Raw genomic sequence first — 144,179 nt, 5'->3', positions numbered from 1 at the left:
CAGATTTCTGCCACTTGAAGATGAACTTTCTAGTCTCATTTAGTTCTGAAATCATGATGATGCATATTTTGTTTTACTTCATCTTTCATTATATTATACAGCAGAAGTAACCTACCTTCTCATTTAAAAGGGATTATATACATACAGAACAATGCATTTATGCATTTGAACGTCTTCTCAATAGTGTTTACTCACTTTCTGATTTCTTCAAAAAAAGAAAAACTTTATTTTATTTTCTTTCTTTTTTTTTTTTTTTTTTGGGTGGTGTCATGGTTTTATGTTTTTGTTTTTTCTCTGGTTTCAGTATTCCACTTCAAAATATCATGTAGTGTACTGGGCATTAAAGTATTAATGCCCCAATTCCAGAATACATTACAGAAGTCATGGGATCTGGCCCTTCTGGGTGGGAGGCAGTCTCTTACTGCCTTGCAGTGGGTGCTGGAGGGTGCTTTCCTAGCCATTCCAAGCTTTTCGGGTTTGATTCGGTCCCGGGAACTCTCTCTCTCATCTTGTCTGATTTATTAGTCTCAATTTCAATTAAATTATATTATATTGTGTTATCTTGTATTCCAATATCACAGTAAAATAAGTTTTCCTTCATAGATTGTTGCCGCTGTTCTTTTCCTCCCTCCCTTCCTTCCTTCCCATTTTGTGGGACTGGGGAGGGGGGGAAGGGCATGGGGCCTACTGCCCCCCTGTCACAGGCATAGATTGATCTAGTCAACTCCGTGACAGGTGGAAATTCTACATATCAGATCAGAGGACAGACAATGTCAGACAGTTTTCATGCAACCCAAAAATAATACACTACTTTGAGTCACATAATGAAACATAAACTATGTGGAGCAATGTGAATATCAAGGCTATATCCACCCCCCTCTTAGAGTCTTTCTAAACGGGGACTTGATCCTCTTGATTGAACCTTTTAGATTCTTTACTGACAACAGTTTAATGGTGGTTTCAATTCCCATTCAATATTGCATAAGAAACAAGCTGGCATAATTTTACTATACAGCAGACATTTTTTTTTCATTTGAGGGGAAAAAAAAATCAATAACTTTAAATGTGGTTCTGTAAGGCACAATGATAAGCCATTCCACACGGAAAAGAATACAGCTTAATATGATAAAAAGGAAGCTTTAGCTAACAGGCACTTAACTGAATTTTCAGTTTCTGTAATCTTATTGCTATGCAACAAAAACTTGCTTTTCAGTCAATAAGCTAGTTAGTTTTGTAATGCATATGAAGATATTCACAATTCTAGCAGAACCCTTGAAAGAAACTGTAAATAGTTTCACACACTTTGTTTCCCTCAGCAAGTAGCTCTTCGAGAACCAGAGAAAAAAATTCAAATTTTTATTTATTTTATTTAACAATTATTTTAACAAAGCTATTACGAAAAGAGTTCAGCAAAAGCGAGATCCACTTTACTTACTTTTGGCTATCTAAAAGTGAATTACTTAAAACCTCATTAAGTGAGGAACCTAGTGTCTCTAGTACTATAATCTGTCTCTGCAGCAAATGGAATTTTTCATAGAATAATCCATAATACATTAAGAAAGATGTGTGTTGAAGGCATGGCAGAAGTTTGTACGGTGCACACACATGGAGTTTAATTATTGGTAATAATTTTCCTCAAGGCTGTTCTCTCTGAACACAGAAAAATACTCATTGCAATTCACAGAATGGCCTGAATTAGAAGGGACCATGAACACCTCCAGGAATGGGGCATCCACAACCTCTCTAGGCAGCCTGTTCCAGAACCTCACCACTGTCATAGCAAAGAACTTCAATTCATAGTCTTACTTAAACAAGATATAGATTATTCCCTCTAAGAGCTACTTTGGAAGAGGTAATTTGGGCCACCTTCAAATAGGTTTTTTGCACCAAACCTTCCTTATGATAGCAACACTGAATAATAGCATTGTTGTGGTTACTGTGGTTTAAACTAGCAAGCAGCTATACTCCAAACTGGCATTTGCTCAGTGTCTGGAATCAACCAGTGGAATGGGGGAGAGAATAGAATAGATTAAGCATAACACTAAACATTTCCTTAGATGAAATAGATATGCTTTGCTATCCCTGAGCAATATAAGAGATCCAGCTCATATCAGAAGCTCTCTTTACAATCATCTCCAAATCATGCACACTGAGACTTAAATTCCCATAATAATAAGTTCACATTCTTATTAGCTTGATGTCACCTAAGTAAAAAAATAAGTAAACAAGTTTCATTGATACTCTGGGATTCCACATTTAATAGAATATATTCATTAGAAAAATGAAAGAATAATCCTATATACAATGCTATAATTGGGTAGAAAGTACCGTAGTAATAGCAGGGTGCCAAAGTCTTTCGCTGCAGTGAATAAAAATGGGCCCAGAATCAGCAACCATGAATACAAAAATGAAGGAAAAGAGCTGCTTACCTTTGGAAGGCCTCTGATGTCCAGCAAGTGATACCCTCACCTCCACTTCCAACCCTTAAATGAGGTCTGGGAAGGATGGATCCTGACTCCACTGCCTTCCAGTCACTCAGGTGCATTGCATGCTCAATCACTCTTTCAGGCCATGACTTATCAATACTTCTACACTATATTACATACTTTTGCTTTTATAAATATTTCATTTCCGAAGATTTTTGTTCTTTTCAGTTTGTTTTCTCTTACCAATAAAATACAGAAAGATCTAATATATCAGAGGCAAATTCACAGGATATAAATACAGAAATATTAATTTTACAGAAAATAAATTGTGATAGAAAGATTTCTGCTTCAGATTATCAGAGAAACGTTGAATCATAGAATCACTAAGGTTGGAAAAGACTTCCAAGATAATCTAGTCTAACCATCCACCTACCACCAATATTTTTCCATGAAACCATGTCCCTTAATACAATATCTACATGTTTTCCATCACTGAAACGATCTTGAGATACAGCTTGCAAAATCAATAAAGAAAAAGATAGCAAAATCAGTAACTGTTTTCATAGTTAAGCAGCTGATGCAGCCTAGGCTGATGCTTTCCATTGGTTCTCACCACAGTTCTCTTTGTTTTTCAAATTCATTTCATTTTTCCTGTTATATGCTGTTTCACAGCCTGGTTCTCATGTGTCCCCAGTGTGTTTACTACCAAGAGCAAGAAAACATAGATACGGAGTTTGTGAAGGTTATTTTACAGTAAGTAGAACTGTGAGTCTCCATGAAACAGATTAGGGTCAGAAGAGTTCTTCTGGGTGTTATTTAAATGATCACCTAAAAGACTGCTGGATCATTATGGAGCAGAAAATTCAGACCTTATATACAAACATGGGAACCTACAAAACGGTTCTGTTTGCTGCTCTGGAAACTACATACCCCTATCATAGGAACAGAAGAGAATACATTTTCTTTTCCTTAATCCCTCCATTCTTGCTATCTGAAATTATTTTATAATACACAGAATAAGAATGATTTTTAATATGATTTCCATTAAAATTCAACAAATATATGAGTTTTAGGTGTATTTGTTTGTTTGTTTGTGTCCTTTTAATTCCAGAGGGTTGGGTTTTTTTATTTATTTATTTTTAAAGGCTAATTTTGATTCAAAAAGCTGCTGGTTTTCTCCACCAAAATTTAAAATAACTTATTGTGATCTAATTCCCTAATTTCCTATTACATTTTTTAATCTCCCTTTTTGCCAGTGACAGTATTGCTCAGCCTCAAATGAAAGAAACCCAAGAATGGAAGCTAAACCAATGCATGAGAAAGCTTGACCTTAACTGAATCATCTGATACTGTTACTCACGACCATCATTTGATTACCAATTTCTAAACTACTATTCATGGATGAGACCTCTACTAATTGAAGCATTATAGTGGACAAATTACTGGAAAAAAAAAAACAGGAGAAGAAAATCTGTTAAAACAGTAGTGTAGTAATTACTAACACTAATAAATAGACATTTAAGATAAAATGTCAAAAAACAAACAAATTATAAAACAACACTAAATTCCAAAGTAAAATACAGGCTTGACTTGTTAATTTACTAGAAAATAATAATGAAACAGCTATCTGTGAGCAACATGATGTAAAATAGATTGTGAAGTCCAGAAAAAAGTATTTATGAAGTACAGAGAAATTCAAACAAATTAAGTAAATGATCAGTTCTATGAAAAATTATTGTGCTTAATAACAGTAATGTTATTAAAATTAATATGTGAAATTTTAATAGCCATATCATTACAGGATATAAGCCAACTATAAAAATACAAGAAGAGAATATTAGTATCATAATTCATGAATTGATGAAGATTTCTTACAGTAACTTTTAAAAGAAAAAGTCAAGTAGGATGCATAAAGAACTAAGTAAACCAGTTGCAAATTTTTCTAGACTATATTATTTTATAATGTCATAAATACTGCTGACTAATTTATAAAAAAATTGCTGCAGTTCAGAGACTGAAACAAGACTAAGTAGGATCTTGAAAAGATTCCTACAGTCTTATAGGAAGGTGATTTCTTAGAAAGGAATGTTACATGCTAAAAGCAGGTAGCATAAATATAGGAAAAATAAATGTAGGGAATAAATATAGGAAAAAAATAGATACTGCTTTCCTTGTTTTGTGAAACAAGAACTATATGTCAGTTAGGGAAAAGGAAAAGTGAATATTGAAAACTGATGAAAACAAATGCTTAATACAAAACTAGTCTGTAGGTTTGATTGTAATGAGTAAGTTCTTTCACAGTTTTAATTTGAGAGGTAAAATAGTAATTAAAGAAGAGGTTTTTAAATGCCCTATAAAACTGTGTTTCATATCTTAAACCTGTATTTTACTAGTAGGTGCTCCTCACAAAAGAAACTTTTAATCAGAGCAAGATATTTCATCACATTAAACATCCATTATTTTCTGGAGAGGGAATTTGAAATAAAGTCAAGTCAAATTCAGCAGTCAACTACTTTTATATATATATGCATATATATATATATATACTTCTGAAGAATTTAAAGAATTGAAAGACAAGTACTCATTTTGTGACTACAGTCACTAGTCACAAATGAAACCTGATATCTCCTGAAATAATGAACCTATTGATATTTGTTTGGAACTGTAAGAATGTTATCACAATCGCTACAATGTGGCAGTAGATGGAAGCATCAGGAAATGTTGATCTTCCTAGCTTCTTTTAATGAACTGTTTCACTTTACCTTTCATTGCTTGGCTCTCTGTGTAATAAATTGCCTGTAACTGCAATCCCTTCTTATTAGGCCTAGTGAAGCATAGACCCCAATCTTACTCTCTTTCACTCTGAAACAAAAAGAACTTCATTCTCTGAATCTCAGCTAGCTATATAATAGAGAATTCAGTAATATATATAATATTCTAGAAGAATATAATGTGTTAGTAATTATTTGTTAGTACAAAAAAAATATATAAAGTCAGTAAATTGATACATTAAATTTGCCCTTCTGTTTAAATGTGCATGTTATTCTTGCAGACACCTACGATGGAGCTAGACACATAAATGGGCATTTTATGAGAGGCAAATTAATCAGCAAGCAATATCAGTATTCAATCATGATGCTGTAGGAAAGAAGAGAAATAAGACACTGGGTGACACTACATTGATTAAAAGAAGAGAGAAATAGCAAAAGACTTGTAGACATTGTGAACTTCTGAATCAATGTCTTATAGTTCATCCTACTCTATTCACTATTAATTTCCTTGCCCTCTTTATTGCATCAAGTTGTTGATAATATTTATAAAAAGGCTTTCAACAGATTTTGAATTTCTCAGTACACTGAATATTTCTTTCTACAATCAGCATCATGAAAACTGAGGTAAGGCCTTTTTTTCCTCTAGAGAAAAATAATTCAGTATCTATTGAATTATTACAATAACTTACAATAATTCAAATATCTAGCAACTCTTAGCAGGAAGATTTTAGTACCAACCAGTTAAGATAGGAACTGGATCATTTTTGTTGACCAAAAGGGGTAGAATAGAATCATAGAATATTCAGGTTGGAAAAGACCTTCAAGATCATGGAGTCCAACCACAACCTAACCATACTACCCTAACAACCGTCCACTAAATCATGTCCCTGAGCACCACATCCAAACGGTTTTTTAACACATAAAGGAATGGTGACTCAACCACCTCCCTGGGGAGCTTATTCCAGTGCTTAACAACCCTTTGTGTAAAGAAGTGTTTCCTGATATCCAACCTAAACTTACCCTGGCACAACTTAAGGCCATTTCCCCTCAACTTGTCACCTGTCACCAGTAAGAAGAGACCAATCCTGCTCTTGCTGTAAGCACCTCTCAAGTATTGAAAGAGAGCGACAAGGTCTCCCCTTAGCCTTCTTTTCCACAGTCCAAACAGCCCCAGTCCCTTCAGTCACTCCTTGTAGGGCATATTCTCCAAGCCCTTCACAAGCCTTATTGCCCTTCTCTGGATCTGCACCAGCACCTCCAGCACAAAACTGAACACAGAACTCAAGGAGAGTCCTCACAAATGCCAAGTACAGGGCAAGATTACTTCCCTAGTCCTGCTCACTGCATCGTTCCTCATACAAACCAGGATGCCATTGGCCTTCTTGGCCACCTGGGCACACTACTGGCTCATATTCAGTCAACTTTCTGTCAGTACACCAAGGTCTCTTTCCATCAGGCAACTTTCCACCCACTCCTCCCCAAGCTTCCAGGGACAGAGATGAGGCTGACTGGCCTGTAATTACCTGGATCTTCCTTCTTGCCCTTTTTGAAGATCGGAGTGACATTGGCTATCCTCCAGTCTTCAGGCACCTCCCCATTCTCCAAGTCCATTCAAAGATGGCAGAGAGCGGTTCAGCAATCACCACTGCCAGCTCCATCAGCACCGGTGGATGCATCCCATCTGGTCCATAAATCCATGAATTTATGAACACTGGTGTTGCCTAGGCACTCTTGGACCGCCTCTTCCCTGACTAAAGGGAAGTCTTCCATTCCCCAGGCCCTCCCATTAACCACCAGGGTCTGGGATTCCTGAGGGAGAGTTTTTTCACTGAAAACAGAAGCAAAGAAGGCATTCAGTATCTCCGCCTTCTCAGCATCCCCTGTTACCAGAACATCCCCCTCAGTTAGTAGGGGAACCACATTCTCCCTAGTCTTTCTTTTACTGTTAACATACTTTAAAAAAGCCTTTTTTATTATCCTTCATCACCTTTACCAGATTCAATTCCAGGCAGGCTTTAGCCTTCCTCGTCGCATCCCTGCAGGCCCCGACAACATTTCTATATTCTTCCCAAGTGGTCAGACCCTTTTTTCACATTTCATGGACCTTCTTCTTCCCTTTGAGTTTGTGCACGAGCTCCTTGCTTATCCACACACGTCTCCTGCCACCCTTTCCTGATTTCTTGCTCACAGGGACGCACTGATCCTGAGCTTGGAAGAAGAGCTGTTTAAACGCCAACCAGCTCTTACAGGCCCCCTCATCTTCTAACAGCCTAGCACATGGAATAGCTCCAAGTAGGTCCCGGAAGAGATCAAAGTTGGCTCTCCTAAAGTCCAGAGTAGCAATCCTACTTTTTGCTTTGCTTCTTCCACTCAAGATCTTGAACTCCATCATCTCGTGGTCACTACAACCCAAGCTGCCCCTGACCTTTACTTCCTTGACAAGCCCTTCCTTATTAGTGAGAATAAGGTACAGCAACACCCCTCCCCTTGTTGGTTCCTCCACCTACATCAGAAAGTTGTCTTCAGCACACTGTAGGAACCATCTGGACCGCGTGTGCCTTATCCAGTAAGTATCTGGATATTTGAAGTCCCCCATAATCACCAGTGCCTGGGATTGTGACTCTACTTCCAGTTGCTTATGGAAAGCCTCATTAACCTCCTCCTCCTGATCAGGGGGCCTGTAGTACACACCCACAACAGTGTCAGCCATACCAGCCCACCCCTTGGTTCTCACCCACAAGGTCTCCACTGCTATGCCACTTTCCCCCAGGTGGAGTTCAATACATTCTAGCTGCTCTCTCACATAAAGAGCAACTCCACCACCCAGCCTCACCAGCTGATCTTTCCAAAAGACCACATAGCCCTCCATGACAACATTCCAGTCGTGCAAGCTGTCCCACCATGTCTCTGTGATTGCAATGAGATCAAAGCTGTGCGACCGCACACAGATCTCCAACTCTTCCTGTTTATTTCCCATACTGCACGCATTCTCTCCATCCTTTGTATGAGACATCAACTGATTATTGAATAATCTGAACTTCAGCCGACCCTAAAATAAAAATTATTTTGATTCAAATAATATGATGAATTAGCGCATCAGACATCATGGAAAAAAACAAAAACAAAAACTTGTCTCCAGGAAGTTCTCTACACTTCATTCATTGCCAACTAATTGCAAATTTTCAGTTATGGATTCAGGTACCAAACCCCAAAGAGGACAAGCTAGAAACAGATAAAAACTTTTTCTCTCCCTTTACCAAGTCCAGTACATCTCCTTCCTCCTTCTTAGTCTGAACTCGTCTTGCTTTTTCAGTCCTTTACATTCAGTCCCTTCTAGCCCTTCGGTGAGGCAACAGGCAGTGCAGGAGGTCATGGTCAGTGCACAGAAGTTTCTTTCTGCTGATCCCTCTTCCTTAATCTTTTTCTTCTCTTCCCCCTTCTTATTTTCTGTGATCCAACACAGGTTATTTAAGACCTATAAGCCCCTTGGGAGTGTTTCTGCTCTGGCATTGGTTCCCCCACAGCTTCAGTGTAGGTTGCACTTTTAGATATAGTACCATTTTTGGCAGCCAGTGCCTTTGTCCGAGTGTACTTTTCAAGTATGTCCTCAGAAAGTCTCCTTCCATGTGCATTTTTCATTTCTTCTCTCCACGCAGTGCAGTATCAGGGGCAGAAAAAAATACTGGAAGAGTGAAGGTAGAATCAGATCAGTTGGAAGAACAAGACCAGCCTGCTGCACTGCTTACTGGAGCGGCTCTCAAATAGCCATACAGAATGTTCATTCTGAACCATAACTATCTAAATATGTTAATCTCTGTTTAACAAAACAGTCCAAGAGTTCAATACATTTTCTAAACAACTGTCTAATCTTCAATGAAGATGGGCCTTTCTAAAACAGGACAAAAGCTCTGTTGTGATTCTTTGATCTTTCCAGATTCTTTCAAATCTTACAACTCTACATAGATCAGCAGTAACAAAGATGCTTTAAACTACTTCCCAAAGAAGGGTAGCCTATGTTAATGGGGATCACTTGGATCTAAAATTAGTTTCTGGTAACATCTCTCTCCTGTGCAGAATCTCAGAAATAAGAAACTTCATTGGAAAAGCTGTTGAATATCAGTTTTCACTCACTACCCTCACCATGACTTTCTAGTAATCACCCAAATAATGCTTACAGTGATTTTTTTTTCCTCCTTATTCTTCCATTGATAATTCACCATACAACTCTCTTCCCCACACCTTTCTCTCCCTCAGACCAACACCTTCAACACCTAGGCTAGAAACTGTTGGGATAAGGAGAGATTGGCATGTTTTTTAGGTATGTGACAACTTCTTTTCCCTGCAGGCATCATGATCCTCAGGAAGACTGAACTCATGAACTTTTCTCTTTATTAGTGGCCATAAATATAAAACAGTAAAGTAAGGATATGAATTCTTAACATGGAAATAACAGCATGTTTTATATTCACCCAAAGCTAGATAATGGTGGTAGTGATATTAGTTACATAGAGTGGAGGAGGTCTAAAGATCTATTACTGTAAAAAAAAAAAAAAAAAAAAAAAAAAGTACTCATGCTTTTCTTCCTCACAGGTGCCTGGGCATTCTATACATGTACTACTGTAACAGGAAAATAGTGGTGGTTTGTCATTTACATATGCATAATATTATGCTTATATAATAACTTACTATGAATCTGAAAGTTTTTCTAAATATATTACCAAAATTAGAAATTCATTGTGATAATAATTTAACAGTGGTTGAATAGATTTCTACAAAGCTGGCTCTATTGTGAAACAATCAGAAAAGATACTTTCCTCTTCCCAAAATTTAACTTGTTTTTTATAAATCTACTAGGATTACATGTGTTATAGGTAAACCTGGTATGCAGCTCAGCACCACACAGTCATTTGCTTGCTCTTGGTGGGATGAGGAGATAACTGAATAAAAAACTATTAAGTAGAACTTCTGGGTTGAGATAAAACTATTTACTAAGACAGAAAAAGCAAAGGAAAATAATAATAGAAATGACAATAATATAATATGTGTGTAGGAAACAAAAGATGCACCAAACAATCACGTACCACCCACTGCCCAATACCCAGCCAGCCCTTGATCAGCAGCTGCCCCTCAGCCAATTGCCCAGACTTTTTAAAGTTTTTGCATGTCACATTATATGAAATATGTTACTGGTCAGCTTAGGTCAGTTTTCCTTGTTCTGTGCCCTTTCAGCTCCTTGCGCCCCCTCAATCTCCCTCACTAGAAGGACAGTATAAGAAGCTGAAACACCCTTGACTCTGTACAGTACTGCTTAGCAACAACTAAAACATCACTGTGTTATCAACATAGCTTTTCTACCTAAGCCAATACATAGATAATACCATACCAGACAGTATGAAGGGAAAAAAATCCTGTCCCAGATGATACCACCACAACATGGTAGTAAAATATTATAAAAGTAAAATAAAACAATAGATATCTAAGCTGACACAAAACTTATACTGCGCTTGGTGCCAAGAGTGGTGCTACTCTTTCTCTTTGAAAGGACATTTAAAAAAAACAAATTTGCTTCTGTTAGGCGTAATAATATTTGTTCTATTTCTTTTTGATAACAACTAGGAAACAGGCCACATATACTAATAGATCATTCCTACATTGCAATTTATTTTTTCTTAATTTTATATGAAGTTTTAGAAACAGAGAGCAGCATAAAAGTTAATATTTCTATTCTGAATTCTCTAATTTGATACTTTTATTCACTAAACTAGAAAATTTGTAGATCGGTCCATCAGTGGAGAGATAAGGGACAGCATTCCCTCCTTTTGACAATTCTGACAGAATGCTAGTTGAACCTATATATGGGAAAATAATAACATATGAATTTTTGTGGATAAGTTGATGACTAAATGATTTTGCAAAATGTAAAATTAACAGCATAAAAACAGTACAAAAAGCACAAAAGCTTTAAACCTACCATTGTCACTGCTTCTTTGTTTGATATTTACAGGCATTAGAACCAACCCATCATTCCATTCTGTCACAGAATTTTTCAGGACTTTTTCTCTTTTAAATATTTTTCCTTTTCAAATATTTAAAATGAAAGGAAAATTATTATGAAAAGAATTTTTTTTACTTATCGATGCACATAGTGAAAAGATTGTGTTTTTCACAAAATATTTAATACCTGTTCTATAATCCTCAGTGATAATTTATTGTAGTGTACCTAATTTCAGGTTTTTCCTATGTTAGATTACTAATGCAGTCCAGTCATGCAAATCAGACAAAAAAAAAAAAAAATGGGAGCCAAAATCACAGTAGTTCTCATAATAGAATGATTGAGCTTACCTGTAGGACAGCCTAGACTTGTATACAAGAGTAAATCAATCATAAATCCTGATTGAAACAAGCTTCTTTGTTAATTTTCACAGCTACCAGATTCTCTTAGGTGCACAGATTCCAAACTGATAGACTGGTGAGCAGTTGCTAGACACCCAACTATAAACTTGAGTAGATAAATACTTAATTTTTTGAAATACTGGACTTGTACCTGTAAGAAGAAAAAAATTCAATACCACAATTACTCTTGACATTAAAAACTTGCATATTCAAAATAATTTCTATTTGGCTGTTTAATCTGTTTGACACCATACTACTTCTTTACGTTTTAACTCTGACAAAATTAATTAAGAGGATCCGCCAGAAAATATGTAATTTTCATAGAATGGCCTGGGTTGAAAAGGACCACAGTGATCATCTAGCTTTAACTCCCCTACTACGTGCAGGGTTGCCAACCACTAGACCAGGCTGCCCAGAGCCACATCCAGCCTGGGCTTGAATGCCTCCAGGAATGGAGTTTCCATGGAGTTTTCTTTTGCTTGTGTTACTCAAAATCCACCCATAAAATACTACACTTTCATCATCATTTTCAAGTGTGATAAGCTGAAATTCAAAGTCTGCTTCCGTATTTGGGCTTACTCCTACTAAATATTTTTTTTTCCTGACATACTTTATCTGCAATTTTGTTGTCTCCCACAAGAACACATCTTTGAACACATTTATTATTTTGCAGACACTGTTCTACTTACAGTGCTTTACCTTTAGCCACTCTCAAGCACACCTCAGTAGCATGGCTTAGATCTTTCAGTTCTTACATTTAAGTCAATGTGAAATTCAGTTGTGTCATTGTGCTCCTATTCATTTAGAATCTAACACGGACTTTGTTTTTTAACAGCTGCTTCTTTACATCATGCTCTCACCATGTCCACTGTGCACATTTATTTAAATATATGTATTCTGCAGCTGTATAAACTACATGTGGGATGAGCAGCAAGCTTTGAAAACACTTTGCCATATTCCTCCATGAATACTGTTACTGTGCACTGGAAAATTCACAGCCTAAGATTCTGCGTATTTGTCTTTCCTAACTGAAAAACAAAATCTTGATTGTAATTATTTTTGCATCAGATAAAGATCATTGTCACTTGATAAAAAGATTTATCCCTGCACCATGGAAAGGTTACAAAAGACCAGAAAGATCTCTTCATGAAAATATTTTGTGCAAATATCTTGTCAGAAAACAAGATTTGTTTATTTTTTTACTTATAGATGCACATGGTGAAAAGATTGTGTTTTTCACAAAATATTTAATACCTGTTTTGAGATTTGTTTATGAATCTCATTCAACACTGTATAAATGAATTTTCTCTTTCTAATGAAAGAGACAATTTAGTGTATCTTACAATCAAGACCATGAATTTGATAATAAGAGACAATACATGGCAGTGAAAACCACTGACCAGAATTAGATGCACTTAATGCTAAGTGTTAATTTGGGTTATTAATAACAATGGCAGATCATTTTCTAGAGATATGAAAAAGTGTACATAAGATAAGAAAGTTCTCTCTCTTTTGTAAAGCAATATTTCCTTGGGGGAAAAAAAAAAAAAAAACCAACACTAAGTTCTTTAGAATTTTTTTATTGAAATTACTATATATATATATACACACACACACACACACACACACAAAATATACATAATTTAAGAATTCTGTAACACAATGAACAGATATGCAGTTTCAAATACTTATAAATATTGGAGTAATTCTTCACATTGCAAGATCCATTTCTTTCTATGTATAGGCTTAACTTAATAAACCCAGGCTATCACAGATACGAAATGCCCATTCCTTGAGCTGGCATAAATCTGTATTTCAACTAAAAAAAAAATCAATACATCCACTGAAGTACAATCAGTCTTCTACAATATATTAACTGAAATCCTTACACTAAACTAGAGAAAGTATCAACTTTGGATTTAATTGTGTGACAAAGGAAGTAACAGAGTTACAACTTCAGGCTGAATGTGAAAGGAAAACAAAGGTGATTGATATACGTAGATCATAATATTTTTTTTAAACAGAAATAAAGCTCACAGTATATATAGAAAGTGTGAATAAGTAAATAAAATTACTGGAGGCATTAATGGAAGAATCAAGAATTTAGATAAATTCTGTAAATAACAGTATATTTTTTCATCAGGAATAGTATCATCACAATAATGCGATTGTGGTTTTACTTTCTATATTTTGCAGTCAATATTTTAAACAACTTACCAATATTTCCAAAGATGGCATCTGATACACACATCCTCCTTTGAAATTGTATTAAACTTACACATCCTTAATATTTGAATTGCATTCTTTTCTCTTTCGTGCTAATATATCACTTTATTAATAATCAAGGAAAATTCCAACTGGATTAAATAGATTTCCATACGGCAATCTGACCTAGAGCAAACTCTTCACCATATCTTGAAACTTTCTTTTTTGGCCAGACTTGCTTTTAAATTACCTGATAATATTTCATTCCAGATCTTCACATTGATGTGTTTCCAAATTTAGTTGTGTTCTATGGTTAATTAGATGCACACTTGCATAATTCATCAAATTCTCTAATAAAATTGTCTATTCAGTATTTCCATAATAATTTTACTGACACTAAGTTGTAGATTAAATCCATCTGTAGGAATCTTGCTGTGATCTTTACTGTAGGCTTTTGAATCCATAATATTTTCTACCACAGTTCTCTCTCATGGTAGTTCCTGCAAGATCCCCACCATACTCCTGCATAAAGAACCTTCTGCACACAAATATAAAGATACTTCTTACAGACATCTAAATTGATGTATCGTACGTTGCCTAGAAATAAATTTCTACAGTCACATAAACATAATTTAAAAATTAGATGAATAGCATCAAGGACAAGGGGAAATGGTTTGGAGTTGAGGGAGGGAAGATTTAGGTTGGAAATCAGGGGGAAGTTCTTTACAGAGGGAGTGGTGAGGTGCTGGAACAGGCTGCCCAGAGAGGTTGTGTACGCTCTGTCCCTGGACATGTTCAAGGCCAGATTGGATGGGGCCCTGGGCAGCCTGGTCTAGAATTAAATGGGGAGGCTGGTGACCCTGCATGGCATGGGGGTTGGAGATTCATGATCCTTGATGTCCCTTCCAACCCTAGCCATTCTGTGATTACATTAATTTCGGGTATTGGAGTTACACTAAACCTTTCAAACACTTCCTTGTTAATGTACAAGCTCTATCTGAAAAATCATCTCTTCATTGGAAATTCTTCTAGAAACTTTCTCCAAAAGAATGATTTGACAAACTGTTCAGTAGAAATTCTAGAGAAAATGTATCTAAAGGTTAAAATTTGAGATGAAAAAAGCCCCACAGAAATATTATACATTAAAATAAAAAAATATAGAACCAAGTCTCCTGTAAGAAATTCACACTTTGAAGGCAGTGCCTTGTACGGTAGGAAAAATCACACATCTTACACACTACTTACATGCTGAGAACACCACCTTTTCCTTTTCTTCTACAAATAGCATATTTGAGCTGTCTAGATATCTTGTATTTTAAAGAAACATCACACAGAAAATGAAACTACCTGCAGACTGAATCATTGCATTGAAGAAAGGAAAACAACATGGGTATTTCTGTCACTAGGTGCCTAAAGCCCTTTTCAGGTTAAAAGCCTTCCTAGAATTCATCATAAATACTCCTGCGCCACTGTCACTACCCATTCATGCCTTCAAACTGTGTGTGTCTGCATCTGCTAACAACTACAGAATACATGATGTGCATGCATGTTCCTGACAATTCTGGCTGCAAAATTACATACACATCTCATCATGAAGCAGCTTGCAAGTTTCATCAAGGACCTTATCTTTAGTTTATATCCAGACTTGTATGAAGTTATCCAATAGTTTGAAAGTAAAGCTCTTGAATGATGATTCTTACTACTAAGAACATCATTAACAAACTCTTAAATCCATTAATCTTTGTGAACTACATGAAATGAGAAAAAAAAAAAAAAACAGAAAGTCCTAACAAAGCTGATTTTTTTTTTATTATTTTATTTTATTTTTATTCTGGGGGGGTGTTATTTCTAGCTCATTTCCTGGGACTTCAGAAAAACCTGCTAGGTTTTTCCTAGTTTGCTAGTTAGATGTGAAATTAATTAAATGTTCGGTGTTCTGTTTTCCTTACTCAGATATATTTACTGAAGTGATAAATTCTTTCTTTGTGTATTCTACTGCATGGTGTTTGGAGAAGAAATGATCTCTCAGTACAAGGTTTTGGTCATATCCTTTGTAAAATACTGATAATACAAATATTTTTCTGAGAGTAATCTTGAAGTGCAAGGGTACATATACATAATTATGAACCTACTGGTATTTGATGTAAAAGCCTTCAGTCTTTCTTACTGAGAACACAGTAAGTTTGATATTCAAATAGCTGTTATGGAATATCTTGATATATAACAACATATACCAAGAGGTGATATGAACTGCCCAATTTGATATATGTCAATATAATAATGTCAATAAATCAGTAGACTGAATTTATTTTTCCATAATTTAAGCAATCTAATCAGGAAATAGAATAAAAATCTCAGAAATAGCAGGACTATGAGTTCTAGTCAGCAAGTATACCTCAAAATTCCATTCTCCTTTCAATTTTTCTCTATGCTTCAGCAATTTGTAGTTTTTATTACTGTCACTGCCTCTTGTAACTCATTCTGTCAGTTGCTTCTTGCAAATCATTCAGCTGTCCTGTAGCTTATTCCTAAATTCAGTAATAAAAATATCTACAACATACTTTATTTCACTGCATTTTGCTGTAGACGTTGCACTGTGTATGCATAACACAACATTACCTTCTACAGATGCACATCTTTGCATGTGGCTTGTTGCCATTTGGAGTCCAACTAGGTTACAGAGCTGCTAACTGCAGTTAGGAGGTCAAACCTACTGACTTTATTTTCTTTACTAGAAAGATTGCAACTATTTTTCTACTTGCCATGAACATCTCATTCCTATTAATAAAACTTGCTGTGTTCTCCCTTTAAAAGATATCTACTGTAAGTGGGAACACACTGTCAATGAGACAGACAAATGTGTAATGAGTTCAATATAAAAACAAAATGCATTAAAAGACAGTAGGCCCTAAAGTGAGTGAAGAACAGAATTACAAATTAATATACTTCTCAGTTTACATTACACAGATCTGAGTTTAACTCTAATAGCTCTGTGTGAATATACATGCGCTGATGTTATATAATTAGTAGTAGTGATCAGGGTAATAATTAATCTGTCCAACAGCTCTGACACATGCTGAAATTTCATTACTCGCAAATACCTAAGAATATTATAAACAATATAATATACGTTATAAAATGATATTGTTTGTGTAATATATATTATAAATACAAATTTTTAGTATAAATTAAGTATGATTTTACCATTTAATTGCACAAATTAAGAGAAACATACCTGTAGCACTTCGGATCCTCTCAGAAATTATGTGGAGGTACAAAGCAAATACTTAAATTTCATTACCTCTCATTCAACTTAGCCTTTCAAACACAAGAATATTCACCTCCATTCTTGTTCAGTAGATTTCATGGCAAAGTCAGCTGCATGTCCAAAGCATAAGTCACCTTTGGTTGCTGAAACGTTCAAGTTCATTGAATTACACTAGAAGTTTCTTTTGGCTGCAATGAAAATGTTGCAAAAAACTGGTAAAGATATGGAGAAAACAGAATGTAAACAGTAGTAGGTATTTCTTTAAAATTCAGTCCCTCCAAAGAAAGGGATTGCTTGGTTAAAAGACAGTTTACATGTTTCCAAATACTTCAACAGGATTTTTCTCAAACTAAGTTCTGTTCAAGCAATTTACTCATGTAGTTCTTAGAGACAGGAAGCAATAAGGGCTTTCAAATATATTTACCAAATATCCCTCTGCAACAAGAATGATTTACGGCTTGTTCACACACCATTTTTCAGAAGCAGCTGTGTGAACTGAAGACATTACCATCGCACCCACTGCCAGCTGCTTGCTCATGCCAAAAGTTATCGCACCCTCAGGTCTGCCTGGGTTCTGCTGCTCTTGTTCTTCTCCAGCCTACTGCAGCCAGAATAAGAGAACAGCAGCCCACCAGCTAAGCCTCCTTTTCTAGGCCAAAGGCAGGCTCTTAGCGCTCAAAACACTATGCAAGGAAATTTGATGGAAATCACTGGCTTTCAACTGTGAGGTGGTGCTTCACAGTACCAGTCAGTTGTGAAAGGCAAATGAAACTGCTTCACATAAGACCTTGAGTTAGGAACTTCATGTCTGATTTTCTGTAATTGTGTCATTATGTGATACAATACAACAAGCAAAGGCTTTGAGCAGATAAAGACTGTGTCGGAAAAACATTGCTGTGAATTTAAAAAGAACAATTAGTATTGCACTAATTGCTCTTTTTCTGCAGTTGAATAACATGGAAATAAAGCAATTATTGAAAATGAAAACATCTGCAACTTATCACAGAAAATTTTCAAACTTTACTGTTGCATATGGTACGTAAAAGGGTGTTTGGATAAACACACTATATCCTATTTTTCTTTACAAAATAAAAATGAACAAACTAAACCGGGGAACACATAGGTTTGATTAACTAATTATCTCCAGTTAATATTAAATGCGGTATTCTGTTAGTTTGCAACATGAGATTGAAAATTATTGTACATAATTTTCACATGACAAAAGCAGTGAATAATGGGACAAGAATATGAATATTGGTTGGATGAGGGTCACAAATATGAGGCCAATATTTCCAGAATGCATTAGAATGGTAAAAGTGGGAAAGTCATCCTACTCTTCTGACATTTGAAGGCCTCGGGGAAGACCTACAGCCTTGTATAGCATAAACTATTCTGAATTATTTCATCACAAACATACAGAATGTCCCTTGTGGCTTTTAAACTAAGCACTTGCTCACACTTCTCTTTTATCAGAGACGTCCATGTTGCTTTCAAATGGACAGGAAGGATTAGCAAATTAGCATCCTTGATCATAAATTTTGCAAGTAAGAAGGTTTAGAAAACAGTGAAAGTGTAGAATAATTGCTTAATCTTCAAAATAAAAGACACCATGAGAACTCGAAAAATTTAAAGGAGTACCATAAGGAAAGAAAAATTTTCTATGTTCTCTGCTCTGTAAGTTAATACTGATTTTTTTTTCTTTAAGAAGATTTTAAGATACAAATCATCCCTTCTACTTAAAAGGAGAAATAGTTAATGGAAGTGAGTTAATGACGAAAATTGAATAATTTCCTTTATGATTTCTATCAATTGCTTATTGACATGTACCTGTTTCACATTACCCAAGTCACTGTTGAACAAGAAAATAGACTGGATGATTTTCTCAGTTGCCCTGTTTTAATAGATAAAAAATTAAACATGTATTTTTTATTAATAATAAATTTAATAGTATTATTATTAAAAATTCATAATCTGGTAATGAAAGAAAAAAGTGACTTAAATATTTCACAGATTTGCATCTTTTTCATTTAAAATATAATAAATTTGGTGAAGGTCTATTTTAGATCATTAGAGACAGAATTCCTCAAGAATAAAAGTCATAAGTGAGGTTCGCAAGTGGAACTTCTAGTGGTTTTTTTTGCCTTAAGCAATGCATAGAACAGCAAAGAAACACAAATGAAATTAAATAAAATGGTTGGCAAACACCTTAGAATTCTATATTATTTTTTTGTATGAATTCCTAAGATTGTACAAATATGCAAGTGTTACAAAAGCTCTTGTAAAATGGGTGTAACAGAATGTAAGCATCTGTAAAGTAAGTTCAGCAGTGGAATCTCATCATTATGCATATATTTTATGAAGGGTATGATGAATGCATTATGTACTATAATACAATGCTTTGGAATGGTAACACAAACCATAGAGAGATGGAGCAAAAAGAAACAAACCAACAAGGTGACTGTAAACAAGCCATTGACCCAAATGCAATGGTAATCCAGACATTGTCACAAGAAGTGCACTGATAAATGATTTCCTCATAGACTTTTTTCATTGTAAGTAACAAGGTATAAGTAGTGAAAGAACTATTTTCACTCAACATATTCAAAAATTCTGAATGTATATGCTACGGTAAGAGCATGAACAAAGTTCATTTACCAGAGTTACAGGAAAACTACAAAATCATGGGGAATCCTTCCAGTGTTTTATTAATTTTTTGCCTAGTTACATTTTTCCTCCCTCCTAATCCATTACATGTAATGAACACAAAATTACTAGAGGATGTAAGCTATAGGCTCCAGCTATTTATTTCTATATGGTAGTGTTTATGCCCTCATAAAAATGCAGAGGGGTTTATATGTTCTGACTTTGTAGTTCAGTTCAGTTTACTCATCTTCACTCTAAGAATGATAGCCATATTTACTAAGAAACTATATTTGGTATTTGAATAGTGAACAACAGAACTGAAGCTAGATGAGATTTATATTGATAATTAAATTATTGTATAATATATGATATTATAAATATATGAATAGTTTTATATCAATAATTAAGCTTTTAAATTATAAATAAAATTATAAATTAATAAACTAGTAAATTTATGATAAATAAATAAATTAAATTTTACTTCTCAGAGTACATTAGGTTATGTTTAACTTCAAATGGATTGGTTAATATCTTCGGTCCTGTAGTTATTGACTTAAGTTTGCTACATGTAGTCCACTTTAGAAAAACCTCATCTTTTAACAGGTGGTAAATTTAAAGGACTAGAACTTAATCTATTTCTAAAACAGTAATAGCCAGCTAATATTTTCATATTTTGCAATCCCCTTTGCAATCCATGTACTTAGGGAAAGCAAGATCAGTTGCTCTTCTAAACAAATCAAGTACTCATCTTACTTTTTCAAAGAAAAAAAGAAACGTGTTTTGGTTTTATTTTCTTTATTTTGATATATGTAACTTAATAGTACAGAAACAAAGTGGTAGCACTAGGTAGCAAAATACCTATCAGCTCCCTGTATTCAGAAGAACTAGCTATATACAGGAAAAATGTCTTCTGTGCCTTTTACAACTTTACATTGAGATTACTAAACTCAGCCAATCACTCAGAGTATGATTCTTTTATTAAGGATTAAGTTGGATTAAGGATTAATCATGGCAACTGTATAAGACACTATCTGAGAAGTTGATTCATTCTTCTATGACTAAAAATCTCAAATGAGAATTTTAGGGGGCCAGAAGAAACCTATAAAAGATAACTAATTTATTAATGAAAGACATCTAACCTTAGGATGTATAGCTGTAGCATATGGCAGATGTATTACTCTTATTACAGTTTTTTAGCTAAAAAAAAAAAAAAGGAAAAAAATAGCATAAGCAGAGCAAATTTCATACTGTCATAAATTGACTTGCAATATTTACTGATACATATATACTGTGAGCTATACCCAAATCTAAAAGGATTACTTGGCTCTCTTTGTATGTTTGCCAGCGACAACAGAGTTTTTGCATCTTTCTGTACTTTAACCTTCCCTTTAACTTATCTGAATACTTAAGTATTACATTTTGCACCGTGGGAAATATCAAAATTTCAGCTATCTAGAAAAGACTTAATCTAAAATTTTAATGCAATTACATTATCATTTAGAGCTAAAGATATATATGGGTGTTAATTAGGATGCTTGCAAACAATGGAGGCAGACATCTATATCAGTGGATCAGATCAGTACTTACATACTAAAAATACATACATAAATATACAAAAATGTGTACTTGTTTTTCAGTGGTTGGTACTGGGTCTAATTCTGTTACAATGTTTTCATCAGTGACATGCATGAATTGATAGAATCCACACTAAAACACAAAGCTGGGAGGAGTAGATAGCACACCAGTAAGCTGTGCTGCCATTCAGTGAGACCTAGGCAGGCTGGAGAATTGGGCAGAGAAGAACATAATGAGGCTCAGCTAGGACAAGTGTAGAGTCCTATACCTGGAGAGGAATAACTGCACATGTCAGTACAGGTTAAGAACTGACCTGCTGGAGAGTAGCTCTGCAGAAAAGGACCGGATGTCCTGGTAGACAACCAGTTGGTCATGAGCCAGTAGAATTTTTGTGGCCAATAGTATCCTAGGGTGCATTAAGAAGAGCACGGCCAGCAGGTCAAGGGAAATGATCCTCCTCCTCTACTCTGCCCTGGTGAGGCCACAACTGGAATACTGTGTTCAACTGTGGGCTCCCCCAGTTCAAGACAGACGGAACTTCCAGAGAGCAACCAGAAAAGGAGCACAAAGATGAGCGGCCTGGAGGAACTCCTTTATGAGAAAAAGGGTGAGAGACCTGGGACTGCTCAGCTTGGAGAAGTCTGAGGGAGGATTTTATCAACACTTGTAAATACCTAAAGGGTGGTTGTGAGTCAAGGGGGATGGGCCAGGCTCTTTTCAGTGGTGCCCAGCAACAGGACAATGGGCAATGATCACAAGCCAGAATACAGAAGATTCCATCTCAAGATATCTCAGCCAACTCCTATGATTCTGTGATATTTCTGAATTCACTAAGAACACTGAAGTATTAGTTGTGTATTATTAATATTTATATTATAACATCTTAATTCATAGATTTCCATGGAATGAGATTCTACTTATATCTAGTTCCTCAGAATCAGAAGTCTGAACTCTGTAAACAAGCATAAAAACATCAAGACTGAAATATGAATGCAATTATAGTCACAGTAAAAGACTAAAGACATAGCTGAGTAATATAGTGAATCTAGCCATACTGAATAGTTGCAGAACCCACTCTTATCAGCCAAAGCTTACTAAAAGCAGGTGGAAAAGCTGTTCTTTTGGCTTCTTCATGTTTGTCCTGCAGTTAAATAATTTGAGTTTGCAGAGCTATTCATTCATCTTCTCTCAGAAGAGATATATTCATTTCAAAAAACACTTAAGTTAATTTCTTCAAATACTGCGTATGGGAAAATCAAAGGAGTAGACTGGAGGAAAATAAAAGCAGAATGAACAACCCTCCTAGTTAGTAAAACTTCTACAGGACATAAGCCTTCACTCACACTCAATATTTGTAACGTTAAATCAGAAAGGAGGATTTCCAATATTTTCTGATAAAAACGATGCAGCATGCTTTTCAGTACCTACCAATAAATTCTGTGTTGTCTTTTTAAAGCTATTCAAACCCTTCTTGAATAAGATCTTTGTCTCTCTATTTGTTACAGCAGTTATTTTACTAAGGGGAAAAAGGGCCCCACAAAGAATTAAAATACAGAAAACACGTAAAACTTCTGTATACAGTATGTTCATACTGTTTTTCCATTTTAGAATTTCTTAAGATGTACAGATATCATCTTGAAGACATCTATTTTAGTTCTTTCTTTAGGGAAAAGTATAAACAATGAGTCAAGAATGTTCCAAGCCAGAGATAGAATGTATTTTATAGTTCTTCAGAGTATTTCACAGTATGGAAGATTATTAATAGCACGTTAAGCAGTGAGAAGTACCATCAATTAGTTTACATCCTGTATTTAAGCACTCAGCAGAATTAATGTCTGAACAAAAAAAAAAAAAAAAAAAAAAACCCCACAAAACTGCAAATGAGCATTTGTATCAAATCCAGTCTACCTCTCAATCATGCAAATCATGGAATTTCTTAAATCCAAATACCTTATAGTCCCCAGAAATTTCTTCTCCTTTGTCTACCGATCAATAAAATTTATAAGTATCTTGCTGGTTTTTAAGTGGATGCCTTGAAAATCATTTTTTGTTAAATTTTGCTAGGTTTGCCTTAGTTATATGAATTATTAGAGATGGGCTAGGGCATATGTATATTTCCTGCTAGTGCATATGCATAAGAAATATTAAGCTAACTCTAAAGGGCAGAAAATATTTCTTTTAAACACTGGTTATACAAAAAAAAAAAAAAAAAACAAAAAAACTGTGTATTTTAACAGTTGATCTCATAATCAAAACACTTGTTGATAAGTGTGTATAATCAACAAATATACAGAGCAGTTAGGTTAGTATCTACAGAGTATATAACTAAATGACTATCACAGTAGAAAAGGATAATCAAAAATAAATGAAAACACTCACCCATACCCTGGGCTTACAGGAAAACTCCAAAGGAAGAAATCTCCAGGAAAAGACCCTGCCTTAATGGCAGCCAGCCTTAAAAGGATTCTAGGAGAGGTGGAGCCAGGCCACCCCTTCCAGTCACACAGGTTTTACCTGTGTTCCCCTAGATGTGCTTTCACCTGTGTTCCCCTAGATGACTCAGTGCTTGCCTCTGGCGATCAATCAGAGGTTCAGGCCATGATTCAAAAGTTCGCATAAAGATGTTAGGAGGAAATTTCTGTAATCATTCATTTTGAGGTTCCGAGAAATTTCTTTTTTTTTTTTCAGATAAATGGGCATAGAGTATTATTAGAGACTCCATTCAGGGTTAGAGACATTTATTTTGTGAAATGTTGGTGTTATATTCCTCTTCAGACTTAATCCTTTATCTCTCAAAAGGTGACAGTGTAGATAAACAACAATCAAGAACACTTCTAGATACAGTACCAATGAGCAATAGTGACCAGTGTAGAATTAGGAATAATTTTTAGTTATCACTCTGGCTAATGAATTAGTTCTTTGGCATCTACATTCTACATTGATTTGCTTTTCATTTTGTTAGCATACAGATTGTTGTGGATGGTGTGTGCTTTATAAAAGTAAGAATTAGAACCACTAACCTTTTTCAATCTAATTCACAAGAACCACTAGAAAGGAGGGATTTTTTATCCATCCAATTCTCAAATACATATGCATGAAAAATCTAATAATCCATGCTCAAAACATGCTAACACAGTACATTTCAGATAGGAATGAAGTAACATTCATGAAGGAAGGTTATTCTGCCATGATAATTCATATAAACCTATTGTCTGCACAGTAATGATCCTATGGTCTAATCTCCGGAAATGATCTGCCCCAGTTCTTTCAAACCCTGATCCACACTCTGAAACAGTAAACTCTTGCATATATAGCAAGGCCATGAATTATCAATTCCAAGTTACTTTCAGTGACTCAAATGGAAAAATAAATAATAAAGACTATAACTATCAACATATACAGAAGATAGCCTCAAGTACAGGTATTTCATTCCAGTTTCAGTTTCAGACACAGACATTTGTTTTGAACTTGCTGTAATATATTCTTTTTTTAATATACATCTTTTCATTGAAATACATTGTTTTAGGAAATACAATCTATAGTACTACTTCATAAATTTTATTCTGAAATATATTTGCAAAGCTCTGTATGAATAAATGTAAAACAAGGAATCAACTCTATGCTCCTCAGTGTGCATTTCTAGTCCATCTTTCAAACACAAAAAAATGTACAGATTCTATTAAATTTAACTATAGAATCACAAAATCCTAGAATGGCCAGGGTTGGAAGGGACCTCAAGGATCATGAATCTCCAGCTGGAGGTGCTCCAGTCCCCTGATCATCTTTATGGCTCTCCTCTGGACCCTCCCCAACAGCTCTCTGTCTTTCCTGTACTGGGGGCTCCAGACCTGGACACAGTACTGAGATGGGGCCTCACAAGGGCAGAGTAGAGGGGGACAATCACCTCCCTGTCCCTGCTGGCTACCCCTCTTCTGATGCAGCCTTTCAATATTTAAAGGGAAAGGGACAAGGAGAAATGGTTTGAAGTTGAGGGAGGGAGAGACTTGCTCTGCCCTCACAGTGGGGTGGGATTTACTGCCCTGGTCTCCACCTAGAGGTTTAGAGATATGGGAATAGAATAAGCAAAGGTCATTCACTAAAAATGTACACTAATAGAAAAAAAAGGAACTACAACAGCAAAAGACAATAAACATTACAATGAGAACAATTCCAAAGCACAGAAACAACACACTCTTGATGAAAGTTCAACTGGTACACAACTATAGAGACTGAACAGGTCATCAGTGTCTAAAATTACTCAGAAAAACAGTGGTCTTGGGTCTTGGGTCTTGAACAAACCTAAAAAATGTCAACAAACTATAGTATTTGTGCCAAGGTTGAACTATCCATATAACACAGCAATAAAACTCCTTTGCAAATATGCTGAGAAAAGAATTATACAATATGTTTTCAATTGTTGTAAATAGACACAGATACCAAAACTCACAGAGAAAAAAATATCCTAAGCTCCTATCACATTTAAAATGGAATGGTAACAGAATGGGGAAGTGTGCAAGTGCCACTAAAGGCTGTTCAATTAATTCTCTATGTAGGTCCCAGTTCTGATCTGAATTATTAGAAAAATAGAAAATTGCATGCCTTTGTTTCATCTTCTCTAAATATTCTTGTTGCAAACGACGTATATATATATATATATATATATATGAATCATAGGATAGTTTGTGTTGGAAGAGATCTTAAAGGTCATTTTAGTTTCAATCCCCCCGCCAAAGGCAAAGTTGCAACCCCCTTAATCAGGCTGCCCAGGGCCCCATCCAACCTACCATTCAAGGCCTCTGGGGATGGGGTATCCACAATTCTCCAAGCAACCTGTTCCAATGACTCACCATCACGTCATAGCTTCTGAGTAAAGAATTTACTCCTAATATCTACACTAAATCTCCTCTCTTCCAGTTTAAAACATTTCCCCCTTATCCAATCTCTACTGGATTGTGTAAAAAGTCAGTGTCCCTCCTTTTTATAAGCTCCCTTCAAGTACTAGGAACCTGAATGAAGTCTCTCTGGAATCTCCTCTTCTTCAAGCAGAACAGTCGCAGCTTCCTTAACCTTTCCTCCTAGAAGAAGTGCTCCAGCCCTCAGAAAATCCTTGTGGTTCTCCTCTGGACCCACTCCAACAGCTCCATGAAAACACTCTGATTAATTCAGAATGTAATTTTCTTGGAAGACTTTAGCTTTACCAAAATTTCACTACATGTGTGGATTTTAATAATCCTCATTTCTTTGGTCCACAGTATCTGAAAAATTTTACCTGGGAAAAACACAATTATGGTGGAGTATTAAATATTGCTAGGGTGAGGCAGCCAACTCCGCACCTCAAGACTATCTCCACGAAGAAGGAAATAAGAGTGATTATCATAGGCAAGTCCCTTCTTAGAGGAACAGAAGGCCCCATATGTTGGCCTGACCCTACCCATAAGGAAGAGTGCTGCCTTCCTGGAGCCTGGGTCAGGGATATTTCTAGGAAATTTTCTAGTATGATTCTCCCCTCTGATTATTATCCTTTATTGATAGTTCAGGCTGGCAGCAATGAAGTTGCAGAGAGAAGCTTGAGGATTGTCATAAAGGACTTCAGGGTACAGGGACTGGTTAGTGGACAAGGTGGACATACAGGTTATATTTTTCTCTATACCTTCAGTGGCAGGGAAGGATACTGAGGAAAACCCATCTCATAAACACATGGCTGAGTGGCTGGTTCAATTGTAATTAGTTTGTGGGTTTGTTATTTTTTTTTAACCATGGGGCAGTTTACTTGGTGCTTGGCCTGATGTCTGCTGATGGATCTTACCTATGGATCCTAGCTCAGGAGAAGGACTAGTGGGAGATGTGGAGGTTGGGAACTGTCTCAGGTCCTTCAGTCTCAAGTCCTATGTCCAGAAATAGTTTTTATCAATTAAATCTGAAGCCTCTTATGTACATACATCCTGTATCTTTACTGGCCATTAGGATTAGATTACTGAAGTTGTGGTCAGGGAGTTGGACATGAAATTACATTCATCTTGTCTCCTTAGTAAAGACTATAAATTTTCATACAAGCTCTACTTCTGTCCCAGTAGAAGACTTGGTCAAATAAATGAGATTGTACACATAAGAATTTTAAGGAGTGTAACAGAACAGGATATAGGCTTTAAAGACACTGACTACGAGCATAACCACAACTATATCAAAGAGCATTCATTATACATTCTCATTCATCTCAGAGAAGTCAACTTTAGTGCATGTCAGTGCATCCTTTTTTCCTGACAGTTGCAACCTTCTTTTCTTTGATCTCTAACCTTGGAAGATCAAATTTTACAAAATGGTTGCTGAAATACAGTCTATCAGTCTGTTATGAGATTCAGCCATAAACCTCCAGATAATAAACAGAAATTTGACAAACCCCAAATCTACCAAAAAATTTTGTGTATGTGCATTTGTTCTCATTCTCTGCTTACTGAGGATGTATTTTGCTAACTTTGAAGCATGTGTGAACCTTGACTCCTTCCACTTGTTGGCCTTGTTCCCTAACTAATCTAAATACTAGATGGCTTCCAGAGATGGGTCCTGGATGTACATCAGGTAAAATTACAGTGTAGGCAAATTTTTATCCTCTTTATAATCATATTAATTAAGTTATTCAGATAAAGTCTATGTTTTGTGTTTTTTTTTTTTTTTACTTCTCTGATTGCATTTTTGTAGCTATGTGGACAAAATAATCTGTTTCTAAAATACTGTCAAACAAATCAGATATCACTATTTCTTTTTCACAGTGATAGCACAATGACTGTGCAAAATGGCCTGTTACAAATTCTCCATTACAGTTCTTCTGTGAAAGAAGCTGACTTGAGTATTTGCATAGTTTGTGCATAGAGGAAGCCTTCAGGATAAAGAAACAAAACACACTTTACCAGCATTTGCAGTGAAGGTTTCTCCTATGACTCAATAAGTAAATCAGATAAAGATAAGACATTATTAATTCAGGAGAGTCACAATAAACTGTTCATTCAAAAGACTTTCAGACAGTGGATCCTGAATGCAAAGAATGAAAAATAGTCGAGATTTAATAACAGAAAGTAATATTTAACTTTTCATAATCAGGTATATATTAGTCCAAGTGTATTTCTAGAATAAGAGTAATTAAACTTCACCATGCATTAAATATGAGTAAGAAGATGGATGAGTTAACTATGAATACAGGGTTTTAAACTTCATGCTTTTTAACTGAGTAACTTGAAAGTATACTGAATTATTGAAGCTCTAACATCATGACTGCCAGACTCAAGCTTCCACAATGCAGTAGATGCTATAATGCAGATATTTGGTGGTTCCCTGGCCTAAGACTGCTTGATTTAAACAAGCTTATTTCACTTTCACTTCAAAATGACACATCTCTTTGCAGTTTAAGCGGGTGGTTCTGAAATTGAACTTGCAGCAAGCTGAATGAGTGTCTTCTCTTTTGCATCACCTATTCATGTCTTAGAGTCATTACAAGGCCTGCACTGTTAACAGTTATGCCAAATGTTGGAATTATAAAAAAGTGACTGGAAACTGATGGATAAAATTTAGGTGTCTTAATTTAAAAATGTAAAAAAAAAAAAATGAGAAGGCATTCAAAAATCAAGTGAAATTTCCAAACATTTTGCATCAGTACAGTCAAAAAACAAAAAGAAAACCAAAAACATCTATTTAACTAGATTTCTTTAATGTAAGATAAAGTATTGATAAAGTATATGACCTAGTTGCTATTACTGAAACTTGGTGAGAGCACTCCCATGACTGGAGTGCTGTGATAGATGGCTACAAGATGTTCAGAAGGGATAGATGAGGAAGGAAGGGTGGTGGAGTGGCCCTTTATATTAAAGACTGTTTTGATGTTGGAGAGCTTGGGCTTAGGAATGATAAAGTTGAGTATCTGTGGGTAAGGATCAGGGGAAGACCTGTAAGGGAGACATCTTGGTGGGGGTCTGTTATAGACTGCCTAATCAGGATGAAGAGATGGATGAGGCGTTCTACGAGCAGCTTGCGGAAGTTGCACAATCGCCAGCGCTCGTTCTCGTAGGAGACTTCAGTTTCCCTGATATGTGTTGGAAATATAATACAGCACAGAGGAACCAGTCCAAGAGGTTTCTAGAATGTGTGGAAAAGCTTCCTTATGCAGCTGGTAGGAGATCCTACCAGGGGTGATGTCCTGCTAGACCTGCTCTTCACTAACAGAGAAGAACTAGTGAGAGATATGAAGGCTGGGCACTGTCTTAGGCAGAGTAACCATGAAACTGTAGAATTCTCTATTCTTGGATATGTCAGAAGGGTGATTAGCAAAAATGCTATCTTGAACTTATAGAGGGTGGACTTTGTCCTGTTTAGGATGCTCGTAGCACGGGTCCCTTGGGAGTTGCTTCTTAAGGGTAAAGGGGTCCACGAAGCCTGAACGTTCCTCAAGATGGAAATCTTAAAGGCGCAAGAACAGGCTGTCCCTGCATGCTGTAAGGTGAGCCGTAGGGGAAGAAGACCACTGTGGATGAGCCAGAACTATTATTGAGACTCCAGAAGAAAAAGAGAGTCTTTGTACTCTGGAGGAAGGGACGGGCTACTTAGAGAGATTACAAGGAAGTTCCTAAGATATGCAGGGAGGAAGTTAGGACGGCAAAAGCCCAACTTGAACTCAGACTTGCCACTGAAGTAAAAGAGAGTAAATCCTTTTATAAATATATCAGTGGTAAGAGAAGAACCAGGGACAATTTCTACCCTTGATGCAGTGGGGAATGTGACCACTGAAGATAAGGAGAAGGCTGAGGTCCTCAACACCTTCTTTATATCTGCCTTTAATAGGCAGATCACTTATCCTCAAGACACTTTACATCCTGAATGCTGGAAGCCTGGAATGCTACACAGAATACACCCCCAGTGATTCAGGTGGAGACAGCTAGAGAACTCCTCCTCCATCTGGACTGCCACAAGTCCATGGGACCAGACGGGCTTCATCCTAAGGTACTGATGGAGCTGGCAGGGGTGATGACCAAGCCACTCACAGCCATCTACCAACGCTCCTGGTTATCTGGAGAGGTCCTAGAGGACTGGAGGCTTGCTGATGTGACTCCCATCTACAAGAAGGGCCATAAGGAGGATCCGGGGAACTACATGCCAGTCAGCCTGACCTCTGTACCAGGGAAAGTTATGGGGCAAATTATTTTGAGAGAGATTACACAGCATGTGTGTGGTGTCCAGGGTATCAAGTCCAGCCAGCACGGGTTTATGAAAGGCAGGTCGTGCTTGACCAACCTCATCTCCTTCTACGACTGGGTGACCAGACAGGTAGATGAGGGAAAGGCTGTTGATGCAGTATATCTAGACTTCAGCAAAGACTTTGACATGGTCTCTCACAGTATTCTTCTGGGGAAATTGGCTGCCCATAGCCTGAACATGTATACTCTTCTTTGTTTAAGGAACCTTCTAGAGGGCCGTGCCCAGCAGATAGTGGTGAATGGAGCTAAGTCCAGATGGCAACCCGTTACAAGTGGTGTCCCCCAGGTGCTGGTACTGGGGCCCATCTTGTTTAATATCTTTATTGATGACCTAGATGAAGGGATTGGGTGTACCCTCAGTAAGTTTGCAGATAATATCAAGTTGGGAGGTGGTGTCGATCTGCCTGAGGGTAGTGAGGCCCTTCAGAAGGATCTAGATAAGCTGGATCACTGGGCTGAGGTGAATGGGATGAGGTTCAAAAAAGCTAAGTGCTAGGTCCTGCACTTTGGCCACAACAACCCCATGCAGTGCTGCAGCCTTGGGACTGAGTGGCTGGATAACTGTGAAGAGGAAAGGGACCTGGGGGTGTTCATCGATGCTTGGCTGAACATGAGCCAGCAGTGTGCCCAGGTGGCCACGAGGGCCAATGTCATCCTGGCCTGCAATAGAAATAGTGTGACCACCAGGAGCAGGGAGGTGATCACCCCTCTGTACTCAGCACTGGTGAGGGTGCACTTTGAGTACTGCGTTCAGTTCTGGGCCCCTCAATGTTGAAGCCCTGGAACGTGTCCAGAGAAGGGCAATGAAAGTGGTGAGGGGTCTGGAGCACAGGTCTTATGAAAAGCGACTGAAGGAGCTGGGATGGTTTAGTCTGGAGAAGAAGAGGCTCAGGGGAGACCTCATTGCACTCTACAACTTCCTGAAGGGAGGTTGTGATGAGGAGGGGTTTGGCCTCTTCTCCCACACAACAAACAGGACCCAAGGAAATGGCCACAGATTGTATCAGAGGAGGTTTAGGTTAGACATGAGGAAAAACTTTTTCTCTCAGAGAGCGGTCAGGCAGTGGAGTGGCTGCCCAGGGAGGTGGTGGAGTCACCACCCCTGGCAGTGTTCAAGAGGCGTCTGGATGAGGAGCTATGAGATATGGTTTAGTGCTTGTGGTAGCAATGGTTATGGGAGGACGGTTGGACTAGGTGATCTTGAAGGTTGTGTCCAACCTTGTGATTCTATGATTCTATTTAAATGTTGGAACACTTTTACTGCATACACTTATACAGGCCATTACTGGTAGAATTTTTGCCTAAACAATGTAACAGATTTCTCTCTCCTAGTATATTCAGTACATTCAGATCAGTTTGTTCTCCTTTGGAAAAGTAGAAACATTTCTTTCACTGCTAATATCACTAATACTTCAGCATATACAAAGGTCCTTTATTCAAATTACTGACTATATACCCCAGATAAGCCAGTATTTGATTCTAAGACGTATAGGAAAGTAAAGAATAAATATACCAATAAGTATTCAATGTATAAATGAAGTAAAGGCTTCAATTTAACTTGCTATATAAACCAAGGCTTTGCTTGAAGGCAAATTTCATTTTGTATCTTTCCTGTTTGCATAATTATGCCTTTGCTTTACTAGTATATGTGTTACTGTTATAAAGTACTGCGTATTTGATGCTTGCCCATGGCTATGCAGAGATCTCTGCTAATGGAAGGTTGAACAGCATTAGGACCACATTATAAATAGCAAGCTATATTTAAGGTCTCAATTGGGAACTTTTTGTCTTATTTCCCTTTGCAATTTGCTAACCCTAATTTTCAAAATATTTCCTGCTGTTCCAAAAGTGTAGACCCTATAAATGTCACAGATGATGAAGAATGGGTCATGTTAGTAAAGTGACACTTGCACTATTTCTTTTACAAATTTTGTTACACAGTCCATTTAACTTCTTGACTCAAATGTTTTGAAATGCCAACAATATGATTATACAAGTGATTAGTATGCAAAGTATTCTGAGATAACCAGAATCCCTTGGTTCTTCATTTCAACTGCTGGACCTTTGATCATCCTTGTGGCTGGCCCTCCTCTGGACCCATCAAATGTTAAAAAAGCAGTGAAACTGACAGCCTTACTATATAAAAATCTGGAAGTTTCTTCAAAGATTTCTGTCATTCTTAAAGGATCTACCAAATGGAAAGGATACCACCATGGCTAAGTCAAGAAGAATTGTGAAATTCAATTATTTAGATAGAAATTAAAAGGATCAAATTTTATACCCATTTTTATTTCATCTCAGAAATTAGAGCCTGTTTAAAGACCACAATAGAACACCCACATGCCTGCATTTCTTCTCTTACTCTTAAACTGGATCACATAGTACACATTATTTGAAATAGGAAAAAAAAAAAACCAGCTCATAAAAGATCAGTGGAACCTGATTGTGAGCTGCATATTTACATGTATGACTTGGAATTTCATTCATAGGAACAAGTAACATTCCAGAACATGAGTGGCTTTTCATCAGAGCCCTGACTTAAAGGAACAGGCTTCACATAAAACCATGATTTAATGCTATTGGATGTTTTCCTGCCTAAGAGTCAGGACTGGTGTTGGTGAACTACATAGAAATCACAGTATCAGATTTAGTATATGCAGCCAAAACACTTACATGCTGTACGAATCCAAGAGAATGATGTATCATGTAGGGTAGCTTGTTCAGGCGTACTGAGTGATCCCTTCAAGCAAATCTGTGATTCTGTTTTGACACTGTTATATTAAGGGGGCATGTGTAGATATTAATTGCACATTCAAAGAATCCTACTGTTTACACTTAAGATACAATAAAGCAAAATATAAATAAAAAGAAGCAGCGATTATTTTTGGTCAAAATATTTCAATTTCATTTTTACCTTAGCTTCCCAACAACTACCAATTGAAACTCTAGTATGCAGAAGTAATCTAGTTCTCTCAGATTATTCTCAGGATAAAATGATCTTCTGCTGGAATATGCTGCTATGATAAGCAGCAATCAACAATTTACATTTAAAATCAACAGCTGCCAGTAAGAATTTGCTGAACATTAATTTAATGATCTAATGGTGTAACCAGTAGGGTAATCAGTATGGTGTATAGCAGGGTATTCTGTCAAAGGAAAAGTTGAAGTCTGGCTGCAAATATAAAGAAGACAGCCAATCATCTCCATAAAGCAAGGATGCTTATTCAATTGACAGAAGGAACAGATTTCTTTCCTCACCCCATATTATTCAGTAATGATAATATATATATTTTTAACAGTCTCTGTTTTATTTGCAAAAGTGATTGTATACCATCTAAATGAAGAGATTAGTACACAGCATGAGGCCATAGAGAAGGAGAAGCATTTCAAACAGCTATCTGATTTTTATTCAATCTTGACCACTGTCTTGCTCTAGTGTATAGGAGGGAGATGAGGTTCTTTTAATATCTGTATATCAGGTGTGAGATTAAGAAACAACAGTTCAAATGTTGGTCCAACCAGTTTATTATAAATCCTAATTAGGGAGACAGGGAAGGGAAGGAGGGTGATAGAAAAGATAGGAAAGAAACAAGAATTGCATGAAGTGAGGATAGTCACCACCAGGATCCAGCAGTGGTCCCACTGCACACCGTTTCGAAGGTCCGAGCCAAAAGCAGCAGGGGGAGAGCAGCAGCAGTGTGACCGGCCTTGGGCAGCAAGCAAGTAGCAGGAAGAAGTCGCAGAGCCAATCGGGGACAAAGCAGCAGAACTCAGGTAGCAGGCCCAGGAAAGTCTGTCAGCATGCAGGCATTCCGTAGTGAGGAATCTGATGGCATACACCTTTGTACTTCTTCAGCATTGAGGTAGGACTTGCGCAGAGCAAGTTCAGGAGGGAGAGAGGCAGGTTCTGAGGCTCCTCATGGCAGAAATCTCTTCTTCTTCATGAGGAATCTGTTGCTAGAAAAACCTCATGGTTATAGGTCCCCTTTTTATCCTTCTTCTGCCAGCCTATGTGACATCCCTGGGTGCTTGAGCAAGAGTCATGTGAGTACCCCTGAGATGGCCATCTTCCTCAAGATAAACCCACACAAAAGACTGCTACCTGGCCATTAATCTGCAGCTTATCACTCCCTCGTTGCCCTTAGCCTTGTCCATCTGCGCCCCTCAGACAAAGGATTTCACAACCCTTGCCCAGGACTTGCTTGGACTTGTCCATCTGTGTCCGCAGCAAGCTTTGATACAATGATGTAAAAGAATAATCTCTTACAACCACATAATGCAGAAAAAAAAAAAAAAAAGACTATTGGGGTATTCACAGAAAATAATATTATAGATGCATATGAGTATGGTGGTTTGTTCCCAATTTATTAGGCAGGAAAAAAGCCAACAGAAACTCAGCAAGATAAAAACTGTGGGCACAGTTGATCTGTCTTAGGTACACTGCCATAGAGAACCATTTCTAACGCATTTATTAACATTCACTACATAGATATACAGGTTGTAGTCCCATGACTTTTAACCAATAGATTTGTATAAAGAGGGATATGTTAGGCTTATTTCAAAGAAAAATAATGGTTCAAATTTGGTTTCTATAAGCAGGAATCTTAGGGATCTTTTACGTAGCTAACCTGCCTTAGCCATAATATACTTGTTTAATGATGAGCATTTTTAAAATTATAGTATTTGTTTGGACAATGCTGTTTAAAAATATGGTTTGAGTTCTGGGTGGTCCTGTGTGGAGCCAGGAGTTGGACTCGATGATCCTTGTGGGTCACTTCCAACTAAGAATATTCTATTATTCTATGATTCTCCTTGTGTCTTTTTTCTGCAGGGAGTACTATTCTCCTTCAGTGAGCAATGTTTATTTCGGGGGCATTTTTCTCCTTAATACTGGACTGGCTTGAGTCCAGAAGCCTTTAGCTGTGGAAATTCAGCCTCAGTCACACATACATAAATTGTTTTGGCTAATGTTTTACTACGATTTATATTTACTTACACAGCAGAGACTAAGCCAAAGGCTGAAGCTGTGCTTCCTTCCACTTTGAAGAAAGTATAAAGATATAAACACACATTTAATCATAAGTCCAACAGTCTGCAGACTTCTTGAATATGAACAGATGTCTTATCATAAAACAGTTCTCTCTAAATCATTTGAGCCAATTATTATGTCCTCCTTACAGTCTTTAACTGAGTCTCCAAAAGTTTTTTATTTTTTTACACAAGTACATTAATTTTTAGTGTTTATTGAGAAAACCATTGATAAATTTAATTCCCAAATATACTGCTTTCTACTTTTTCATCTTGAAGACGACTTGTGATTGGTATCATATCTAAAAGTTAAGCACTGTATATGCTTATAAATTAAAGTACGTACTTCCCATGGTTCCTAAGCTCTTCCAATCTCAAAATAGTGGCATATTATCCATTAAAAAAATCAAAACTTTGGACTTGATTTTTTTTTAATGTTATTTGTGTGAGAAGGACAAGGAGGTCATGAAAAAAAAAAAGATAATATTAATATTTTGTTGCTTGAGAAAAAAAAGGTAGTAAGCTGGAGCCATCCATTATTAGAATCTTCAGTTGATTCAAAAGACAGAGAAAGTGTTTTCAGATAATCATAGATAGGTTTCGATTGGAAGAGACATTGAAGATCATCCAGTTCGAACCTGCTATAGGCAGGGACACCTTCTACTAGATGGTGTTCAAAGCCCCATCCAGTCTGGCCTCAGAAAACTCCAGGGTGCAGTTATTCACCTTCTTGCTGGGCAACCTGTTCCAGCATAACACCACCCTTGCAGTAAAGAATTTCTCCCTAATATCTTGCCTAAATCAATTCTCCTCCAGTTTAAAGCTATTTCCCTTCATTCTGTCAATCGTTATTTAAATAAATTCAGATTTCATATCATTTTTATTTTTATTTTTTAAGAATCTTAACAGTTGTCAATCACAAAAATAAAGTAATAGGAAATGTTGCTCCCTTTAATTTTTTAATTTTTAAAATGGTGAATTTGGATGGCTGTAACTGCTGTGTGTATCAATATATTTCTTAGTGGTGGACAAATAATTTTTCATAGAACAAAAAGTAGTTCAAGAAATCAGTGGAGGCAGGTATATATTGCTGAGAAGTTATTCTTTGTAACACATTTTCATAGTAATGCAAATTTCACATTGAATATGTTTGACTCTACATCAGTGATTGTAAAATGAATCCCAATTTAAACAAACACTTGCTTCTCATAAAATAAACATAATATTCAGATATATTGTAAGAGTGTCTTTATATAATCAAATTTCTCACACATTTTAAATTTAAGTAAGAATTATTGTTACAGAAGTAGATAATTAAAATGGAGGAGGTAAAAAAGATCATTTCAAACAAGTCATTTGGGAAAAAAATCAGGTGAAAAAAAAAAAAACAAACATGGCATGCCAAGATACTAGAGATAAAAAAATTAAAAAAAAAAAATAAAAAATTCTTGTCCTATACAACATCTCAGATTACAATTGCTGGTAGAAGAAACAATTTACAAATAGATAAAATGAACTTTCATAAATGGCTAGTTTACTGTCCTTTTGTTTCTTATATCTTATATATAATTTATATCTTGATTTCCTAAAAAAATTTAAAATATTTTTTAAGTGCAGTATTTTGAGTATTTAAAAGCAATACATCCATGTGCACAAGCATTAACAGACTTATCACAACTAAGTACTAAAGTACTTCTATTTGAAAAGCCTTTTCATTGACAGCAGTAAAAATATAACTCTTTTTGAAACTCTTTGAGTTTCAGCATAAAATCTGAATTTAACCATCTAAAAACAAGTTTTTATCCAAATATGGATTTGAACAAAAAGAGATAAAGTAAATCCTTTGACTCAAAGAACACCTTAAATATGCAGTGTCACGTGGTACAAAGAAATAATTTAACATGAACTGCTGCTGAGAGGAGGACAAGAAGATCAATATTTGAAGAGAGAAGAAAGTACACAAGGTGAAATAGGTTACTACAAACTCATTTTACTAATGCAGATAAGAAGGCTAATTCCCAGTGAGAATACCCTGTTACAGCAATTTTATCAACATAACAAGCAGTTTTTATACTTGATTTTATTGTTTAGTGGATTGAGAAGAACATGTAATTTGACTTCAAAATGACAACTGGATCAAAGGTAATAAGAACTCCTTTACAGAAATATCAGGGAAATCTTACTCAAATGGAGATGCTGAGAACAATGATGGGCAACATCTAGGAAAAATCAATATTTATATTCTATAAAGTCTTAAATGAAATGAAAAGAAATGTGTCACGGAGTTGATCAGATCAATCTATGTCCGTGACAGGGGCGACAGGCCTCTGCCCTCCCCCCCCACCCCAGTCCCACGAAAATGGGAAGGAAAGAAGGGAGGAAAAGAGCAGCGGCAACAATCTATGGAGGAAAACTTATTTTACTATAATATTGGAATACAAGATAACACAATATATACAATTTAATTGAAATTGAGATTAATAAATCAGACAAGATGAGAGAGAGAGTTTCCGGGACCGATTCAAACCTGAAAAGCTTGGAACGGCTAGGAAAGCACCCTCCAGCACCCACTGCAAGGCAGCAAGAGCGAGCCCCCCCCACCCGGAAGGGTCAGATCCCGTGACTGCTGTAATGTACAGGGATAGGTAGCTGGGACTGGGGCAGTGACACTTTAATGCCCCGTACACTACATGATGTTTTGATGTGGAATACTGAAACCATTAAAAAAAAAAAAAAAAAAAAAAAAAAAAAAAACATAGAACCATGACAAAATGAAAATGTATTCAGGTACTGATGCCGTTCCTACACAGGTTTAGAAGCCATAGATGTATCGATTAGGAGAAACCTTTTCCTTTTTTCCTTTGCACCTCACATCTCTATTGGGTAAACTTCATTTCTAATACAAGGTACTTTCTTATTTCACTGAAATATCTATGTTATTTTGAAGAGTCATCAATTCTAGATGATCAAGTGTCTCTCCTTGTACTGCAATAATCTGTTTACACTGGGACTGAAGATATTTGATTATGACCTGCCAAATAATACTCTAACTGCACTCAGGCAACCTCACATCTAGTTGTATTCTCAAGTCATGTTTCTAAATGAGAGTAGCTGTTTTATTTTTCTAACAGAAGGCTTAAAAGAGAGAAAGATGAAGCTTTAGCTCTACCTGGTGTTTTAGAAACAGACATGAGGAAAAAAACTCTTTTTGTGCAAAATAATCCTGAAGAGGAAGCAGAAAATATTCACAAAACTAGAGAAATTACAAGAAAAAAGTGTAACAGCTGCAAAAATATAAAAATGACTATAAGGAGAAAGAGAATTATCAAGCTGTCCCGATACAGACTAAAAATAGTTCAAAACTTATTGAGTTTTATGTAAATCCCTCCAGTCTTATCAGGTTGACTACTGTAAGAAGATAATTTCTTGCTGTCGAACAAATTTATTTTAAGAGACCAAAGCTTAAATAAGTACCAGTGCTTTGTGCCCCTCCCCTAAACGGGCACCCCCAAGGGAAAGAAGAACAGAAAGTATGGATCAGACGTGTGCAGAAAAGTCTGTGCTGAATTTGCCAAGTGTGTTTACCATATTGCACTGTTTCATAACCATAGTTTCTCTCTGATCTATATAATTTCATGTTTTATTTTTCATTACAAAGTTTAAAAGAAAGGCTATTTCCTAACTCTGCAGCTACCAATGTATGCTGGCAAAGAACATTCTTGTCACACATTGTAAAGTATTTTGACCCTTAAATACAGAACATAAAACTCAATTCCTGATTCTACCTTTTGCCTTAAATGATACTATTATCATGTGAAACTCTACCACTGGATTTAAAAAGGACAATGATTTTTTCAAACAGAAAAATCTTTGAGTTGTTCATCAAAATTGATTGGAAACCAAAATAAATAAAATGAAAGAAATTATCTTCTCTTTGAGGGAGTTTCTCCTAATATATGACAACCCCATAGTGCTTTATGAACAGTAAGATTCACAACGGCAACATCACTTTTTAAGTTACTAACATTAGCTGCTTCATTCAGATGATAAATCTAGAAAGTACAGAGATTCCAAACCACAGTAATATCTGCTGGAGTGTTTGTGTCAACTGGAATTTAAGATGGGTAGCGCCAGAGTAATTTTAAGAGAGAAAAGTGGAAGAAATATCTCAAAAAGTCAGGCAAAACTACATTCTACTGCTTCTTACTGAGAAACTTATTCCACTATGTCAATTCTTTCTCCTAAGGCTCACGTAGATTAGTTTTGCATACAAACTGTAAAATATATATTAGCTGGGAGTATTTACGTAACTAATGTATGTATGAAACACATACCCAGTCGAAAATTGTCAAGCTTATTCTTATCAAACATATTTAGAATGAACATTTAAAGTGAAGAATAACCCAAAAACATAAAAATCATAAAAATTCTTACAGCAAAAGAAACATAAACAGTAAATAAATAAATAAACAGGAGTCAAGTAAGTCGTGATTTAAGGTAAAATTTCTATTTTTGTTTAGCTGTGATTTCTTATCCAGTTTTGTTGTTTTGTTTTAAATACAACCACAAGCTAAACTCTTTTGGTTAAATATTTCTAGCTTGTTGTTGTTTGTTTTGTTTTTAATGAAAAAGTGCACAATTAGCAGTGCTAGAGAATTTAGTAAATTCTCTTAGCTTTTCTGGCTTTTCTAAACTTTCCCTGGGACACTCATTAAAAAGAAGGCAAGGTGGATTTAGCCTTAATTTTGGCAAACTGCTGATTAGAAAAACACTGGGGGCTAATTTTTCTCCAACATTTCAGTTTAACTAAGACTGTAAGGAAACAGTTTCAGATGATAGATTGGATGATAGGCATTGAAGAAATACTTGGGGGGAAAAAAGGAAAAAGAATAGGCACAAATAACTGCTCAGGTGATCTGAGAGAAAACATCAATATGTTTTATTAAGAGGAGAGATATATTGCTATTTCTTTATTTTTTTTATTTTTATTTGTAATACAAGGTGCGTTTTCCCTTAAGGTTTTAACTTGGAAACAGCTGGTATTCTGAGCCAAGGACCTAATAAGTGCTAAATTAGCAACCTTACAACTAAGGTTTTGTTATAATTGTCCCAAGTGATTGTTACAAGAGATGAGGATAGCAGATGTAAGAGACTTGACATACTCACAGTCTGTATTGGTGTAAATCACACAAAAAAAACCCACATTAGATCTATTTTATGTTGTCTACAGAGTCTCTTTAACCACTAGTAAGGGAGTCATTCAAACTGTGCTAATTAAAAAACTCTTAGCAGCCATTTTGATAAAATGTATTTGACTAAATGCAGGATAGTAAAGACAGGAACTGATGAAGCAATTAAATAGAGCGAATGCTTCACAAAAAATGAGAGGCTCAGATCCAAAGTTTGAGAAGTTCAATGCTTCTTGTATAGTTTTGAATACAAGTTCATGAACACAGTTTTATTATTGATGCTCAGAAACATCATACTGGTCAAAACTCAATGTGTGAGGCAAAGACAGGGTTTTAATTACATTATGAGTTCTAACAGTAATGAAAGGGATTATGTTGACATCTTGCACAGATGATCATTTTCCATCCACATATCCTGAGAGTTAAGGATGGCAGGTAAGGAATGGAGCAGTAGTACACAGGACCTTATGTGAGATGCTCAGGTGGCATTTTGGCCAAAGCTATTCTGGAAGCAAAAATGATTCCCTCAACAAATTTGGTTTCAGCTTAGGCATGCTACCCAGTCCCAAAGTTTAAAAGTTTGAAAGACTCATAATAGAAATATCATGTGTTGATTATATCATAGCATAATACCGAGTCTTACTAAACGATACTTAAAAACTGCAGAATATATAAAAGCACTAAAGCAGACTTCAGATAAAGTAGATATAAAATTCCATTCCTGTGGATGCAATTGTATTTCGAGCAAAGGAAACAGTAAGCAGAGGACCAAGGGTGTTTGTCATGGAAGTGTACTTGACATATAACAGAAATCTTGTCTACGTATCCCAAAGCTTGTTTGCTAAAGTAATTATCACCTTCTTCTCTTATTTCTGTGTCTGAGCTTTCTGCCATTCCCTCTTAAACCTGGAGCATGTGCTTTAATCCAGCATATTCCTTTCTCTTTCAAATTCCCTGAATTCAGATGAAGTAAACTGGATTGTGAATACTTAATAGATAAAACAACAGAAAATTGTAAAAATCACGTACTAACTTTTTGAACTGATACCTCTAGTAAATTTTATTTATTGCTATAATACCCACAGTACTAACAATACATCTTTGAACACATTGATTTTATTGAAGACTGAGAGCAATAACAACTTGGAAACAAAATGAAAAATGTAAAAAACATTTTCTCCAAATGTCTCTGCTCCTGTAATTCCTGTACAAGTTCTGTCAACATTTTTATCACAGAATCACAGAATTGTAGGGGTTGGAAGGGACCTCCAGAGATCATCGAGTCCAACCCCTCTGCCAAAGCAGTTTCCCTACAGTAGGTCGCACAGGTAGGCATCCAGGCAGGTCTTGAACATCTCCAGAGAAGGAGACTCCACCACCTCCCTGGGCAGCCTGTTCCAGTGCTCCGTCACCCTCACTGTAAAGAAGTTCTTGCGCATGTTTGTGCGGAACTTCCTATGCTGCAGTTAAATTTTTATATGTCATTTATGACATTTTTTATGTCACTCACTGTTTTCTAATCTGCAAAAATTCTGAAAATTGTTTTTTCAATGAAAAGCCCTCATTTTAATAATGAGTACTTTAACAACAACAGTAACAACAAAAGAGTTGTTGAAGCTACAGAAAATATTCCATAACAAATAATCCCCATTCAGGCAGCATTTAGGAAAGGAAAACTCATGGAGTCAGGAAGTTACACAGCTTGGTGCCTTTTTGCACACTATGAGACACCTGTGAGTCGCTCCTGTAGTTCTGTGTCACCATACAGGTGAGAATCAGCAGGAGTACTACACACTCAGCTTCCCCCATCATGTAGCAAAATGTTTTGAAAACTGGCTGAAATCTCCTAGTGTAAGAAAGCTTTTCAGAAAGTTTCCATTAAAGTTCTGCCTCTTAGACTGCCCAATGGCGAGTACTTAACTGGGAGTAGTAACGTTAGTTGCAACAACATGATCTGGTTTTGGCACCAAATCTGAAGAGGTGCATTTTCAAAATACTAATGTCCTCTATGTTAGAAGAATAAAAACAGGCCAACTCGCCAATTAATTCAAAAATTTGAAAGAAAAGACAGAGGAAATCCACAAGGAAATTTAAAACAAATAAGAACAAAAAATGGATCTGCTCAGTGGTATTTAAGAAAAAAATTGAATGATGCAGTGTAAGATGTTGCATGATCTCCTCACTAAAATTAAATAATTATCAATAATAGAGCTGACCTTCTGTCCTCAGAAGTTCCCTCTGTGAATGCCTTTTGCGCAGTGTTTCCAATGAGCTTGATCCTGAGAGAAGAAACAAAGAAAAATCTCAACGTAATACCTGTTTTGATTTTTCAATTGACATTACCAATGGCAAGAAGCTGAACAAACACTATCAAATCAAAACAATAAGATACAGCTAACACTTTTCTGAGAAATACAAACAGTGGATCTGAGGCCATTTTCTTGTTCTGTTGAGGGTGTAGACCGCTGAATCTTAAATACAAACCTGGGTTTCATATAGGTAGAAGAAAATATTGGCATTGGACCTGATCCATGCAGTAGAAAATTTTTTCATTTGAGCTTAGTGACACTGACGTGTTAGATGCTTCTTGCTTAGAGCGAGCTTTCCATATTACTTTGTTCTCTAAATTACTACTAAATATTTAGATGGCTTTATCAATGCTAAAACTGCTAAGATACAAAAGTAATATCTTTATTAAAATACTAAAAATATTTTTAGAGAGGAAAAAATATTTTTTGCAAATGATCTTTCATACATTATGAATAAACCTGTAAATTCAAGTCATGGGATAAATACTGTTTAATGTGTAACTATCAACATAGTAACTTCTCCATGAAGCTAAAATCTGAATCACACAAGTTGTCAGTCAGAAAAGAAATTGTAGCAGCTGTGTCTCTGCCTAAATTTCATTAAATTGAAACAAATACTTATTGCTCACATCTTATAACCTAAGTTTTATATTGTAATTTTTGTACATAGCTTTCTTTAGACTAAGAAAATTGTGTCACTAGGGTTTTACTGAATTCTCAATGAAAGAAATTTCTGATTATGCATTTTGTAAATATTGAAAATAGGTATGTCTCTTGTACAAACATTGAATACAAACATTCAACTTAAAAATTAGATTGACAACAAGCAAAATGCATCTAAAAGCATTACAAATACTTCTGCTTTTAATCAACCATGATTGCCAGAACACACACAAAAAAACAACGGTCAAGTGGATTTAAATATGTACATTCTTGTAATGTTGGCAGCTGATCACTTTGAGTTTTAGTTGTGTAAACCAGAGAGAGCCATGCTGTAAATAAAGAAATATAATGGCAATGGTTGTGAATTATGAAATTGTCTGGCCTAAATAAATGACCTAATGACTAGAAATCAAACATCTTTGGACTTTATATGATATTGGACTGGATAAACATAAAACTCAAATTACTACCAGCTCATTTTAGGCAAAGTGATTGAGAACATCAATTAAAAGAGTTAAGGAGAGTTCTACCAGATCATTTCATTCTTGGCTGAAATTGCTTATATTTTTTTGTGTGCCTATTAGAGGTTGCAACTTATTCCCCAGAATCAGTCTGTTAGCAAGATACTAGGCCATCAATATAACGTCAATCAGGTCAATAGAGCTTAGCATACCTAAAAATACTATCACCAATATGTCAACATTTATATTTAGCTTAAAATAAGACTTGGAGGGTGAGGGGGGAGGGATGGATGTACATTTTCAAATGTGGCAAACTTCATAGGTTATAACTTAGTTTACATAGGTATTATCCTTGTAAGAATAATACACAGACTGAAGAATAGACAATAGCAGTAAAAGGTTATATATTTCATGCTTTATGTTTATTATCTAGCTTCTGAATATGAAATAGCTCAGAGTTCTTGAACTCAGTTCTTTCAAGTAATGGTGGAGGTATATCAATCTTTTACATGCATCAATAATCCATCTAATTATACAAATATCCAATAATGTGAAAATATATATTACATAATTCATTCTAAATGCAGTTCAGTGCCAATGATTCTGGCTGTTCAAGTGCCCACTGCCTCCTCTCACAGTTACATGGCTGCAGGGTAAATCACCTCCACTTTCCAATCTAGTAGAAAATATAATCTCCTAACAACTAAAAATATTAGCTTCCCATTAGACCAGAAATTCAACTGATTTAGCCTGTTTGAGCACTACCTTCAGATCCAACACAGGAGAGAGAATATCAACAAAATGCAGAGGTTTGAAAAAGCACATAGATTTTTGATGGTAGTTGGGTAGCTTTTGGCACTACTGCCTAAATACCATCTAGGAAGGGAGAGAATAACTGGCCATGAGGGAAAAAAGGCAAATAGAGGAGATAAAAATGTAGCTTCAAAGCCTAATCAGCACACAGCCAAGCCATTTATCTAATGAATTCTTGTTCTAGACTTATTAGTGCCTATTTCTACATAAAAAGAACACTGATAAAATCAACAATAGCACTACAGCTTTCGAAAAAAAGTTCAATCTCCATCATCACCGTATCAAGTAGCCAAAACTACTACTACAGTACATCTCTGGCAGAGCTTGAAACAATGTATTTTCCCACTAACTTCAATTTCTTTATATAATAACATAATATTTAGTTTAAAAATTCTATTTAATTTGTGTCTTTGCCTTTATATTTAAATCTGTGACTCAAACATATCCCATACTTACAGTTGATAAAGACTTGAAGAGCTTCAAAGAAGCACTGCAGCTGAAAGCATGGAAAAAAGACTATACATCAACTGTAATCACTGGAGTGCTTACAGTGGACTTTTAGCTGTAGCAGGGATTTTTTTTTTTCCCCACTCTAAAAAGAGTGCACTTTGCAACAGAAGCACTTAAGCCTTAGTGGATCTATTGAATTCCATAGAGTACACTTCCTATGCCTGATTATGGCATGTTTTAGAAGTAGCTTTAATGGCTATTGAGGTTACTTTGGGCATTGCTGTCAACTTATACAGTATCAACTTATACAGAATATCACAGGCAGTAAACAAAAAAAAAATGGTAAAGGAAAACAGGGCAGGTGCTGTTGCAGTAATACTTCGTTATGCTCATTTCTGGGGCCATGAAGGAATGAGTAATATTAAGGGGGAATTTAACTTTTTTTTTTTTTTATCAATAGTTGGAAGGTGGGAACTTACTTCATAATGCAGGCTGACAATATTATCTTAGATTTTTCTCCTTTTGGTACTGGGAAAAAAAAATAAAAATGATATCTTATTAATTATACCTATAATCCAAATACAGAAACTTGGAATTATGCCATGATATATAGATTTGTTCATTCTGTTATACCAATGTGTCATTAGAGGAAAAAAAATAAAGCCATTATGTCCTGATCTTTGACAGTTTTCTGTTGCCACAGAAAGAGAAGTTCATTGGTAAAAAAAAAAAACAGTTGTTTATTTCTGTTGCTGAAATATTTATTGAAGGTAGATCAAGTAGAGAATCTAAAATGAGTTCCTGGGATAAAGGTCTTGAGAAGAACATCAGATTTTATCATATTTATGTTACATCTTAAGATAATATACTATGAAAGACATAAAGGCAGAAACTGAGCCAGGGTTTAAGTTTGGCCTGATATTTTCAGGGCTATTATTTGGAGATTCCAACATAAAATAATTTAGGAGCATATCATCTTCATCTCCCTTCTGGCTGGAATATTTCAAGTTGACTCTCAAGCTGTTCTTTAGGAAAACTCATCCAAGTCAGACATATGATTACCAAATTCAGAAGAGCAAAAGTAATGCAAATTTTCAATCAAGCCATTGTTTTTATATCTATTTGTCCTGCAATCAAGTTTTCTTTGATGAAGATTTTCTGCTGAAACAAAGACAAACTATGTCTTGGAACTATTACAAAAGCATTTTCAGACATAAAATATGTTGCTTTTTCTCCAATATCTAGTTGTTCACAGTCATAGGAAATTAAGAATACCTGTCTAGTCTGCCTCTTGATCCACAGAGGCAACTGAGGCAGCACATACGTGGAATGGCCAGACTACACCACCTGATTGCTGAGGTATTTGTCATCAGCACATAGCTCTGCTCTGCAGCCCTGAGCTCACCCAAATATCCTACACTTCTCTTTGGTTGTATTACCACTGTTTGACAGTACAGGGATGGGAACTTGTCCATGCAAGGCTGAGGACAAAGGCTAGCACAGAGAAGCGGCCACTTCACCCTCCTGGTTAATGAGCTGTGCAGATGGTCTCTTCCCTCCTTCATATTCTGCAGTCAGCTCAGGATATACCCTAAGAGCTCCCAGATGAAGGGACCACATATTGAGGACTAGCAAGAACTGATGGCTTCTCTATGGTTCTTGACACAAGATAGATTGCACAAGAATAACCCTGCCTGTAGGGTACACTTGCAGTTATCAGCACTATACTAAGTTATTATGAACTTATCCACTGTGTAATCTCTTCCATAGTGCTTTGATTGATTGATTTCTTTCTAGAAGTAGAAAGAAGCAAGATCATGGGATGCAAGATAAGAGGTAGCTTCATCTAAACCTAGACACGGTTTCTCCTGAAAGTAGAAATGCTTCTAATACTACCTTATAGAACATATACTAGGTAGGTCACTCCAAAAGTAATGCCTCCTTATTTATTTTCATAGAAAATACCAGATAAAAAGTAAACAATAACACCATTAGATAGAGTGAATTCTCAGTTATAGAACTCTAGTTTAAAATTGTAACAAGACTACCATGCATTTTTGCCAGTGATGACCAAGAACTTGCTTGCCGTCTAATGAAAAACCACTCCAGCAGAGGTTATCGTTTCACAGGTTTCACAAATGCTATGATAGCATCACTGTTGAAACACATGACCCACTACTCCACTGTATTGACAGACACGATGTTTTCCAAAAAGATTCCGCAACCATCAGTATCTGTCAGTAAGTGCCATTTTTTTTCCCATTGGACAAAATGAACTGCACAACTTTGTCTCATACACAAATCCGTCACATGCACTGAACACAATACTGCCATACTCCAACATTAGCTTCTGATGTCATGCACCAACTTACTAAAATAGGAGGCATTACTTTTGGAGCAGTCCTTGTACATTTTTTTTTTTAAATTCATATTCTCTCCTGCCTTACTCTCCTAAAATGTAAAGTTATGCCCACCAGAGTCATCCTTCTTGCATCTTTTCAATAGACATAACCATCACATTTGAAGCCACAATCAAGGCATTAATTCTGTACTACTTTCTTGTTATAACACATTTTAATTATTTTTTCAGTAACAGCCCATTTTTCACAGGAAACGATGGCAAGATTTTCATACATCACTGAAAGAGATGGAATTTGAGATTAAGAACCATGGAATAGCTTACAGCCAATTTGTACAGATGTAGATTCTGAATTTCTAGCAATGGTTGCCAAATAAGGTTGCAACATGACACCCATTAGGTGTATCAAATCAGTGAGCTTTGATGAGCTTAGGTCTGTCTACACTGACAATAGAGTAGTATCTTAGATGAAGGTTTTTCAGTGATTCATCAATTTCTTCTATATAATGCTGGAATTTTTTAATAAAACATGCTCATCTTGCTTAAGTTTGTTGAGATTTTGCAAGGAGAATAAGTTACTGGACATCAAACATGAGATCAGCTTCACTGCAGAGAGCTAATGCAACCAGTAATAATTGTTTAGTTGGTGTAGCAGCATTATGCAGTACATATAGCTATAATAAATCATACACATTACTATTACCCCCTCATGTCACCTGGAGCTAATGTTAATACCTAATCACTTACACAAGACATCAGTCTCTTCCTTCAAGTCTCTGTGGAAAAAAAGTTATACTAAGAAACTTAGAGCAACTTGACGTGAATCTTGATTATTTGATCCCAGGAAATGTAGTTACATTCCTATATTTTGATGTGGTTTTGCACTTGCTTCATAGTGTTTGTTGCAGGCATTTCCTAATCAATGTCTATAAACTCTCAGAATTTCACAGCTAAATTTATTCTTCTTTTTGTTTTTCTGTTGACTTAATGGTAACTGCTTATTTTATACAAAAACATTGTCAATCTGAGATAAAATGCATTAAAGTTAATGGATTTTAAAAGCATTACGAGTGAACACAGTCAAATAACAGCCAAGCAATTTACTGTTGAGTGGATACTTAATTTCACTGCAAAGTGAGGTGTGCTCCACTGAATGCTTCTGTGAGATTTCACTGTCAAAACGAAATGAATGGGCAACATGAACGTGAATTAATCAGTATTTTTTCATTGAGAGGAACTCTGTGCATATTTCAAATTATTCTGATAACAATATTCTTAATCCATAGCAATTTGAAATACAGATACAGTTCATAAGCTACTATATACATAACTTTTATATATTTTCCTAACTATTTTTAGCAAGTTATATATTTTTAAGACTCTAAGTACACAATTGATGAGAACTGCAGAACAGTAGAGAATAGTGAGATAAATAGTAAGAGATCCAAATTAGCTTGGATGAGGGCTGCTCCAATAGTACTGCCTCCTATTTCACCATTTTGGCCCATGATGTGAAAGGTGGATGTTGCTGATATGGCAGTAGAAAATGAATTTTCTTGCAAATATTCCATTATATTTTGTTGCTGTACAACAGATGGCAGAAGAGAGGCAGTCTGACAAACTGTTATTCGACTTGCAAATACACATTAAGGAAAGGTCTGTCTGTAGGTTTCTGAGACAGTAATGCCTCCTATTTACTTACATGGAAACTACATCAGACACAAAGATCCCAAAAACGCTATTTGATACAGCAAATTATCAGCTACAAAATTCTACTTTTCAATTTAGTCACTATCATTTGCCATTCATTTTCACCAGTGATGAACAAGAGCCTGCATGCCATGCTCTTAAAAATCTGCATCAGTGGAGATGATCCACTGTTTCATAGTTGCTAAGATGGCCTTGCAGCTGAACTTCACCACAACATCACCTATGCTCACATACTCTGTTTGGTCTCTATAAGCATTCGGCAAACTTTGATGACTGTTAATGGGTGCCATTTTTTCTGCATGGAGGAATTCAATTACACACATGAATTCTTCAAGTATGTCCACTGTCTCCAGAATTAATAAGCAGGAACTTTCCTCAGTAGGCATCATTATTCCATGTTAATACTACATATTGGACAAGCAGGATGTCAACACCAGATGTGTGGAAAAGAGGAATTTGAACTAATAGCTCACTTGGAAGAAAGGAAATGAAATAAACCAATGTAGTTTTCTTGATTGTTTCTTTGCTTTCAACAAATGCAAAGTTTACCATCAAGAGAAATCATCAGCTTTCACAATCCCACTATAATCCATACTGTTTATAACAATACCTTTGCTAAACAAATTTCAGGACACGAGTCAGGGAGATTTTAAAGTAGGTTTATACCTTTTTCTATGTTTACACACATTTTAAAAATATCTTGTGTATGGAAAAAAAACCAAGTCCAGAATATCCTGATTGAAGTGAATTTAGGTTTCTACTGATCAAATAACACTAATGCTAGTGGAAACAAAAATAGTAAAATGAATATTAATTGTACACAGCTCCACATAAAAACCACTTTTTTTTTTTTTTTTTTTTTTTTTACACTCTCATTCACCACCTTTGCACCTTATTGTAGCACTTTGTGTGGAAAGAATTACTGATTGATTGAGCAGTTTTTTCATGTAAAAAACAATTGAGTGTCATTCAGACAAGGGATTGATAAAACATAATAGCAAAAGAACTCAGCTCTCAGAGATCAAGTTAAATTGAGGAAGAAGAGGTTAACATAAGCTAGTACTTAGATCATTTCCTTTATAGTGTTCATATCATTTTTTAATGAATATCAACATATTACGCATCTTAATAATTAGTTCATTTTTAATAAGTTCCATTGTTAATAAATGAGAGGCTGATAAAACGCTTTAGTTAGCATAGGTTACTCTTTCCTAACTCTACTTCTAACAGAATTAATAAAGGCCATGTGAAGTATGCACTTATCAAAGAAAAGGGCACGCATCAAAGGTGAAGTTCATTCTCTCCCCACTTGAACTGGATTGGGAATTGCTGAATGGAAACACTTCATTACTCAAACATGCATTTCTCAAAACAAATTTGTCACCGTGCTAAGTTTATGATTAATGAAAATACCATTATTACTTCCTAGGCTGCTAAGCATGAGCACAGATTCTTGAAGCTGCATAATGCAGGAAAGTTTTGGAAGGTTTCAGGAGGAAGTTTAACTATGATACAGGAAGAATTAAAATTATCTCATCTCAGACTTCAGCTTTCTCTGTATACCACAAGACATTTGCATTTATTAAGTGTACTATTGACTCTTTCTTGCCATAACCTGTAAAAAAAAAAAAAAAAACTCCTAAAGCTAAAATCCCTGTATACATGAAGCTGCTTTCATAGCATTTCTTGTGATTGATAAGTTTCCCGAGTAATCATTTTTACCTTAAATTTCAGTCTTTTCACTGAGCATCTGTTGCTAAAGTAAAGCCTATAATAAAAATTTATGCTCCTCTTTATGCTGATTGTTGTTCTCACCTACGTGTCAGGGCTGTAGGAATATATTGAATATTTATGTAACAATAAATTGTACCTTCTAGCCTATTAAACACTGAGTGGAGCAGCTGGAATTCTCTAAATGCATTCAGGTCACTAGCTGCATCCGTTATTTATCTACATTACTGGCTGCATTTGCAAAGGCTGTTCACTCTTCCTCCTCAAACATATGACATGGACTGAATGGCAGCACACTTTTTTTTTAAACCACCACATTTTCATTCCATTCAAAGTGCGCTCTGGTTTGCGCTCTCGTTATCATGAAGCAGCAATTTGAGAAAGTCAAGAGAACATGTTTCCTAAGAGAACAATGCTATTATGGAGCCTAAAGGCTGACTCATATTGTCGCAATATGAGTTACTCTTGTAGAGCTTCAAGATGACTGATGATTTAAGTCAAGAAGAGTAGAAATCCTGCTAGTGGACCTACAGTGTATGCAAGTACAGGAAAAGATTATAACCATAACATATTATATATATAATATCACATGAGCATTCTTCTTTGAGGTGGCTTCTCTCAGCTACCACAGAATGACTTCCTCAGCTTCACAGATGAGGGAAGAGCCTGTGTCTAAAATCTCATGATCTCTGTGCTTGCAACTTCATGCTCACAAATACAGACTCTAATCACACACAAACTGCTAACAGTCACAGGCCCTGTGTTCTTTCAGTGGCATTCTTAAGCCTTCCTATTTCATTTCAGAAAAGCTGGATGAGAATGGAGAGGCAATGTGGTCAGAAAAGAGACACATTCACAGAATGCTCCTTGCATGAGGGCGATGCTTGGTTCCATATTCCATTCAGATGATTTCACATCCTGTGTCTGTGTAGCATAACCAGTAGCAGAACTGTCCCTGGTGCAGCATCTAGCTACTATTCTCATTACCTTGGGAAGCAATTTTTCCTCTCTGCTTGCAAGGGAAGTACATTCCACCATCACGGGGAAAAAAAACAGTCTCGATCTTTTCCCTGGGTGATTTCAGAACTTCAGTCTTCCAAATTCAGACTCTCCACATCTTGTAGCTCTGCTAGATTCCTTTAAAGCAGATAGAGGTTATATCACTGAAGTGGAACCTCAGCACAGCTAGGAAACCTGATGAGAATTCCCCTTAATCGGATTAAAACATAAAGCTTCATAGCTCAACATAGTTCTAAAATCAATACAGCTTTCCTTCAAAGCATCTTCAATGTTTTGAGGCCTGGATGGACTGACTGTGCATCACGTATTCAAAACACTGAAGTGCTCACAAAAATGAGGATTTTGTGTTGAATTAAGGAGATGCTTTTTCACCTGTGAATTAAAAAGCCAATTAAGGGACACATCTTTTGTCCAATTCAAGCACTTAACTCTTACCTAAATGAGCTTTCTGGCCACCCATTCAGAAAAGACAAATGCTTCCTATGAGCAAGTGCAATCCTCCATTCAGCATTAAGTTCTCTCAGCTGCTCCCTGATTTCTTTCCTTACTCACACTTTCACTGCCTGCTTAACTTCAGCCAATCTTCTTTGTGGACCATAAGACAGATTTTGTGTTTGAGAAATTTTAATGCCATAACTTACGATTGTTCCCAAAAGCCTTACACATTCTTCCTCCCATTAAATTAAAATGTTGGGATAATAGTAGGGTAATTATATTAATAGTAGAAGAAGTTTTTGACTTCCCAAATTCTCATTAACATGTTTGTACAATCTACTAATAAAAAATTAGCAGAGTAGTGTGATTAGGCTGGTATTTCACAGGTTGCAGAACTAGAAAGATTATCATGGTAGAAGGAGACAATCAAAACTAAATGAACCATCAATAGGTTCACAGTAAAAACCTCTGAAGTGAGCAATTTCCAGAAAGAGATCTTTTCCCAGTGGCAGTGAGACACTTGTATGCATCATGGATTTTTAGGAGTCACTGACTGGAGGTGTTCAAGGAACATATGGATTTTGTGTTGAGGGATATGGTTTAGCGAGAGCTATTGGTGATAGGAGGATGGTTGGACTGGATGATCTGGAAGGTCTTTTCCAACCTTGGTGCTTCTGTGATACAGGAAGTTGAATGTGTATGCATATAGGCAGCCCTATAGTACATGGCAGCTTTCTGAGAAATAGTGTGCTGTAAGTAGTAAGCATGTTGAAGAGTTCCATTAATTAATTTTTGAGCACAGGAATGTTCTTCACAAGAAATCTGAGATTCCTCTATTCATGCAAATTAATTTTGTAATTGGAAATATGAGCAGTGCATGTTTCTAAAACATCTGATTTGTTGAAATTCTTTTGCTCCTTTAGAATCATAGCATTAGTACTTTTCATGCCCTTTTCTGCATACATTAAGGCTTTAGGAATGAAACTAAGATCTCTATAAGTTCTGCAAAGACTTAGGCACAGAAATCTGCAAGCATATGAGTTCGCATCAAGCAGAGCCCAGCTTGATAGTTGTTGAAGCCAACAAGTCTAGTCTTCATAGCAACTTCATTCAAAACTGCCCTAAATTCACATAGAATTACATTCACATAGAACTACACCTATGTAGTTTATGTAACTCACAAATGTCTATCTATTTATCCATAATATCTTTATATAGTACAGAAATGCTCTTCACTTTCAAAATTTTAAATAGGATTGCAAATAATGGAAATAAATATTTTTTACCACAATTCAACAGTGCCCATTGAAAAGGTCTGTCTTAAGGAATAGTCTATTAGACTTCTGTGCTATGCACAGCCAGAAAGAAAGCTCGGATAAAAGTAATCATTATTTTTACTCTTTGTTCATGTTTTGATACTGCCCAAAACTCAATTAAAATCACGTCCTATTATACTGAGCACAAAACTGTGTATCAGAGGAAATTTTTTGCTGTATGAATGAAAGTCATTAATTCTAGTTTTCAGTGTTGTATATATAGTCTTTTAATCATTTCTGCTGAGACTTTATTTATAAATGGTCAAGCCAGTAGCACTTTAAAATGAAAGGCTTCGTTAGAGAAGAATTAGTGTTGCTCTCTACTTACAGAAATGCAGCATAGAAAACCAGGTCAGGCAATGCTAGTTCTGAGAATTGTCATTTAACACAATTACTTTCATTAACTGCAATCAGAAAACAGCTTCAATTATCTGTAATCAGAGCTGTTCAGAATGTTTTCATAAAAACTTAAGCTCCACTAAACCTAGGAGCACTATAATACTTTCAAAAAATCTGGAATGCTCTCTGATGCAGTATCCTAAATGGTATTGTGTAGAGCATGCACTACCTTATTAACATAATTATTTGTCATTTTTAATATATTTTCTGACATATGCTCCTCCTTCTAATTCTGCTAAGTCTCCCCGCTAAACCTCATTTCTTTCAACCTTAACAATTACATTTGGTTTTCCCTCCAAAAGTTTTATGCCATTCATTTTTTAATCAGGCTTCCTTCATCTTCTAAGTTCTGTCACTCACAACAACTGTTCCTCACAAACAGCGTTCAAATGTACCTTATACTTCAGTTGGTATAGTTTTCTTTTTCTTCTTGATTTGGCTTTCCTTATTTCCGTGGCTAATGAAGGTGTGATAAAATCCAGAGTGAAGTTCTTAGATGGGAAAAATTTTAAAACAAGGGTCACTGTTCTCTGGAATTTTCTTCAAGATATCTGAACAAGCTATTTAAAAGCTTAAGTACACAAAAGTGCGGTAGCTCACAAGGAACTGATAAAGACATTCATCAACACATCCATCTATGTACATAGTAGACTTGAATTGGGGAACCATGTGTTTGCAAATGTCTGGAGGGGCAGTTTTATAGGAGAAAGAAAACTAGAAAGGCTCAAAATTAGATGTGTGATAGAATCCACAGTTTATTGTGTATGACCAGAGAAACACTGAACACTTCCTCCCTCCTGTCTCCAATATGCTTGTACACAATTTCACTTGATAGAATACTGAAGTGAAACAATACTAGAGATGAAATACAATATTCATGCCAGCTCAATTGAAGGCACAAAATGGGAGTACCATAGAACTACTATCTTCCATTATTATTGTTGTAATTAAAAAAAAACAAAAAACAACTCTTCCTTAAAAAAAAAAAAAAAAAAAAAAGAAGAAAGCTAAGAAAAAAAGACTTATTTATCTTTTTAAAAGGAATAATAATTAAATAAACCAATGGCAAATCTGCTGAATCTCTTTGAGAACTCCCTATTTTCTACTAGATTTCAACATAAGATTTGTAAGATTCAGGAAAAAATAGCTTAAAAAACACATTGATCAAAGATTTTAGTTATCATTGTAACAGTTTTTGTAATCATCATAGCAGCAGTAGGACCAGCACAACAAAATGGCATTATAAAAAGAAGGATGCTCACCTACGTCCAGAGATTCAGGCTCACAGAAATACTCCACAAAAGAGAGATCTACAGTAAGAAATCTTTTCTTTATCAGCCCATAAATGAGGTCTAGAAGCCAGGCTCCACCCCCTTCTGATCGCACAGGTGAATTACCTTCACTTGCACTTCCAGGGCTGACCAGGTCTTTTCTCCAGGTGCTTGATCAGTGGTTCAGGCTGTGATTCAGCAGTTTCGAATCAGCTGGAAATCCATGTTTTTGCACTAGGCAGGACCATAAACTCCTCACGTGCTCTTAGACATTCAAGCATTTGCAACATAGTTCACTCTTATTTTCATTCTTCTGATGATCAGTTTGAACTATCTGAAATTAATTATGTGGAGAATGGTTTCTCAACTAGCCATTAAGAATACTTATTAATCTGCCTATCGAACTTTATTTAATAGAAATTTAAAGCATTGGTTTCAACCGTCACCAGGGTGCCTATTCATTACCTATTTCACACACAGAAAGAATTCTGTTTAATCACACACTTTTTCTCTATCAAATAAATTTGCATAAGGGCTGGGCAGAATGAAAAACTAAATCCAGCTGATATTATTGATTAGGAAGACCTGATACCCAAACTATGCTTCATTAGTTATCCTGGCTTCCACTTCAGAATGCAGAAATTTGGAAGTTTTCATAACATTACTTCAATGCATGAAGCATCAATATATTTTATGATGTCTTTATCATTATAGACTCATTGACTAAATATAGTCTCTAGTGTGACAAGTAATGTGTCAGTGATTTATAGAAGATTATACAATTTGTGAGTAAATACAATCTTGGAAGTGTCTAAATTTTCAAATTGCTAAGACTGTACAGTGATCTCTTCAATACTAATCAGAGGAAAACTGGTTAAGGACTCTGCATTAAGTCTTTAGTCTCTTTAGAATTTACAGACCTAAAATATTGATCTCATCTGAGATCTCATCATAGACACCTAGAGTACCACCATACCAGCATTCAGTGGATTTTTTTGTACCATGTGAGTGTGCAAGAAGGTGTTTAATGCAACTTTTTTAATGAAAGTAATTTTAGCTACTCATATGAAACACAAAGAATATAGATTGAATATATGACTTGTGCACATTCAGAAGTTTGAAATTTGAAGGTTAGAAAAAAATAAGCTGTGTCTTATTTTTGTAACATATATATTCCTTCTTAATTTAGGATGTAAGAAACACTGATAAATTACTTCATGAGTAACTGTACAGTTCACTACAAGATTTCACACACTATTTCATTTTCCATTACAAAATATATTTAGGGTAAACTGTTTCTCTTAATTAATATTAATTCTTAGAAATTGTAAGATACAACTAGCTCTTGAGGTGCCTTTCACTGAAATGTCTAATAGTCCCCAAACATTTTTCTGGCTACTAACACAAACTTGTATGTCTTCATTTATAGTGTATGTTGACTCTACCACTTTCATTGCCTCCTATATGGGATAATTATATGATATTCATCTTTTTTTCAGAAACATACAATTGTACACAGAAAACATAGTAGAGAGACTTTTTTTTTTTTTGGCGGATGACAAATGAGAAGAGAAAAACAAATAAAAAAAAAGAGATGCATGGCAAACCATACAAGAGCATTTAAATCTTAGAAACAAGTGCAAAATATTGATAGCCTTTAAGGGAAATACATGTGATTTTACTGAGAAGAGACAGAACAGATTATACTCTAACAAGCCATGAACACATAAAAGCAGCCTAACATTAGTCCCTCTGCTTCTACCCAGAGACCAGGAGATAAGCACATTTACAACTTCAAGCTTAGAGTATACTATGAGGTACCTAACACTTCATATTTCATACTATTTAAAAATATATCAAGGTCTCTAATCTTAAAATAGTCAATTTTATTGACTTCATTGTAGCATGCATCAAACACAAGATAAGGATCTATTCTAAGGATGAGTACTAAGGTAACAAAATTAAGTTAGAAGCATATGGAATAGCAATGGATCTTTTGAGCTCTTGCAAATATTTTCCAGTCTTGACTGATTATATACTCATTTACTCAGCAGGACAAGTTATTATTTCATTTTTAAACCTCATTTCTCATAGTGAATATAAGATAACAAATGTTTTCATTAATAGAGTTTTTGAACTCAAAGACTGCATTTGTAAAAAGGAAATTTTGTTTTGACACCATATGAGGACATCAAGAAAAAAATACCCCTTTGTTATCCTACTAGTATTTTTCCAATACTATGATGTTGCCACATTAACAGAGATTCAGAAAGTAAAGAGTTTATTTCATTTTCTGAAAACATTTTGATTCAATTATTTTTTTTTAATTTTTTTTTTCCCTTTAAGCTTGGTCTAAAGTCTAGAATTTTAAAATTTCATAAGAAATTTCATTTTTCATCAAAATAACTTTGGCAAATTCACAGATGATCCTGGAACAGTGTTGAGATATTCCAATGGCAGTTCCCACAGCAAGAAACATTCTTCAACAGGAATTGTTAATCAGAAAATACTAAAATTAACTTGGTCTATCAATGCCTTAATCTTAGAAAGCTGAAAGAGAATTAAGTTTTCTACTATATTCTAGACAGAGAAGTGAGCTCTAACTAGTTTCATCTGTGAAATTTACAACACTATAATTCTGTTCTGTAATCCTCTGCAGTAGGAATTTGTGCATATACTGCATGTATGAATGACTGGTAGCACTGATACAAGCAAGAAAGACATTCAATACATGCTATGGAGTATAGATATCTCTACAGAAAGATGTGTATCCCTGTCATTCTTAAATTCAATGAGAGAGGTTGAAAATCTTCAGATCAGAAATACTGAATAATGGCATGTTTTCCTCTGGCTTCCTCCCTGTACTGAGAGAACTTGGCACAGGCTGAGACTAAGAGAGAGAGGTTTAGTTTAAATTTTTGCATTAACAGACAGTTTCAGATCCAGTTACAAAGTGAGTTCCTAACTCCCACTTGACACTGGCCCAGACAGAGGACAAATTGGTCTTCACATATAGGTCTTGATAACCTGGCTGAAGTGATATCTCAAGAGTAGAAAAGATCTGTTTACATTGAAACAACACCCAGTGTTTTCTGTTTCTCTAATTTAGAGCAGGCATACTCTAATTTACCTGACCAGTAGAGCATGATTTTAAATTCAGGAGGGACTATTTGTGACTGACACTCAACACCTCAGCAAGTCATATACTTTGTGATTGGTCTTCCTTGATAGCCAACGCTCTTAAGGTCTGATTCTATTTAATTATGATATACAAATATATAGTTATACCATTTATTTTGATTGCATTGCTTCGTCCTCCTTACTTATATTTTTCCCTCTTGAATAACAGGTGTCTATATGACAGTTTCTTAAAGGTCGTATACAAAGAAAACTTTTCTGCAGAGGTAATTTAAAAAGTTATATTTTAAATATTAGAATGAGAAGTATGACTACAGCCTAAGAAAAGGGTTTGCTTGTTTGTTTTTGTTTTATGTTTTAGTTTTGTTTTTTGAGAAAAGGATCTTAAGAGTTTTTCACAGATGCTGTGGCTGCAAATTCAGATGGAGATTCTGGAAGGAGAGGAAATTACTGGAGTTGGAGCTGCAGACTTACTGTGTTGGCAGAGCTCTAGAAGGGCAAGGGAACCGCCAGAGTTATTATACTGAGCACTGACAGATATGTGTGGGGTCTCAAACACAGGAAAAGCAGCCTGTATTGTAACGCAAAAGTGAGGTGAATTTGAGCAGAGCCAGTTGCTTGCAAAAGTCCTCAATTAGATCCTTCAGAAGCAGCAGATTAATAAGTTTTGTAAAATAGAGGGGGAAATGCTTTAAACACATCCATTGAACTCAGTTTATGGTAAGATTTCCTCACAGGATTGTGCCTCAAGAGAAGTTAGAATTCTTTGAAAGCTGAGAGAGTATCTTTGTTTTCTTTATGCTTCCTCTGCCAAGAGTCAACAAAAGCTCAGCTAAAATGAAGCAGCCAAAATGCCATTCTGTGTGACTAAAAGAGGTGAGGAGATTTGCACTTTGAATAGTAATGAGGTACACGTTCTATTCCTAATTGAAGGCTTTAGTCCTTTTCAAGATGTTTTTATTGCTCATAAACAACAAAAGACCCTGCATGTTTACCTTAGTTTTTTCAGAAGATACCAGTTAAGACAAAACTATATAAGATTTATACAGATCTTCTCCCAGTTTCCAAAGTCCTCCAAATATTTCCTGTTTAGTCTGTCTCCTCATGAATCTGAGAACATGTTAGTCCCTATGTGTTAACAGTGCTGTTGATTAAAGAAACAATATTACTGATAATATTTAACTACAGCAGAATTTGCAGATCCTGATATTCCAGTCAGACTCGCTTTCTAAGTCAATCAGATTTGCAGGGCCAAATTTCTATTGGATGTCTTCTGCAGTTTCTCTCAGGTGACATTTGCTTAGATGTTAGATAAAAGTGTCAGATTTTTAATTTGGTCTGCAACAAATTAGTTCCAGTTTTCTTCCATCCCTTAATCCTACCCCAGCCTTCTCCCCCTGCTAAAAAGTGGTGGAAATGGTTATGTCAATTCTAACTATTTCTTTTGATGGATGGATATCTGGGATGTACTTTGGCTCAGAGTCTGCTTTTGCACAGCAATAACTGTAATAAATTCATGCTATATGCAATCTTGTAAAAAAATTTAAAGGAGGCATGTTGCCTCTCTTATTAAGTCTAACGATTATTAAAATGAATGATTACAAAGAATGGCATCACACTTAAAAAGACAGTTTAAAGAAAAAATAAATTCCTTAGATATATCTTCAACTTAAAAATGTTATTAGGTCCTCTGTGCAAAATATCCATTCAAGACACTTTCATGTCCTGATCTTGAAATCTCTCTGTTGTCAATTACCCCATCAACTCACAGGAGTTCACTAAAGGCCTCTCATTCATTGACTTAAATTAACTATAGGGATCTGATTAACAAAGGATTGACCTATCAGGAGGGATTTGATAGAAACTCATCTTTCTCTAACCATTTCAATTGAAATGTTATTCTGTTTGATACTTCGAAAAACTGATCTGTTTAGTCTCAGACTGCATCTGCTTAATTTAGTCTTCTGTGACAGGATTCAGGCTGAGACTAAAGAACAAAATCTCGTATGTCTGAATCTACGTTTTTACACTTGCTATCTTGAATATCTTGGATCCCATTACTGTCAACAAATAACTGCTCAGCAATTATACTGCCACGAAGATGGTCATTTAATTACAATTAAAACATCCTCAAAGTTATATATATGCTTCTTTGGATTTCTTGGTTTGGACAATGTAAAAACAAACAAATGGTGCAATGCTCCTGCAGTACATACGGTAAGCATCATAGGAATGCTACAAAAACCTGGATAAGAAAATTATAAGTAAAAAAATATTTTTTAAGAAACACTAATTATCAAGTGTGTATAGGCAGTGCTGCTACCTACTTTGCATTCCTGCACATAGACAAAATACTGCCCACGCTGAGGCTAGGATTAAGTATTCCAGTCCATCATTGCTGTCATAAAGCAAAATTGCCACTGATTCTCTTACTTATTTATTTACAGAGTAGATTCACGCTAACCTTTAGCTCCATTTATTTTACATCCTTTTTCATCCAGCTAATACAGCTACTTATAGCTACACTGATTGCATGTTTTATCATTCAAATGTTTAAATTTGAGATTGTCACTATTTTTAGGAGTTTCTTCCAAATATTAGTTACATCCATAAAGCTTGATTTCCCCAGATCAATTTCAAAATATATTTCCACAGATTCTTCCTCATCACATTTGTAGCTTTTATTGCTTCAGTTATAGCACTGGTTGTATTTGGATTTTTAAGACAAAGATCAAATGGATAGAAACCAGAGTTGAATTGCTTTAATTTCTAATTGTTGCCATTGATTTAATTTCTATTCCAATTCACTTTTGAGAAAGAAGAGCACATCAGAACACAGCAACTGTTGGATTTTCAGTTCAACTGCACTGAATACAGAAGAAAATCGAGCTCTCTGATAATTTCTAATTTTCACTTTAATTTTTGGTCACATACTTCCAGGATTTCAGTCCCTCTTAGATACCCTAATGAAAGTCCAAATGGATATAGTGTCAGTAGCTTCATCCCATGTCACTAGAAATAAAAGAAAGCTTTTGCTAAATGACAAGTAAGACCTTCTTACAATTGAGTGCTTTGAAATGCCACTGGAATTACTTCATCCATTTCTGGATAGGTTTTTTTCTTTCCTAAAGAGACTGATCTATGTGAAAATTTCTAAAAGGGCTTCAGACTTGTTTCTAAGTTTTGTGCTTACTTTACTTGTCACTGTCTTTAACTATTTAATATATGAACGTGACTATGATTACACAGTAGTGTACATTTATATTACTGTAGAATAAACAGTGAAGGGAAAAAAAAACTCAATCTCATAAATCATTATGATTAAAGATGGTTTGATTTAGAAATATCATCATAGTAATAATTAAAAAATGAAGACCATTTATAGAACTATTTACACAATTTATTTGCCTTGGGGCAGATTTTCTTGGGGAATAAGCTCAATCACTGCATTTGCAAATAACTAAATCTGAGCCTGTAAACTGTGTTGAGATGTAAGCTCCTGCACAGATAATTTGTTTATGTAGGCTCCTTGAAAACCTTTGAGTTTTTGTCAACATTTCTTTTTGTCATACACAGCTGTCAGGACAAAACGGAGAAACCATGCATTTCTAGCATTCAATAAACAAATATTCAGAGATATAAGGAGGATATTGTGTCTTGGACACAAGAATCTTTAACAGAGAGCAGTAATGATCCTGCATTCAAATTTAACATTAGCTTTGCAATAGTGGGGCCAAAGAAAGTAATTCTTTTACCTACTTGAATATAAAATGTATTCTCACTAACCAAATTCCAATAAATTAAATCAACAGAACCTGATTTTGCACATGTATGCTGGACTGTAAATCACTGGCTTACAACACGGAGAACTATGAACTAACTATGGGCTTATAAAACTCTTCCCAGTTTTATCTATCACCTGAGACTGCAAAATCCAGCACTGTGGATAACTGAACTGCTAATACTTAAGCTGCTATGCACACTAGTCTGCATTTCAGATGACGCTATGCTACAGTGAAACAGAAGCAGAAAACCATAGCGTCAGAAGTCTCACAAATTTCTGGTAAACCTCTGGCTTTTTAAAGACCTTATTTAATCACATGCTTATAGTAACAAAGAATACACAAACACTGTTCTCATTATTGATCTTTTCATATATTTTTTCTTGTGGCTGTGAAAGCAGACCTCAAATCTAATGGATTTCCTTCCCGATCTCAGAGTTGAGAACAGGGTAGAAGTGAAGTTATTTAAACCTTAACGTTGAAGAAGGTCCTCTGGAAAAAAATGCTTGAATCATAAACAAAATTAAACATCGTGGGGAAAAAATGATAGGCCCTCATGTAGAGGCTGTGTAACCAGAGCAGATTGGCATGATTAAGATGTTGGGTACTACATGTTTTAACTGTTTCCAGGCTCCTTGCTCTGACAAAGCCCATCAAAACTAAAATCGTATTTGCTCAAAGCTGATGGAAAGTTTATTTAGATATTCTTGTACAGAACCAGCAAGATATAAACATCGTGTGACTTGTTAAATCCATTCTTCAGAAGAAAACACTGTCATGTTCTTCTGACTGAAACAATTGTGAGTGCTGACTTAATGGAAGGGAAAGATTCCACTAGAGTATCAACTAGTTTACCAACTCTGGACTCAGTGGTTGTTCTTGATATATATTGAAAGAAATGTAATTCTGTATTGCTCTCATTAGCCTTACAGCCTACTGTGGATTCTATGCGGCATTAGGATGATCCTTGTAACTGCATCCATAATCTTGGAAAAAAAAAAGAATATTTTATTCTCCTAACAACCAGTAAGCTTGGCTAGCAGCATTATTAAAAACTACATGAGTCTTGCTAGGACACATATGAAATGCTACTGAGACTGGCGGGCAGCTTTACAGTTTGCTATTTACTATTTTTATAGAGTATTATTTTCCTTAATCTGAAATAAATTTCATTCAGCTGAAACTTCCACATTTGATGTTTGGAATAGAGTAATTGATATTAGGGTATGGAATAGGGAACGAGCAAGCAAGCAAGATGACGTGCTTAGTGGATGAGGGAAAGGGTGTGGATGATGCCAGCTTGAACTCAAGAAAGGTATTCAATACTTTTTCCTACAGCCTTCTCCTGGAGAATCTGGCTAGATATACCGCTTGCTGTGTAAAAAGCTGGCTGGATGGCTGTGCACAAAATGTTGTTGTGAATAGAGTTAAATCCCCTTGAATCCTAGAATAGTGAGAAGGGACATAAAAGATTATCTATTTCCAACCCCTCTGCTGTGGGCACCTGTGGGTTGCCACCTACCACATCAGGCTTCCACCCGATCACTATTTGCCACTGAAACTGATGACACCCTCTCTTTTTGTCACTGTGTCACGGGGTTCTCTTTATGCCCTAATCAAGTTTCAGCGTGAAGATTTTCCACTTTTTTTTTCTTTCTTTTTTTTTTTTTTTAATTAGGTAAAAGTTCTTACTTGCTCAAGACCTCTGCTGTTGAAATTATTTCTGAACTGCTTTGAAATGCTTCACAAACAAATGATGTAAATGCAATGTATTGTTATTAAATCTGAGAGAATATCTTCTCCACCGGTGGGCATTCAAAGTTCTCTGGTGTAAAAATAAACACAATAAGCGTGCCACACAATAATCAGTGATTTCTGAATTATCTTTCAGGTTAAGGTACATTAAAACAAAACAACCTTCAGCATTGTATGTCAGCTACTGTTTTCCTATGGATTTCTTTCCACTGACAAAGCACACAGCAGAAAAATCAAGAACTGATGAGTAGTAACTGAAGCAAAAACAAGTGTATTAGTGGATGAAATGGAAAAGCACCAGCTAACATTTACTAAATTCAAACTCAATTCCTGCAGCCATCTGTATCTAATTTTCAGTAGATCAAACTGTTGTTTATGATTTTAACAGCAGCAAACTAGAATAGATTCTCAACTAACAGAATGCTTATTTTGTAAACTAGACATCAGAGACTTCTCTGGTTGCAAAATAAATAAATCCCACTTTTTTCAATTTACTCTAGAATAACTCTGTATTTATAAGGATCATTTCTTAAACTATGGCTCAACGCATCTATGATTGTATATCACAATCAGTTTTGCATTATTTGATGAGCTTTTTTTTTTCTGTATACTTTGAAGGATGAGGATTCACAGGCAGCCAGACAAAAAGAACCCATCATTTTCAATGTAAATATACAGAAATGCAATATGTATACATGTATTTTGGACACCCCGAATTACAACTTCTTGGTTGTTCAACTGTAGTGCTTGATAATTATCCTTCTTTGTTACACTTTCGGGGTGCAGTTGAGTTTAGTATAATATAATTCACAGAGAATGTCCATTAGCTCTGAAATCAAATGCTAGCTTTTCTGCTAGACTCATCTCTTCCACGCAGCTTACATCCTGGTAATATCCTGGCAGAGCCACTACATTATATGTCAGCAGTACAGATGAGTTGTACAGGCAACTTGCTTTCAGTCAGGAGATACGTCTGTCAGGACAATGAAGCACAGTACCAAAGGCTCAGAGGCAGTCCAGGTTAAAGGCTTCTCCTTAGAACTTCTATTATGTTTGCTTAAGAATAGATATAGGCTGAGGGGTCTATTCTAGTTCTGCTTTTGGAGCTCAGAAACACTATTCTCCTTTAATCTGCAAGGGCAAAACAGAAAGGGATACTGGGAAAGAGCAAGGCTAAAATAATTTCTTGCTATTAAAAAAGCCAGAATATATTGTTTTCAGTAGGTTGTAAATCTGTTTACATAAAATTATTAAAAAAATAATAATAATCTTCCATTAAAATATCACCTATGAAAAGAGTTCAGAAAGTGTAATAGAATATTACTGAGTCTAAAAAGGCTTCTAAACAGCCCATGACATAATGTAATCTCTTATGAAGGTCTATATGTTGATTTGTATCTTGACTTACAGGTTTTAGCTGTTTTCTGGAGATCTCTATCTTCCATTTATTACCCAATATGTCAAATCACATAACACAGTCCCTCACTTGTAATCATACTCTGAGCAGATGAACATTTCCCCCTGTCTTCAGGATGTGTCAGTGGCCATATCACGGCCTGATGCAATATTGAAACACCATGGAAAAAGGTCTGCAGAACTGTATAGCACAGCAGTTCTCTCTCAACAAAACTTATGTCACTGTAGGATTATACATAAATGCACCATTTATTTGGGCAATGGAGAAGAAAATAAACATGTACATACAGAACAAGAATATCCATTCTTATGTTGAGCATGTTCTGCGATTGAAAACTGGTTTTAATTTCAACATTCAGCACACAAGATTATGCTGGTTATGCCTGTGCGTATACAAATACATCTACATAAAACAAGCTATCCTGCCCTCCTAGGCTCCTTCAGTCTTCTTTATACAGACAGATATGCTCTGCAGTGATCATTTCTGTTTATACACATTCTAACCTATTATTCATATTCTGAACGGCCACAAGTTTCACTCATGATATTTACAGGCTACTGAAACCTGTAAGAATGACTACAGGTGGAAATCCAAAGCAACAGCTCTAATCGCTGCAAGACTGAATGGCTGCTACTGCCACTCTCTCTCATGCTGAGGAACTGCCAAAAAGTCAGTGATTCAGCAAGACAGAGGAGAGCCGTGTAAAAAAGAGGAACATTGCAGGAGCTGACTGTGTACAGCTCAAGCTTGAAGTTTTATTGCAAATGGTTACCAACTGTAAATGAAGATATGTTTTCCACTTGTGGCAGGCCTATCAGGAGGGGTTTGACAGAAACAGGAAGACCACAGAGAAATTATTTTATTCTCTCTCTATCCCTTCTGAATGATGGGATTGCAATGCAATCTGATGTATTACAAGCTTCTTACTGTTCATAGTACAGGAGGACAGGAGAGTTTTAATACCACACACAATTTTCTTTTGACTAGAAAGGCTTATACATTTTTCTGTAAATTCCTGATACGTTGTCCTACACATACAATGTCACCTTACTATTAATGGAAACTTGCACATGAGCTCTGCATCTATCAAGTCATTACTAGCTAGTGAAATATCCTTCGTTTTAAAGAGGAGAGGAAGGATTTGATTCCACTACAATGATACGGTCTTGAATGATGAAAAGCTTAACATTGCAGCTCGGAAAGCAAATGGTATCCCAAGCTCCATCAGAAGAGGGATGGCCAGCAGGGACAGGAAAGTGATTGTTCCCCTCTACTCTGCTCTTGTGAGGGCCCATCTGGCCTATTGTGTCCAGGTATGGAGCCCCCAGTACAAGAAAGACGGAGAGCTGTTGGATAGGGTCCAGAGGAGAGACACGAAGATGATCAGGGGACTGGAGCACCTCCCCTGTGAAGACAGGCTGAGGGAGCTGGGCTTGCTCAGCCTGGAGAAAAGAAGGCTGCGGGGTGACCTCATTACAGCCTTTCAATACCTAAAGGGAGCCTACAAACAGGAGGGGAATCAACTCTTTGAAAATGTTGATGACTGCAGGACAAGGGGAAATGGTTTTAAGTTACAGAAGGGGAAATTTAGGTTGGATGTCAGGCGGAAGTTCTTTACAGAGAGAATGGTGAGGTGCTGGAACAGACTGCCCAGAGAGGTTGTGGATGCCCCGTCCCTGGAGGTATTCAAGGCCAGGTTGGGGCCCTGGGCAGCCTGGTTTAGTATTAAATGGGGAGGTTGGTGGCCCTGTATGTAGCAGGGGGTTGGAGATTCATGATTGTTGAGGTCCCTTCCAACCCAGGCCATTCTCGATTCTGTAATATTCAAACATACATATTTAATGTGGAGATGTCTAGACATAGAGTTCCAATTGTTTTAGAAAAAAAGATCTACCAATTCTTGTAGAAGACAGAAGGAATTGTATAAGCTTTAGGCTTAGTTACACCCCTTTTCTATGAAAAATAATCATCAAATGGTATAGAATCACAGAATGGCTTGGATTAGGAAGGGACCTCAAGAATCAACCAGTTCCAACTCCCCTGCCACAGGCAGGATTGTTAGACGCTAGATCAAGTACTAGATCAGATTGCCCAGGGCTCCATCCAACCCAGCCTTAAACATCTCCAGGGATGCAGCATTTACAAACTCTCTGAGCAACCTGCTCCACCACCTCACTGCTTTCTCAGTAAAAACTTCCCCCGACATCTAATCTGAATCTCCCTTCCTTTAGTTTAAAATCATTCCCCCTTGTCCTATCACTATACACCTGCATAAAAAGTTGATGTTGATTTCCCTCATGTTTATAAATTCCCCATAAACGTTGAAAGGCCACAATGAAGCCTCCCCATAGCTTTCTCTTTTCCAGGCTGAACAACCCCAGATCCTTCAGCCTATCTTCATAGGAGAGGTATTTCAGTCCATGGGTCTTCCTCATTGCCCTTCTCTGGATCATCTCCAACAGCTCCACATCTTTCCTTGGTTGGATGCCCCAGACTTCAGTGCGGTACTCCAACTGGGCCCTCATAGAGGGGCACAATCACCTCCCTTGCCCTGCTGGCCACCCCTCCTCTGCTGGTACCCAGGATAGCATCAGCCTTCCAGGCTGCAAGCACATGCTGCTGGCTCATTTTAAGTTTTTCATCAACCAGAACCCCTAAGTCCTTCTCAGCAGGGCTGCTCTGAAGAATTTCCTCTCCCAGTTTGTATACATATCTGGGATTGTCTCAATCCAAGTGCAAAACCTTTAACTTTGCTTTGTTGAACTTCACTAGGTTCACAAGGGTCCACCTTTTGAGTTTACCAAGGTCCCTCTGGATAGCATCTCTTTCTTCTGCTCAGCTTAATCACTCAGGTTAATTCAGCTTAATAAATCACCTTAATTTCAAAAAAATGTGTTTCTAGGACTTGTCCTAAAGGTGCAAACTTTATCTGAACTCAATACCATCAGTTTTCTCAGTAGCAAAAGTTCTTTTAACAGCCAATAATATAACAAAGTTAAAAACTTGTTGTTTTGTGCAGAGAAGCTAAGCTTTCTGTTTAGATGATAACACCGGCCTTCCCTGTACCTGGTCATATCCCTCAAATATCCATCTCAGGGGTGAAGGATCACATTAAGATCCAAAGATAGTTTTTTCTCTCATAACTTTCCAGTCTAGAACTGAGTCTTGGAGCCCACCAGTTCCAGTCACACAGAGCCAGTGGTTTTGATTAAAGTCAGTATCTCATATCTGTTAAATAGCTCAGCAGTTCAGTAGAAATGTTTCAGATTGTTTACATTCCAGAAGCTATAGAATTTCATACTGAAAAACTTAAATAGAATGTTAAATTATTCAGGATCAAATACGGCTCTTATTCTGACTATATGTTGCAAAGCTATCTGTAGTGCTAATCTTTTGTAGAACATCATATTTTCTGTTTTCCAGGCTAGTAAGATAGGAAGCCCACTTACCTTCCAGGAAGGTGGTGAAATGAAATACCAAACACAAAGGAGGAAATCAGGTAAAGAAGTGAGGAGAAGAGGGGTAAAAAATAATTTTTAAAAAGCCATTTTTTTGCCATGGTACAATAACATCTTTCAATTCAGGATCTCATAGCATTTCAGAAGCACTGTAATTAAGCTCTCCACTTTCCCATGCTGTACAAAAGACTTTCAACGCTCCCTTAACAAGAGAAGAGAAAAAAAAAAGATGCGCAAGTAAACGTGTGTGAGAGAAAGAGATAAGCTTGTGTTTGCTCATCCAGTTCATAATGAGAAAAAAAATTATGTACAGTTTAATTATTGGTTTTATTTAAAGCTTTCTTAAAGAACAATCCTTCTCTTTCCTACCCTAACTATGGAGCAAACACACACCAAAGTTGTAGAACTTAAGGTCACACACAATATGACAGGTTAATTTCATGAGCGTTTCCTTCCTTGCAGCTTTCAGCATTTGTTTCTATGTTTTCATTCTCTGTTGTCTCCTGATTCAGTACTTCTATTTACCTTTCTTGACATGCTTTCTTTCTCTTAAGTGTGTTGATTACTTTTTTGTTATGACTGTGTGAAGTGATCTCAGCAGAGAGAGGAGGAAAAAAAGAGACAGGATGTGTTGTATCAGTTGAAGAGTAAGAAACTTAACATGAGATGCTCTTTATGTCAGACAAAATGTAATCAGTGAGCTAGATGAAAGACAGTTGAGAAATAACAGCACTTCATACAGCTATGAAATTACTTGAAATTAAAGCATAAACTAAAAAGATTTTTGTGTCTTAAAGAACAGATTGTCCTTTCTTCTCCTCCACTGTCTCAATGTTCCCCTATGAATTCTCCTCAGCAGGGAAGATTTTCACACCAGAACCAACTTTTAGTTGGTTCTTTAGCTAGGCAGAGGGCTGGACACCTACAGTTTTTGGAAACCCTTTATTTCTCTGAATCTACTTGTAAAATTTCCTGTCTTGTATGACTGCTTCAGGGATTCTGAAGATAAGATGTGCATCCATATGTGTTAGTCATTTAAGACAATATTCAATCCAAGGAGAGGTTGATATCTCTGTGCTATGAGAGTCTACAATAGCTGCTTTGGGCCCACAGCGAAATCATTTCACTGTTGCAATGCAAAGAAACATTTTGAAATAGCAAGAGCAGCAGCAATATAAAGTTATCAGAATTCATTTCAAAACTTTAAGACTACCTCAGAAACATGACTCAGTTGTCACTGGCCTTTAGATGTAATATCAATCTTTTGTTCAGTGCCAACATAAGAGATCTCTAAGCTCCATAAAAAGCCTCTCCTAGGCATATCACACTTATTTTAAGCAATATATTACAATTGTCAGTCCTATGGGAAAAAGTAATGAAAATCTGAAAATCCAAAAGCCACCAGCACGCTGCGTGTTCTGTACCTGCCCCATTATATACTCAAAAAATATACTATTTTGAGAGAGCAGGTGTATCTGGAAAGACAGAAACAAACAGCAACATTTACTCATTGTGTTCAAGCGAAAGATCAGCTTTGTTGGTTTCTCTTCAGAAAATATATCCCTCCAAATATGCTGAATAAATCCAAAGCCTGCTCCTCCTCTCACTGATTTCATGGTAAGCCATGATTCACCAGTGAAGTCCATTATACTGGTTCAAAAAGAGAATAGTACCCTAATCCCTTCTATTTTGACAGGTTTTATGCCTCTGCATGCAACTACCAAGTTCAATGAATATTTCCTATAATAGAAATTCCCACCTTTCCTTTGGATGGATGCGTCAAAAGATAACTAAACCCCTTAGCTAACAAAAATATCCTGGTGACCAGCAGAAATAAAGTTGTTATACTGCTAAGCTATCATATCTCCAAATCACTTTTTCTTAGGCTCACTCCTCATTTGATATGCAGTCGTCTACTCAACATCCTAGCAACATCTCTGCAAAGATAGACAAGAAGTAGCATGTCAGTAATAAAGAAGTTCTCATCTGCATGATGAATGACAACCTTATCAAGCTCTTTAAAGCCCTATCTGATCCACTCAAGCACAGTCGCTGCATTTGAAGTAGCAGCCAGGTGCCTTGAGAAAGGAAGGCCTGAAACTGCCAAATGATTTACTGCAGTAAATACAGGTGAAGAAGAAAACTAAATACAGTTGCTTACTAAATTTAGCTAAGTCTGAATGCTGCTGGAATGTGGATGAAGGACAGAAGTGTCTAAAGGAATGAGAGCAATTTTTTTCACCTCCTACTGAGGACGCAATAAACAGAAGGGCTGTAACAACCTAAAAATACACAGAAAGATTTAACTTGCCTCTAGTGTGAAACAAACAAATGAAAGCAACCGAACAACTTCTATCTACATTACTTCCCCCCCCCCCCCCCCCTTAAATAGACTCATTTTTATGCTACATAGTAACACAAACAATAACATGATCCTGAGAGCTCAAAGTTGTTTAATTTGGCAGGTGAGGTTTACTGTAATTTGGACAACAGCAGGCAGCTCTGTCCCTCACTTTACTTCAAAATGCAAATACTGAAACACACACATATTTGGTCTACGCTGTATTTACGAATAACCTGAAAGCAGGCAATTCTTGATTTGACAGAGGTCAATACACAGTCTCACTTTGCTTAATGCTGAATTTACAAGATTTATAAGGCACTGTAAAAAGAACACACATGCTTCATAAAATACAGAGAACAGCATGCTAACAAATTAGCTGCAGCTTTTCTATTCCAGCTTGCTCTTAGCAGCAGTGAATACAGGGCTGTGCTCTAAGTCATAATCTGCAGGTGGATTCGTTTCACCAAACTTTCAAATGTTCTAATTTCATTAAAAAAAAAAAAAAAGGAAAAAACAGAATCATAGAATAAATTTCACATTTTCCAAAATATGTCATTTTGTCATATGAAATCGAGGAAGAAAACTCTCTAACTCTAACGTGCTGTTAAAAATCAGCATTCCTTTATTCCTAACATTACATACTGGGTGATTTGACAAGCAATCACACCCTCACAGAGTTCAGGTTCTACATTTGAACAGTTAAGACGTGTATGCAGTACACTGGCATTCCTTTTCAAGGACTCATAAATATATGCTAATATCCCTTTGGGCATTCTCAGTGATATAAAGGGTGGTCAAATGCCCACCTACTTCTTCCCCAGTTTTTACCATCAGCTTCATCACTGAGGCCCTTGACTCACTTTCATCCACTCTGGAAAATTTCCATTGCTTACAAGGCCTTAGTGAGCAACTTTCTAAAACAATATACATGGAATCCTAGGAAAATATCCTTGCACCATTTGAGGCAAAAGATAAAAGTATTCTATTGTGTCCCCAGTGCAAAATTATTGAGGAAAACAACACTATTCACCCACTAAAGTTGAAATTGAAAGTTTTAGAACTATAAAACATGGATTGCTAAACTATTATATTGGTTCTTAAACTAATATACCAATCCCCATTGCTAAATAAACCAGCCTATATCAGTTTACATCAGTGATGTTTCTTTAAAAAGGTCACTCTGTTCCATTCATATAAAGGTTGTTACTTTAGGAAATAATACCTTGTCAGATCTTCTGCTACATTCTTCAATAGGCAGTAGTAAGTTTACCTCTGGCAGCATACAACTCAAAGCAAAGAACTGATATGTTATTTCAATAATATTAGCAGATGTGGAAGTGACAAACTCAAGTGTAGTAGAAGAGACAAAAAGATGATAGAACACAGGAGCTAAAAGAAAGCATGTCTATGCCCACATATTTAAAAAATATACACGTAGAAGAAACAGCTTAAATTATTTACTTCACAAATACAGGGAATGTATAGGTTACTCCAAAAGTAATGCCTCCTACTTGTTTCCATGGAAATTACAACAGCACAATAACACTGTTTGATATCCCAAATTCTCAGCTATAAAAAAATAAAATTCAGCATAATCACCATCATTAGCTGATTTGCACAGATAAACTGATTGAGACACTCCTTGTTCCATTGTGTGATAGCTACGCAAGGCCATTCAGAATGTGGCTTGTGTTTCAGCAATGGTAGCACTGATATGAAGGAGATCACCCACTGACTCACTGTGCTCCTATCCACTGTTTGGTCTCCATAAACATTCAGCAAGAGTCAATGAATATCAATTAGTGCCATTTTCTCTGCAGAGAGGAATTCACTGACATGCATCTTTGCTTCACAGTCACTTCCACCACACAGTCAGACACCATTCTATAAGACTGCCCCTCTGCTGCTGTCTGTCACACAGTAACAATATGTAATGGAATATTGGTGAGAAGGTTCAACCATTGCCATACTACCAACATCCATCTATGATGTTATGGGCCAACATAAAAAAAATACTAGGTATTACTTTGAGCAGCCCTTGTATTATTATTACTGACATAGAAGATCTGTTATCTCTTACGGGAGCTATCCATAACATTATCAGCGAATATCATTCAATCAGCAAATACCTAAATAGTTATAGTCATGTTATAGTGATTCCCACCCTCCTCTAGAAATCCTGCTATCTTAGCAGAGCACAATAGATTGATCTCTCATCTTTTCCAGCCTACACAGAAGCAATCTTGTCTTCTACCTTTAGCTTCCTTCTTCCCATACACCTCCAAACCATTTTGATTTGGCTTTCATGGAAGTCATTCATTGTATCAGCCTGTATAATCAATAGATATCAAGATGTTATAATCACAATATAATCAAGAGAGTTAGGCAAAACAGACAACGATCACAAAAAGAGAATAGGTGGAAGAGCTTACCCTTCGGCTGAGCTCACCAGAAGACGCCAAGAGAGGTGATCTCCAGAAGAGATCCTTCCCCTCTGGTAGCCAGCTCTTAAATAGGTCTAGGAGAATTGCCTTCACCTGTGCTCCTCTGGCTGACTCATGGCTCTCCTCAGGTGATCAATCAGAGGTCCAGGCCGTGACTCAGCAGTTCCCATACACAGCCTCTACCCTTTGATCAGACACTGCTTCCATTTGAACTAGCTGGTTAAAGGACTGAGGATCCATTAAGTGAATTATTTCAAGCTCTCATCCCTTTCCTCAATCTGCCCCTAAAGCAACACAGCAAGTAATACATTTGAAATACCTCTCAACATAGTGAAGGAAGCAGACTGCACTTTACAAACAGCAATTAGCCTTAGGGCTTAAGGTATTTTTCTTTTCTCCCTACAACTGAACTTGCTTTATTTATTTCTTTTTTTTTCAAGAAGAAAAAATACTAGCCTTGCTCAGAGGTCACTGACTATCCCTGCTAGCTTATTTTCATATTCGGTCTTTTGGTTTATAGCAGCTTAACATGTAATGGTAATCAGTAATAATTTCTATAACTTCCGTGATGGAACATTCCAGGAAATTATAACACTCCTATATAACTATTAGTTAGATACATTGCCATCACCACACACCTGTTATCTCCACCAGGTTTTACATCACACTGGGAAATACAGACATAAGACAGGGACTTACAAGATAGATTTTGAGAAACAAATTATCCTATTATTCAAGAGTACAGGGTATCTATGTTGTGGCTATGCATTATAGTGATGGCAATTAGAACAACTAGAAGTGAATTTAGCTGCTTAATTCTAAGACATGAGTGAATTTGTTCTCAAAACAAGAGGATGCAGAAAGAATCACATACCAACTTGTTGTCTCTTCAATAAAGCATGATGTGAGAAAAGCTTAGATGATTTCACTGGCATTCTGATCAGCATTTCAATTTGTTACTTTCTCACCCTTTTCTTCTCCTTTTTACTAGAATTTTCTTTGTTATCCAGCTCACTTTTCTTCTATCAGCCTTCTGACTTCCACTTGCCCAATATTCTTTTTCTCTCCTGGGACTATGCAGGTGAGAAGAGTTGTTTCATCTCTGTCAGCTGCATCTTGTAGTACTTTGTTCTCCTCTGTTTCTTTTTCCAGCTCAATTCATATGCTTTGTGATACAGCTTTTATCAGCTTCACACTTACTCTTGCTATTGCTTGTTCCGATCAACTGTTTATGTCATCAAGTACAGTATGTGCTCTTGGCAGAACATCTGTAATTACTAGATAGTTTCTCATCTAAAAATGTAGGGTGTTAACAACACTGATATAATTGAACTGAACTATATATGTGGACTGTTTTTTTTCTGTTACAAAGACTAAGGAAACATGACCCACTTCAGTACTAAAACTAAAGGACAGGTGAAGATTTCTTGCAAGGCTCAGCAAGGTGTAGATCAGGTGTAATATGCCAGAGATGTTTAATTTTGCTTCTTCTAGAGGAAAAGCTGTCAATTTAATGTGACAGAGGAGCAGCTGAGTGGGCATCATGATTAGCACTTTGCTGCATAAGAAAGGCACCTTTTCTTGAAAATCAACTGCTAAGTCAGGTTGCATTCTCATTTCTCAGTTATATACTTCAAAGAATATTGCTCACAACTTTTAAAAAAGAAATTGTTGCCAAGGTAACATACAATTGCTTCCCTTTACTCACACTGAAATCTGATAGCAATGGTCTCTTCTGTCCATGAATGGGCCTATTATTTCTCGGCTGCTAGTGATCTTCCTGTTTTTCTTTACTATAGAATAGACAGTAGGAATTAGTAACTGATGAATACAACTTAGCTGGGAGCTGAATTTACCATAGCAAAAAAAAAGTTAAAAATACACACAAAGACAAATCTAGAGGCATTAACCTTCAAAATAATTTCAGAAGTAGCAGTCTCTCATTAAAAGATTTTGTGCAAGTCAGCCTTAGTAAAACCAAAAGAGATTAGTATCCCAAAATGTGACCAAAAATGTTAGGAAGTTTGAGGTGTTGTTGGCCAACAACAGAGATGAATTAAAATAGATCAGAGCTACCACCAAGAGTTACAGTGTGTCTAGGAATAGGTCATATTTATCTGTATATATACACACACACACTGAAATGAGTAACTGTTTTGACTGCTTAAAGTAACTGTGTACACTAATGAGATCCTGGCATATGGTTGACAGTAAAGCCCATGTACATGACATAGTTTTATCACTGGATCATTTGTTTTAAGGAATATAAAGAATTTGTCAGACAAAGGTGGCAACTCTGAGGATGTCTCAGATGGAAACTACGCATATCACTCATAAGAGAGATACAGAAATATATTTATGTATGGAATATAGGTATTTAAGAGACCCTAATCATAAATAAGGCAGTAACTTAAACTTCTATGAGGATGATACAATTATTTACTGCACAGACGGTAGGTTTCATCTATTCAACATTTCAACACATTCGTCCAGGCCATGATCCAATTGAGTCAAAAGGTTCAGAGTGGATGCCCCTTAATTTCTAAATTCTTTCCTAGAGAAGTCTAGGTGCAACAAAATCTAGCCCTAGTTTCAGACTCAAGCAACAGTTTACATGTAGGGAATTATAAGCATACAGTTAAAAACACGATCTTAAAGGAATCTTATCTGATCAGTCATTTAATGACGATCAAGATCAGGAAAGAGTAAACATCACTGTGTAAGAGATCTCTGCAGCAAGCATAATCCCAACTCACACCGCTACTGAAGAATATATCCTATCATAAAGCCAAGGAAAAATCCATAAAGGAAAAATCAAGTGGCTGGTGGACTGCTCACTGTTTATGAGGTAAGATGGGTAACTTGTGGTGGCGGGTCCGAGACATGCTGAACTAGCCCTTAGCTGCTCAACCAGGTGTCTGCTATCAGAACTTTGAACATTCAGTTTGAGACTATAGTGCTCTTTCAGACTTTGAAAGTTGTTAGCCTTGAGGGTGGCTATGGGCACCTTATTATGGCATAAGTGAGGTCTTGTGTGTAATGGTAAGCTTGAAGGAGAAAGGGGATAGTGAGAAAGGGAGGGAGCATACCATCACAGTGGTGACAGTTCTTAAAAGGCCTTTTATTCCTTTTCATTACCTATCACTTAAAATACTGCTCACAGACCTTTCTCCTTTGTCTGCCCTACCATAGTTCACTTAAATTAGGAGCATTCTTAGTGAAGACCTGCTGCATTGGTGACAATTACTAATATCATTCTGGATTACAGCCTTCAAAAATACTACATGAAGCTAAACTATTCCAGAGACTTAATCATAGTGACAGAGGAATTGTGCTGGGAGAAAAGAAGAATATGAGTGCTCAAGAACACTCAAAAGAGGTGATTCACTTTGGTTTTTAACTTGTTTTGTCATTGCTCTTAAAGTATAGCGTTAGCAGCAGGGCACACAAGTGCTTGTTAGGGAGTATTATTAAGGTATGCTTCTCAGTATTTATGATTTAGCTGATCCAGCTCATAGGTTAGCAGCAAGTTTTCTTTTGTTGCAGTCTGGCTGGGGGTTCCTCTGATGCTTTCAGCTCTGAGAAAGCTCCTACATGACTTTAAAGCTTTCACATCTGTCATTAATTGCAGTTGATTAGCTTTCTTCTTCTGATCCATTCCTGATCAGCTCCATTACATCTTCCTTTCTTCTTACGCAAATACTTTCTTCCTCCACTATATCTCTGTTAGAAATCACAAGTGGCAAGTGTGGGAATAAAGAATTTTCTCAATGAACTCTTAAGGATTTCCATTACTAATTGAAGTTCCTGGCCTTTTAGAAATCTTCTCACCTCCTTTTTCATGAGTCTCCTGATCCTTAGGTTACCAGTAATCATTCCATTACCTATACTAAAACTAGTAATATACATTAATATAATTTATAACCATCTTCCTCCCCACAGTCCTCTTTTCACTATTTCCCTTTATTTTTTTCAGTCACAGTGGTTGTGAGTTTTCCCTCTTTCACATTTTATGTTCCTGTCTATATTTCTCAGTGATTACAGATTTTATTAGATTCAAGAAACTTTGCATCACAAGAAACCCAACAATTCTGTTCATTGCTGACTGAAGATATAAGGTTTATGTATATAGACATGTATGTATGTATTTGTGTACATATATATGCATACACACACACACACACACACACACACACACTTGAATACCTCAGCACTAGCTACTGTGTTTCAGGGCAATGGTCACCCAAAATATTATCATGAAGTTAGCCCCACAGTTTTCGCTTTGTTGTTAGAAGGACATCTCTAGCGTTCTACAACTCATTATTCCAATTTCTAAATATCATAGGGATAGAGAGCCTGGCTTTTATTCAAGATGGATTAAATACTTTTTGCTTAAAATTATCCATTTGAATTCCTAGCAGATAAAGCAAATCCTCATCCCTTCCTTGCAATGGACTTAATCCATATAAAATGACTACTGAAATTCTGGAACATTTTACTGTTATATTTGCCTCAGAAATGGCAAAATTCAGGCCCAGCAGATGCTGTTATTTCAGAGGAAAATGACCTGTTGTTCACATTCATCACACTGCAAACTAGTTACATTGTAATTGTCACCCCTCTGCTGCTTTTACTCAGGAAAGAGTCCCCCATGGGGCTGCTCATAATAGCATTCCTCAGATGTAGAATGGAGAGCAGAGTCAGGCCTTTTGTTAGGCTATACAGTAGATCTACACAGTATAATTTCTCAAGATGTGAAGCTCTAGACAGATGTCAGTAATAACAGTAATAACACTGATGACAATTTAGCAGCTTATGCTAGCAATATACTCAGTAGTGAATAGCAATAGTTGCCAACATTTGAAACAGCAATGACAAAATCACTGATGGTATTTCTTTTCTTGGCTTCTTTTCATTTCAAACGCCATGCAAGAAATGCAGAAATGGCTTTGTTAGAGGAGAAAAGGTTTAAAGTGTACAAAGAAGGTACAAGGAGATTCTAGCTTTATCTTTGCTTGTTCATTCACTCTAAACTTGCTCAGGCAAAACACTGCAGTCAGAGAGTTCTGTCTTATGACTGCAGACTGCCTTATGACACTTAAGGGTCTCCAGTTTATTTCAATTCTTTGCCCTGAAATAGGCAAAGAATTGCACTATTCTTTGCCTACATGAAAAGGAAGACTGCACACATGAGGTTGCAATCATTCTCTCAGAACTCTCATTGAGTGTTATACCTGCTCTGAAGCAAACTTCTTAGCCTTCATGGATATCTCCTTATTTTGTTTAAGTTAGAAGCACAAAATCCTTTTTTTTTTTTTAAACTTCTTTTTTAAACCCATGTGAGCACTGTGAATCTGAGGACACCAGACACCAACCAACCTGAAAGTCCAGAACTTCACCTTTACTATTACTAGGAAAAGCTGCTAGACCAATTATATTCCCCACAATAATATACCCACGTCATGTTAATGATCATGTTAATGGTGAATTTTACTCCTTATGAGTATTAAAAACAACTAAGTTTAGCTACAAGAAAATGACTGCTTTCTTGATAGTTAAAGGACAGCAATGGTAGTTACTGCCACAAACAGAAGACTGTACAGGGAAGATCCCATAACAAGTCCTTCACTTGCGTGTTCCAGACTCATGCCAAAACGCTGCTATCTAGATGCTAATGGAAATTAAAATCTTAATTTCAACTGCTATTCTGCATATGCTTCCTCTCATTCAGTGTATTTTTAATAAATTGATTTCCTTAATCTTATCCCCTTTAAAAAATGCAGGAAAAAGGAACATAATCTGTCCCCCCCACTCCTCTAAAGGATTTTTATCTTTGTTAAAACAACCTTACAATGTCCCCATTAATAATGTAAGATTTATTTTGTTGTGCCCTACAGGGCCTCTGTATCCCCAGAATCCTGGGGCAATGGCAATGCTGAGCTGGCACACTAGCAGAAATGTCATTTTTTAATTATGTGGTTCTGAGGGGAATCTATTATCTACCACTGAGATGTTGAAATAAGATGATTTATCTGCAAAGCAGTTCTGTCTACCATCTAGAATATATATCTCTCATCACTGCAGGAAAGACAATGAAGGGATGTTTTTATTTCTGGTGCCTTATAAGTTTATTCTTTTAAGCTTTGTAAGCAGATACCTGAGGGTGGGGAGCAGAACTGCAGGGTGCAGAAAAGACAAGTTCTAATGCTTCTCTGTATTCTCCTGATCTCCCTAGAAAACCTTCCAAAGTCAGAATGGACCTAGCTTCCCGTTAGTCTCATACATCCTGAAGAGCTCATGTGCAAATAGTAATTAGCTTAGGAATTAGCATTGTGCTGCAGACTCAGAGCCTCAATGTGCTGAGAGCACTGTGAAAGTGAATAGCATCAACAAATTGGGCTGGCAACCTGTTTATCTTAATTACCATAAATACCTCTGCCTGATATTTCAGGCTGGATGTCTACAACAATTTGAATGCATTTTTACTTCTCACACACTGGGCAGTTTTGCTTAACTGTAAAGTAATATATCTACCAGCTCATTCACAATGATTCTGAATTATTTCTCTTCTTTCCCCTAAGGCATGGAAGAAAATTAAAGAGTTTAGTCCATGTTTTTGTTTTTTTTTTTTCTTGTGTTTTATCTGCAAAATTCACTACACAAGCCACTCTATGAAGCAGGGTAAGAGCTGCTAGCAAGTCAGAGCTGTTAGCAAGAAGGTACATTTGAAATATTTCTAAAACAATCTTACCAAGTATACTTTAATTTAATATATGTTTTATATATCTTACAAAAGTTTACCAAAACGTTGCAGGGACAGACATTTTGGAATACCCCTGCCAAAATTGTAATAGTCGCATTGCCCTCTAGTGCATACATGAACACATGACACTTTTCTGTGGGGGGAGGGGAGAAATTCTTCACTCTATAATTATCTTTAATGTCATTTGATGGTTTGCTGCATTTAATTTTGACAGAAATGTTATAGACAGTTTGTTAGCAATACATGACTAAATTCTTGCTTCTCCCCATCCCTTCTGGCAAATCTGAGAAACATCAATTTAATTAATAAATAAATAAACAAATAAATTGTGTAGCTGACAGAAATGCAGGTCATGTCTTTTCAAAACAAAATAAATAACATTCAGAATAATGCATTTGCAAAAACATCATACCTTTAAACCCACCTGCAGCACATCATGCATAAACCAGATTGTGCCTAAATTCATTACAGTATGAGGGCAAATAAAAATCTTCTAGACTAAATTCATTAGTCTGCATACACTTTTAAGTCAGGTGCCTCCTGCAGATAGAGAAAGATCAACATAAAGAAAAAAATGGGTATGTGCAGAATGGAGTTAAATTAGGCACAAAATTTGCATATCAAAATGAAAGCTATTGTAAAACATACTAGAGATGAACATTTGAGAGGCTATGGTTACAAACAAAACACTTATTTTTTAACTGCCTAACTGTACAAGACTCTAAGTTTCTGGCCAACAATTTGTGGTTTTATAAACTTAGGGACATACATATTACATTTAATAAAACTAAGCTTAGTACCAATTTCCTCTGGTAGCATATAAATTTTTGTGGAGAAAATACCTATATTTGTAATAGAAGTAAAAGAAAACTCTTTGCAATATATTTAAGTTTAAAAAAAATCTGCAGGTTACAATGAGAAATGGCCTAGAAATTCATTCATACCTACAAAATATGCTAATATTACATTGTGTACTACTATTGGGTATGGACAATGTATTTTCATTTTAAAAGTTTGATGGTGTGACACCATCAACTGTTCTCCACAAAATACCATTAAAACATTGTCATGTGGTGAAATTACAGCAGCTCCCATTGTCAGAATTTCACTGTTTTTTCTCTCAAAGACAAAACTACATAAAAAATTCTATCACATTTGCCATTATTTTTCAGATGAGGGATTGCAGCTCACGAAGTTGGATAAGCAAGACAGTCATGACAGTTAAGCTGTTACGATATTCTCTCACACAACACTAAAACATACAAGAGACATATATACATATATATATGTATATATGTATATATATATATACACATATATACATATATAAAACATACAATACAACATATAGAAGATGTGCTTGCATCTGTACAAATATGAACGCTTGAAGAACATGAAGAGCCTGGAAAAATGAAATTTTTAAATAACACAGGGAAAGAAATGGCAACAACGTTCATGGTGTTAGGGAAAGAACAGCTGTTGAAGGAGCCACTCTGCAGTCATCTGTCACAAAGCAACAATCCATAAAAGAATACTGACGGGAAGGTTCAACATTTCCTGCTATACCACCAACATCTGCCTCTGACATCATGGGCCAACATATTAAATTAGGAGACACTACCTTCATGGCTGGACCCATATGTATAATCACATATGCGAGCATTCTTCTTTAAGGTGGCTTCTCTCAGCTACCACAGAATGACTTCCTCAGCTTCAGATGAGACTCTAATCATACACAAACTGCCAACAGTCACAGGCCCTGTGTTCTTTCAGTGGCATTCTTAAGCCTTCCTATTTCATTTCAGAAAAGCTGGATGAGAATGGAGAGGCAATGTGGTCAGAAAAGAGACACATTCACAGAATGCTCCTTGCATGAGGGCGATGCTTGGTTCCATATTCCATTCAGATGATTTCACATCCTGTGTCTGTGTAGCATAACCAGTAGCAGAACTGTCCCTGGTGCAGCATCTAGCTACTATTCTCATTACCTTGGGAAGCAATTTTTCCTCTCTGCTTGCAAGGGAAGTACATTCCACCATCACGGGGAAAAAAACAGTCTCGATCTTTTCCCTGGGTGATTTCAGAACTTCAGTCTTCCAAATTCAGACTCTCCACATCTTGTAGCTCTGCTAGATTCCTTTAAAGCAGATAGAGGTTATATCACTGAAGTGGAACCTCAGCACAGCTAGGAAACCTGATGAGAATTCCCCTTAATCGGATTAAAACATAAAGCTTCATAGCTCAACATAGTTCTAAAATCAATATAGCTTTCCTTCAAAGCATCTTCAATGTTTTGAGGCCTGGATGGACTGACTGTGCATCATGTATTCAAAACACTGAAGTGCTCACAAAAATGAGGATTTTGGTTAGTTTTTTCTTGTGTTACATTTTGTTGCTGTTGCTGTGTTTCTTTCTTTTTCTTTCCCTTTTCCCAATCAACCCAAGTTGAAGAGATGCTTTTTCACCTGTGAATTAAAAAGCCAATTAAGGGACACATCTTTTGTCCAATTCAAGCACTTAACTCTTACCTAAATGAGCTTTCTGGCCACCCATTCAGAAAAGACAAATACTTCCTATGAGCAAGTGCAATCCTCCATTCAGCATTAAGTTCTCTCAGCTGCTCCCTGATTTCTTTCCTTACTCACACTTTCACTGCCTGCTTAACTTCAGCCAATCTTCTTTGTGGACCACAAGACAGATTTTGTGTTTGAGAAATTTTAATGCCATAACTTACGATTGTTCCCAAAAGCCTTACACATTCTTCCTCCCATTAAATTAAAATGTTGGGATAATAGTAGGGTAATTATATTAATAGTAGAAGTAGTTTTTGACTTCCCAAATTCTCATTAACATGTTTGTACAATCTACTAATAAAAAATTAGCAGAGTAGTGTGATTAGGCTGGTATTTCACAGGTTGCAGAACTAGAAAGATTATCATGGTAGAAGGAGACAATCAAAACTAAATGAACCATCAGCTGTGTCCTAGGTTCACAGTAAAAAACCCCAAAGGGAGCAATTTCCAGAAAGAGACCTTTTCTCAGTGGCAGTCAGACCTTAACTGGAGTCTCAGAGAAATGGAGCCAGGCTCCACCTTTTCCCATCACACAAGTGAATGGGAAAAGTGCTCCCACAGCTGACTCAGTCCTTGCATCAAGTGATTAAACAGTGGTTCAGGCCATCATTCAACAGTTCCCATACAATTTACTTTATCAGTACAGCAGTAATTTTTTTATTTATTTTTCCCCAGAAATAAGCTTTTGGCAAACTCTGTAATGCTGCTAGGGAATTTTCTTAGCCCTTCCAATAAAACCAGAGTTGTGCTAATCATCTCCACCCTATGAATTTCATTGTAACTTCTGTCTAATTGTCTCTACTCAGAAATGATTTAGAGAATATGATCTCTGCATGCCAATATACATGCATATAAGAGAGAACATAAATAATGTTTCCAGTGCTAATGCAATATGAGCAGCTAGGAAAAAAAAAAGAAAAAAGAAGAGAAACAGAACAAACATGATACACTTTGCCCACGGCTCAGTGCTCTGTCTCTTCTTCACTAAATGCTGCTCTGTAGCAAATGTGCAGTCAAGTCAGTAGAAAATGGAACAGCAGAATGATGGAGAATGTAAATTAAAGGTTTTACTGCAGTGATTGATTCTAGCTTTCCTAACCAAAATCAAAATAGTTTGGTATGAGTTTGACCTTAGGCTATAATTTCCTTTTTAACCTGTTGAATAAATACTGATCTTGGAATGGATCAAAGATTCCTGAAATGCTCAGATGAACTCATTTTGCAAAATATTCCTGGTGAGATTATGTTTGACAAAAGTAAATGACAAGGGAAAAAATGTAACATATCTAGATACGGTGCACAGCAGCTCATATAATAAAAAAGATAATAAATAAATAAATAATAAAAATATACGTGACATAGAAATTAGATTTTGTTTATATCTTCTAAGTGTTGGTACCTGATTCTAAGACAATAAGGAGAAAGGCTAGCCATAAATGGATTAGTTCACCTGAAGAAGGGTTACTTACTGTGTTTACAGTGATGTCTTCACAAAAATCAGGAGGCGTCATATTGCTTTGCACTAGTTTATGTTCTGATCCTAATCTGATTCTAGGTATTTCTGCGTCAGGTTGCATAGATATAAGGATGATGGGAAGTGGAAGGGAAAGAACATTCAGTCTGTTTCTGTGAAATTGCTTATGATTTGCATTGGAGCAAAGAAGTCAGGTAATTGTCTCATAACTTTTGATTGCTATGTGCTTTTTTTCAGTGTGTAAAATCTAGTTACGTTTTTGCTCTTAGTCTTGGACAAACTCACCTTCTCAAGTGAGATATTTCATCTGTCAACTCCTACACGCTGCAATTGACATCTAATTACCCCAATTTTGCAAGGATGATGGCAAAACAAAAGAGTACATGGGTCATACAGAAACATTTTTAATTGAGTTAGAGATCTTCTTTCATTCTATTTCTGTCATTTTAAGCACCTGACAAATATATGCTTATTAATACACAGAGGTATCATATAGTTCTGACAGAATGCCCTGACAGGCCAAGTTGAACACTGTGTAATTTGCTTGACCTTAAAAGAGAGGAACAGTTTATTTTCGTTTAATTTTTTTTTCTAAGCTGTTTTCAAACACTGGGAAGGTGCAGAATATTTCAAAGACGATATGATAGAGGCAAGTGGTCCAGCTGTCTTAAGAAATCAAGTTCCTCAGTTTCCCCAATAAGTTAAAGGTTACTGCTCACTTCCACAGAGGGACAGCTAGAGAAGGCAGATTAAGAGAGGTATAAAAGGCATCCTGTCTGATAGCAAAGTGAATATACAGATACCAACAAAATATTAAGAAGCTATGTATTTTTTAACCCTAACCAGCAACACGAAAATAAATTCATTCTACAAGAATGTTTCATGTATTTTTTTAAACCTAAATGTATCCTCTACAGCATAGGTTTTTGTTCCACTGAAAATGAATTTCTGCAGAAGGTTCTTCTGCAAATGACAATACAAACTCCAGGTGTCTAATGTCTTTTTAGCTTCAGCCTTCACTAGGAATACCAAAAGGAATCAAACTATTAACATAATTGAAAGAGTGACAAGAAGTTAGAAATTCAAGTTATTCAGCATTATTCGAATCTCTGACAGCAAGACACATATATTAAATCTGTTGCCTAAATTTACATAGTATGACTCGTAGCCATAGAGACTATATTAAAAAAAAAAGATTTGAGATGAAAAACTGAAGTGGTGTAGACCAGTTGGGGTTCACAGAATACTGAAAAAAAATAATGAAATACATAATTATTAATAAAAAGATAAGTAAGAGGTGACGTGAATTTGTCAGGAAAACATATCGGCCTTGAGCTTTCCTGCATACATAGATTTTCATCACATACAAAGATTAACAGATGAACATTATTAGAAATAAAGTATTCAGATATTCTAATGGGTTAAAAAAAAAAAAGGAAAAAAAAAGGAAAAAAAAAGAAAAAAAAAAAGAAAAAAAGGAAAAATGTATACCTAAAATCCATACATTCCATCAATCAGTCCAGAATTTTCCATTAACGAGGAACACCTATACAAAAAATTAAACCTAGCACAACTGTGTGACAGAGCACATGTTAAAGTACCAGGTGGCTTTGTACTATTTTTCATTGTTTTTGCTAGTACAGAGATTAACCTTCTTAACCCACTGTACTGCTGTTTCTGCATCCAGCAGCAAAATAACATTTAGAGGACTACTCATAGTCTTATCTCTATGCTATTTTCTCCATTGTTTTCCAAATGTGTACCTGAAACACATTTTTATTCTTAAATATTTTTCATGCAGTGATCATTTCTGTCCTTTATCTCATCAAAAACATCTCTAAGCATCATCATCCTTTTCTTCTTGTTGATCTTTTTTAAAACTGTTCTTTTCCTTCTAGACGGATAAGCTTATGCTTCACATGACTAATAGTTGATCTTGTTTTTGTTCTCACAGGCACCTTTTTTCCTCCACCTGAAATATGTAACTATAAGTAAACAAGGACTGATGCTGTACTGTTTGATATTTTATCTAGAACCATCTTCCTCTATGTTAAATCCCTGTTTCTGTACATAAAGTCATACCTATAACCTTGCAAAAATCTCTCTAAACAAGTGGGAAAGAGACATTTTGTTTTAATTTCCAAAACAGTTTGCCTGGGATAGACTGTTGCTAAAAAGTGAAACCACAAAAACTGGCATCTGAATAAATTCTTCAGCTGGAAACATGAATAACAGAGTAAAGCACAATGGGTAAGTAAAGATACTAGGTGCAGCAATTTCTTGTATCAGAAGCAAGGTTGAAGGACAAAGTTAAAGAAGATCCAGCTAGACTTTAAGTCTACATACCATACCAGCTACATACCATTTTGTACCTTTTTTTTTTTTTAATACTTCTGCATTAGGCTAGCCTGCAGCTATGAATCTCAACTCAAGTGTTACTGAAAATTCATACACAGGCAAAAAGAAAAGTGTTCCAGAGGTGTACCATCCCCAACAGAATAATGTTCTCAAGTTCCATGTGCATATTTCCCAGCAAACCTGTCATATCATAAATCACTTCTTACTATTTGAGATGTGTCCTTAAGAATTTTCTTAAATATATGAAGGCTATCTCTGATAAACATGAACAGTGCATTTGAAATTAATCTTCATGTATTTCTTGTTCAACAGATCTTTCACCACTGATTATTTTTGATTAACATGTGGATAAAGTCACAGTGTCTAGAAATTCAATGCTCCTTTTCTTCAATATTCACTTCTGCTTAAGCTCCTTCTGTAAATGCTCCCTAACAGTTAATTGCCTGACAAGTTAATGGAAATAAAATGTGGGGAAAAAAAACGTGACTTTATTTAAACATTTGAGTGGACATTAATAGAAATATTTTGCAGTAATAATTACCTTGTGATAAATGAATCTATTAAATACAAAAGATGAGTAAGTATTTTATTCCTAAATATTAATTTTATCCATGCCCATGCTGACCTTAGAAATAGGAATTGAACATGAGCATTTTTTGCCCTACTACTAGATTTAATGCAACAATTAATATATATTCAGAGGTTCATCAGAAGGTGAATTATGGAGGTACAATTATTAGAATTCACTTTAAAATGTGGTATGACTTCAGCATTTACAGCAGAATATTGTATGCTTTATCTACAAGTTTCACATGGGTTTTGTATATGTATTAATTAGAACAGATAGTATGAAAAAATTAGAAAAAAATTTATTATAGGTTATTCTTTTGAAATTATTTTTAGGGGTGTACTTACAGAAGGCTATGAGATTTTTTTTCCTTTTTCCAATTACGGTGCAATATTCTTGTAGCGATACTTCAAATTTCATTCCTGATTAAACCTTCAAAATAGGAGAAATAGTTTACAAAAATATAAGAACTTCAGCTAGCTGAGTAAATTCCTATAACCTCTCTTTATGTGTTGTTTTGTGGGTTTGTTTGTTTTTTTTTTTTACTGTCTTATCCATTCTTATCCACTTACAGGAATGCAGGATGACAGCCTACTTTTCACTTTGATTTTGTTTCGTTTTGTGTGGAAAGACCAGCAGATATATTTCTTATTTGTAAGATAGCCTGCTATACAAATCTCTGTGAAGTAGAATGAAAATGAAGTGGACTTAATATAAGGATTCAACTCACCTGATTGAAAGGCTCTAAATTCAAAATTATTTGTATAATTCACAGATGTATATTTATCATCACTTTGTCAAGCAGTTATGACATGTAATTGATCAATCTGCACCATATAGAACAAACCCAGTATTTCTGACATTCCAAAACTTAATTTTCCTTATTAGACACACAATGGCTTTCACTCAGATTCTTATATAACTGTAATTTGCACAATTGGAGATCAGTGAAGCATTAACAAATATCTTTACGCATTCTAAACTGACCAAACAGATTCTGAGAATAAATATAAAGTATTCAGTGGATGTTATCAGAAGAATTTATTAAGAAGTTTTACTTTTTCTTGATTTTATTTTCTTTGGGTAATTAATAACAAAATAAAAAAGCTGAATTAGTGTATAGTATACATTTGGAGTTTTCACAACCGCACACCACTATTATTTGAAGACTGATGAAGTTGTTGGATTACAATTCAGCAGATATATTATGTATTTCTGACTGGTTCACATTTTTTTTTTTCCTAAAATTATATTCCTTATCTCATCTACAAAGACTATTAATTAGGTTAATTTACAAGTTTTTATGAGTGTTCTGAAATCTCACCATTGATGACACTATATCTTATTTGGAACATCTTATCCTTATATAATGCATTCTGATTACTGTAATCATGGCAATAAAGATTTGTATATGATTTGACCTTTTAAATTAGTACTTACTTTCATCAGCAAGATCCCTTTGTAGAAACTTCTGTGTTTTTCAGATGTTACCAAATACTTCTTATGTTGTCCATGAACGATATGTTGTCTCTGTTATAAACTTATATAAATATGACATGAATTTGAAGCAATTACATAAAGAAATAAAATGGCTCCGATTTTCAAAACAGAATTACAGCTACTTTTTAAATCAACAAGGATGCGTATATTAATTACCTACTCCCTTAGAAGTTATTTAAAATTATGCTGTATACTCACACAATGTGTACAGAAATACTGTAGCTATGTTATAGGCAGGCAGCTAGGAAAACATTTATATGTAATTCTGCTAAGTCATATAGTCATACGGTTTCCTAAGAAAAAGCTAATTCCCTCTTCACCCATCAATATGTCACGATTTTATAATTTTTGGTCGGCATTTCAAATCATAACATCATGCAGTGCATTAGAAATTAAAGTGTTAATGCTGCAGTTCTTTCGATTGTCAATAGTTCTGGTTACATGTCTTAGAAGAGAAGAGTGAACTACAACTTTCAGAAGACTTCATTTTTCCATTTTCATTCTCTGTTTGGAGGGAAAGATAAAACTGATGGGAGTCATGAAACTGTCTTTCTGCTCTCTTTGTTTCCTGGCCATCTTGCCTACAGCATTAAAGTAAAGATTCCAGTTTCAGAAACTCCCTCTCATTTTATTTGTTAGCATCAATTTCAATCACATTGTATTATATTGTATTATCTAACATTCTGTTATTGTATTTAGTAAATTAAGTTTTTTTCCCTTAGATCGTTGCTGCTGTTATCCTCATCTAGGTCCATCTCCCCACCTTTTTCCCTACCCCTCTTACCCCTTCCCAGGGGCTTGGGGCCAAAGGGACATTTGCCCCCTGTCACAGAACTAGAGTGAAGCGGGCCAAACCATTACATATTCAAATTTTCCTCTATATTTTATTTTAAAAAATCCTGTTAAAACACAAAACAGATAAAATCAAGTTAAGAAGCTACGCATTTGTTTAGACTATATATTCATACAAGACAAAACTGATAAATTAATATTCTTTCCCTCTCTTTCATCTTCTAATTTCACTGCCTTGGAGTCTTCAAAATCTCAGTCCAGATCTGTGAACATCAGAAACAAGTGTAGTAAGTAAAATAAGAGAAAGAACACTGGCTAAATGCCCTCATTTGCTCAGCTACATAGGTGGTATAGTCATGAATTTTATAGTGAAGAGGGGAATTTCATGATATATCTACATCACTGTGCCACACAAAGTCATGGTCTAGATTGGTGTTACTTATCAGCCTGCTGATATTCCACATAAAACTTCCAAATTCATTTCAGTTAATCTGATCAATCTCCCCTAACTCCTTCTATTTTATTTTCACATTTACTACTGAGGTGCTTTTGATAAAGCTAAGTATGCTACAACAAAATTTAAAGACATATTTTGCATATTGAGCTAGTCTGAACTAGGAGGCAAACTATCACTCACTACATATAAAGCAAACAAATCGATTGTCCATGAGACCTACAGTACCGTTGCTTCAGAATGCATGAAAAAAAATGCTGATGGAATTTTTAAAATTAATTATCTATTTTTACTCAAAAATATACTTAATAAAGGTACTTAAACAGTCAGCTGTATAATTACAGCTATTCAAATATTTCTCTCTGGAAACTTCTTTACATCCTTGGAAGGCTAGCACTGTATTACGTTTGCACATAACTGTCCTTGCGATTAATTATTTGATATTCAGTAGTTTCTCCCATTAAAGCAAAATCTCTGCCAAGTTTCATAGCACGAATAATCTTTGAATTGTAATGCAGTCTACTTAACTCAGTCTTTCTGGCCAAATTTAAACTAAACACATGCCACTTTCTATTTAAGAATGCACTATCGCACTGAGTTAAGGTTTTGCCTAAATCAGGATTCTCCTTTAGTAAAGGAGGTAAAACACCACTACTTTCCTTGCAGCTTCTAAGAAATACAAAATCATAACAATCAGAAATTAATTATCATGTTAGATAGTTAGATAGGTTAGATAGTGTCATGATTCCAAAAAGCATTAAACAGTACAAAGAACTGGAAGGAGTGGGGTGGAAAAAGATTGAATAAAAGGATAATGGTTGTAAAAAAATGACAAGCCTGTCTGTAGGAATGGAAAATAAGAAACCAGGTATGTCTTCAAAGCAACGCTCTGGAAGAAGGAGGCTAAATGAAGAGAAAAATTTTGAAAAGTTAGTTAAAAATTGTGGGAATAAGAAAAAGAAGAGATTGTGATAAGACGTTAAGGGAATAAGTAAAGGAGCTGAAATTAGAGTGAAGCATAGAAGTGTAGTTCTGAAAGTTGAAATCCGAGCAGAAAGGAAGAACAACTGCACTTTTATGATTACCCACAGAGGAGTTTGTACCAAGTACCAGAGGACATGATTCTTCTGCTGCGTGAAAGCATGCTCTGCTTTTGTTGGGAAGCAGATTAAAAACTGAGGACACAAAATCTGAGAAGTAAAATAGAACTCGTGTTTTCCCTGGAATAAAAATAAATAAAATATTGTTTCAGATTGCATCAATAAAGTGCTTTGTGATACACTTTTGGAACGTGCATTGCAAGGTCAATGCAATAAGTATTCTCTCATATGTACCATCAATGTTTATTTTTAGTTTGGGACTGGTGAATAAAGCTTTAATGGGATTTTAATGGCATGTTGGACATATTTCAATGTCTAGAGATGTGGCATCATGTCCAGAAGTGTCATTATCTGGATTAATTATCAATACTAGGCAGATATCATTAGGGAGATGTGAAAATGAGAGAGGTAGTAAATGAAATTTGCTGTGCAGAGAAATAAATAAATAAGAACATCTGAAAAGCCACCAATAGGTATTTAAAAAATGTTTTCAGTTTGATAATTTTCATACTTGTTACTTCTTCCACTACTCCAGAATATGTCCTGACTAAAAGTATTCCCTCCAAGCTAGTATAAACCAGATTCATTCTTCAGAGAAGTAACATATTTATATACAACTGACAGTACCTAATTTGCTCATTTGGGTAATGGCTTAATTTGAAACCTTAAGAAGCCTCTGCGCTACATTCACCAGCAAACATATATCAGCAGTAAATTTCCCTTGCTGAATTTTTTAACAAGTGATAGCATTAGTGTCATGTGTTAAGACACGGCTGATAAAACATATTGTAAGTATGGCCTACTATGAATGATGCAATCTATCATAAATACGACTTAAAAAATCTAAAGACTAGTTGCATCAAGGGGTATTCATCTCAAAGCTCTGCATGCTTTTGCAAAACATGTTTTAACTTTTTTTTTTTTTTTTGATCAATGTAGTTAAAATGACTTTAAAATGGAGAAAAATTTTTATGTTCAAGACTTAGATAATACTGCATTTATGACAACGTTGTTTAAACAGTCTGCATTTAACAGTATTTATTTTAATATAGGCAAGCATAGGCATAAGTGGAAAAAGAAGTTAGCTCATCATTTCCCATAAAAGGGGGAGATCTGCCTTGAGAAACTAAGATCAGAAAGGGCCTGTGGTTCATTTGGTTACTTGTTTCCACATGAGTTTTCAGTGCAAGAATGTAATAAAAACAAAACACTGCATGGACATACAAGCAAAGTTAGTGCAACATAAAGATTTATTTAAAGGGCCATATTAAGTAAAAATAAGGCATTTATACTGCTTTTACACTCTTAAAAATACAATTCCTGTTCTCACAGTATTTTTTGTTCTCTTCAGAGTAGTAAATTTCTATTCAGAAATATAATGTTAAATTGCAACACCTTGTCTGTACTTATTCTCCTGTCTGCCTGAGAAAGTATTAAAGAACTACCTGTAACACAAACTCATACAAGTTTCATTGTTGAATCTTTGTAAATTGAAACAAGAATAATTCTCAGAGAGAAAATATCTTCCTGAAATGCGTATCCTACTCCGGAAAGAATATAATAAATATATCACTAAATACACTGTAGCTCACTGGAAGTATGCAGAAAAAATTAAATGTCTGTCCAACTTGCAATATGCGTGGAGTTTGAGGAACCTTTCCAAGAACACATTAGTCAGTACTTCACTGTCAACTTTCTACAACTTTTCAATTTTAGCTTTGTCTCTGTTAATACAAGACTATTGAAGATGTTTAAGGCTTATACTAAATAGTCATGCAGCAAGGATTTTGAAGAATTAATTAAATTGTTCTTGCCTCTGTATAGAAAAGGTAAATAGATATTTTTGAAAACCCAGAGGTGCTCTGGCTTAAAATATAGCAAATTATGATTATACAGGACTCTTCATCTAAGGAGCTGAAAATGATATTAATACCAAGTTAAAACCAAAACAAAAACTATTTCCATGTACAGATTAATTTATCATGCTTTGTAGTATACCCTTTAGACACCAAAAGCTCTCACATACTAAAAATAGATAAAAACACCAGAATCTCAGAACACAAAAGACAGGTCTAATTTTAGTATGACTAGTTTCTATCTTTATAGTAATCTGAAACTCCACAGCAGCAGACCCTTAAGATGTTATGTGGTTGACATCTATTCTTTTTTTTTAATTTTATTATGAAATCCATTTAAGAATCTGGACCATTTACAGTCTAAGAAAGAAAGGGAAGCTAAAAAAAAAAAAAAAAAAAAAAAAAAGGAGAAAAGGGCTATAAATAAACTCTGTGACTTATTTCCCCTTTGTTGAAAGATGAAGATATTGACCTCCCAAGGATTCTATATAAATGCTGATTTTATCTATCAACAGGCCTTTGACCTTGGTAAGGTTGACAACTACACCAATCAAATGGATGAAAAAGACTCTCAGATGAAAAGGGATTTCGTCCACCATAGATCAATAGGTCATCAAAAGTGAGACATCAAACCTCAAATGGACTATGTTAAGGAAGTTTTGAGTTTAAGTGAAAAGGAAGTACAGAGCCAGAAATCAGCAACGTGGATTAGCAAAGTGAGAAACTCTATACACTTCTACTTGTCCAGTTATGTCTGAGAGTTTGGTGTCCTGCCTCTCCAGTTTATTTCAGTTTTAATTATTGATAAAGTGATGTTATCAAGTGAAGATACTGTTAACAGTAATTGTACACATCCATGAATTCCCAATCCAATTGTGGAAAATCAGTGATTTTTTAAATCTTTATCTTGATATTTACATTTACATTTTTATGTAGTCTTCTTCAGCATCCAACTCCCAGTATGTTTTAGTGTAATTATGCAAAGTTCATGCTGTCAACACCTAAGAAATATTTGTGAACCAAAAAAATCACCTTGAAAACATAGAGAAACTGTTCTGATATAATGTCATGAAGCTCACTTTCCACTGGATTGCATTTTTATACAGTTTAAGTATTGGAGTTGTATTAGCTCATGTCATTAAATTTTAATGTCACATCAGTCAACATGAAATGTCCTTTATGCTGAAGAATGATTAATAACAGAAGCAACACCAATTTTGTATTATGGCCAATCAAGATCATCAAAGCTACAACTACATCTACAACAGATGGCATAGGGGACAGCACTGCAGCAGAATATGCAGCGTAATTTCTTCCTCTCAAAATTCACACCTTATTGCATATTACATTTGTCAAATAACATCTACGCTCAGAGCCCAAAGAATAAGTCATTACACAATTTTACAAAAACAAAAATAAATGACTGTGAAGACATACATAGTTGGAAAGCAGTCAGGCTTGTGAGTATACTGTGTTTATTGCTTCTCATGTAGCCTCTCATCAAATGCAATTAGAGGCTTAGTCATAGTGTGCTGTTTTTTCCTGACCAGGTCTGCCAGCTTCAGGCAATACATTTAAAAGTAAAGAAAGCACTTCCATAGGCTGCACACTGCATATAGAATTAACGACAAGCAGCCCCCATTTGTGCATGGCTGTGATGTTAAAATTAAAAAGGTTAAACTCTACACATACTAGAAAATATTAATATTAATCTCTGTGGTCATAAAAGCATCTGTCTTATTTTGCTAAATAAATGCACATTTTGAGATGACATAGCTGACTCTGATTATGTGTGTGAGAGAGAATTTGATGACATAGCTGGCAGTTTTTGATGAGTGAGAGAGGAAAAATAAATCTGAACTTGAAACACAACTAGTAAAATAAAGGGGAAGTGAGAAGTTCTTTAATTGCTCATACTTCAAGAGGATCTTCAGGCCAATCTAGTAAGAACACACAGGTTGAAAAAAACTTTGAAATAGTAGCACAAGGATAAGAATATATATCTTAAGAAATGCAGTGGCATGCAGGTAAATGGCAACTGATGTGGAATCACATCAGAATAAATACATATATATGCATCTAGTGGACACAGCTTCAGATGTGAATGTTTTTCTTGCTTTATCCAGATGTTCAAGGACCTTCCACAAAGGATTACAGAGCTGAAGCATGAGTCAATGATAGCAATTGCACATTTTCTGAATTCAGCATCCCTTGCTCATACAGTCCATTGTGTCTGTGATTTGTAAGCCTTGGCCTTTGTGTAACTTTTGGGGTGTATGTCAAGCGTAAATGTGTTTCATGGCTGAAATAAAGTCAAACTCTAGTTGTATGAAGTCACAGTCCAAAACAAGTCAATTCATGGACCTCCAATTTACAGTCTGAATTTTTTCCCCTCTTCCTCAACAAAACTTCAGTAAATAAATGACAGAAGTCTTCAACTCTGAGAAACATCTCAGCATCCAAAATTCAATGAAGGTGTCGTAAAACACATACATAAAATATTCATCCCCATGCACCACCCATGTCTCAAATGTATTCTTCCACATTTCTTCTCTTTTACCAAATCATTTTCAAACTACAGTTCACATAAAAAAAGCACATTGAAATTATTCCTTCTTTGCTCCAGCAGCAAATTTATCATGTACATTAAGGAGAGTTTCAGGAACAGCAGTGAACTTTCATTATCCACAGATAGTCTGAAACAACCACTAATTCACTACTAGCTCACATGCTTGATCCTGATCCAGAAGGCTATCTAATGCAACTCCTTCTAGAACTGTAATATGCTGAGACTGCACAAATATCTTCCCATCTTTATCTCTCCATGGGATTTTTCTTTTTTGATTTATGATGGTCTTATCCTACACATAGGACTGATTTGTACCAGGCAGTTTAAAAGACTACAAACTTAACTTACTGAAAAGTAATTAGCACCACTATTAATTTTTGCTATACTTAGTGTCACCAGTTTAAATGCTATAATTTCAATTTAGAACTAAGAGAACAACACTGTCAGAAATTAGCATTAGTTTATCCAGTCTTTTCTCCCACAGTAATTCATGCTGTAGAGCCCTGAATATTGACTTAGAGCACAAGGAGTGTGTGTGTGTGTGTGTGCATGTGTGTGTGTGTATTCTTGATCTTATTCAGCTCATTTACTTGGCAAAGCCTCCCAATTTCAAGGCCTGGAAGCTGAAGTCTGCTTAAACAGAGAATGAATGCAGCGGGTAACTTGGCGAGTCAAGCATGCCTCTCCAATTAATGTCTCAGAGCCTAACTCTAGGGATTGCTTTGTTAATTCTGATATTCCCCATTGACTTTCCAAAGCATCTCTATTTCTATTAGTCTGTGGATATTTATCTCAATGGAAATGGTAAAAAAGCTGAAACTTTTAGACTGGCTGTAACATACATGTTTTGCTGATAATTTAATAGAATAATGAGATTTCCTGTTTGTCTGCAAAGTCTGCCTTACTTGACATTTTTATTTTTTCTTGCATCCAAAAGCCAAAAGAAAAGCCTTTTTTAAAACAATTTTCTGATGCTTCAAGGGTGGAATGAATTTGTTTTCACCAACAGATCTGTTTCATTTCAAGAATGAGTTTATTTCTGGAGTATAAAAAATTGTCCTCATTTTATAGGGTAGAACTAAGGTACAGGGCTCTTAGGATCCAGAACCCAAAAATGTCTTGATATTTAATTGCTGCTATAGAATCATAGCTATTTTCTAAGAATAGTGCATATATAGTGTTTAAAAAATCACTGTAGGACTCACAGTGGAAACTGAAATGCATTAGCAGATACCAGTGTAATGGATGACGAGGAAACAGACATAGTCCCCAGAACCTGCAATACCACCCAGATACCTTCACTGTTTTACTGCTGTAAATTACAGATTATCTAGCCTGCATATTCTCTATGCAAGGAATAAATGACGAGTCTGCAAGTTTGGTATGACTATGCAATTAAGACTATCTCTGAACATGTGCTTGTATTTAGGTCCCAAATCTTACCTCAGCTTTTCCCTCAACCAAGACATAAGAAACTTCTCAAGATCATGCAGATAAGCTAGATCACAAGGTTGGGGAAAAAAAGAGACACGTAAGAGACAACTCTTTAAAAAAAAAAAAAAAAAAAGTGTAGTTAAATTGTATATTTCAATGGTCATAGAACATCTGCCGTATCAGCAGATATTTCAGTTTACACAGAATATCAGGGATTGGAGGAGACCTTGGAAGATCATTTAGTCTAATTCCCCTGCCAGAGCAGGAATACTTGGATCAACACAGGAACATGTCCAGGCTGGTTCTGAATGTCTCCAGAGAAGGAGACACCACAACCTCTCCTTTTCTTTTTTTTTTAACTTTCTCAACTTTCTATAATTTAATGACAATCAAATCAAACAATAATAAGGATGGTCTTGAGTGTTATAACATTAAAACATGACTTTGGGATTGTTGTTTTGAGTCAGCTAGTGTGTTTGTTATGGCAAGTTATACTGCGGTTAGCAAATCCATGCCTATCAAAATTGACAAAATACCAGCTTCGATCAGACAATTTATATATATAGTGTTTGTCTGTGAAGCTGAGAATGGATCATGTATAATAGCTTTCCAAACTGAAAAGGCCAACTGAAAGTTGCAAATTGAAAGGTCATTCCTGGTGGGACAAAAAGACTGAGAGAAGGTCAGCCACTTCTAATTAGAACATCTTCTTATTTCCAAATTACCTGGGATTTGTGAGCTTCAATCATACTCTGAGAGCTTCCTTCTACTTTGTGAAAATGAAAAAGGATAAGGAATATTAACATGAAGAATTGTATGAACTGAAAAACAAGGTTGGATAAAAATTTATGATATAAACCTAGACATAGATTCAGGCATAAAAATTCATCATATAGTCAAGAATGAAGAGAAATTACATTCTAGCCTACTATAATAACTTAGATTTAGCTAGATTTTCGGAAATTTGCTTCATTCTCTGAAAATGTGGCACTCACTACTGCTGGTGGTAAGACACCAGTTTAAATAGCCTTTTGTTTTGCTATGGTTTATACTGAAGTATAACAAACCAATCAATACTCTTGAAAATCTTGGTCAGCAAAAGATAAGGCCCTGGACTTGCGCTAATCAGTGTTTCTCCATGAAAGTCACAGACTATATTTTTTCCCTGTACAGTAGTACAGCTCACTTAACTATAGAAATCATTAATCGAACAGCAACACTGAACCCTGGGATGCTGGACAGGATATAAATTAAACAAGAACTTGGCCCTCTTTCTCCTCCTTTGATTTGCTGCCTGCAGGAAATCCCTTATTTTCTTCAAAATTTTACTTAATTATGTTGATATTAACTGCACAGTAAGTTATATCATGGTATATAACTATGACCACAAAGACAAATTAAAAAATAATTAAGTATTTAGAAAAATAACTAAGTATTTAGAAGCTTGGAGGTAAGTGATTGATTGCTGTCTGGCAACACATTGAGAATTCTCAACCTCTTCCTTTCCTCATCTCAATATTGAGATGAATTAGACATCAGTATTAAAACTGTTTTATTGTAAAGACTCTGATCTAATCAGAGGTATATTTCCATTCCAATTAAATAGATTTTGTTGTTTGTTTTGTTTGTTTTTATTTTGGATTCCTCACAAAACGAGGCTATAGGTAAGGATATAACTTCTTTCCTCCTGCCACAACTAAGTAACCCTCCAAAAATGAAGGTTACAAATTTTATAAACACTAAGTTGGATTTGAAAAGAGCATAAGAAATAGCATAAGTTATACTCATAAAAAGTGCTTAATGTATTTTCCACAGTCCAAAGAACATTTCCCAATTCCTTAATTAGGTAATAGAGCATTAGAGTAGGCTAACTCCTTTTAATTCCCAAATATTCATACAACTAGGCTATTTAACTATTACACTAGCAGGGTAGCACCTTTAGACTATTCCATCCTATTTTTCTCTTCAGATATCCAATATTTAGGTGAAGAATTCTTCCTTTCTCTTTATGCTTTCTTTAAAGTTTTGAGAGTTGGCTGCTCTTCTCTCTGTCTGAGCCCTGGATGAGAAGCAACTCTTAAAACACCAGATTTCTACAAAGCTGAGAGTGATTAAACTGAGGTGGTACTGCTAAAAGAATCTTACCACACCAGGAAACTGCTCTTGAATTGGGGTTTACATAAAGTAATCTTGTAAACCCAGTGATCATTATTTTTAAGTGATGTACATGTGAATGTTCCAAAATTCAAGTCACAAACACCTGATTGCTTTTTAAATCCATTCTTCACTTGGCTGAAAAAATATATACACTATGACCATGAGACAATTAATGGTCCTTATGATAGCCATCAATCACTGTCTCTGCCAGCTCTGATCTCACTCAGTGGAAATCAAAGGGAGCAACAACTCACTTATTGGTTCCTCTATTGAAGCAACAACACAGGCCAGTTTCACATAATATTTCTAGTATTATTCTCAGTTCATGACCCCTGACATAATCCATAATGTTAGCAGTACGGCATTTACTATTGCTAATAATTTGCCCATAATCTTAAGTGGAGACACAATCAATACACACCGTAAATACATTTGTTAATCAGTCTTGTGAGGTGAACTTCAAACAAGTTAAATATATCTGCATACATATCTCAATTCAAGATCTTTTCATTTATTATTAGATTCTGACACAGTTTAAAGTGATTTAAAAGTAAGAAGAGACAAGCCTTATGATGTTCCCAGTGATTACGTAGACAGACAGGAGCACAGACTCAAGAGAATTATTTGGTATAAGTTTGTAGCAAGTACATCAATGAATTTATGCAAAGATGCATTAGCTACCATATACTGCTGAATTACTAATAATTATTCAGGCTTATTTACTGAGGTTTAAGGACTACGTAATTATAGTGCCTGCATATTTCATATGCAGCTGTTGTTACACTGGTTTAAATGGGCTGGTAAATGATCCGTTGCTATTTAATTAATATGCAATTAGTGTGATATTAAATCCAACATGTAAATTGAAACTAAGTTTAAATCACTTAAATCTGAAGTGTGATGGAAAATGTCTTTGGACCTGGATGGCTTTCTTTCAATTGGCTTCCTTCTGCTATTCAAATTATATTAAGTAAACTCTAGAGAGACAAAGGGGAAAAAATGTATGAAAATAATTTCTATACAGCAAATTAAAACAAGCTCTACTTCTGGCATTAAGTGATGGACAGAAATTTGGTGAAATCCCAAACATCTTAATATTTCAGAGTGTTCACATTTATCATTCAAGCTCTCCGCAAATTGAGAAAACACCAAGACAAACATATGATAAAAAATGATAAAAGTTTGGAAACAAAATATCTAAATGCATGTATCCTGGTCATTGTCATTTGTTTTCCCAAGTGATCCAAAATTTGAGCAAAAAATATTTAAATTAGAAATTAATAAGGTTGAAAAAGAAAAATATTCTTTGATATTAGAGCCGTTCAAAGGGCAAAGAACGAGTGTTGAACACACAATTCTTAATGACAATGCATTTTAAAAATTATAACAAAATCAGAAGTAGTAATATTAAGAGATGCTACCAGAATTACATTATTTTAATCAATGTATGTAAAATAACATAAATCGTAAAGCTCATTCATCATGGGTAAGTGTACTAAAAACTAGGGAACTGAGTGAGAGAGTGAATAAAAATCTTTTAAACCTTAACCTTGGACCTATTTAGGTTTTGAATATATCTCAAAGCACCTCTACACTAAATCTCCTAAGACATATTCACAAGGGATTAATTTGTGGAGAGTCTGTGTGGAGTGGAGATTGCAGATTTCATCAGAGCACACAATTAAGTCCGTTAGTCTGTTCTGTGTAGTTCATCTATTTATGTCAAAAGTTTCTTCCATGGAAAGTCAGATCTGCGTTACAAAGCCCTGTAAGAGGCCAGCAATTACACTGATAAAACAAGATGAAGGTGCTAGTGTGGATTCTTTGTTAGAAGTACTAACAATCCAAGTTAATTTTCTAAAATTCATCTGTTGATCCTATTTCATAATTCCTAATTCCTATTCCTAAGTAATATTTTTTTTCCTTCAGAAAAACAAGCAAACTGATTTCACTCAGGTTTAATAGACACTACTGTATGAAGGCAAAAAGGCTAAAGCTATTACATGTATTTAGGGGAGTTTGTGTATGCTCCTCAGTTTCCTCACATTTCCCAAGTGTATTCTCTATGCAGATAGTCAAAGGAAATCTCCATTTGCCGTTTCACATTGCTGCTTTTCAAATGGAAGTGTCAAGAATCTGGAAAAAAAGTCCTACAAATAACATTCCCAAATCACATACTGCACACTTCTCCTTAGTTACTGCTATTTGCGATACCACTGGAAACTTATTCAAGCCAAGTTCTATCAATTTCAGTACAGCCAGATATTTCTGAATTAAAATGAAAAAGCAGAGCCTATTGGTTTTGAATGATTAATTATTCTCTGTTCTGAAGTACAAAAAAAAATCTGCTTTCCCAGAAAAAAAATGGATTACTTCTATTCCCTTTCTCCATTCCAAATTTCCCTTCTCTCTCCTTTCTCACTCCCTCTCTACATAGACTTCCCAGTACTCATGTCAGCTTCTACTAAAGTATTTTGCAATGCACAGAACAAAATCACAATTGTCTCTTAACTTTCATCCAGTATGAAAATGGAAAATGAAAAAAATAGTGCACAAGAATTAGAACAAGTGATTCAAATGAAGCTTATAAAGTTGGTAACATTTTTTTTCAAAATTCAAAATGAATTACATAAAAAGAAGTGTTGAATTTTATCGTTGGCCTTCACTAGCATCAGTCACCTCTTAAAGATAGTGCAGGGTAGCCAAATCAGATTAAGAGCATTTTTTTGTATATTTAAGATTCACTTTCCACAGTATAAGTGATACTCAGTGAGAGTTAAAATTCAAATCTATATATCTATAAAACTCCAGGTTTTTCTTTACTTTCTGTCTTGCAAGACATTCACCTTAATATTTTTTGCTCTTCTCTTTAACAAAAATGCTTTCTATCTAAATTAGTGATTTTTTTCCTTTTTTTCCCCATTCTCAGATCTTCAGCTCAGGACTTCAAATCATTGGAACTTGGCAATATGTAAATTATCGGTAAAAAATGTATGGACATTTTTCTGTGTTTGAGCCCTCCCATTGATTTTCCTAAATTATAACAGTATTCTGAGAAGATGAGGGAGACTTCTAAGCTTAAAACATTTGAAACTAAGAAAAGCTCTGAAGATTCTGCCTGATTCTTAACATAACAAGTTCACCTACTTGCAATTTTATATAGAATCATATATGGACCAAACAGAATTTTAAAGGCAGTCAGCAAGTTTAACAATATTCTAGTTTGTTGTTGTTGCTGAGTCTAGTAATTATTACCAAGATTTTTAGCCAGAGAAGTAACTCACATGTCTATGAAATTGGAAAAAAAATTAATAAAAAGTCAGCCACCTACTCTTAAGCAAAGAAATTAATGTTAGTTCTTGTTTTGGGACTTAGATATTCAATTAAAGAAGTAATTTCAAGGCACTTACAAAAACACAATTCCATAAATTAATAGAAACACACTAACAAAGAACTGTATAAATTAATGCTGTCTTGAATCGTAAAAGGATATTAAAGGTTATAAATCCAGACCAAGTATGAAACATAATGGCAATTTCAAAAGGCAGTTAAATATAGAATGGGACATATGTTTGAACTGATGACATCACCATAAAATAAATGTTGAACGTACCTGATACCAAATGTACTAAGTATCAGCAATGGACTGGAAGAATATCACATACATAAAACAGATGTCTGAGCAGTATTCATTTTTTCTACTATATATAAACTCTTGTCATCAATTACTGTCCTATTACACACAAAGGTGTGAGAAAAGTATTAATTCTTTTTCAAGATCAAATATGAAACAAAATATTTAGTGCTTGCCTTAACCATTACATTACAAATCATTTGCTCACATCATTGTATATGCATATGCATGTGCAATAATGTACATCTCAGTTGATAGTTGCAGATATTGTTGACTACTTTGGAACTGTAAGTTCATTTACTAAGATGAGCTTCATGTTTTGTATATGTAATTCAAAATAAATGAACTTCAATGTTGAACTGTTCTTTTTTTATTGAAGAGTAATATCATTGGCATCTAAAAGGTCTGTGATACTGACACCCTGTAAAAATACTGACACCTTTAGGAATAACTGCTTCTTTCTGTGAATTAATATTTCTATCTCCAATAGAGAGGGATGAGTTTCACCTTTGGAAAGTAATCTAAAAGCTGCAGATGAGTGACTGTACAGAAGATCAGTAAGAATAAAAAATAACACTCAGAACTAAAATTGCCACAGAATGATTATATATATTTATGAGGTACATAAGGACAGTATGTTTACATTCTACTTTTGCTAAATCAGTAAAACTATTAAAACAATATGAAAGCTGCAGTATATAGAGGACTCTTCCGTTAGATTCTCTAATAAAGAACAGTCAGTTTAGGAAATAAATGGTGAAATTCCTAACTGAAATATTGGACTCCTCAAAGTTTTCTCCAGCTTAAGTTGAGTAATTAAGCAGAACTGAAAATCACTGTTACTGCTGCAGAAACATATCATTGCACAGAGACGTGCTTCAAAACTATCATGCCAAAGGTAAATGACCATTCTTTAAGAGGGGACTTTTGAACTTTCAGTGTTCACTAGTTAGTGAGGAGAAATCTCTTACCTTTTCATTTTCTGAAAACCTGATGTGTGCACAAACAAGGCTACAAAAACATATGACTTAAGGCACTAGTCATGAGTATTTGATTTCATAACTTTTTTTTTGAACCGGTTGCTCATGGTCATGGTAAGACTTCTTAGAGCACACAGACCAATCACATCCCAGTAATTCCATCTTTCTTGTAGCTTAGTGACAAACCCACTGTAACGATTTCAGTCATTGTATTCTGTCATGTGTAGGAACTGAGCTGTTTCCTTCATGCTGCATGAAGAAAAATAAAAACAAAACAAAACAAAACAACAAAGAGCTTTGTTTTGTAGAGGAGAACAAGATAAACGAATTCCAGCTGAAAGTAGGAAGCACATTGCCTAGCTTTAAGAAGTGGACATCAAGAATGACAGCCATTTCAAAATAAATAGGGGTATTAGTATTTATGATCAGAAATAATGAAACAATAACAAGCATTAAAAACATGCTGCAAAAGAACTGTTTTGCTGTTACTGTATGACTTGGATTCCAAGATCAGTCCAAGATCATGGCCAAGATCAGTCCCTTGCCTCATCTTTCCTATCACCACAGGGAAAACATGAATTTCTTTGTAATATAAGTATTTATGTCATCATGAACTGCCACATGAGAAACAGATAATATTGTACCTGAATCCTGATAAGAAAATAATACAAGAAGCAAAGCCTGTTATTGGGGTGTTGAGAGCTACAAAAAGGATTGCAATTCAGATTTGGAGTACTTAGCTTCTTTCTTAATGGTGCATAAAAATCTCTGATGTCATCAGAAAGTTGCTATGAGCTGTGGGATTTACAGCTGTGAGTCAGTAGCTTTTCATTCTCAGTCACTCAAAACACATAAAAAAGGAAGTTACGTTATATCTCACCAACCTTATCTAATGATAAAGGCATTAGAAATTATCTGTAAAGAGAAAAAGGAGAGGATAGAACTGCTGTAGTTTCAGGGTGGAGTTAAAGGATCAATCCCAACTCCAGAAGTGAGCCCGAGTACTGTATTGTTAACCCAGGTACGCTGACATTTGATAATTTATCTTAGAACACCGCAGCTCACAGTCTCGGATAGAACCAATCTACAAGAGGCCACCACCAGGGCTAAATCCAAAAACAGTTCACATAACGTGCAATAGCAGCTAACTCGCTCCTTCTGTTCTTCATTTTGTCACAGTCTGTTTCATTTACTGAGGCAGCAACCACTCTTAGGGTGAAACTGAAGAATGGTTCCTTTACCTACAAGCAGCCCAGTGCTTCTGTCTGCTGCTTCTACATCAATAAATTCCAAGGGAGAGGTTGAAAATTCCAAAACTGTGAATCATTTCATCTAGTTTCAAAGGACTATTGTAACAAAAAACATTCATTTTTTTTCTTTTTTCCTTTTTCCTTTTTCCTTTGCTCGTCTTTCATTTTTGTTTCTTTTTAGCCTATAAACAACAGTGGCTTAGTGGCTTAGAAAGAGTTACATGATTTTCTTTTTCCAAATGAGGTAACACCAGACTGCATATAACACATAATCATTCTTCAGTACTAAGGCAGAAAGATATGAATAAATCTTTTAACAAAAATAAGTATTTCCAAAAAAGAAAAAGTAAGAAATGTGACCCGGATTGCTGAAGGAGAAGAGAGGGCACTTTAGAGCACCCTATTATTTAATAAGATGAGTAACCTAATTTCCTGAGAAGGTGTCCCTGAAGTATCTTGAGCATCTGTGAGTTAATGAAGAAAACTGCTATGTGGGCTGGGTATCATATGCACAATGGCACAAAACGTGCCATTTCTTTCAAAATACTTACAAGTTTTAATACTGGAGCACATGTTTGTATGTACAACATATGTAGACAATGCATGTCCTTTGAACACACAGTCCCAGATTACTGTTGTGTAAACACAACTGGATTCTCTGAAACAAGCTCACACTCTCAAACCGCTGCCTTAACTACTCTGAGACACTTATCAGAGTGCAACAAATACCTATGTCTTCTTACACAAGGGAGCTATGAGCCAAGTGGAGAAGCTGCCAAATCTGTTCTTTCTCAGATCACAAGAGTTCAATGATCTGGGAACCAATTTCTCATGTCTGAAGAAGGTACAGTAAGAGAGTGTTGGCTGGTGTGCCCTGTTCCCTAGTTAATGTACCCTGATGGTGTTAAGAAGCCCTGAGTAAGGCAAAGAAAGACACCATGGCCATGTTCAATAAAAAGTTTTTCTGTATGTGGAATAATTTAAATTCATGAATGAATGTGTATTTTTCTCTGTGAAAATCAAAAGTGGAAAATTTCTTCCAAAACAATTATCAGAATTCGATGGAAATTGTAAAAGGCATAAATAAAAGGAAACTGTGACTGAGTCTAGGGACTGTTAGTTGAGGTAAACACACCAAAAACTGAAGTTCATGTATCAGCTGTGGACATCCTTCTGGCAAGGGATCACTTCAACTATTCAGGAGAATAGTTTCTCCACAAGCACTGAAAAAAAACCTTGTAAAAAGTCTGCTATTGAATCCACTCACTTTCCCAACTGATCCAGCTTCCTCTAATTATATTGCGTGTTTTCCAGTTCATTGCCACCTTACACATCTCATTTCCACTGCAGAAAATGTGGCAGTTTTCCAGCGAACTGCAACAGGCTTCCTGTCCAAGTCATCCACTATTTATGTAGAGTCTCTTGCTAATTTAGATGCAGCAAGTTCAAGTACTATGAAACAGTGCTTTGATATTATCTGGTCAATGAATGACAAATACAAATGTGTTGAACAATACCTTCATCACTGTGCAGCTATTAGAATTTATTTCCCCAGGGAGGAACTACAGGTACTGGTATGTAAGCAGGAATTGATATCTACTCTTTATCAAAAGTGTCACTAGATTCTTTTCTTCCTTTTATGCAATCTCCTAAAGTTGTACTTTGCTTTGATTTCCAACAACTTGAAATATATTAAAATAGGGATGATTAGAAAATGTTTGATTGGATGCTTTTTTTTTCTTCATATAAGAATGCTGACTCGTTGAAACTGAAATACTGAAAAAACAGGAAACTGCTATAAAAAAAAAATCATAAAAGGACCTAGAAGTGACACTAACATGCTTTCTCTGTTGTGAGAGGTGACCTACATTGAGGTCAGTTCCATTACCATTACTGCTACCAACCAACACTATTACCACAAGTTTAGGTGTCTGTATAACCTGACTAGAGTTGTAAACTAATAATCCGTTTCTTAGATCAAGAAGCAACAGTCCTAAACACTTTACTATAGAGTGAAATACTGTTTGAACCAGTGAATGCATAGTCTTAATAAGTAAAACTGTTTCTACAGAATAACTTTATTTAACCTAGATGAAGAATATTGCCAGAGAAGGTACAGACTAAATGTCTCCCTTGGATCTTGCAGAGCAGGAATTTGAATTTTGATATTTCTCTGAAATATGCTGTAGTAATGCATTCAATAGTCTTAATCTTTCTCTTTTTTTAAGCCTGTTTTACACTTTTAAAACCTTTCATTTTTTTTTTTTTTTTCTTCCTGCTTTTTTATTGCAAAGCATTAGCAACAAGAATACCATTTATAAGCATTAGTGATAGTGATGAAATGAAACTCCCATGTCTGTATTATATTCACCAGGTCTAATTCAAGACTGTTCGATCCTGCAAAAGTTCAGCAGATTTTCCGAAATGTATGTATGCAGTTTCAGCAATTTCAGGGTCTTTTTAAAAATATGTTGCTGACTTTATTAGTTCTGATGATATCTCAAGGCTGCTTATCTACAAGAACTTAAAAATTGACAACTTAAACCATCCCTCCTTTATTCTGTTTTATGTATCTTCATTGGCCAGCTAGCTCTGAAAGATGAAAACAAAACGTTAAAGCAGAGGCACAAGAAGGTAAAAGAACTAGAATGACAGCGATTGCTCTTGAGGCTTTACCTAAGCAGAAAGTCTGATTCTCCACATGGATTAGCAAAGGAACATGATTTAGAATGTGATCTACTAGTAAAGGAGATCCAAATATTCCAGCAAAAATCTCTTAATTTTTTCACCAGATAGATGGAGTCTAAATTTCCTCACTTGGAATGTTTGCCTTCAAAGTATCAAAGACAATGCTACAGACACAAATGAGTTCTGCAGAAAGTTCTCATTCTGGGTTTGAAAGCTCCATTATCTGTGCATTAAACACTTAGAAAGGCTTGGTTATTTGGAATTTACCAAAGTGCCTTCCACACAATGAGTTTATCAGCGGTACTTCATCCTGTAGATCTAAACTAAGTATACTGCAATGTATCCTGATTTTTTTTTTGCTTTAGTTAGATTTTTTTTTTCCAATTTAAATGAATGCTCATAATTCTGTAGATCTGCATTGATCTACAAAAACAACAACAATCATAATATAAATATCTAAAACTATCTTGAAGAATAGCATGGACCAAAACAGCTTTCATATTTGAAAGAGATAACAGAGTGAAAACTCAATGGAATTGTTATATATGAATCATGGGGAATGTTTCAAGCTTTCAAACCTTCAGATTATTAGCGGAAATCTCTTAGAATTTTCCCTATATTTTCATATGTCACAGAATCACAAAATGGTTAAGTTTGGAACTAACTTTGTTCATCCATTCCAGTGCCTCTGCTCAAGCAGGAATACCTGGCAGAGGTTACTGAGAACATTATCCAGACAGACTTTGAATATCTCAAAGAAGGGAGACTCCATACTCCCTCTGGGCAGTCTACCCCTGGTCACACTCAATGTTCAGATGTTCTTCCCCATATTCAGATACAACCACCTATGTTAGTTTGTGACCTTTGTTTCTTGTCCTGTCACAGGGCTCCACAGAAAAAGCACTCTCCTTCCTTGCACTCTCCTTCCAGATATATATATACAAACATAAGATCCTCCCTGAGTTAGGGGGAGACAGGATGAACAGTCTCAGCTCCCTTAGCCTTTCCTCATAGGACAACCCCTTCATTATGTTCATGGGCCCTTTGCTGGATTTCTCTACAGTGTCTCCATATCTATCACCCTGTGAAGTCCAGAACTGGACCCAGTTCTCCAGATGAGGCCTCACCAGTGCTGAATACAGGGAAGAATCATCTTCCTTGATCCACTGGCAACACTCCTCCCAAAGTAGTCCAGTATATCATCTGCCACATTTTGTCCCAGTCCTCATAACAGTCCAAAAAAAAGAGATAATTTTCTATCTCACAGTTCCAATGGTCTCCACAGATTGGTACTAATTCAACAGTTTCTGTGGGAGAAAAGAGATTAAATGAGAATCTCACACATCCCACATTGATCCTGTTTTGGGGATTTTTTTCTGCATAAATACAGTTTTCTTATCTATAGATTGAGATTCAGGTAGTACAGATATTCCAAGAAGCTGGACAGATAAAGAGAAATTACTTTAAAAAAAAATAAAAGGCTAGACTGCGTCTGTGAATAATAGTAATTCTCTGAGTTCTGGTAGATCCAACATGATACATTCATAAAATAAAGTGCCATACTGTTGCACCCATGGTAGTTTAATGTGTCCTAGATTTGCTTGTGACAACGCATGAATAGCAAAACTTTGTTTTCTGGACATGTGGAAATTTATACTCCTGTACACACATATACTTAGTACTGGATCATTATCCATAGACATGACACTACAAATGGTAATACTGGAAAGGTATCATGAGATTATGTCTCCAGTTTTGACTCCATCCCACTGAGAATGACAACCAGAGAATTTACTGCTTATGTCTTCAGAAGTCATTTCCACTGGTAGTTTTCTTCTAGATTTTCCAATACCTTTAACTGACGTACAACCATTGTACACTTTCTGAATAACCAGTTTAAGTATTTTGTAACTAGCACTGAAAGTTCACAAATTTTTGTCTTCTTCAAGTTTTTGGAATGTGACTACAGAAAGTGACAGAGTATTTTGAATAAGCACGTGATCATTTAATCACTGGCTAAAGCCAGCCAGAAACTTTGCATATGGGTCAGAGTTTTCCTAATTTCAAAGGACCAGGGTTAAAATGTTCTAGCATTATCAACTTTTTTTAGTCTCAGAAGCCTTAATAGATTTGTTCATCAATAGGTATTATGAGCAGCAGTGGGGTTAATTAATGTATGTTGGATCATCTTGGGGCTAAACGATGCAGCTGAACTCTGGCTATGATTTAAAATTATCTCAGAAAAGTGGCATCTACAAAATATCTAAGAGCAATCCACATATACGCACAAAAACTATGCCCTTCAAATATAACATAAAGGAATATTCTCATCATATTGCTTTTGTATTTATATTTAAAATAAATTTCACATATTTCATACTTCTTGACTGAAATGCAGTGAGAGTCTAGGACTTAGACACACTGTGTTTGCAGAATTGAAACTGCAGTTATCTACACTCCGGTTTCCTAAGTATTCTGTGGAATCTCAGTCTCTGGAGAAGACTTTCCTGATCAAAGCTCTTACCAAGCCAAGGACAGTCTTGATTATGGCAGGTAGTTGAATTAGATGACCTCTTGAGTGTTACTACCACACAGTACATTTTATAATTCTATAAAATAAACTTTGAACTCTAGTTCCTAAAAAAATTATAGCCAGAACAATTTTATATGTAGTAGCAATGTGAGGCTGCACAGATAATTAAAATAATCATTATAAATATGGACCCACTGTCAAAACACAAAACAGCCTGCTTCAAGCTATTAAACTTAATATACCTAACATTAAAAAAAGCAGATTTGGAATGTATAACATATTTCTCTTCCATGCATCCTCTCTCCTTTTCCCTCAGTACGTAGCATAATTCAATCCAGTTGCTTTTGACAGCAACCTTTAAGGTAGTGATTCTTTGGAGGAATTAACTTTGAAAAAATAATTTCATTCTCCAGACATCTTAGCTTCAAACATTTGTCATTATTTAGTAAAGTAGTTGAAATGTTACCAGAAGATAGGAATCATAGGAGGATGAATGAATGTTAAATTTGCTCTGAGTTTGTGCTTATCCCAACATATAGAGAACTATAGATCTTTTTTAGTCTCCGTAGCTGTATTCAACATTTATCCATTAATATACGAACAACTCAATTAGTGGCTCTGCAGGGATCAGAGCATAGCCCTACTATCCACAATTTAATAGCTACCATACATCATTGAGATCTAATTCCCAGGTTGAGTAGGATGTAAATGGCAGTAGCCCACAGATACATTTTTTAAAAATTTGAAAGCTTAATAGTCTACCCCAAGCACACTTGTATAGTTCATCCAGAATTTTTTCCTATAATTCACACCTGGCATCCTGCAGATTAATGCTGCTGTTTCATGTTTACATTATTTGATTTCTTGATACATCATTAACATGCCAGATAGAATTTGTTTGCATTATCAGAGATTTGTTATGCCAGAAAAAATAATGGTCTAAGACTTGGAATGCTCTGTGCTTTATGTTCTCACCATTCTTAAACATTACTGCTCTGTGGTTGTATGCTCATTCCAGAAAAAATTGTTGGCAACTCACTCAAGATCATTCATATTTTCATTTAACCTTCTGGATCCAGGGCCACTCTGATTTTTATTTTTATTTTTAATTTAGTTTAGGGTAAATTTTAGTGTATGTTGCACTATGAAGGGAAAATACAATAATTTCTTTATTCATTCAAAAGCACAGTCTAGCAAACGCAATCCTGATTGTTTGATTTAGGCTAGACGTCAATCATAATAATCAACTGATATAAAATGGAATGATTCTAGATGAGGATAATTGTAGACTGATCAAGAAGGATAAGGGCAGTCTGAGAAAAAGGCATCTGATATTCAAGTGCATATGAAGAAAAGCTGCATATGCGAAGCATAGGAAGTAAGCAAAACAGCTTAGTCCCACTGAAGTAAACTGCAAAACTAGAATTAATTTCAGTAGGGGACCAGGCTTGTACTTCAACCACAGATGGAAAAAAAGAGTGCTTTCCAGTTTTTCAAAGCCTTTTGTGTAGGTGATGCTATTTGTTCACAGTGCCAACTAATTTTTCCTTATTTAAACTGATGATCCATAATTGCGTCTGGAATGGCACACCATAATGTGGGTTTTAGTGAGCAAATCTGAAAATGACTAGTTCAGTTTTTGTGTCCAAATACTTGTATAATTGTTATCTGGAATCTCTGAGGCTAGAAGTAACTCAAGTCTAAAACGTGGGCTTTTTTTTTTTTTTTTTTTTTTTTTTCTTTTTCTCTTTTTTTTTTTTTTCTAGCTATGTATAATGTTGTACTTTCTTTAATACCTCAAGGTGTTGTTTCTGACTGCACCTATGCAGCAGGATTTAAGAGCTCTTCCACTCTCCAGAAGCTACATATGTTCCTTTGATATGACCTATTCCCTTTGAAAGTTACACCCCGATACTTATTAAGCTCTTCCTGCTTTATGATGGAAATCAAATATGCGAACCAGGGGCTATTGCACCTTCTGCCCAGAGTGCAGTTTGAGTCGAGAGGCATGGCCTGCCCGGGGAGGTGTTGGAGTTGCTATCCCTCACAGTGTTCAAGAGGCATCTGGATGAGGAGATACGAGATATGGTTTAGTGCTTGTGGTACCAATAGTAATGGGAGGACGGTTGGACTAGGTGATCCTGAAGGTCCTTTCCTACCTTGTGATTCTATGATTCCATTGAAAAGTAGTGACAAAAGCAAAGAAAGCAAAATACATCTAAAATATGAACACTCCCTTTTTGAAAAAAAAAGCTTGTGTATTTTAAGGCCAGTAGTACTATTCAAACAGAGAAGGCACTGCCTGGTTCAGTTTTATCTTATTTAGCATATCAACAGGAAAACCTTCATTCGAGTCAACAAATGAACCAATAAGAACACTAATAATAATTGTAATAATATTGGTAGCAATTCAAATCATATTGGTGTCAATGCTAATTTTCCAATCTACTTAACTGAGATTGACTAGGGGTTGTAGACAGCTTAGAAAGAGAAAATACGCATCTTTTATCTACTCAATTATACCACTTTTATAAATGAAATATATACTTACTGTTGTGATTACTTATTCAAAATGTACAAATACAATTTTCCTATGAGAAAAGGCCCACGGAGCCTGCTCAAGTATTTTCAGTTTCACAATTGTTCTGAATTCAGGACACAGAAAACAAGCATTCATTACATTTTAAGGGATAATTGCTACCAAATAATTTATGGCTACAAAATGCTGCAGATAGTGCAGAGACTGCAGATACTAATAACCCAGTAAATTAAAGCTAAACCTTCTGTGGGCTAGGTATCTTGCATAAGATAAATTGGATAATATCAGGCTGCTCACAAGGAGAAAATATATAAACATTCTGTATGAATCAATGTATGCTCAGCTCAGCAGTTGCTGATTATTTATTGGGTGTGTAAACAGATGCACCTAATCCTGCTATGAGAGCTATTCTAAGAGACTGAGGAAAAAACAAAAGCCACTATGCACAGCAGAGAAAAAGATAAAAAGTACATCTTAGAAAATACTGATTGGACTAAGCTCTTTTTTTTTTACTTCATTGCCTACTCAGTACCAGGCAGGCAAGTACGTGGGCACAAAATATATGTGGGCCAACTTCCCCACTCTTTTTCTGTATGATACATCTGACTGTAACAGCTCAGAACATGAAGTGAAATCAATTTCTTTAATTAGAATAAAATACAAAGTCCTTCCTATTATTTTAAGGTCACATACTTAGTGGAAGCTTGCTTGTAAATTCTGCATTCCAGCGTAGAGTGAAATCTTGTAACTTCCCTTCCTGGTAATTATTACGGAAATTTGAATTATTGAAAAGAATATTTGTAGATGGACAATTTGAATTCATTTCTTTATTCCAACTCATTTCTAATTTTCTGCACCATAACTCTGAACATACTTCAGTGCTTCAGCAGTTTCCTTTCAAAAAGAAAAAAGACAATAAAACACTGGCAGGAGCTGCCTAATTCAACAGCAAAATTCTGCTGTCAATTACACTACTGTATAGTGTTATCCAGAACAAGAAGAATATACATAAGACTTAGCCCAAACTTTTGAGATCTGATTCAAGTCACTCAAAACTGTTCTGTTGACTTCAGTATTGACTCATTTAATCTCACATAGAGCACCTACGACACCATACATCATGGCTAAATTGGCTTTTTATAAGCGTATATAGTGTCAGGATGAGGGGAAATAGATTTAAACTGGAAGAGGGTAGATTTAAATGACATTAGGAAAAAATTCTTTACTGTGATCGTGCTGAGACATTAGAACAGCTTGCAAAGCAAGGTTGTGGATTCTCCCTACCTGGAGACATTCAAGGCCAGGCTGGATGAGGCTTTGTACATTGACTGTGAGGAATCGACTATAAATGTTATGAATGTTGTAACTGGTCTCCTTAAGATTTTTACTATATATTTTCTACACACTAAACTTGGAGTAATTCTTCTAATTACAATTTAGTGTATCTATCCTAGTTTATCTGAAGTCAAAATGTGCCATTTGACCCTTAGTGTCAGGCTTCTACTGAATTACAGAAGACTAAGGAGGATAACATTCCACTAGAAATATATGAAAAATTAATAAGCACAATGTGATTAATAAACAAGAGTCTTCGGCAGCTATTTTTGCAAAACAGTTATGTTCATAGTCTCCAAAACGCAAACATGCTGCATAGATGGCAGAGTCAACTTGCTCAGGTAGAAGGAGAAGTCTTTAAGGAATAGAGTGTTTTTAACAAATAATAAGGAAAAAAAAAAGCAATTTCTGAAAAGTTAAGGGGAAAACATTTAATACGAAGAGTGACAAAATTTAATACTTCAAGAGTGACAAAAATGAGAATGTGTTTTCTTTATGGCAGATGAGTATTTGTGATAGTTGGATGTGTTTGAGTTCCAAATCAAAAACTTTATAGCCGTAAGTTTTTTACTTAAGGAAGTACATTTCTTCCATTTTGACAAGAAAGATTAAATATTTGCTCTTGATATAGTTTATGTCTTCATTAGCAACATAAATTGATACAGTTTTTACACCTACACCCAGTTTAAGATTTTAACACGCTAACTGAAGGGTCATGTACAACCACCAAATCATACACTGCAAAGTGACCACTTATGAAAGTAACGACTTATGAAAGAAATTATTTTAATTAACACATTAACAATACAGTACATGCTCCTTAAAATTCTATAATTACTTGGCATAATATTACTTGGCATATTTCCTTCCTTTCTCCACAACATTTAAAAAATAATTATTTTCATCTTTTTAAGAAGTACTGTGTTGCCTCACTGGAAATGGTCTTCAAATTTCTTATCTCAGAATAAATAAGGGGGACAGATGCTGATATCACTGAAATATTATTCAATTACTCAATTAAATATTAATCCTTCCTGGTTCACCATTGTACAAGGAAGTTTTCAAATATATGAAGTATTTGTTATTATTTTTTTGCATTATATGAAATAAAGCATTTGAGATAGTTAATATTGCATAAAAATCATTGAAGTATGCGTTATACAAAAATGTTCTTTTCAAGGAATTAGTCCTAGCAATGCTAGGAAAAAAAAACAGTAATCTAGGAAACTCAATCTATTACAGGAGAAAGCACATTGCTTTTCTGCACTCTGATAATTTATGGTTTTATTGGACTTTTCAAAGTCTTGCTTGAACTAAAGAAATTTTAATTTGATGTAATTGTATAGTGCTTCCAAACATGGATTTTATTTTTGAATTAGCACTGTATAGATGTAAACTGTGAGAAAGGATTTCAACACTGAGTAAATATGCCAGGCTATGTCTACATGTCAAACTTGAAACAATGTGTGAAAGGCACATTTTCACATCAGTCTTCTTTGTGTTATACATTTTATCCAGTATACTTAAAAGCTCAAGAAAGGCTTTCTAAGGAAATTCCAAATTCAAATACTTATAAACAAACCAGAATTCCTCAGAAACAGACTGACTGATGGCTCAGTATAATCCAATCACTATTTAAATTTATTACTAACACAGTCCCATTTTCCCCTCTTCCTAAGGAAGTATTCTTGAATCATTTCATTGAAGTGTTCATGCTTTTGGCCAGTGAAATGTCAGGAACATGCAGCCAGAGCCTGAGGCAAAAATCAGACTGAGTTGAACTTCAGTTATCATGACTCTAATCCTAAAGTATGTAGAATGATGGGGAGATATCTGTTGACAAAGAGATCTGTTTCCAAATACCTTTGGAAAAGGCATGAATTCTCTTAACATATAGCAATTATTAAAAAGGTAGTAATAGTCAAAGAAGAAAAAAAAAAAGTGAGAGAGGGAGAAAGATACTGCTCTACATATATAAGAAACTTGATTCTTGGCTCTTGGTCTTCAGGTCAAAATTTCTTTTTTTTTTTTTTTATTTACATCTGCTCCCTGCACATTCATGATAATATCATTTGCCCCTAAATGTCTTGGTGTTAGTTAGAAAACTGGAACACCTTGTACAGACTTTTTTTTTTTTTCCTGCAGAACTCTAAGTGCAATTCTGCACGTGTTATCAAAGTGCATAAAGGATTAGAACAGGATGAAAAGCACAGGGTTATTATCCCAGGTCAGTCTAGACAATCTAGTTTTTTTTGAGTGCTTCCAGGAATAGATTGAATTTAAAATCATACAGATTCAGTGAGGCTGCTGCTGAAGTTACTACCTACAGAATGGTGGCAAAGTAAAATTCACTCCTGTAGTCTGTATGGTAGGTAGAATGACTGATTAAGTTTTACCTGTTCTTTCAGCCCCATAGATACATCTTTTTCTCCCTGAAGAAAAAAAACTTCCTTGTACGAATTGTATACCATGGGCAAATTCTTCCCTTTACTGTTAGGCTGCATTGATGTTGCTGACCCCTCATCTACACTCACTTAGAACTCCAAGAAAGCAAAATTGCACCATTTATGAAAATAAACATAAATGTCAAATCTACTTTACACTAATCACTATCTTTAATGTAGTTCTTGTGCAAATCACAGTAAGCATTTGATAATCAAATTTAGACCCGAAAATAGATGATTTTTGAAACATAGTTTTCATGGTATGTTTATTGCAGGAGTTAAAAAGTCAAATTAAAACAAATATATTAATAAACATTAATAATAATGTAATGATAACATTTGAAACAATTTACCTAAAGAAAAAACATTACAAATAAACTCAGAAGAGTTGCTCGATTATTACTCAGCTCTCACTGAAATCTACATGACATTTGCATTTTGAAAAGCCAAACTCATCAGGCCACATCTAGCTGGCAACAGTAACAATTACAATAGCCATCTCCTTTTGACCATCAGGCTTTTTAAATATATTAAGAAACACTCTTATTTGAGGGTGAAATAGTCAACCTATTAGCATGTTTTTAGAAACATGGCTCCAATAGCAATTCAGACATGATTTGTATTAAGTGTTTTGCAACTTCACTTCCTGGAGCTGTAGATTTATACACAACGTACCACCAGAAATGAATATTTTAAATGAATAATAGCAAATAGATTATTTTCCTGAAATGTAATTAGTACATGAACCAACATACCATGATCTTGCAAGGACAGAAAGGTTAAAAATATAGACATTATTCATCAATAATAATCATAAAACTTAGTTAAATTACAGTGCAAAGAATGACTGCTCAATGTAGGTGAAACTTGTTAACGTTTTGCAGACCTCCTTCGTAAATATAACTGTGAAGCTTGATCTTTACTTTCAAAATGATTAAAGCATAATGATTCAATTATTAACTTTGAAATTATATTTGAGAATTAGTGTCAGTTTACTTTTAAAGGAGAAAATAACTAATGAAAAAAAGCTAAAAATTGACTCCTGAAACAAAGTTTGAGAGCTTTTTGAACAGTTATGTTTTTATGTTAAGCTAAAAAGGAAAACTTTTCATAGATTTTTACATATATATGAAATACATTTTTATAATATATATTTTCATATTATTCATATCATATATATTTTCATATTATTCTATCCCATTTTTTTAATATGTATTTTTAAATTAAGCAGTCAATTTAATCTAAGTGTTTTGATCAGCTGAAATACTGGTTGAACTATGAAATCTAATTATGATTCTCTTGCTCTCCTACCTGTAATCTCACTGAAGACCTATCCAGTCACAGCAGATAAATTAGTGTGATGCTCTCCACATAAAATTAACAACAACAACAACAAAATTAAATGCTAATTCAGTTATTGTACTGCTTTGGTGAAAGGAATTGTCTTCTTTGATCTACAGCATACAGAGATTTATTTTGAACATCAAAGTAATCTATAAAAAGTGAACAAGAAGATGATTGGTTACATATTTTCATGTCCTCTGAGAAGCAGGGTAGGAATCAGCAATGCAAATGACATAGGATGAAGGGACAGTCTGAACAAAGAAATGAATCCTCAAAGAATATAGCTGAACTTTGAATTCCGACTCAGTCTTTTGAGAGACCTTAAACCACATTATCTTCCATGCCTATATGTTACCCTTTAACATAGCTATAAATCTGAAAGAAATCCACTGGCTGCCATGGACTGGCTCAGAATTCATAGTGATGGATTAGAGTTTAGTCCCTGATATTTGCAGGTTTTTTGTGACTATATGACAGACAATTTCAACAGACACACTGGGGTCAATACAGCGGAATTTAATGCTCTTCCCATCCAAAGGAAGCCAAAAGTAGGAAAAGAACTTTTGAGTATCTCAGAACCCCCTCCAGCAGATTTCAATGACAGCACTGTACAGTCATCCCACACAGCTATCTATACAGCAGTCATGAGCTGGTGCAGAAAGCAACCATCTCTACTAAGGCATTCTATCTAGAAATCTTTAAGTGTGAACTAGTTTGATCCAAGCACAAGGAGAGAAGCTCTGAGGTAAAAATGCTGACCTGAACCATGTCTCAACTGGAGTGTCATTTGACATTAAGGGCAAACTGATAGCATTTATTCCATCTATCTGTAAAGGACACTCTAAGATTCCTATAACATTGTAAAGTATAAGGATTTCCAGTGTTGGAGAGATTTGTTTTCTTTGAACACAGAGAAAACAGCTTGTTTCAAATATCAAAATTTGGAGGTCTTAATGCATATTTCAGTTGTGGAATAATCTTTGGATTCAAACAAAGTAGGATAACACAACATCATTTCATCTAACAACTTCTAACGGAAATCATACTCCTTTTTTTAGATTCAGATGTTCGAATTAACACTATTTAAAATGATTCATGTGCTCTTAATTGAATTTTTTTTTTTTTGCTTAGAGAAAAGTGTTAAGTAGCGTAGCAGAGCTGACAAACTTGCAGAGAAGCTTTTCACAAGGGCATGATGTTCACATAGAAATATCCTGTGTTTTCTTCTTCTTAAGGATTACTTTTCAATTGATCCCCTTATGATTTCTAAAAAGCATCAAGTACTCAACAATTCTCACAGACAGATAAAGCTGAATGCGCAGCACTTGTGTAAATCAGGCTATTCATACGGATCTCTAAAAATAAAATGTTGCATGGTAGAAGAGCTTTGCCTTTGTTTATCTGGAAGAGGAAAGATGTCTGACATTTTAGTCTCTCTAAAACTTCATAGAAAAATGTATTTTTGAGATACAAATAGTCCAAAAGCTTATGACAAAAGGTCATTCACAAGAAAAGGTTAACAGAAATGTGTCAGTTTTGAATACTTTCCTTGGGTGGAGGACACGTATGATAAGTTGCAAAGGCATCATAATAAAAATTGTGCTAAAAAAAAGAACGTTCCAATTGTGATATGATTCTTTTAGTTTATACTATACTTTCCTAAACATCAACATCAAATTTAATAAATTCTGCTCCACTGAAAGAAAACATTTGAAATTATCTGAATATTTAAATACTTTTATTTCAAAGGGAATATTGAAGTGCTTTCTTCACACTATTTGTTTTCTTCTCACTGTACAAGAAAACAAGTGTGTTTCCACAGGAAGAGGAAATATGCTTCCCTCCCTGCTCTAATTTTAATATTTACATAGCTGTAGCAATCTTAAGTAACATCAATACACAAATATAATGCAGAAGTTCCACAGAACCCTGTGCATTAACACCACTTCACAAAAATATAGGGGCTTTTTTTATTATTTGATAAATTTGATGTTGATGTTTATTATTCACGGGACAGAATCTGAGTACTCTGATTTATCTTTTCTCATTCAGTTTCTCATTATCCTTCATTAACATGGATATTCAAAATTTACTAAATTGAAATCTTTTTATCTCATTAAACATGATAAATTATTAGTATTGCAGAAATACCATTCAGAATAGTGAAATAGAGGCAGCTTATAGGACTGTTTTACGTAATATATGTATTACATATGTATGTTCATATAATACATATACAATACATATATTAAATTAATTAATCAATACATATATTTTTATATATACATGAATCATTTCAGTTATCAAGCACTTTTTGAATAGAACATTAGTAAAACTTTTTTTATTTTTAAGATAGAGAATAAGCCTTCAGTTATGTTCACTCTCGTGGAACTACTCTTAGAAATTCAATTTGTCCTACCCTGAAACACACTGCTCATAAAAACTAAAGGTAATCTTAAAAACTAAGTTAAACTGACACCTAGCCCTTCAATGGCTAATACTGTGAGAAAGGAGTTCTAGCTGAAAATTCCAGCTACGTATAAAAAAAAATCTTAATCAAAATTTTAAAAAAATTAAAATTGAAATTAAAACAATGTAAAGTTTTCTTTCTGTTTTCATTGGATATAGCAGTAGTTTCATAATCTACATTGCCACTGGCCTTAGAGGTGTTAGTTTTGATTCAAGAGTAGAGAAACATGCAACAAAAACCACATATGTATCTGTATGCATGCCATGTACTTTGTACTTCCTACAGCTCATGTACTTCTGCCTACCTCCTGTGACGGGGCAATTGCATGGTACATATCAGGGCCCTGGAGGCACAAATATATTTTGATGCCACAGCCATTCCCTCTGCTCCTAACATTGTTATAAACCTGTCCCAGGTCTCCACTTTAGCTTGTATCTGGTCTGAATTGAGATGTGAGCCAGTATGGGGTCATGCTTGATGCTTAATTAAAGTCAAATTAAGTAGGTACAAAGTTTTAACCAGCAGATTTGGTCTATTTCACCTTCAGTCAACAAGCTGCGAGAAGGAAAAGCAATTGAGTAGCAAATGCATGGTGAAAGGAAGCGAGGAAAAGCACATTATTTACTTATGTGGTTAACTGTGGCCTCCCTATTCACTGGGAAATTTTGTGAAACAAACAAACAAAAAAAGTTCCCAAGTCATGTTAAGTGCTTGCAAAGGATTTAGAATAATGTAAAATAAGCAGCTCTTTCCCTCATGATTAATGCTAAATACAAGAAGTCACATCAAACTTCTCAGAATTTTTTTTCCCTCATGGAATGAGAAGTGCATTCCACTAGAAAATCTACCCTACTCAGAATGTCAAAATGAACTTTTTAGATGTTTTCAATCTGCCAAGATAAAGACATCCTCATAACTGTAGGTAAATGTCTGGGAACTGCATTTGGCAAAGAGGCGCTGTAATAGAAACACAAGCATAACTGAGACATTTAAGCTGCCCCAGTGCAAGAAATATTCTCTGTACATCTGTGCTTCCTGGAACCTTAAACACCAGAGGCTTCACTTTCATTTGCCTAATACCATGTGCCTGTTCATAATGATGCATAAGAATTATACTGTTAATCATTCCAGTGTCAATTTCACAGAGAGTGGTCATCACAACTTCATTACATTTCTCCAGGTAAATCCACTTGGCAGGAAAATCTTACATCAAATAGACACTGTGAGCAGGAACTGCACTTAGCTAATAGACTCTTCAGAGTCAAATACCATAGCATCTCCCCTGCAGGCATGTTTCTCTATCACACAAACACACTTGAATGAACCAAAGGACCTGAGTGAAGTTATGTTTCTTTATAGAACAGCAGTGGTTGAATAGGAACAGTCAGGGTCATCTTGTCCAACTGCCTTTCTCAAGCACTTACACCTACATGTCCAGATGTCGTCTGATTATCTCCAAGAAGAGAGATGCAACAGCCTCTGTAGGTAACCTACAAGTGCTCAGGCACTTGCAAAGTGTTTCCTGATGTTTGAACTGAACCTTCTGTGCTTCAAATTATGCCTATATCCACGCCCAGAGGCATAATTAAAATTGAAAGTTGATGAAATGTTGGGGAAAATCATAGACAATTCCATCATTAGAACTGAAATGGTATTTTGACAACAGTCAACAATTATCAGGAAAACCACTTATTCAAAAGCTGCAGTGACAGCATACTAGATTGTTTGAAGAACTCTACCTTTTTTTTTTCCCCCCCTCCCAATCAATAAAACAAGCATGTTGCTTCCTACCTAATCACTGGAGTCCAGCAAGTGAGATTCCTACATGACACATGTACTGCCATCAGCAATGGTAGTGCTGCTCTGTCTAAGTTAAGAGGTATAATCTTTTGGGCATATGCCTGACTTCAAAAATGTTGATCTAAACAGAATCACTCATTCACCTAAATTCCTTTAGAAACCAATGATAATGAACTGATATTATTTTTATTATTTTCCTTTTAAATATTAAAATGATTGAGATTTTTTGGGGGGTAAGAGATGTTTGTTTTTCTGGTCAGATTCCAATCTCTTTTACTAATGTTTTCCCTGCACTCTAATTTCATTTAATACTTCCATTAGTTTTTCCACTGAATTAGAGTATACTGCTGGGTTCCACCAAACTACTGTTATTTTCTACCTGCAGACGATATATTTCTGGTGCAGGCTGAGATCACAAGCACAACAATATATTTGCTTTGTCAGATTAATCTCTTGGTCAATAAGGTTTTCTTACATATATATATATATGTAAGAAAATATATATACATATATATATTATATATATATATGATTATATATATATATATATAAGATATATATATATATATAAAATATATATATATATATATCTGTAATACATGTATACACGTATATGAATCACCAGTTGCCATTAAGCCCATTTTAAAGCATTCGGGATTTTCCAAATTTAGTTTGTCCTTTAAAAAAATTGTGATTAAATTTATATGTATCTCACACATATGACTAAGACATTACACAGCATAAGTGTGTCAGTTTATTTTCTATTGTCCATTTTAGTGACGTCTTAGAACAAAGCTCTCTTTGTTATACAAGAAAACTTCTGAGAAATAGAAAATGGAAATGTATGAAAAAAATTAACTAACTGACACCGTTCTGGCAACCAACAAGCATCAACTGCACATTACCAACACGAGCACTTAGCCTGCCGACAATTATTTGCTGTCAGTCACAAAAATAAACTGGAATTTTCTTGCTCTTGTTTTTGCACAAACCTTTTTATTAATGCTACTAGCCATTCTTCTGCTTGGGGTTCAAAAGATAGAATGATTCAGTGAGATATAATAATTTCATATCATGCGAATCAGTTGGCTGCAACCTTGGGCCCAGATACTACAGGTAAGAGGATAGATGGTAGCTCATGGGGTTATTTGTTGCACATTCCCCACAAAAACTGTGAACGAATGCCTGGATACAGGTATTTCTTTGGGTTTTACTTAGTTTTGTCTACCCAAAGTTGTATATATGCATATATGTATGTACGGGCACAAGCATACCTACACCTCTGAGTGTGTCGCCACTCAACACTTATTTTTGCAAAAGTTGACCATAATTATTCAGCAGTTTCACATAAAGGGAGGATTATCAGAATGTATATGTTGAACTGATTTCATTACAGACTCCAATAGTCTTCCCTGTAAAGCTCTTTCAAATGCAAACAGGACAGCACTACTCAATACCAAAATTAACTTCTAATTCTTGTAGTAGATTCAATGAGGACATGGCTTGAGATCTAAGTTTCTTCTACAGATAGTGTCACTGTTAATTAGTTCTATAATAATCCATTTGCTCACGCAGGGCTCATTGTAATACTGAAATTTCCAAAGGTACCTCAAGCTCTCTTGACAAACATGGCAATACATCACTTCTGCCTCAGTTGGGAAAAGTTGCCTCAGCAGGAAAGATTGAGATGCTACTTTTTCTTTCTAGCAGAAGTTGCTCTGAATGATATGAGCTTGTAAACTGGCAAAAGAGGATAATGAGTCCAGGTATAAATTATTTGCATCGACAATACAACAATAACATTTACTGCACAAGAGACTAAGCTACTGTATCCTTTGACTACATCTGCCCACTGTTTCTTAATGGAAAGATCTAAGAATCCATTAAGATGAAGCTGTCAATCCTATTTACAGAGCACCAGCCTGCAAAATCCATTATGAACTACAAAGGCTATAGGACAGGTTCTTGTCTTCCTCCTTGACGATCCAGCTTATTAAAAGAAACAAAAGAATCCTCACTAACTGTGAATTCATATAGGCAGCAAATAAAGCATTTTAAAATATTCATCTTTTTTCATCATAAGTTTTTAACAAATAATAGTTACAGAAATTGGAGATTTTGTTCAATTAAATGAACTTCTACTTATTCAGTCTCATGAACTACTGCATTTCAGCTGTTCTCATTAATTGTCCCATCACAAGCTGCTCTGTAGGAGCCTTGCAATGCTGTTTGGAAATATATTTGGAATTTAAATCACTAAGATGAAATGCTTTGTCCTTCAAGACCAGAAGTGCTTAATACAGACCAGATGTGAGGGAAGCCTGACCTTCAGTGTCTCCAAGGATGGGGCATCCACCAACTCTCTGGGCAAGGTGTTCCAGTGCTTCACTACCTTTATTGTAAAAACTTACTTCTTATATCCAATCTAAATCTCCTCTCTTTTAGTTTGAAATCATTTCCCCTTTTCTTATCACAACAGACTTTGCTAAAATGTCTGTATCCTTTAGACTGGTAGGGAGGTTCAAATTTTACTGCTGTACCACCAATATCTTCCCTGGATGTCATGGTCCAACATAATAAAATAAGCAGCATTATTTTCAGGGCAACCCTCATAATATTGGTGTTAAACAAACATATGAATCACAATTATAAACAACAATGCAGAGGAATTTCTTAGATATTGATCAGAGACATCTTACATGCCTACCTCATGATGTTTTTTTACAGTGGCATAGAAGTCCTATTGTTGTATTCCGGGAGAAGTACACTGTATCTCTGCTTCAGGAAGTCTTCCGTTCGATTCTATTTTGATTCTTAATGCTTTCCCTTGCTATAGGCCAGCTGCTCTGCTTTTCCCTTGCATGGATGCAGCAAATCTTTACAAATAAACTTGGTCACAATTGTCAGATCTGTAAAGAAAACAGATAGGGAAATCCAGCGTTTTAAGCATAACTGCACTTAGTCCTTGGACTGATTGAAACAACATGGGTAATATTACATACAGGTTGCAAATTCTTTTAGATCTGAATATAATCTGTTCATTTCACATAGATGTGAGACTCCATATGTTTTTATTTCTAATGCTAAAGATCATTTGATTCCTCAAATCTTTATTTTGAGCAAAGTCACCTCTAATGTATCAGATTTTGTTGTGGAATATATAGAAGCTGTATCTTCTGCAGTATTTTTTCTTAGTTCTCTTTACTGGAATCATTATATCAGACTTATCAATAGGGTAGGCTTTATCACCTATTATCTAATCCTTCGCACATTTCAAAAATCTTCACCCTTAGCCTAATAAAAGCAACATATTTTACACAGCATTTCACATATCTATCTATAATTACTATTACAATGTTACAGGTATATATTACAACAAATTCTTAAATGAAGAGATATAAGTATGCAAGACCCTTGATGTACACATATTAATCCAATAACTGCTAATGAAAGTTGCTTCCTCAAACTAAGGATAGCAGAGCAAAATAATCCCTTGATTCTGACAGATTTTTGACTACAGCAATCCACAAGACAGTTATGTGCACAAACAGGTTCAGGCCTTACTAGACAGTTATACATAGCAGTTCTTAAACATGGCAGAGAAACAGTTTGTTGATAAAACCAGTTAGTTCTGAGACACTGGGCAATTTCAAATAATAATAATAATAAAATAAAAAGAGTATGATTACTCATTGCTTTATAAAAAATTTGCTGAAAGCAATCAGAAAGTGATTTTGGAATATATTTCATACCTACTAAGCATATTATGAAGATCCATATTGTTTAATTTTGTTTAATTTTTATGAATGAATCATTTGTAAATTGAATACAATGCACTGCCTTTTTTTTTTTTTTTTTTTTTTTTTTTTTTTGGAATCAAACCAAATCATCACCTACAACGAGTGATATTGATAATATTATTAGGCCTGGGGTTTTTTTAAATTACATTTATTGCATTCAATCTGAGATCAAGAGGTTAACTCCCAACTTATTCCCCAATTATTCATAATTTTAGCTTATTGACTGAGCTATAGATCAGCAGCCATTTCTTTCTAGCAAAAAAGAAAAGAGTCTTGCTTATTTCCTCATCATTGATCAATTCAAAGTGAAATTAATGTTTAATAGCTGCATTGTTCCAGTACATGTAAATTTTGACCTTCCTTAAAATAAACATGTATTTCAATGCCATTATCAATATCATTCACTTGAAGAATCTTCCAGTATCTGAGGAGAAAAAACGTGCCTCTATTTGCTAACAAATGATCTTTTTAAATCTTTACAAAAACAGGTTTTTTGCCTATGTAAATACAGTTTTATTCAAAAAGAATTTAGAAATTCCCATCGGTACACAAATAGAAAGAAAGGCCATTTCTACATACAGATAAGTAAAAAAGAATGAAGTTTATGTAGTAGCCCAAATTTTATTATTACTACATACCCAAACCAGAATCAGATATAAACTTCTTTGGCACCTCCAACTCTCAAATAAAACGAAACAGGTGACGTTCAGCACCCATCCTCAAAACTCTACATAGCACCAATATTTAGAACTAGCATTGCTCTTCAGCAGCTAGAACCATTGCTTCCTCTAATGCTTGATGATAACAGGTGAAAGCTCTCACAGGTGGGATTGTGATGCTAATGTCTTATGCTGCCAATGACAGTCTGCCCTTGTTTGGGAGAGAAGTATGTGCAATGACTTTGGAAGTTGTTTAAAGACACAGAAACACCAGGATTTCCGCACAGGATTTCCAAAAGTGACTTTAGATTTAAAACTCAAGATGTCTTGAGAAGACAGAAGTGAGACAACATTTTACCATATACAATGAGAAAAACGTTGTTCTTAGTCACAGAATAGGTCAGTCTTCCAGAAGTGAAACATACAGAGATGTACAGACTAGAATACACCAAAATCTGTGTACAAAACCACATTCTACAGATTTCTGAAATTATTATACTGGCTACGAGCAACCTGTCTCCCTATATTTTAGCTAGCCCAGTACTGAAAGCAAAGGTAGAAGCTGGAGAAGAAGCATGTAAAATGTACTGATGAATGTTTCCTCTTGAAGCACTGAACTAAGTTTACCAGCACACTTCACATCTCTTCCTGACAGCCATTACTTCCTCTCCAAGTTTGGAAGTAGTCACCTTGGGTGGGAGTGAGAAGAGCAGCCTTGCAGTCAGAGCAAGATGAAACATATTTCCAAGCTAGCAGAAAGAAATGTCCGTTACTGTAGATGTGAGCTTGGTCATTCCCTTTGTCTTACAGAACAAAAGCAGGCCAAAAACAAACACAATTACAATAAGCGCTACTTCAGAATTTCCACCCAGACACCCAGAATTTCCAGGTAAAGGTACATCATCACCATCAAGATGTTTTCTTTTTGTGAATGAAACATTATAAATCTTTCACTCCTGACTTATCACCATATTCTTAAGATCTGATTGTGATTGTTCCCATAGTACAGATGGAAAATGATGCATACCTACTGCGATTGACTTTGGCAAGGTTGGGAAATGATTTAGTGTCAGATCTCAAAACAGCAAATTCCAAGTCCTCTGTTCTAACCACGAGTCAAAATTTACTCCATTATACTATTGTCTCTGGGAGAGAAGAAGATACATATGGTTTTTTAAGTTAAAGCTGATGAAATCAAGTAAAATTCTTTACTCACACTGTTCTACAGTGCTTAGAAAACCTGATGCTCTTTTCTAGCTGTAATCATCATCTGCTATTTATTTCTGTCGGTATCTCAGTGTCTTCTGTCACCTTTCAACTGGCAAAGCTTTTATTTCTTATTATTAAATTACTTATAAAGTGCATTGTCAGCCCACTCAGCATGCTTCTTAATTAATTACAAATTGTAATATGTTTCTGGCAGCAGAGACAAAGAACTCTCCTGCTACTAACAAGAGATTAGCAATTTCTTTCATTAGCAATTGTAAAGAAAATTCTATTATTATTAATTATATATTCATTACTGTTATTATTATTTAACAGCAAGCTGCATGTACTGCCAAGTTTAAGATATCAGGCCTCATGTTCTCATAGTGAGTCCTGAGATAAGAGCATTTCAGGAAAGGGTGAACATCCCTATATTTAATTCTATCTACTTAGATACGTAGATGTATTCTTCATAGGCCTCTCTGAGCACTTAACATTGCATATTCTATGAAAAGCATTTTATCAGACGCCAAAAGCTCCTTTCATTTCCCGAAAAATTTCTGTCACACACTCAGGCACAGACCTACTCTTTTTTATTTTTTTAAAGAACTTTATAGTTTCTTATCTATCTGTAAACTATTTGTTCTTTAACAAATTCCAAAGTAAGCTTACACTTTCCTGTATTTTGTCACCTTTAGGTCCTTTAAAAGGGAAGGCTGGATTTCAAAAGAGCTTTCAGAGAAGAGATCAAGTGGTCTCTGAATCTCACTACATAACATTGTAACTGAGGACAGATTTACAGTGGTATTTCTTTTAGTGACAGGAAAGTTTTTAGATCCAAAGCAGTTCTGTGGTCCAACCAATGAAGCTTTCAGGTGTAACAAACAGAATGATGTGGAGGCAGGAAAAAGTGACTGGGTGAGGATTACAGTGACATAAACTGGTGCTAAAAGTAAAGAAAATGATTTGAGAGCGCTTTTTCCTTTGAGAATGGCGGCTTGTCTGAGTTGCTTCAGAAGACTGGGACATTTTTAAATACCTATCCTTTTGGCTTCAGTATATTCTTAAGTGTTTTTACATGCAATGACACAAGAAGTCATTTCAAGGCACCTTACCTCAGTGCCCAGAATAAGATTTAACTTATTACCTACTACTTTTTTTACCTTTTCTATCATGGGAAGAAACCCATAACAGCAGGCAGACCACGCTGGCATGGCTGAGATAGTTCTTGTCTTCTGCTATTTCTCCCAGTATTTTTATTAACATTTAATAGCCCTATCAAAGTAGTTTAATTAAAATGCGAGGATCTGGAATACTGGCATTACCTGCAATCACCCAGATCGACATCAATTTAGAAGCAGAAGTAAATCCCATCATTTTCTCTCTTCTACAAGGTTGGTGAGCTGCAGTTGATGTACCAGGAAGAAAGGAAATACAGTAACCATTTCATTCACCCCAGCTAAATATGGTCGTATGAGTTCAAAGCGCAGATGCAGGTATAAAAACCCTTACGATATATAAATGTTCTGCATCTTATAAAAGAAAAAATAGCTTTATTTGTCAGAATAACAACAGGTAGTAGCCACCCACAGAGTCTGTATGAAATTGTAATTCATTCTCAGGGCTGATCATAGCATGACATTTAACTGCTCCACAAGATGGAAGTATATAGAGCAATTACACTAGCTTTTTAAATTTTAATTCCAGTAGCTTTTTAAAAATATTGGATATCATGGTAACTACCACTCTGCCTTTAAATGTACATTTGATAAAATATTAACAAAAAGCACACAAGGCCCTTCCCATTTCTGATATATCTATCTTTTCATTATTCTTTTGGAAAAACTGAAATACCAAGCATTACAAGATAGCCTTGCCTGAAGAGAGAAAGCAAGTCCAAGGGATCAGAAGAACCTGTAATCTAGTTTCTAAGTTTTGAGCTTCAGCATCAGCAACTTCCTTTTCTGTAATTTCACAAAATATGTTACATTGATTATTATTATTTTGGATCCAACAGTTAGTACTGCAATCATCAGAATTTTCTTTTAAAGTATGGAATCTGAGATAAAGATCTCAAACAGATACCCAGTAGAGAGAGTGGGACCTGTGTGATAGAAGCAACTGTAAGAGAAACAAAACACTGCGGATACGTGAGCAATACTAGATCTAATTCCAGGGTAGCTGTCTTTGGAAAAGATTGTCCATTTATTTATTCACAAGGTTTAGATTTGGTTGTCTATCTTTGAGTTCATGAGAGTACGTATGAGAGCAAACCCTGTGATGCAGAGTAATTTTCTATGCAGAAATCTGTATTAACATCAGCTTATTAATTTTCTGCTATACCCAAAGCACTTAGGAAAAGACAGTTTGTAATTTCTGCAATAACAGTGAAGGCACGTCCAATCCATCTCATTATTTCTCCTAGTTAAGGGTAATTCATGCAAAATAATGGGTCAGTTTAGCACCCATGAGTGTCTTAGTGAGAATCTAGGCATAAGGCTTACAAAGAAACTTCAAGAAATTTCGACAAGAAAGGCTTCCCCACAGAATAAGCATTCCCCATTTTTTTAAAGAAGGGAAGAAGAAAGAATTGGAAAAACATTACCTCTGTGAAAATGCAGATGGAAAAACTTAGATGTTTTCTCAGTTTAATTCTCTCACAAAACACCATTTCCCTGCTATTTCAGGTAGATCATAGAATCATAGAATGGCCTGGGTTCAAAAGGACCACAATGATCATCTAGTTTCAACTCCTCTGCTATGTGCATGGTCACCAACTACTAGACCAGGCTGCCTGGAGCCACATCCAGCCTTAAATGCAATGTAATCTACCTACTATGGGGTCATTTTTCCATTCTGTTCCACTTGATCAAAATCATATTAATTTGTATGTAGCAATAACTCTATGAATACGGTCTGTTACTGAAAAAAAAACCATCTGCTTTTCACGAGAGAAGTTAGAAGCCATTAGGGAAAGAAAAAATATTCTTTTGGTAGCACTAGGAACCCAGGACACAGTAAACTGAATGACCTGCAAAAGTCCGTTCCAATTCAAATGATTCTATGATTTTGGTGTAGGACAATGGACAAGTACCTCACCATCTGATGTGGGAGATCCAGATGTTACCTGCCACAGCATACACTCTTCAGGAACATTTCCAGTCACTCAACAGCCTAGTATCAGGAATGACATAAGTAAGTCTCTCTTCAGTTTCACCATCATCTACAAAAAGGGAATGGCAACACCTGCTCACTGTATACTGCATATTTTGCTTCACTTTAAGATTTCATTAATCAGCTAATAGCTACAAAGCATACAGGAGATGTTAACAAATATTCACAGCAATTCAGAGGTGTAAATTGGTGTTTGCTAATAGAATTCTCCCACTGTGCAACACTTCACTTTCTGAAGTCTATCATCTGATGCTATTACAGCCGATAAATGAGTCAGTCTCACCAGGAGTGTTTTGAGTGTTTTGGACAAGCTTCTTTGGGAGTCTTTTCATGCTGATATGCTATTTTGAATGTTGCTGTTGAGGGTTTTTTTAATTTTCTTTTTTCTTTTTTCTTTCTTATATAGTCCTTAAATCACTTACTAAAGTCTGTTTAAACTTAATAGAAAAATTAGCCTGGACTTCAGATTTTCTGTTTTCAAGTATTGCAGGCATCAGAAACCTAAATCAAGACAGTACTTTGTCACATACATAATTTCCTTCTGCTCCTACCTTAGAAGTAGAAAGCAAACAAAAAGAGATGATTAACACTATTTATTTTTTATTCAATTCATCTGTATTTGGTGATGTATGCATGACTATTCCCTCTTTTTACTACAAGATTAACCACACTGATCATTGAAGCATTCTAACCTTCTCTTTATGCAGAAATTAAAAAAAAAAAAAGTGCAATTAATCCTTACAATTAGCAGCAGTTTCCTCAGTGGAGAATGAGGAATTCTTAGATTTTTTAGAATTACCCTGCAGTTTCTTAGAACAATTGGGTCAACAACTAAAAGCTTCTTACTATTGAAAGTATTTGAATTTCAGTCTAAATGAAGGTTCGGAGGCTTTTTTTCTTCAATTCCTTCATTTTTCTTATGCATGCATTTAGAAAATTACTTCTGCATTATGAATGCACAATGCATGAATATTTTGAATGTTTATGTGATAAGCTATCAAGACTCTATAGTTCATTAATGAAGAGAAGTAAAGAACAAGTTAAAAGTGTTCTAAAATCTTAGATTAGTTAAGTCATTTTCCTGTAATGCAAAGTATTTTGTGACACTTCAAGCTTAAGTTGCCACTGTTCTCAAGTTAAAACTCACCTTCTGGTCAGCTGAGTTGATGCAGTTTTCTTCCGAGACCTCACTGTGAATCAGAGAGAAGAACACATCTGTCTTTCTCCTGAAAAGAAAATGAAAGAGTTTATACATTTTTTCTAAGTATGAGGATCTCCTTATTCTGCTTCATTATACTGCCCTTCAAACTGTAGTCTTGGTATAAGTAAGAGTGAATAGACGATGTTGCTGGGAAACACTTTCTCATACTGAGCTATGGGCTATATCTTCTTGGATAATCCAGTTTTAAAAAATTTGCCTTAGACAATTCAGAGCATCTTTCATAGTCTCCAAGACAAAGAAATGATTCTTACTGATTCCAGTGTCAGACAATATTCCAATTATTGGTCTAAAACATCTAGAATAGTATAAAAATGTCTAAAATAGTATAACCAATTATCACAACTCGTTTGCAAATCTCAAACTATTCAGTGTTCAGTAGCTCTATATACTTACATTTTAGTGGAATAGATTTCTATCTATCTTCTGTCCCTGAAATACACAACCAGTCCTCAACTTTCTGGAGGAAACAAACAGAAAAAAAAAAAACAAAAACCCAAACAAACCAACCAACAAACAAAACCTTGGAAACAAAGACAGATTCAACATTTTGGAACACTTAAATGTGGGCAATGTTACGCTAGAAACACCACAGATCCTAGTGGTTGGCAGTAGCTCAGAATATCACTTAAGGTCAAAATAGTGCTTTGCAGACCTTTTGCACTCATGCCTTCTGCAGCTCTGCAACATCCAGCGTATATTCTAACTTTGATTCCACCATCATCTTCTCTTCCTATCCTCGCGTGAATTATTTCACTCCTCTACTGACAAAATGTATTTTCTATTTTTTCTTTTTTGTAAAACATTTTCTTTCTATTTATTATGAATTACATATATAATGGCAGCAGAAATCCCTTTCCTCTAATCACATGACTGTGGCCATTAAAAGTCATATGTTCCAGAGTAGATAATGTACCTACGTTGTTTCAGCATGATAATATCAATTGTATTGTATAGGCATGTAATACAATCTGCTCAACAGTTTGAAGCCAAAAGACCTTGTTTCCAAGTATTCAGTGCCCACTACACCAATTATCTTGTGCCACTTTTGTTATTTATGTTGATTATCCTCATCTGTCTAAATTGCAGGTGTGGCTATAAAGAAAATCCTGTCTGGATCCTAGCAGAGAATTTATTAACATCTATTAAAAAGATTTTTGCAAGAAAATCTGATGATACATATATAGCAATGCATGAACACCATTCAACATGTTCAGTGTCCTAGACCACTCTAAGTGTCTCAGTGCCTTGATTGTAAGAGTTGTCTGTAATAGATGATACTAAGGAGCTTTGGATAGCGTGCTGGGTCTGCCTGGAACAGAGTTCATTGTATTCACAGTACTCTGAATGGAACTGTATTTTGAAGTAAAAGAATGTTGGTAACAACAGTGTTTTCAATACTACTGAAAAATACTTACACAGCATTAAGGATTTCTCTTTTCTCCACTCTGCTCCCCTGCACTGAGTAGGCTATGGGTCAGCAAGAAGTTGGGAGAGGACATCACTTGAACAGATGACTCAAATTGAACCATGAGATATTTCATGTAATGTAATGTCAAGCTCAGCAACAAAATTGAGGTGGGGGAACAGTACACAGTCAGGTAGCTATTGCTCGGAGAATGCTCAGACATCAGTCTCCTTGTGGGAGTTGGTGAGTGATTATCTTCACATCACTCCTCTTTCTTTCAGTTATTAAACTGTTTTTGTCTTGACTCACAAGTTTTCTCATTTTTGCTCTTACAAACAGATCAAAATGTATACATGCAATGCTTAGCTGCTCACCAGGGTCAACCCACCACAGTTATATTAGAGGGGCTGGGAAAAAAACAAAAAGAAATTAAAGACCTTTCCTATCTTTACAAGCAAACAAACAAACTCTCTCCATATCCAGTATTGGTCCTAAATGGCCATATTGTCCCTCAGTAGCACCCACTGATAAAATTACATTAAATATATATCCAATTTGAAGGCTTAAACTAGTAGTGTTCCCCTGGGGTCAGTGCTGGGTTCTGTCTTGCTCAAAAACTTAATCAGCGACATGGATAAAGGGATAGAGTCCACTCTCAGCAAATTTGCTGATGACACAAAACCAGGAGAATTCTCTGACACACCCAAAGGCTCTGCTACCACTCAACAAGACCTGGACAAACTGGAGAGTTGGGCAGGGAGGAACCTGATGAGGTTTAACAAGAGGAAGTGTAGAGTCTTGTTCTTATGGAAGAGTAACCACATGAATCAGTACATGTTAGGGGATGACTTATTGGAGAGAAGCTCTGTTAGAAAGACCTGGGGTCCTGGTGAAAAACATGTTGGCCAGCAACATGCCCTTGTAACCAAGAATGCCAATGGTATCCTGGGCTGCGTTAAAAGGAGTGAGAATAGCAGGTCAAGGGAGATTACCCTCCCCTCTACTCCTCCCTACTGAGGCCACATTTAGACTAGTGTCCAGTTCCAGGCTCTCCAGTTCAAAAAAGACAGGGATCTTCTAGAAGGAGTCCAGTGGAATGTCAAAAAGATGATGAAGGGCCTGGAGCATCTCCAATGTGAGGAAAGACTGAGTAACCTGGGTCTGCTCAATCTAGAGGAAAGAAGACCAAGAGAAGCAAGGAGTTATGGCCAAAAACTTGAACATAGGAAGTTCCACATAAATATGCAGAAAGACTTCTTTATGGTAAGGGTGACGGAGCACTGGAACAGGCTGCCCAGAGAGGCTGTGGAGTCGTCTTCTGTGGAGATACTCAAGATCTGACTGGATGCCTACCTGTGCAACTTACTGTAGGGTACCTGCTTTAGCACAGGGGTGTTGGACTTGATGATATCTTGAGGTCCATTCCAACCACTATGATTCCGTGAAAACAAACACTGCCAGACTGTATGCTCCAGACAAGGCAGCCAAAGTAAAGCAAATATTCATATGAAAACAGAAAGAATTTCTTCCAATATCACTGTTAACATTCCTCTTTTCAAAGCTATTCAATCACTTTGCTAAGGTTGAAGGACGTGATCAACATTTAACCCTCCAAACCAGTCTCAGGTCCAGCATTCTATTGCCCACATCCTCATCGGAAGACTCTGCTCATCTAATAAACTATAAAATGAATTCTGGTTCTCTGGTGACCTGAAATCTGTTATTATATTTTCTTGTCTTCCTTTACTTTTACATGCTATGATCGATCAAATTCAGCATTCACAGTTTCACACAGAATGAATAATTTTTACCTGTAAGATATCCCTAAGGTCTGCACATTTATGTAGCTTTGGAAATCATTAACAACTCAGATGGGTTAATATCTCAACTCTCAGTCTACTCATCTGTGCCTGTAGGACTCACAGAGGTGCTAAATAACTCTAGCGAGAAGCCAAAAGAGGTGAAGTGACTCAGCAAGAGCTAAGCAGGTCCACAAACTTAAAAGTCGTCTTTGTCCCTTTTTTTTTTTTTTTTTTTTACAACAACAAAAGAATACTACTAGTATCATGAGAACTAAAAAATATGTTTTTTTCTTTCACAAAATAGAGGAATGGAATAATCCAGTTATTAAATACAAGAAGGTTTTTACATTCAAGCCTCTCTTGTCTCACAGAATTCCACAACGGGTTTTAAACAAGAACAGTTATTTGGAACCTACACATCAACATTTAAATGATACCAATAAGATCCTTATTATTAAATATTATTTTTATAATATGCTTATCTATGAACACTTAAATTATCTTTCCTAAAAGCATATACCATTGAGTTTGTTCCAAACAAATTTACAGCAGTTTAGCTGTAGGTCTGCCTGAGGTAGGTAAGAATAAATCCCAGGAAATCAGTGTTGAGATGTCTAAATCACCTTGCCTGTTGTGTAACTGTCAGATTTCTATAGCTTATTTAATCAGTATTCTTTATCCTTAAATAATCTCGAGCAATTTTTTGTTTTTGTGCAATTCACTATTGTATTAAAATATTATTTCCTAAAAAGTAAGTGTGCGACTAATCCGTTGAGAATGTTGCAACACTGTGGAATTAGATTGAGTATTAGCAAAAGGAAACAGTGAGGACATTTTAATGAATATATCATAGACATAAAATTTCATTTGCACATGGCTCTGTTCAAACCAAAGAAGAAAGGGGAAAAACACAGCTCTCATATAACAGTGAGACCACTCTGGAGACTAGATATTCCCTTCTAGAGTAAGGAGTATCCCTCAGAGATCTGAGAGGTCTGAGGTTCTGAAGAATATATGTGACATACTTCAAGTAATTTTCTGTACTTTCTGTTCTGACTCTTGAAAGAGCTCTGCTGGCTTTTCTAATGTCAAAGACATATGATACAGGGTAGTCATTCAGAATGATTCAGAATCATTCTCATTCACTGGTAATTATCTCTTTGTAATACTGTGTGCTCTTCTCTGGGACAAATTTATCCAGAATTTTCTCCCCAGGACTCATTCTCAAATACATATATTATATAGTTAATATACAGACAAGTAGTAGGCCTTTGGTAATTGCAAAGTATCACATTAAATTATATAACCAAAATTTATTGAAGATTACATAACACTTCCACTCTAGCTCTGCACAAGACTGCTGATATTCTCATGTTTTTTCATTGTCTTAATTTTTATTTTCTCAGTTAACTTTCTTTCTTCATTTCTATTATTTTTAACTTGTTTACAAATGCTCCTTATTCATTTGTTTGAAGAATGCCAACTGGTTGTAAAAGAACGAAACAAAGTTGGGAAAGTTACATCATCAGATGCTTTTGATTTAGCAAGAAGGTGCTTGCTTCATTTAATGAGAACGACTTCACTCAGAAAGCAGCAGGACAGACTGCAGCACCAGGAGCACCAGGAGGGAAGAGAGCGGGAAGTGAAATTGCAGACAAATTTGCTTCTACTATGTCCCTAAACTCACTCTGGTTTTAGAGAGTCTGTTCAGGTGGGATCTCATTCCCTAAAATGCTTGAAATACAAGTACAAAACCAGAATTGTTCTGTTAGGTGTACAGATATACTTTAATAACTCTTTCTAGTGCTGTGTAGGACTCCTTGTACATATGAATCCATGCCTGCAAGAAGATATTATCTGCACTGTTCTAAATGTGTTTTCACAGAGGCAACACAAGTTTCTCTGATGGCATCAGGTATGCCCTGTGATGGGGTTGCTGGAACTGACTGGAAACAGATGTGTCCAGAATCAGACAGGCCCTAATACCTTCTGTCACATGGCGGCTCCTCTACGGTCCTAACCCCAGGGCCAAGACATTATATACTATGTACATACATAAAATATATGCATTATTCATATAAAAATCATGAGTATCTGTGCATAAGTAGAACTTTTACCCATCCAAGTGTTGGACCTCCATAGAGCTATTTCACACATATGAACAAGCACCTATTGCACACAAAGGACTGGCATCCTGGGGAAATACACACACTTCACATGCAGACAAAGGCCTGTCATCATCACAAGCTTCTAAAGGACTCGTTCTCCTCAGTTCACAGCTCTGGTAAATAAAGTTGCTGCCACCATACCTTAAAATCTGTACATTATTTTATGCACATGCTTTTCTTATAAAAGGTGCTGTGGAGATGAAGAGGGTTATTCGTATGTCTTTCTCAGTTAATTTTTTTTTTTTTCATTTTTCCTTAATGCATTTTTGATTACTTGCTATTCCTCAAAGGCCAAAATTCAATATGTAAAAATGCTTTTCAAAAGATGAATCAACTTTTAATGTCAAATTCAATAAGCTCAGCTACCACATTCACATCCTGATACTATAGGAAGAGAAAAGGCAGTGATGCCCCAAATTTCTACTATTTTCAGAAATGCTCTGAATTGAAAATTAAGGAGAAGTTACTAAAGTGCTTAGAAACCAAATTGGTGTTCAGAAAATGGACCTCACATAATGACTTTTCCATCCAGTTTATTTATTCTGAATCCAATAGCCATTAATACACTATGAACTCCAGGGAACTGAAGGCACAAATGTAGTTATTTTCCTTATCATGTTTGCAGGGAAAAGCTGAATTTCAAGTTATCAGAAAGTAGCATAATTAGTTACTGTACAGCTAGTGCTTCCCATAGTTTTGGTGCATCATATGGCTACTGGCATGGCCCACAGTAAATTGTAGGTGCATTTCTGCCTGGGAATTTCCATCTCCATAAGGGAGAGTTCCTCCTTCGGTTCCTCACAGCTCAGATGTCTCCAATAGACCCAACCTCAATATGCTTGGCATTATTAAAACACAGCTGTATGAAAGGACGATGCTTATTTGCTAACATTTTTTGTCACTAAATGTTTAGCAGAGGAAGCGTGTAGTATATCTTCCATGCAGAATTTGGTCCATCATTTTCATTTGAGTAACTTAGCAATAAAAAAATATGCAGAAAAGTAGCAGGTGAAGTTTCTGAAAGCTGGAATTTGTATGTGTGTAGAATACTTTCAAAATGGAATTGATAAAATAGCCTTTGATCTTCAAGGGACTAAAATCTGACAGACAAAAACAAAAAATTAGAACAAAATTGGCATACTGGCAGTATATGCTCTCATATGCTGTTGAAATTTGTTTATCTGAGATTAGACACACTTGTGAAGCCAAAATAACCTTGGGAAACTTTAGGTAATATGTTGTCATTTTGTTTGCCTTTAAAAGTACTACACTTAAAAAGTAGTTTTTATTATATACAGAGTTCTTGACAACTTATATATATGTTTCTTTGTCTTACTAGTGTCATAAGTACTATCTATAAGTACACACTATCGCTTTTGGTTCCTAAACAAATGGAAGTTGACCATGTGCTAAAGCCAGAGGAAGCCACTGATATTCATACCAGATAAGACAAGGAATTTGGGCTCTGAGTGTCTGTGAATCACTTATTTCCCAAAGTAAATTGGTTTTCTTCTTACTCTTGAGTGCTGATCAGCATTGACTGCTAGCCAAGCACGACAATACCTTCAAGAGGCCATCTTCTAGAAACTCTAGAAAGGAGCACAGTGCACTCAAGTGTAGTAGTAGGGCTAAAACAGTAGGAGGGGTAGTACACATCCCTCCCAGAAGCAGATGTATTTCCTGGAAGTAGAACTGGCAAGAATAGTGAAAGCAGGCTCTGATGGAATAGGATATAATAAAAGAATAAATGAAAAATCTTTCCTATTTGAAACACGCAGACAATTACTTTGAATGTCTTCATAATACTATTTTAGCATTTTAGCCATTATTTCACTAAAATCCCAAATAGATTGAGTTACTTACAGCACTGGAAATGCTGCCCATAATACCGAACATTTCTAATAGACAAATATAATACATGAGAATAAATCAAAGTAAAACGTATGGGACTCATTGTGAATTGTCACCCATCTTATCCTTTTCCATTTCTTGCCTCCCATTCCATCTCCTGTTCTTCCCTTCAAAAGTCTCTACTTCCTCACAGTAATACCAGATGTTATGTAACACTTTCATCAAGGCAAGACATAAAAACGATTACCACTCTTCATTTAATGGTTTTTGAAAAACATTTTCATTCTTCTCTTTTCTCTCTGTGTAGGGAGAAAATAAAAGTAGATCCACTTACAAAATTACTTTAAAAGTATAGATTTGTAAATAGTATTATATTATTATTTGAGTTGGAAGGGACCTCTAAAGGCTGTCTAGTTCAGCGTTCCTGCTATCATCTTCATAGCCATTTTTTATGCATCCTTAGAATTAAGAAGCTTTTGAAAATGGAGAAATGTGATAAACTTACTTGGCAAACTATTTTGGCATTTTCTGCTTGAAACTGACTTGTCAAAGTAACTAAAGTTGCTATGCAACGTCTGGGTTCAATTTCCCTGCTTGGTGCTTTATAGCACCATGAGTTTAACAAATTTACCAGGTGAAGTCATAAACTATGTGAATACATAACTTTGTTATTTATAATCAGCATAATTGTTATCAGTACCTTAGTGATATGAAGCTGAGGCATAGAGATACAAATATTAAAACTGCTGAGTAGTTATCAGTGTCTAACTTGTCAGATCTGGGAATTAGACACTTGATACTTATTAAATACTGATACATAATGTGCCAAGAAAGGAGAAAAGGAGATCAGGAAGAATAAAAAGGAAACAGAACAGACAAGGGGAAAGGGGGAACAGAGAGACTAGGGCATGGGAAGAGGTAAGAGGATAGAGTGGGGGAATAATAGTGGGAAGGGGAGAGGTAATTTTATTGTAATTAATTACATCCTGACCACAATACATGTAACTGAAAGTCTTAGAAGCATAAGTGCCAATAACCTTAATATAGCTAGTGCTACCAATCATACCACTTGAATCCAGGAATATCCAAAGTTGAACGTGGGTTTAATTGTTAAAAATACTGACATTTATGAAGTATGTTAATTGATATCTAATTAACTTGCTTCAGCTACCCTGCTAAATGCCAATTAAATATATTAACATTTATCACAATTTTAATGTATCAATAAGAATTTAACTATATATTTATTGCCATTGTAATTTTAACTTAATTAGATGGCCAGCTGATTTATCACGTACATAATTGTTCAACCTTAGTCTATATTCTCTTAAACAATCAAATTTGTATTCTACTGTCTACAGCAATAGATCTTTCTCTGTACAATTCTGTACCTTTCTCAAGACATCTGCTAGAAAGACACAAAAACCAAAAGTAGAATGGGAAATGGGATTTTCACTGAACTCAAGGATGCAGGTGTGAAAACAGCAATTTCCCATCAGAACTTGTATTCTTCATTTCTTATACACCTATTAAATCTACTATTTTTTCTAATCTGCTTCTACAGACATTGCTCCAAAAGTAGTATCTCCTATTTATTTTCATGGAAACTACAACAGATAAAAACAGCACAGTAACACCATTAAATAGAGCAAATTCTCAGCTATAAAATGTTTTCAACATACTCACCACCAGTAGCAAAGCATTTCAACCAGCAATGAACAAGGGTCCAAATGACTCATGTCTTGTCTTTCTTGCCAGAGTCACCACTGCTGAAACACATCACTTATTGCCACAATGAGCTCACATCCACTGTTCCATAATGTTTTGCAAGCATCAGTGAATGTCAATGGGTGCCATTTTTTCCACATAGAAGAATTCCATGACATACCTTTGTTTCATCAGCACTTCCCTATTAAATGGGAATTATTAAATGCCATTTTGTCAGACTGCCCCTCTGCTGCCATCTGTGTCACAGCAACAAAATGTAACAGAATATTTATGGGGAAGTTCAGCCTTTACTGCTATACCACCAACATACACCTCTGACATTGTAGGCCATCATAATAAAATAGAAGGCATTAATTTTGGAGCAGCTAAGATTTTTATTTACTAGTATTATATAATATATATTATTATACTATATATATTATAATATTCACGGCATATTAGTGAGTAGCAAGAAACATCCACTCTCCAGCTCTAATTGGAGAGTGGATTAAGAGTTTTGATCTGGTGCCATTGGCATAATTTGAAACCAGGTGGTATTATAGCAATTAGACTTTTTTAATAGACTTTGGCATTTTGTGCACTAATGGAAACTCCTTGATGTTCATTTTTGGATATTAGGTAACAATGACTTTTGAAACATTGCCAGCTCACAAAAAGCAAAATCAATATCAATTCATTAGCAAATTAATGGCACAGACTTTATTGTAAATAGCTAACAACTGTACAGCTGGCAACCATGTGTTACTAATTGTTCAAAGAGCATTGGATGTAAGTTCTGAAAGGGTTGGAAAAGTTCATAAATAAACAGAATTTTTAAATAAGAGATTTATAGTGCACTTGAAAGTAAAATATTCTTCACTTAAAAAAAAAAAAAAAAAAAAAAAAGTGTTACAATGATCATATAAGTATGAAAGAGTTTATTGTTGGAGCTAGTCCTTGTCTTAAATATGGGTCTAAATACATTTATCTGATCATTTATATTTTGAATTGCAAATAGAAAAAAGGAAATAAGATCAGGGCACTGTGAAATACTTCCTCCCCATCTTTTCACAACAAAATGAAGAACTCTTGAAATACAATGCTTAAATGAACTTTTTCTTTGAGGTTATTGTCTAATAAATTTAGTTTCGGCTTTGTCTTTTGCAAACAAAAGGTTTGTTCTCCTTATTAAACTGAAGCACATTTTGCATTGAAACATGATTTTCATATGCCAAGTGGAAATGCCTAGCATTTTTCTGGCTTTCCACCATTTTTTTCTTGTTTAAATACAAAAAGAAATTTAAAATTAAATTGTGAATTGCTTCAGGCAGAAGCATTTTTTCACTGATAGCTTTTGCTTGAAGAGTTTCCCTCAGCTACAGTCCTGAATAATGCACTGCAGGTAGTTTTTCCCATGAGAGCACAGAAACAATTGTATGTTTCACAGATGTTCCTCAGGATATAATCCCTCCAGAGCTCTCTTCAGAAGGAAATCCCACTTTAGTCGTTAGAAAGCTCAACACATTCTGATTCATCGCTGTGTCAAGTTGCTGCTCTAGGGAATGACTGAAACCAAGGCTCCATCTATTCCCAAGTGATTCTTCAGAAGGACATATTAGCATGAGCAAAACGATTCAGCTTCTAATCCTAAATTAGGCCCATCCAGAATGATATTACTGTAAGAACCTGATCCTGACTCAGATTTCTCATACAAGCACTGAAAAGTTGTTGAAGAGAGGTTAAACAATATCAGGACTTGGAAGTAAAGCCAATCTTACTGCATTTGTTTTAATGTAGTCATCTACAGGGTCTCAAACTCTCTTTCCCATCCAAGTCTGGCCACTCATGTAGTATCCACTTCTGTCCATTAATGAAGCTCTGTTTGTTAACTTTGACATTTTCCTTGGGATTGTCTCCTATTTAATCTGTATCTCCTCTTTATTTCAGAGGATATACAGAAGTGAAGGCTCTTTGATTTTGCCTCACATTTAGATGTTCTATACACTTTTGCAGCATGTTATTCTAAAGCAAATGCTTACAAAGTTATATAAAAAATCCTTTTCAAATTATAAACTAAAGCAAAACAAACCAACCAACCAAACAAAAAAAAAAAATTTCAAACAAAAAGTAACAAAAAAACATCCAAAACAATCCAAAAACAATTTTTCATATGCTACATTTGGATGAGGGTTATTTCTCTGATTATTCCAGAATATATCAGTATCATAGAATCACTGAATCATTGTATGGCTTGGGCTTGAAGTGATCTTAAAGATCACACAGTTCCAATTCCCAGCCATTGGCAGGGTTGCCAACCACTAAATCAGACTGCCCACAGCAATAACCAACCTGGCCTTGAGTGCCTCAAGAAACGGGGACCTTTAAAGGTCCTCTAGTCCCATTCCCCTGCAATAAACAGGGACATCCATAGCTAGATCAGATTGCTCAGAACGTGATCCAGCCCTGCCCTGAAAATCTCCAGGAATGGTGCATCCATCACATCTCCAGGCAACCTGTTCCACTGCCTCACCACTCACATTGTAAAATACTTTTTCCTT

General features: G+C 35.5%; 3 long non-coding RNA genes across 4 annotated transcripts; all 3 read right to left on the bottom strand.

Annotated features, from left to right (window-relative positions):
• Nucleotides 1-8,365: 8,365 nt before the first annotated feature.
• On the bottom strand, nt 8,366-23,696 carry LOC125694357 (uncharacterized). 2 transcript variants are annotated; one of them, XR_007377526.1, is made up of 5 exons: nt 23,661-23,692; nt 18,891-18,954; nt 17,031-17,206; nt 11,540-11,741; nt 8,366-8,879 (listed from the first exon to the last, which is right to left on the bottom strand). It is a non-coding gene; the product is annotated as an uncharacterized LOC125694357 (long non-coding RNA). The 2 variants fall into 2 exon arrangements; XR_007377525.1 differs by lacking the exon at nt 18,891-18,954 and having other exon boundaries at nt 17,031-17,251; nt 23,661-23,696.
• Nucleotides 23,697-38,285: 14,589 nt separating this feature from the next.
• LOC125694355 (uncharacterized) lies at nt 38,286-131,897 on the bottom strand. The gene is made up of 9 exons (XR_007377523.1): nt 131,387-131,897; nt 128,114-128,231; nt 125,335-125,536; nt 89,189-89,288; nt 88,096-88,180; nt 82,397-83,240; nt 81,200-81,315; nt 42,954-43,016; nt 38,286-41,242 (listed from the first exon to the last, which is right to left on the bottom strand). It is a non-coding gene; the product is annotated as an uncharacterized LOC125694355 (long non-coding RNA).
• Nucleotides 72,142-74,035, bottom strand: LOC125694356 (uncharacterized). The gene is made up of 3 exons (XR_007377524.1): nt 74,001-74,035; nt 73,823-73,897; nt 72,142-73,478 (listed from the first exon to the last, which is right to left on the bottom strand). It is a non-coding gene; the product is annotated as an uncharacterized LOC125694356 (long non-coding RNA).
• Nucleotides 131,898-144,179: the final 12,282 nt, after the last annotated feature.

Source organism: Lagopus muta, chromosome 6, assembly GCF_023343835.1.
Source record: "Lagopus muta isolate bLagMut1 chromosome 6, bLagMut1 primary, whole genome shotgun sequence".
Classification (NCBI taxonomy): Eukaryota; Metazoa; Chordata; class Aves; order Galliformes; family Phasianidae; genus Lagopus; species Lagopus muta.
The sequence above is the reverse complement of the archived record's forward strand: the minus strand, read 5'-3'. Positions and strand labels throughout refer to the sequence as shown.